The sequence below is a fragment of the Ovis aries genome, chromosome 1, assembly GCF_016772045.2.
Source record: "Ovis aries strain OAR_USU_Benz2616 breed Rambouillet chromosome 1, ARS-UI_Ramb_v3.0, whole genome shotgun sequence".
Taxonomy (NCBI): domain Eukaryota; kingdom Metazoa; phylum Chordata; class Mammalia; order Artiodactyla; family Bovidae; genus Ovis; species Ovis aries.
In genome coordinates, this window is record NC_056054.1 from 264605705 (window position 1) to 264747806 (window position 142102).

Below are 142102 nucleotides of genomic sequence, written 5' to 3' on the forward strand. Positions count from 1 at the left end.
GGAGGTTACCTCAGGGCTTCTGTGGGGCCATGGAATCAGGTTTATTTTTGTTTATTATTATTTTTTAATTTATTTATTTGATTGTGCCAGGTCTTAGTTGTGCCACACGGGATCTTCAGTTTCTGCATGTGGATCTTAGTTCCTGGACCAGGGATGGAACCCATGTCCCCTGCACTGAGAGCATGAAGTCTTAGCCACTGGACCACCAGGGAGGCCCTAGAATCAAGGTTTAATTGCCCTTATACTTTGACCTGAAAATTCTAGAAGCCTTGATGATGTTGGGAGCCACAAAGCGAGTGCTGAGAGACATGGATGGGAGTCTGGCGGTCCCCATCAGAAGGACAGTGGCCCTTCCTCATGTTGTCGCCAACCCTCCACTGGACACGCCCAAGATCCTGGGGCTTCGTCAGCCCAGAGGTCAGTCCTGTCCCCAGCATCGTCGTGACACATGTGGTCAGACAAGATCCCACATGGTCTCTGGGTGTCTGCCCCACAGCTGAGCCCCTCGGCTCTGGTGTCAGCACCGGCCAGTCTTGGGTTAGCCCTCTGCAGACATCCAGACCTCAGTCCAGGTAGCACGTGCCCTGCGTGCTCCCAGCCAGCAGCCTTGCCAGGACCACATAGGCGTCAGGCCAGCTTAGCAGCAGTGACCCCCGAGGGGAACCAAGGGGCACAGGGTCTGGCCCAGACTCTGCCCTGCTGCAGCCTCTCTGACCCAGGAGCGATGAACCTGCCCTGTCCGGCTCAGTCCCTGGACGGGCTCTGCTGCCCCTGGGCCCAGGCTCTCCTGTGTCCTCTTTTTTTTTTTTTCCTGTGTCCTCTTGAAGGTGGGGAAGGCCTTCTCCCCGAGAGGGGGTGCCTGGCTCCACCTTCCAGAGAAAGGCTGATTTTTCTCTGTAAAAGGTTCAGCCACACGGACAGAACCACAGCAAACCAGTGAGTCTCCATTCACAGGATTTGGTCCATATCATGGGATATTCAGACAGGAATATTCTTTGCTGGCCACAGGCATTGCCATGGAAAATCCACAGGGTATTATCAAACCTACACACAAATCCTGGAGGTTCCAGGACATAATAGCACAACCAAAACTTCACTTAAAAGGTCTGAGGGCTCTGTATCAAGATTATATTTTATATTAGTCATATTTAGGGGCTGATTTTGGGATGACTTGTGTTGTTTTACAAAATTCTACCTTCCTAGAGTCGAGAGCGGTAAGAACTCTTGGCAAGAGCCATCCACTCAAACCGGGTGCTAACAGCCCTCGCCCCTGCTTACGGCCGCATCCAGGACTGCCACCCTGCCCCCCCACAACCCTTGGAGCAGCTTGCCTTTCACAAAAGCTCATGGGGTCCCTGCATTTTTTTCTCCCTAAGAAAAAGCCGCCCCAGGGATCTCACCCAGCCTTTGCACCTGAGAGCCTTCCCCATGGGTGTGGACTCGCTCCTGGAGGACTGCCTGCAGCTGCCGCTGGAGTGCAGAAGGTCTTCTTCCTTCACCAGCAGGATGCTGGTCGCTGGTATGGACCGCCCCCCGTGAACTGGCCCTGGTCTAGACACAGCCGTGAAGACCAGCCTTCCTGCATCTCCAGTCTGACGGAGGTGGGGTGGCTATGGGGGGAGGTTGACCCCCAGGGGCTGCGTGTTTACAAGGGCCCCAGGAGCACAGGAGAGAGGCGTGTGGGTGTGTGTACTTGTGGAAAATGTACTCTGGGAAGAGCACAGAGCCCTGGCATGAGAGGCCTGGGCTCAAAGGATCCCCATGTTGGCACTCACTAGCTTCAAGAGGTTAGTCAAGGTATGTCCATGCTTTGGCCTCCGATTCCTCAGCTGCCAGATGGAGATATGAGAGTAATCACTAAGTAATAGCTACTCGCAGAGCTTCTGTGAGAGGCGTGTGCTCACGTCCACCCCGCTTGATGTGTCTGGATCCACGGTCCTGTCCTCACGGGCGGCAGGCCCTGAGCTGTGGGAGGGACCCCAGCACCCCCTCCCCAGCCTCCTGCTGTCACAGGTTAGCGCACGTGGAACCCAGGGAGCAGCTTGTCACAGGCACTGGTGGAGAGGGGGTCCTCGGCCTGTAGTACAGGCGGGACTGAGGTCCCCCGGCGTCATGCCCATCTTTCCTCCAAGGACCCTCAAGATAAATTCCTGCTGATTCAATTCCAGGAGAGAATTTTTTCTCATTAGATGTACCGTTTCCCTTTGTGAAGTTAGGAAGCAGAATCCATGCAGCTGTTGCTGCTTTTCTTTCTGTTTTAGCTGCCAGGAAAGGCCCAGCCAAGGAAAATGCCCAATTACTTCAGCTCAGGTCTCCTAGGCCTTCTTTACCAGAAACACTTCCTTTACGTGCTTTCTCTAGCACTTTTTCTTTTCGTTTTTACAGTTGTTGTAGCATTTTCACTGTTGGAAATGATGTGACTTTTTCAAAAAAAGTAATTTTTTAAATTACCCAAGTGGTACAGAAATTTGTTCTCCTTGTAAAAGTTTATAAGTGAACAATGGCAGACCAGGGAGAGACTAGGTTGTCTCCTTGGGCACAGAGCTCTATGCTCAGGGCACTCAAACCTCGTCCTGTGTGTCTTTTCATTTGGCTACTCCTTTGTGCCCTTTGTAATAAGGTTACAATGAAGGCTGAACACCGGAGAATTGATGGTTTGAATTGCAGTGCTGGATAAGACTCTTGAGAGTCCCTTGGACAGCAAGGAGATCAAACCAGTCAATCCTAAACAAAATCAACCCTGAATATTCATTGGAAGGACTGATGCTGAAGGTGAAGGCTCCGATGTTTTGGCCACCTAATGAGAAGAGCTGACTCACTGGACAAGACTCTGATGCTGGGAAAGATTGAAGGCAGGAGGAGGAGGGGATGACAGAGGATGAGATGATTGGATGGCATCACCGACTCAATGGACATGAGTTTGAGCAAACTCCAGGAGATGGTGAAGCACAGGGGAGCCTGGCATGCTGCAGTCCATGGGCTCACAAAGAGTCAGACACAACTTGGCAACTGAACAGCAACAACAATAAAGTGACAAAAATGAAAAAAACCCCACAGTTACAAAGCAGAGTTCTTCTATCGCCCCCCAGTCCTGGTCTCTCCACTCCGTTATTTGAGAGCTTGGGTGTATGTTTCCAGGTCTTTCTCTCAGAGTTGACGAAAGATGGATACATACAGTACATAGAGTATTCTGCAGGCTGCCTTTTTTCACCCATAAATGGCATTGTATAACACCTATCATCTGGATATTTGTGCTTTTTTTTTTTTTTTCCTGTTTAACTCCATGCTTGGAGATCTCTTAAACTGTCAAATACCAAATGATATCTGAAGTGACACCAACAGATTCAGCCCAGAGTCGAGCTCTCTTCTGACTTTCTGCCGCTCCGTCCCTGCGTACACGCATGGATGCGTCTCTAGGGTGATGTCACCCAGCCAGCACTTCTGTTTTGTCTGTTGCCCTGTGTGCATTCCTGTGGGATCGCACTCGGAGGGCCAGCCCTGTCCCTAAATGCAAGAGCTCTCCTTGAACTTAAACGAGACGTTCGAGGGAAACAAGCATTGGGAGGAGGGTGACGTGCTCCGTGAACTTGAAGCTGAACTTGAGGGCCTCCGTGGTTCCCGAGGAGTGAACATGGGCCCACATTCTGCTGTGGGGGTCCCTCCTGGGACCCCGAGTCAGATGCTGCCGGGCAAGTGCCTGCTGGCCGGCTCTGCGCACCTCACCCCGTCTCAGGGTGACCCGGGAGGCCCAGACTCCGGGGACTGTGAGCAGACAGGCAATGCCCAGGGCTTGACACTCGCCATGGTGGGGACCTGGGGGCTGGAGTCAGAGACCTGTCGGCTGAGGAGGCATCCGAGAGTGCAGGACGCAGGTGAGGGGCTAGACCAGGAGAGAGTGCAGGACGCAGGTGAGGGGCTGGACCAGGAGAGAGTGCAGGACACAGGTGAGGGGCTGGACCAGGAGAGGGCAGGACACAGGTGAGGGGCTGGACCAGGAGAGGGTGCAGGACGCAGGTGAGGGGCTGGACCAGGAGAGGGTGCAGGACGCAGGTGAGGGGCTGGACCAGGAGAGAGTGCAGGACGCAGGTGAGGGGGCTGGACCAGGAGAGGGTGCAGGACACAGGTGAGGGGCTGGACCAGGAGAGGGTGCAGGACACAGGTGAGGGGCTGGACCAGGAGAGGGCAGGGGGAGCCTCTCACCCCAGGGGGGCAGTGCTGGGCAGGGGGTCAGCGAGGATAAGAGGATGAGACTGGGACTGGAACCACTGGAACCACTGGGGGCCAGCGGCCTGTGTGTCTTCACTTGGCATCCCTGTGCTGGGACGCGTGGAGAAGGGTCTGAATCGCAGGGCAGCCAGCCCTGCCCCCGGCCGAGGATTGCCTCAGATGCTTGGCCAGACATCTGGGCCAGAGGGATTGCTGACTAATGACCTCACAGGCTGTCACCCCGGGGCTCTGGGTCCTGTGTGTGCTTGTTGTCACCTATGAGCACAGATGTACCCTGGAGGCCCTGGAAGCCTAGGCCTGGGGTAAGGGTCATGTGGTGAGACATCTGCCACTTGCCAGGTGCTGGAGGTTGGACTGTGTGCCTGAGAAGCTGGGTCCTGACCCCTGTCCCCGTGCCTGTGGCCTTATTTGGAAACTGGGCCATCGCAGGCATGTTAGCTAAGATGAGGAGGGGCAGGGTGGGTCCTGATCCAAGACAGACCTCCTTAAAGGGTCGGGAGAAGATGCGGACCCAGGGGGAGGCCACATGACAACGCAGGTGAGCCTGGGAGCAATGCGGCCATGAGCCATGGGGTGCCCGGAGCCCCGCCCTTGGAGAGCCCAAGGTGGATTTCAGCCCTGTGACACGGTGGCTCCAAACTTTGGTCCCGGAACTGGGCAGAATGACCCTAAGCCCCAGCCACTGGTGTTTGCTGCAGCCGCCCCAGGGGATTCAGACCTCAGGTGATCAGCCTCATGGGAAAGGCTTTTCTGGCATTTCCTCAGCTGTCCCTGGGCCCTGAACATTCCTGGGAATGTTGAAGCACCTGATGGGCTTATCCTGCAAGCCTGTCCTGTTACCTCAAGGACACCAGAGTCGGAAGAGGCTGAACTGGAGACAGCCAAGGAAACAGGCAGCTGGTGGTGCAGACTTGGACTCATGTCCAAAAGAACTCAGCTGCAGAGGCCTCCTTCCTGCCTTGCCAGCTAGGCTCCACTGGGGCCCTGGCTGGCGACCTTCTCCATCGTCAGTGGGCCTGGGCCCTGCAGACTCAGGGCCCCTACTTCTGCTGCCTTGCAGGCTGGTGCTGTATGGCTGAGTCTAGTGGAGGGGACAAGCCCTTTGTCTACACCTTGGAGGGGTGGGTCCTGACCCCCAGCACCAAGCTGGGTCACAGGTGTTTTGTTAGGAAACTCTCCTTGGCCTTGAGCGGAGCGTGCTTTGGGCCCATGTCACCCCAAATTGCCTAGAGACTGCAGAGATGGGGGGTCTGAGGACACAAGTGGACTGCCAGTGGGGGAGGGGAGGCAGTGTCCACTTGGAGCTGAGACAAGCGGGCCCCTGCCAGAAGCCGCATCCTAGTTGAGGGGGCACCCTGGCCCTGGACAGGGGAAGGGGTTTACTTACTGTCTTCCTCGTGAGCCTGGAACCCTGGCCTCTTCCTTCCTGACACAGACCACATGTGCAACACACAACTCAACTCCCCTCGGGGCTTAGGTGGGACCAGAGGACCATGACCCCAACATGGCCCCGGGATATCTGAGCTGCCCTGACCTTGAAGGGGCATTGGGCCGGTCACCCTAGGACATGAGCCCTCACTCCCTCCAAACACTGTCCTTCCAGCAGCTCATGTCCACAGATGCCCTGGTGCACACACATGCATGCAGACACACACATACACACATGCATGCCCCTGCACGCACGCACACACACACACACACACACACACACGGAGGTGAGAGCCTGGCCTCTTCTCTTTGTCCAGCCTGGATGTGGTGCAACTGTAGAGAAAGTTTGCCCCACAGCCTCTCTGTATCAAGTCCTCTGGTTTCACAAGCAGCATTAATTACTTTAAACACAATGATGTTTGTGAGAGCAGGTATCTAGCAGAGATCTGTCATTTTATTTAGTTAAAAGCCATTTGTAAGTCGTTTGTGTTGTAAGTTCTGTAAAACAAACACCATTTCCACATTGGATTTTGTAATAAAATGAGACAAACATCTTCACAGGCGACACCCACATGAAGCTTTGAGGCAAGAAGTCAGGGCAGATCAGCGCTGACTCAGGGAACAGCCCGCAGTGCAAATGGGCGGGCGAGCTGTTCCCTGCTCACAGGAGAACCAGGTGCGCACGGAGCTCAGGTTGTGCTCAGGTGGTGTACCAGCGCAGGGCCGAGGGGGCGTTAAGCCCAGCTTGGGCCCCAGACCCAGGAGTGAAGCCCTTTCTCAACAGGCAGCTCCTCATACTCAGCTCCAGGGGCAGTAAGTCTAAATGAGCAGCCTCTGATCCCTCCTGCAAATCAGAAGCCTGGAAACTTGCTCGCAAAATAATAGATAGCTATGCGAGGTCTCCGTCTCAACACCAGTCTGAAGGGTGGGTTCTACTGGGAGTTATTGGCTGAACTGTGTCCTTCAACAACTCACATGCTAAAGTTCTGACTCCCAGTACCTCACAAGGTGACCTTTGGAAATACGGTCATTGCAGACGTAAGGAGTTAATGTGAGGTCAGGCTGGGGTAGGTGACTCTGATCCAACATAACTGGCGTCTTTATAAAAGAGGGGAATTTGGACAGAGATAGGAGTGCACACACAGACAAACCAAGTAGCCCCAAGAATTGCCAGCAACCTCCAGAAGCTAAGAGAGCTTGGGACAGGTCCTCCCCCAGAAACTTTAGCGGGAGCCAACCCTGCTGACACCTTGACCTGGGACTCCAACACGCAGACTGTGAGAGTAACCTTCCGCTGTTTCTGGGCCCTCGGGAACTCGGACAGGGCCACCGCAGGACATGTACCCTGGGCTGGGGGCTCGGGCTCAGAGTGAGGCTGAGTGTGGGTATCTGTGATAATACAGAAACCATCGTGTTTAGTGTAGGAGGAGAAAGGACAGACATTTCTATTTTCTTGTGTGACCTAGGTTACTGAATTCATCTCTATTTACTTTTTAATATACAGCCGTAAGAGCAGCAACTCTCAGAACTTAGGCTTGCACTGGATTCCCTGGAAGGCTTGTGGGAACACAGATGGCAAGGTCCCACCCCAGAGTCTCTGCTTCAGCGGGGCTGGGACCACGTCAGAGACTTGCTTACTGCCCAGGTCTAGCTGTCAGGGCTGGGGCCCAGGGTCCGCCTTTTCAGAATGATCAATGCACAAATTATTCAAATCATAAAAATAAATCTCTGGAGGCTTTCCTGGTGGCTCAGGGGTTAAGAATCTGTCTGCCAATGCAGGGGACATGGGTTTGATCCCTGATCTGGGACAGTTCCACAAGCTGCAGAGCAACCAAGCCGGTGTACCGCAACTTCTGAACCTGTGCTCTAGAGCCTGAAAGCCTCGACTGCTGAGTCCATGTGCTGAGACCACTGAAGCCCAAGTGCCTAGACTCTTTGCTCCACAACAAGAGAAGCCACTGCAACGAGAGGCCCATGCACCACAACCGAAGAGTTGCCCTTCCCTTGTCACTAGAGAACAGCCACATAGCAACGAAGACCCAGTGCGGCCAAAAATAAACAAATAAATATTTTTAAAGTGACCCATGAACTTTCCATAATGAATGGAGGTAGAAAGGGCAGATACGGCCATCAGCCCCACCCCGAGCCTTCCACAAAGCTAATTTTGTGCGGCTCTTACCCCATGCCAGGCACTGTGCAAGGCCCTATTGCCTGATGTCTTCTAATCTTCACAACGTTCTTACAAGGCTGGTACTTTTATTATCCCCATCTGAAATGAGAACACTAAGGCACAGAGAGTTTAAGAAACCTGCCTAAGGTCACGTAGCTGTAAGTTACCAAGTCAGGATGCAAACCCAAGAAACTGGTCAGAAGCAGGTTGTGGCAAGCTCTTGGGAGCACATTTCAGAGATGGTGCAAGTTAATTCTCCCTGGAGCCAGGAGGGAGGAGAGGACAGAGGGCAGAGGTAGCTGGGAGGGGCGGGAAGAAGCCTGTCTGAGTTTGAGGTTGGCTCACCCCTTGGCCGGGTGGCTGGAGAGTGCCATGTTCTTTTTCCAGATGCCAAGAGAAGCTCAGACCAGTGCAACAGTGTTGATTATCTTAGTTCAGTTCAGTTCAGTCGCTCAGTCGTGTCCGACTCTTTGCAACCCCATGAATCGCAGCACGCCAGGCCTCCCTGTCCATCACCAACTCCCGGAGTTCAGTCAGACTCACGTCCATCGAGTCAATGATGCCATCCAGCCATCTCATCCTCTGTCGTCCCCTTCTCCTCCTGCCCCCAATCCCTCCCAGCGTCAGAGGCTTTTCCAATGAATCAACTCTTCGCATGAGGTGGCCAAAGTACTGGAGTTTCAGCTTTAGTATCATTCCTTCCAAAGAAATCCCAGGGTTGATCTCCTTCAGAATGGACTGGTTGGATCTCCTTGCAGTCCAAGGGACTCTCAAGAGTCTTCTCCAACACCACAGTTCAAAAGCATCAATTCTTCGACTCTCAGCCTTCTTCACAGTCCGACTCTCACATCCATACATGACTACTGGAAAAAATCATAGTTATTTATAATTAACATTCAAATTTATGTGAGAAGATTGCTTCTAAATTGCTTCAAAATAGTCCTCGAATATCTTAAACATTCCCTCAGCAGTTTTATCTACTCTGTTAATCTATTAATTTGCAGTACTCTGCAACAAGTACATAAAAGTGTGTATAAAGTAGAAGGAATCAGCCCTGTACCCCAGTGAATGATAACAGGACCCCCAGCCTTCAGTCTGGACCACTGGCGCTGGGCTGCAACATGGACAGGAAAGGGCTGAGCTCAGCTGCTAGGGGCATTTGGGGTTGACCCATGGGTCCGTGGGTAAACAGTGCACCTGCAATGCAGGACGCTGGTTTGATCCCTGGGTCAGGAAGATCTCCTGGAGAAGGAAATGGCAACCCACTCCAGTATTATTGCCTGGGAAATCCCATGGACAAAGGAGCCTGGTGGGCTACAGTCCAAAGTATCACAAAGTCAGACACAACTGAGTGACTAAGCACATAGAATTTAGGTCACAGAATGAGGATCCAGGAGGCAGGCCTGGCCTGTCCCTCTGCCTACCCTGTACTGGGGTGCTGGCCTTACCTTCTTGGCCCCTGCACAGGGTTCAGTCCACCGTGGGTGCTCAGCAGAGAAGTGAGGGGGCAGGCCGAGGGCATTGCCCACTGACCACAGTGAGGGGCAGCGGGCTGCCTGCCAGGCTGGGGGCAGGGAGGGTGGGGAGGCGGGCTGCCTGGCCAAGGACCACAGGCTGGAGACTAAGACAGTTAGCACTTAGACTCTCTCATAGTCTGGAGGCTGGAAGTGTGAGATCCAGGGGTTGCAGGGTTGTCCCCCTTGAAGCCTCACTCCTGGCTGCGTGAATGGCCATCCTCTCTCCGTGTCCTGGCACGGTCATCCCTCTGTATGCCTGTGTCCCTGTTTCTTCTTGTCCCCAGTCTGGGCCAGGCTGGCCATGCTCACCTCTAATCCCACAGGCCAGGGGCCTGGGCTTTTGTGAGTGGAGGGAACCAGCCTTCACCTTGTAAAGATGAACCCAGCTGCAGCAGACACTATTGTGCTGAAATGGAAGCTACAGGAGGCCCCATGACCATTACAGGACCAGGCAGGAGCGACAGCAGTAAGAGGGGATGGGGGAAAGGGGGACGACACTCTGCAGGGAAGTGTCCTGGGATGGATCTGAAGCAGACCCAAGGGCTGCATTTAACTCAGACGCGCTTCCAGCTGGGCTGCCTGGCCATCCTTGTTGGCTACACCCTATCTGCCCATGTCCTCTGTGGCAGAAAACACATTTGCTCTGTCTTTGGGAGAAGTGATTAGCCCAGTGAGAGCTTATCTGTGGATAAAGTTCAAGCAGATCAAAGTGCTCACGATGCCCCTCCTTGTGAGCAGCAGCTTTACATTTGAATCTGGCTTTGACTGTAGTGCCCACTTGGTGGGAGACGTAAGGTGGCCCTGTGGTCTTTGGGTGGTTCCTGGAGCCACGCTCTGTCATGGGTCCTTCTCAGGGGAGGCGCCTGGCCCCCTCCATCCCAGCCTCCAGGGGTCAAGTTCTGTGTGGTCCAGGCATGGAGCCCTGTCTGCCAGGGGAGGCTGGCTCAGGCCATGATGGCCGTGGGACTCAGGCCGAGCTCCTGAAGCCCGAGAGGCTCACGTGAGCCATGTGGGAAGCAGGTGGCAGCCCTGGCTCTCTTTCATTCCTATGAGGTTGGCCCAGCAGGTGGGGGCAAGTCCCCTCCTGCAGACATGCCCCCTTCCCAGGAATGAAGGGGATGGAAGTGTCCCAGGCTCAGAGCTGAGCCTGAGATTTCAGATGCAAAACGGAGGCTGCGGTTTGTATGAAACGTCCGGAATAGGCAAATCTATGGAGCTGGAAAGTGGGTGAGAGGTTGCCCGGGCAGCAGTGGCTGAGGGGGACCAACATGGTCGATAATCAGTGGGCAAGAAGGACACCCCCGGGGGGAGGGGACAGTGACGCTTGTGAAGGTCGCCTGCCTCAGGAGATTTATTTAAAAAACCACTGAGTCACATGTTTGAAATGGTGAAAACTGTATGATACATAACATATGTTTTAAATTTATAATTTTAATAAAATTATAAATAATAGTTTTAAAATGAGGCTCATTAGTGCCATCTTTGTAGATTCCACATATAAGTTAATATACAATATTGTCTTCCTCTTTCTGACTTACTTCACTCTGTATAATCAGCTCTAGGTTCATTCACTTCACTAGGACTCACTCAAACATGCTCTTTTTTATGGCCGAGTAATATTCCATTGTGTGTATGTACCATGATCTCTGTGTCTATTCATCTGTTGGTGGACGTCCAGGTTGTCTCCATGTCCTAGCTATTGTCAAAAGCGCTCCAATGGGCACTGGGGTAGACGCGACTTTTTAAATTATGGCCCTGTGGCAACCTAGAGGGGTGGGATGCGGGAAGATGGGAGGGGGAGTTCAGGACGTGGGGGACACATGCATCCCTGTGGCTGATTCAGGCTTACCATCACAATATTGTAAAACCATTATCCTCCAGTCTTAAGAAAATCAGAAAACAAGAAATGAGGCTACAGGTTTCAGTTCCAAATTCTCAAAGGGGCTAGACTCAGAGGGACAATGTTTCCTCTACTTCCTTCTTCATCTGAGTGTTGACTCCATGTGAAGCTTCACATCCAGCTCTTTAGCTGCAAGGACAGGAGCCTGCCTGTCAGCCTCTGCTGGTCTTAAACTTTCCTCACCTGGGAAATGGGATTAGTGATACGGTCCTCATAGTCCCGTGAAGGTGGACGTGATGCAGGCAGGGCAGGGCTGGCCTGGCTCCCAAGACCTAACACAGTCTCAGCAGCTCCAGGAACAGCAGCTGTTGCTGGCGATGTGAGCATCAGTGTGGTGGGAGGATCCTAGCTGGACGGGGCCTGGGGCTTTGGTTCCTTGGATGTCCCTGGTCCCCACTGAGAGAGCGGAGTGTGTGTGTGCACGTGGTTGGGGGACGATGTTCATGGGTAAGGGAGGCCAGACAGCTGGGGCCAGGGTGATGGAGAGGCCCTGAGTTGGCCACCCTTTGCTCCTGGCTTATCTCCAGCCATCCTTCGCGGCCCTCTTACAGGCCACCTTCCCAACAAGACAAGACCTTCTCTGCCCTGTGGATGGTGTCCTGCCCTGCTCTGTCTCTCCTCTGTGCCCTCTTCTCCACACTTCCTGTATGGATGGATGGTGCATGTGCCCTGGATGGGATGGCACCCCTCCATGGGGCAGAAAGCAGGCTGAGTTTGCCTCTTACAATTCCTGGCTCAGTGCTGGGTAGCCAGCACACAACCACTGAGGAAGTGCTCCATCCATCTCACCGAGCGAGCGCTGTCTCCCACCGGTGGGGGCGGAGGCAGTGTGGGCTGGCAGGGAGTCTGGGGCCCAGCTACTTTTATAGGAACTAGAAACCCCACTCTGATTCCCCATGTTGTTCTCACTGGTACACTGCTGTAAGGGAGTTATGGTCATTTAGTTCCGTGAGTTCTGAAAATCTAGCCCAGTTGGGGGTTTCTCACATTATCTTCCATAAAATTGCAATCCTCAAAGTGAGGACTCAGGCAGCCTCCCGGTAGAGTTAAGATAAATGAACACCATTGGTTTTCATGTCCTTTTAGATCAACATCATGGGAGCTCAGATGCTTAGAACTCTTTGAAATACATCAGTTCATCACAGCTGTAAAGTCACAAGGAAACATAAGCAGTAGTTATATCTTCTCCATTGATTTTGGAAGGAGAGTGTGTTGAGATCTCTCTGATGTGAGCTAGTAGAAATAGGGTGATAAGCTGGTTATCGACCAGCTACAGCCGTGTAACAAACCACCACAAAATTTCACGGCTTAACCATTTATTTAGCCGATGATTCTGTGGGTTGGCAGTTAGCCTAGGCTCAGCTGGGTGGTTCTCCTGCCGGTTTTGGCTGAGTTTCACCAGCATCTGAAGCCAGCTGACGGTCAGTGGCCTCGTGACTGGTGTTGGCTGGTGGTCGCCTAGGGGGATGGGAGTGACTTGGCTGCTGCGCCTCAGCACCCACAGGTCAGCCGTTGATGTGATGAGACCACAGAGATGCCGAGAGAAGCAAGACAGCCAGCCGCACATGCAGGTCCTCTTAAAGCCACCTTAAAAAACTTTATTCCTTTTCAGTTGTAGTAAAACACACATAACATTAATTTTATTTTAGCCTCTTTAAGTTTTTGTTCAGTGGCATTGTTTAGAGACAGTTACCTTGCATGCCTTTGCTGTAGTCCTGCTGCCAAAACAGATCTCAAGAGCAGCCCAGGTTTAAGGTCGTGAGGTCATGGAGGAGCTGAACCTTACAGGGGCTACAGTGGGGCCACAGCAGTGCTAAGCACGGCAGTGCAGCCAGTTCCCAAGGAGGTGGGTGGGCCAGGGAGCTGAGGGTCACTTCTGAGGAAAGGTGGCTCAGCATGGCTTTTGTGTCTGATAGAGACAGGGCAACAGGGACCCTGGGGAGTGGCAGTGGATGGCAGGCGCTTGGCTCCAGTGGCTGGAGGCATAGACCCTGGTCCAGTGTCCTGGGGAATAGGCTGAGCGAGACAGTGGTCAGGGTGCCACTGGTTGGCCTGACTCGGGCAGGGTACACCAGCCTGGCTGTGAATAGTGGCTTCATAGGCACTTGGTGAACACCAGCCACAGAGCAGGGCAAAGCCATCACGTGCTGGGGTGGATGGAAGGGGAGGGGGCAGAGGCGGCCACTGGGCAGAGACCCACCAGGGCGCTCAGGCAGGGGTCAGAGTGTGGGATGAGGGTACCCGCCCTGGGGGCAGGAGTCCTGCCTCGTGGGCAGGCTCCATGCTCCCTGGTCTGGGGAGCCGGCAGACGCGCAGGCATTTGGTGAGTGCAGGCGGCTGGGCCCCAGGGGGTCTTACACTCCAGACTTAATCTTCCTGAAGGCCACCCCCTCCCCCCCCCCCCCCCCACACACAGGCTGTAGAACAAAGGACCGCAGGGCTTGCTGAGAGATGGCTGGACTCTCAGCTGGTGTCGACGTGGCCCTGGCTGGGTTGGCGGTCCCAGTGGCAGTCATCCATGCCTGGGGACTGCTGGTCTCCCGAGGGTCTGCCTCTGCAGACAGTCTGGGCGGGGTAGGGCTGCTATTTGTTAGGGTTTCTGGGCAGTGACAGCACAGGACACTTCCTGTGGTCTTCACCCTCACGACCACTCCGACCCTGCATCCCCCCAGAAGTCAAACACGCCCAGCTGTGAAGCGGGTGTCCTGGCACAGGGGGAAGGGCAGAGACCTGCGCCTGGGAGAGACAGGGGTGACACTTCCACACCCCATCCCCGCAGGCATCCTGCTTGCCAACCAGGCACCAGCTCCGTCTGGAGCTGTGGGGCTGAGAGGGCCATCGAGACATCCAGGCTGACCCCCTACTCCCCAGCATCTGGGGCTTCTATTCCCGTCCCCTCTGCCTGAAGTCTCTGTGATCAGCAAGTGGTCGGCCAGCTCTAACTGGGGAACGTTTTTCTGTCAAGGGCTGGAAGTTCTGTCCCTTCTCCTTTCATTCAAATTATCCACCAGGGGTTGAGCAAACAAGCTCTCCAGCCAAGGGGACCTGGTTTCGACGCTAGCAGCTGTGTGACCTCAGGCAAGTTACTCAGCCACTCTGTGCCTCACCTTCCTCACATGAAAACAGAGAACAGTAGTCCCTGCCTCGTAGTGATGTTGGGGAGAACACGTAGCACAGGCCTGCCATCAGCATCGTCGTTGCCATCACAACACAGCTCTGATTCCTCTCTGCCCTCCAACTAGCTGGGCCGGGGGAGCTGGGACTCCTCCTGTTGAGGGCGATCCCTGGAGAGTGTCAGAGTGATGCCCTTGGACTCAAACCATCTTTACTCATGTTCCTGCCTTCACTTTCCTTCCAGATTCCGAACTCCCTCCGGATTCTGTTCCCCAGCGGAGTCGGGCTGCAGTGGACCGTGGGGAGGCCACGAGGGAGCGGAGGCCATCTGACCCGGCTGCAAGCAGCTCTGTTTCTTGTGGAGAGCCGCTTCCGCTTTCACAACACCAGCTCCAGGTCCAGCTTATCTCCTCTCAGCATCTCTGATCGGGTAAGACATGGGTTACGTTTAAATGCCTTTCTGCATTATATAAGTGATACATGTTCATCGCAGAAAATAAAAATAAAGCGAGAGAGGACATTTATATTTTGGGCTGAGTGTTTGAGGGGGCTATGTCACCCTCAAATTCATACATTGAAGGCATGTATTCAACACACGCTGAATGTGACAGTCTGGGGTCTCTGAAGGGGTGATTCAGGTACAAAGAGGTCACAAGGGTGGGCCTTATGCAGCATGACAGGGGTCCCATGAGGACAGGAGAGAAGGACGCAGACATGCATGGAGGAGCGATCACATGGGGACATGGGGTGGAAACAGCCATCCCCATGACAAGGACACAGGCTTCGGGAAGAACTGGCCTGCCCATGCCTGACCTCCAGCCTCTCATTTACGGAATCCCGAGAAGACACATTTCTGTCGTTTACGCTGCTGAGGCTGTGGTATCGCTGCAGCGCTAGCAAACCCAGGCGAGATGTGAAGTGAACAGAGCACTTCTCCCCGTGGACCCCCATCCTGAGGTCTCCAGAGAGGGCCTGCTGCGTAGCTGCCCAAGCGTGAAGCAGGTTCGCAGCTGTCCGCTCAGACCAGGCCCAGATGGTGGCTGGAGCTGGGCCCTGTCCCCCAGCTGAGCCGTCCCTGTGACAGCAGACTCAAGGTCCTCCCAGGACCACCATGCCCCTCCCCACCGGTTCTGACAGAGGCCGCTCCGTTTTCCAGGGCAGGGCACCTGAGGACTCATTCCCCCCCAACCCTGCCCCACACCACCCAAAGCCTCCCATCCCTGAAGCCAAAGAACAGAAACTCATGCATTTGGTAATTTCTCGGTTCCCAGGCTACAACCCATTCTGATGCAAAGAGTGGGCTTTTTTTTGTTTTTTTTTCAAGTTTCTTTTTTGGTGGGGCGGATGTGGACCATCTTCAAATTATTTATTGAATTTGTTACAGTATTGCTTTTGTTTCACGTTTTGTGTTTTGGCCTCAAAGTATGTAGATTTTAACTTCCTCCTCAGGGATCTAACCCATACCCCCTGCATTGGAAGGGGAGGTCTTAGCCGCTGGACCCCAGGGAAGTCCCTGCAATTTTTTTTTGCTGAGATGTTGTGACCGATGACGTTAGCAAGTCAGCCAAAGGGCAGGCACTTCCTCCCATGCGTGTCCAGGAAGTGACCCTGAGCTTGTCCTCAATGCGCTGAGTGCTGCAGAGACCAGCTCCTTTCCTGGGGCCCAGGGCACTATCCAGGCCTCTCTTCTTATTTCCAGAAACAACTCTTGTGTTATTCTGAATATCTGGGTTTTTAGACTGTTTTGTTCCTAGTCACATCATGCCATGATCTTACTTGTGTGCCTAAACCTCTGTGCAGAAGGCATTCCACTCCCCCAAACCCACCCAGGTTCCTTTCCCCTTATATTAAGACAGTGGATGGCTTTTTCTGGAAGCATTTCCTTGAACCCACTCAAAACATTACTCAAGTGGCCCATTCCCCTACTTCTCAGGAATCAGGTGGCATACTGGGCCTGTGAGATGAGTTAGTTTTTCTGTGTATGTTAGAAACACCCAATCTGAACAGGTGAATTTTTAGAAACAGCGTGAACTTAAAAAAAAAAAAAAACCTCAGAGAACTAATTGGAAAACAATTTGATGCAAAGAAAAAAAAATGAGAATTTTTGATTGAGCGTGTGTATCTGGGTAAGGGTGGGTGTGAGGGGCAGACTGACCTTTCTTGGAGAGGCCCTGCCTACCCACCATGTGGACAAGCCTGACCAAGGCAGGTGCTCCCACCTTCACAAGGAGCCCCCAGCTCTGTGTGGATCTGGAGGCCCATGGCTGCAGGTCAGGAGGACGTGAGCGTGCATAGGACGTCCCCTTTGTCTTGGTCTCAAAAAAAAAAATCAATAATCTGTGTGGCCAATAGGCACTTCTACATCACTAATTATTAGAGAAATGCAAATCAAAACTGCAGTGAGGTACCACCTCACACAGGTCAGAATGGCCATCATCAAAATGTCTACAAACAACAAATGCTGGAGAGGGTGTGGAGAAAATGCAACCCTCCCGCACCATTGGTGGGAATGTAAATTGGTGCAGCCACTATGGAGATCAGTGCAGAGGTTCCTTAAAAAACTAAAAACAGAGCTACCATTTGATCCTGCAATCCCACTCCTGGGCATATATCCAGAGAAAACAAAAATTTGAAAAGATATACGCAACCTAAACTTCACAGAAGCACTATTTACAATAGCTAAGATGCAGAAGCAACCTAAGTGTCCCTCAACAGATGGATGGATAAAGAAGATGTAGTGTACATACACAATGAAATATTACTCAGCCATAAAAAAGAGTGAAGTAATGTCATTTCCAGCAACGTGGATGGGCCTAGAGATGATCATACTAAGCAAAGTCAGACAGAATAAGGCAAATATATGATATCACTTTCATGTAAAATCTAAAAATAATACAAATGAATCTGTATACAAAACAGAAACAGACTCACAGGCATGGAAAACAAACTTATTACCGAAGGGGAAAAGAGGGGGAGGGATAAATTAGGAGCATGGGATTAACCCAAATACACTAAATATATAAAACGGATAAGCAATCAGGATTTCCTGTATAGCACAGTGAACTCTGCTCAATATCTTGTAAAAAGCTATAATGGAAAAGAATCTTGAAAAGCATATAGATATTCTTATGTGTGTGTGTGTATCTGAATTACTTTGCTGTACACCTGAAACAAACATAATTTTTTAAATAAGCTATAGTTCAACAAAATTAAAACATAATAAAAATAAATGACAGCTACACAAAAATAAGCAGTCTATAGTAAGAATGGAAGAAAGTTTTATTCAAGTCAAGAATTCTAGCCAAGGAGTGTAACCTCCACCGAGGAAGAAAGCATAGCTTTAGGACTCCCTGGTGGTCCAGTGGCTAAGGTTCTGTGCTCCCAGCACAAGGGTTCTGTGTTCAATCTCTGGTCAGGGATCTAGATGCCGTATGCTGCAACTAAGAGATCCTGTCTTATATATATATAAGAAATCCTCTTATATATAAATAAATAAATATATATACTTAAAAAGCATGGTCTTTAGCAGCATTAGACTTTGTAAGAACAGAGAACACACACCAAACATGACAGGAATGGCTTGGTGGTAAAGAATCTGCCTGCCAAAGCAGGAGACACGGGTTAGATCCCTCATCCAGGATATACTCTTTGACATGACAGGAATATACTCCTTTAAGGTTTCAAAGGAGACACAGTAGCATATACAGAGCAAGTCAGCACAGCCTTGACATCTGAACGGGAACCTTATTTTCAAATGAGGATCAGCTTTTATCATCATTTTCAAAGTGGACATTCTTACTTCTAGGTAATGTGTTGTTTTCTTTAATGGTTAAGGCAGGTGTAAGGCAGGTTGGACAGGCCATAAACAGGTGTTCCAGCCCACATAAAGTCCAGGCCAAGTTCTGTATTAGCCAGATGGCTCCCCCATCCCCCAATCAGTCTGCAGAGCTGGAGTGCAGGCCCTGAGGGTGCCCCAGGTAAGAAGCACTTCTAAGCAAAATGTGCAGGCAAGGTCTGCATATCAGGCGGGGCCTCCAAGCAGAACAAAGAGAAGGGTTAGGGTGCGAGGTGCTTGGGGGCCGTTGTAATACCTGTGAAAGGGGATGGAGCCTCAGAACTCAGAGCTGCTGACTGAGGCTTGGATGGCCTGTTTGGGGTGTCTGGCCACCAGCAGACCTGCCCCAGCACCCCGGCTGCTCACACTGACACTCTGGTCCAGTTGCCCTCCGTCTGGTGCCCTGACTCTCCTGTGGGACTTGCTACAAGGATGCCCATGACAATCCATGGCAGGCAGCTCAGCAGGCCCTGTGCTCAAGTCACAGAGCCTCAGTCCCCAGGACAGAATGACCACACACAGAAGCCAGTCAGCCCCACTTGGCTGAGCAGCTAGTACAACGTGGGACCAGGTTCAACCCTGGGGCTTCACCACTGCAGCCAGCTTCCCCGTATGCTGGAGGTTTGCCTGAGGTCTGTCCAGGCTGGGCACTGGCTTCACCACTCTTAAGACCTCGACTTCGACTTGTGGGCTGATGAGGCCAGGTTTCTGCCTGGAGCCCCTCTGCATTGCGTTCCCCACTTGTCAACACTCTCTATATAAAACAATAAATTATTTGCTTATTTTTGACCGTGCTGGGTCTTCGTTGCTTCACAGACGTTTCTCTAGTTGCAGCGAGCAGGGGCTGCTCTTGGTTGCAGTGCTCAGGATACTCACTGTGGTGGTTTCTCATTGCAGGGTATGAACCGCAGGGCGTGCAGGTTTCAGCAGTTACGGCACATGGGCTCAATAGTTGGGGCACATGGCCTCAGAGAACAAGTTCAGTGGCTATGGCACATGGGCTTAGTTGCTCCGTGGCAGATGAGATCTTCGTACACCAGGGACTGAACCTGTGTCTTCTGCACTGGCAGGCAGATTCTTTACCACTGAGCCACAGGGAAGCCCAGACACTCTTTTTTAATATTTATGTTTAATTTTCTTTATTTATTCAGCTGCACTGGATCTGAGTTGCAGCATGTGGGATCTAGTTCCCCGACCAGGAGTTGAACCCAAGCCCGCTGCGTTGAGAGCTCAGTGTCTTAGCCACTGAACCACCAGGGAAGTCCTTTGCCTTACAGACTTTCAAAAGTGCTTGAATTAGCCCCAGGGCTTGTGGCTCTCCTGGCACACTCTTAGGATCATGGAAGTCCTGGTGTGGATCTCCTGGTTTTACAGAGAAAGAATACTAATAGTCCAGACCTCGGCTCTCAATTCCCCAGCAGTTTGTCCAGCTACTTTAGGAGACACCTGTCAGGCAGTATGGCCCATTTCCAGACCCGCCTGGCCCCTCACCTTTGCTCCTGGCTCCTGAGCTGGGCTTGACTGGAAGGGTCCCAGTGAGACTGTCTCAGAGCTGGAAAGATCCCTTCTGGGCCTGGGGTGAGCAGCCGTCTGCCATTTGATTTGGGATCACCTCTCAGGCTCCAGTTTCCTTTTCTGTGACATGGCATGCCAGCAAGTTCATCTAAGAATTAGAGCAGATAATGACCAGGATAGTCCTTCTCCCAGAGCCTGGCTCATACCCATTTTCAGCACTCAGCCCCCACTTTCTTTTAGCTTATTCATGGCAAAAATCCATCCCCCTCTCGCTACATACCTGTGCCAAATAATATTCTAGGTGAGACTTATCCTTTCCCCATTTTAATTCAGTAGGCTGGGGACCTGAGTTTCTTTCCTAGCAAGATAGCATCCTTACTGCTCTCTTGAGAAGCTCCATCCCTGTGGGTGGGTTGGGGCCTGGAGCCAGGCTGCTGGCTCTGCTGCTGGCTGTGCACCTGTGGAAAAGCCATGCAGCTTGGCTGGGCCTCAGTTTTGCAATTGTAAAATGGGATGATAACAGCGGCCTTGTTGTGATAAGGAGGTGAAATAACAGCTCTCAGTAAACCGTAGTGGTGACCACATCTCCTGGTAACACGAGCAGGAGCTCAGGTCTGCTCCGCTCACTTTCAAGTTCCTTTTGTATGTTTACCCTGCTCACGTGTTCAGCCGAGCTTTTTCAGAGGCAAATTTCTGCTCAGCTGGGGCCTCAGTGATCATAGATTCCCATTGAATATAGATTAGATTGTTGACAATTTATGCTGGTGAGACAAATACAGTGTTTTGAGTTGATCTAAAATCTCAGAGTAACTGTTGAGGGGGCATTAAATGTCTAAGGGCTTCCCAGGGGGCCCTAGTGGTAAAGAACCCGCCTGCCAATGCAGGAGAAGTAAGAGATGCCGCTTTGATCCCTGGGTTGGGCAGATCCCCTGGAGGAGGGCATGGCAACCCACTCAAGTATTCTTGCCTGGAGAATCCCATGAACAGCAGAGCCTGGCAGGCTACGGCCCATAGGGTAGCACACGACTGAAGCAACTTAGCACACATACGCACAAATGTCCAAATGATGAGGTACATTTTATTTTTTTTTTCTCTTAAATGATGAGGTACATTTTATTCAGTTTTTAAAAAGTAATTATAAAGTGTGTGGGTATGATACATTTAAAATTCACTACCTAGTTCTCTGCAGCACAGCCAATGACAGTCTGTTTATCCTTCCAGAAGTTTTTAGGATATGTATATTCATCCATTGCTTTTGATACAGAAAAGGGATGGTCAGATACTCAATGCTCTGTATTTTGTCTAAATCTCAGAGATCAGGTACTATCAGCAAGTATAGAACCAGTCACAATTTTAATGTTTTAGAAGAAAAATATTGCTAAATGAACATTTCAGAGTTTTTTTTTTTTTTAATGAGGTGTCTTGTTGGTTGTTTCAGGTTTATTATTTTTTTTGGTAAATATATGCTGTGTCACAACCTCCTGGACACACATCTTCAGGAGCCTGTGGAGCTTCCACTGTAGTGTCCAGGTGGCAGTGCAAGGACCCAGCCTTCACAGGTATTAAATTCGCATGAACATTGCAAACATATCTCCTTTTTCAAGGATAAGGGACTGTGAGTAGAACAGGTGCAGGTCTGTTTATTTTATTATAGTTGGTGTTTTCTGAAATAATTTGAGAAGGCTTAAAATAAGGCACAGCAGACAGCAACAGCACCTGGTATTGTAAGCAGTTTTCAAATGAAGCTCCTCCAAGCTCAGGAGGTCCACCTTGGACGTGGGGACTCAAGCAGAGGGCAGGCCACATGGAGGTATGGAGCCGGGCGGACACAGCGGTAACGACCCTCTACCTCTGTGCAGCCTGGCTGCTCCCTTGGGCCAGGTGCCTGAGGGGACGCAGGCAGCCCTGTCCAACTGCTCAAGAGAGCACAGTGTCAGTGACCACAGGGGAGGGGTTGGGCTAGCAAGGCCGGTCCGAGGCCCCCCTGGCAAACGCCACCCCCACTCAGGGAAGCTTCCTCCATTGTCAAAAGCGGATACAGATATACAACGTTGCCAGCCGGGAGCCAACTGTAAATAAGTCAGAGGGGCTCCACTTGGGTCTGAAACCAGGGGGAACGGGGGCTCCCAGGACGTTTCCCAGTGCCGCCCCCGGGACCCCCCCACGGCGGTAACGGTGGACGGGGGAGCGGGGGCGGGGGGATTCAATTCCGGGTAACACCCCCGCGCCCGGCCGGGCCCCCGGGGGGAGGGGCGTCACGCGGTCAGCACTGTCCGTGGTCCTGTCTCCCCGACCCCGTGTGCCCCGCCCCCACCGTGAGGCCCACCCGCACGCATGCCCCGTGTGCCCCCCGCGGGTCCCCGCCCTCCACCCACCTCGCCGGTTCCGCACCCACGTGCTCCGCCGCCCCAGGACCGCCGGGTCGTCCAGCCGCGTCCGTTGCTGGACCCCGGGCGTCCCTTCACAGCCGGCGCCCGGCCGGGCCGCCAACCCCGTGTGCCCCTGCCTGCCTCTGCGCCCCGCGCTCGCCCGCCGTCCCCCGGGACCTCGCTCACCCTCGGCTCACCCGCCGCCCACCGGGTCCCCCCGCGCGTCCCCGCTCCGCTGCCCCCTCGTACCCCTCCCCGCGCGCCCCTGGCCGGTCTCCGCCCCGTGTCCCCTCCGCGGGTCCCATGTCCCCCCCCTGCGTGTCCCCCCCCGCGTGTCCCCGCCGCCCCGCGCGCCGGCGGAACTGTGGGATCGCCGCGCACAGGAAGTGGCGGGGCGGCGCGGCCGAGGGCGGAGGGCGGCGGGCCGGGCGGGGCGGGATGGGGGCCGGGGGCGGCGGGCGCCGCACTCGCTGAGGCCCGACGCAGGGCCGGGCGCGCCCAGGGCCGGAGCGCAGCGACCGAGCGGCCCGGAGCGGAGGCGACGCCGGGGCCACGCGCGAGGAGCAGGTGGCGGCGGCTGCAGGTGAGCGGCGCGGCCCCCGAGGTCGGCCCCCTCCCCGCCGCCCGAGATCGGCCCCCCTTGCCTCCCCAGGTCGCCCCCACCCGGGCCCCGCGGCGCGGCAGGCCGGCTGCGCTCCGCCGGGAGCGGGGCCTGCGGGAGGACTGGAGGACCGGGACTGGGGACGGCGGGCCGTGGGTTCCCTCCCAGCCTCCGGGGCCTCGGCCGGCCAGGCCCAAGCCTGTCCCCGTCCTCGCCGGCCGGCCTGGGGCACTGCAGCCGGGCGCGCTGGGCCGGGGTGGGCGGCGCGCGGCTGGGGCCGAGGCGTCCTAGGAGGGGCGGGCAGCCGGGCTAGGCGAGGGAACAACACCCCTGCCCCTCGCCCCGCGGACTCCCTTGGGCCCCTCTGCTCCGGGTGGACGCCACGCGCCCCCGCCGGGTTTCGGGGAGCTGGCAACCGGGACCCCGCGCGCGCCCCCGACCCTGCGCGCTGCGGCCACGGGTTAGTTTCACTTTTTGCTCGGCCCCGGAGGGAGGGCTGCAGGTGAGACCGCAGGCTGTAGGGCTGAGCGTTCCGATTTGACTTTGACATTTGGACCAAAGGCCGACTGTGAATTTCCACGGTTCCAGTCAGGTGATGGGGCCGGTCAATGATCCAAGAGCTGTTCGGGAGGAAAACCACCTTCACCCCCAGGGCCGGCCAGAGGGCCCAGGGACGCCTGATGCTGCCCTCCCAGGGTCTCAGGAAGGGACAATGACTAGCAGATGAAGCTGCCTGCAAATAATGTGCAGGTCCTCTCTGTCTCTCCTCCTTCTCTCTTTCTTCCTTTCTTCCAACTTTGAAAGAAGTTGGGTGAAATAGGGAAAATGATTTTATAAATGGCTCCCCAGACTTTTTTTAGGCTCAATATAAAACCTCCTCTTAGAGAATACTGGAGCAGTTAGGTTCCTTTCTGTAGGAAATTCGATCTTATGAGAAGGAAAAATGACCGTGGGCTGTTGGCCTTGTGTCTCACTAGAATGACTGACACCCATATTAAGGGTGGAATCACGGAGACCCCAGATCCTGGGTGGTGTGTGGCGGCTGTGTGCTGTGGGAGAAGCCAGGGGACCCCCTGGGGCTCTAAATGACAGCTCTGCAGGCTGGTTGTGGTCATCCCCAGGCTGGTAATCAACTTCCTCTGCTGTTGAAAAGCTTCCTGGGGGTCTCAGGGAGACTCTGAACTTTTTCTAATTGGATCATTTCCCCTTTTCTAGACCATCCTAACTCGACTCCTCCTCTCCCTCAAAGTTTCAGAGTTGGCCTGTTACAACTCACTTCTGTATCCTTTCTCAGCCCTGAGGGTACCTTCTTGATTACCTTTTATAAAAAAAGAGGACATGTGATTGAGGTTCACACACACCATGTGGCTGACATCCACAATGCACGCAAGTGTGACTGAGATTCAGCACGCACAGGGCCTCGTGGCCCTCGTGGCCTCGGAGGGGGACAGGTGCCTCCATGTTCCATGCGCATGCAGACTGGCTGTGCTGGGCCCTGTCCAGGCATCTCTGTCCGGAGGTTTGAGGTTGAGCAGTGTGGCCTAGAGAAAGTGCAGGAGCAGGGAAAGTGGCAGGAGGTGAAGGAAGAGGCTCAGGGGACACTTGAGTTGCCAGGGTGTGGGTTCTAGGAGCCACCTCCGGCAAGGACTCTGCGCTGCCTGGGAGGGCCAGCTGACTTTCTGTGTGTCTGTCACAAGTCTGGGTGCCAGGGCCAGGGAAGCAAACTGAACGTTGTTCATTTTGGAAGTTAGAAGAAGTGTATCCACCAAAGTGATTCTTTAGAACTATTTGTTCATTTATATAAGATCCGAGTGCTTCAGATCTTAGTTGCGACACGTGGACTACGTTGTTCCATGGCATGTGGGATCTTAGAGCCCTAACCAGCCATCAAAGCAGAGTCCCACCAGACCAGCAGGGAAGGCCCTTGTCTGTCTGTTTTTACTTCTGCTTCCCACATTTGCTAGCATGGTTCCTGACATGCAGGATCAGGCCTTTACATGTGACACCCCTGAATTGCACTTCAGCCTTGGAGAAGAGTGGTCTGGGAAAAGCCAGAGGTTTTGTTACCTCCTGAAGGGTGGGTCACAGATCGGCATGACCAGAATCTGAACTGAGATCCTTGGTCGCCATCTTCTCAGCTCTATCAATCTGCTAAACATCTGTGAACATTTTTCAGTTCAGTTCAGTTTAGTCGCTCAGTCGTGTCCGGCTCTTTGAGTTGGTGAACATTTTTATCTCTAGTCAAATCAGAGATGGGAGGGAAATGTTGAAATCCCTATAAACAGGGGAAATGAAATCCAGAAACTGTGTTTGAGAAGAGTTGAATTTACTGGGTTTTCTGGAGCGGGGAGGGTGTTGTTGACATGTCCAATCACATTTGACTCCAAACCACACACCTTCCAACCGGCCTTCAGCCTGACCCAGTGGAGCAGACTCAGAGATCAGCTTCAGCGAAGGTTAGTACTCCATCCCCTGCTCTCAGCAGTGAGGCCCTGACTCCGTCAGAGTCTACCTGGGGCAAAAGTAGTGGCTTCTGCTTCTGTCTTTCTCTCCTCTCTTGGGCCTCATCAGAAACTCTAATGTCTCACTGTTACAAGTTGTGGCTGATTAATCCTGAGCAAAGCACTGGATGGAATTGGCTGCATTTATCTATTCCTTTCTTAATGATTTGTACTGTATGACATGGGATCTTTACTCAATCTTCTCATCGAGAAATGTATAGTTACAGGAAGGTTGGACTAAATTTCGTAAAACGATTGCTTGGAAGTTTCATAGATTTTACTTTTGGTTAACCAAGGAATGCTTGAGGTTTTAAATAAGTTGCTTCATGTTGTAAAGTGAAGTGACTTGGACTTAGTCTATTGTTTCTGAAACCACTTCCTAATGATTAAAAGTAATCCTAAATTGTTGCCGCTGTTGTTTACTTGCTCAGTCATGCTGACTCTTTGTGACCCCATGGGCTGTATGTAGCCCGCCAGGCTCCTCTATCTATGGGATTTTCCAGGCAGGAATATTGGAGTGGGGTGACAGTTCCTTCTCCAGGGGATCTTTCTGACCCAGCGACTGAACCCGTGTCTCTTGCATTGCCGGTGGATTCTTCACCTCTGAGCCACCTAAGAAGCCTTAAATTGCTCATTTCAAAATGCTGGATTTTAAGCAAAAACAGTACTGGTTCAGCCTCGTACAGGCTCTTATTTAGTTATTTAGAAGAATTCACCATGCCCTGATTATGTGTCGAGTAAAGTGCCAGAAACTGAAACACAGATAATCGGGCGGCAGTGCCTATGTGTCTTTTTGGAGGTGGAGGAGCTGATCCGCGGGGAAAGTTGGCCCAAGTTCCCGCTGCAGGGCTGGGGCCTTTGGCCCTGGACGCCGGGCTTTAATTGGCCACATCTTTTCCCAAGCGCAGCTAGAAGGTCATGGATAGGATACATTGTAGATGCTGGTGTTAGCAAATTGAAAGAAACGTGTCCTTTGATACTGTGACAGGCAGAAGTCTTCTCCCAGGCAGGAGAACTTGGCATCACACAGGACTAAAAACTGAAGCTGGGCGCTCATGGTGGGAGCCGCCCGCCAGCAGCCGAGAGGCCTGTCCCCAGGTGGCCTGGGGAGGCCATGCATCATTGATGTGGCTCCTCGGTTCCTTTCTGAAAGTGGGCGGGGAATGAAACCAGCAGCAAGAAGGTTAGTAGTGAGTTCTGCTGGGAGCAGCAGTAAAAGCTGCAGCAGGAACACCTTTACCGGTTCTGCCCTTCTGAGGCCTGTGAGCCCCAGGGGTGCACCCCCGGGGTAGGGGAGTGGCCTGTGAGCCCATGGGTATCAACCCTCAATGTGGAGAATGTGTTGATGATTGTGTTAATGCTTTTCATACTTTGGTTTCTAATTAGACTGTTATTCCAGGCTAACTGGAATGATTGGTTGAGTGAATGAATGAATGAATGCACCTTTTCTTAGGAAGATACACGTCATCTAATCCTTAGGTTCAGAGAGAAAGTAATCGATGGTATACCTTGCAAAATATGATTCACTAGCAGCGATTTTCGCCAGACTAACACAAATCAGATTGTTGGATGAAGACTTCGCCTGTCCAGGTTCCATGAGAGGAGGAGGCCAAGGTGGGAAGTGCAGGAGGTTTGTGGGGGGCTGCTGTGGAAGCTGTAGGGAGGGGAGGAGGGGTGCACCCCTGGCCTGTGTGGGGTGGGGTGGGAGACAGGGCGGAGGACTGGGAGGATGGGCCTCAGACGCAGCTCTGAGAAGGTCCGCCTGGGGTCCTCAGCCCCACCCTGTGTCTTGCAGCCAGGAATGGCAGGCACCCCTCCCCCGTACCCCGGGAAGCAGGTTCTCTCTTAAGGGCCTTCTGTGTGTCAAAGTGCTGTCACAGCCTCAGAGACAAAGTTTAGTGACTTGGACTCCACAGAAGTAGAAGGATGATCAGTAAAAATGCTCCCTTGGCCCGGGCAAAGTTTTGGTTTAGTTTTAGGAAAAGCCCTACAGTCTGTTGGGTTCCGTGAGCTTTTATTTTGGCTCCTTTACTATAAGTAGTGTTGTTGTTGTTCAGCAGCTAAATTGTGTCCAACTCTTTATGACCCCATGAACTGCAGCACACCAGGCCCCTCGTCCTACACCGTCTCTAGGGGCTTGCCCAAACTTATGTCTATTGAGTCAGTAATGCCGTTCAACCATCTCACCCTCTGTCGTCCCTTTCTCCTCCTGCCTTCGACCTTTCCCAGCATCAGGGTCTTTTCCAGTGATTTGGCTCTTTGAATGAGGTGGCCAAAGTATTGGAGCCTTCAGCTTTAGCATCAGTCCTTCTAATGAATATTCAGGAATGAATTCCTTTGGTTTGATCTGGTTTGATCTCCTTGCAGTCCAAGGGACTCTCAAGAGTCTTCTCCAGCACCACAGTTCAAAAGCATCAGTTCTTCGGTGCTCAGCCTTCTTTATGGTCCAGCTCTCACATCCATACATGACTGCTGTGGTGAACTGATACAAAAAGAGAGTGTCCAGCAATGAGAGGAAGCAGACTCTTGCAGATAAATGACAAAGGGCAGAGCACACATGTGTGAGCATGGGGCAGTGTGTTCAGGTTCCTAAGACGGGCACTTACTACTGTTACTCAAGTTCTAGAACATTTGGTAGAAAGTGCATCGGTGGCCTGTGGTTCAGTTCCAAGCTCCAAGGCAGCAGGGTGTTTCCCTGGAGCCCCAAGTGCTCTGTACCTGGCATTTCTCTTCTTTAAATTTTAATGAGTTATTGGGTATGTGCTGCGCTTAGTCGCTCAGTTGTGTCTGACTCTTTGCAACCCCGTGGACTGTAGCCCTCCAGGCTCCTCTGTCCATGGGGAATCTCCAGGTGAGAATACTGGAGTGGGTTGCCATGCCCTCCTTCAGGGCATCTTCCCAACCCAGGGATCGAACGCAAGTCTCCTGCATTGCAGGCTGATTCTTTACCATCTGAGCCACCAGAGAAGCCTGTTATCAGGTATAAATGTTTCTATTTTGGTAAACAAAGCTATATGTGAAAATTCTAAACACAGATAGGACAAGTGCTAGGCCAGGGTGGCCACGCAAACATGAATGAGGACTGTACACTTCTTCTCTCAGATGTGTCTTGCCTGACCCCCAGCCACTGACCCCATTGACCTACAGCCAGTGACCCCTAGCCTCTGACCCCCAGCCACGGACCCCCAGCAGACATGCCATGCAGCTGTGGTACCCAAGTCACTAGCTCTTTGGCTGCTGAAACCAGCCAGAAACCTAGATCTTCTATATGCAATTATTTATTTTTAACAAGCTGTGCAGGCAAATGGAAGATGTTCCTGCCTGAATTTAGACTGTGGGCCACTATTTTTACAACCTCTTGTCTAAAATATTTGTGTAATTTTCAAAATAAAGTCAGTGAACCAGTTAAATGAGGACAAAATGCATGCAAGAGAGGCAAACAAACAAAAAGATGAAAAACAAGACCCCAGGATTTCATGTCCAGATGAGAACCAAGAGAACTGTCTTTCCTATCTCAAGCATGGCTGCTGGAAACAGGTTTGGGGTCCGTGAGGATGGGTGGAGTGAAGGAGAAGCTGGTACCCAGAGAGGTGTCAGTCAGGGAACAAAGGAGTTCTGTGTGTCTCCGGGTGCCTGTAGGAGGCCCTCCCAAGGTCCATGTAAAGATGAAGTCTGCAAAATGTAATGTTTACTGATACCAAATGCCTTTAGTGGAAGGCGCTCCTCATCTTGCTGTATGAAAGTGTTGCAAGTGAAAGTCGCTCAGTTGTGTCCGACTCTTTGCAACCCCATGGACTTATCCAGTCCATGGAATTCTCCAGGTCAGAATCCTGGAGTGGGTAGCCTTTGCCTTCTCCAGGGGATCTTTCCAACCTAGGAATCAAACCCAGGTCTCCCACGTTGCAGGCGGATTCTTTACCAGCTGAGCCACAAGGGCAGCCCAAGAATATTGGAGTGGATAGCCTATCCCTTCTCCAGCTGATCTTCCCGACCCAGGAAGCGAACTGGGGTCTCCTGCTTTGCAGGCAGATTCTTTACCAACTGAGCTATGATCCCCCAAGTATAATCTTGCTCTATACTTTGATAGAATGTTCTGTGTCCACACGTCTTGGTTACACATGTGGAGCCATGCAGCCCTCTAGTGTTCTCTGAAGGGGACCACTGGGCAGGGAAGTCCAGGCAGTGATGCCTACACTGGGCTGTTTGCAGAGATAGGAGAGACTCCAACTGCACAGCCCCCCGCAGGGTGTTCCGTGGACCCACCTGCTCTTCAGCACCTGGAGTTGTTATTAAGTTTTGCAAGTGGAGGGACTTCCCTGGTGGTCTAGTGGCTAAGACGGCAGGGAACGCGTTTCCATCCCTGGTCAGGGAACTAGATCCTGCATGCCCCGACTAAAGATCCCATGTGCCACATAGGGAAAGTTTTGCCAATAGGTCGGATACAGAGCGTGACTAGTGGTGGCCTGGACCTGTTTCCTGGTAGATGGGGTTGGGCCTCTCCCTGCACTTGCTCCTGGATGCATTTCCTCCTCTGGGAATCCCTTCACCTGTTTTCCTGTTGGGTGATGGGTTTTCCTTATGTAGTCCTTGCATATGGTTCTGTATGAGCTATTTCCTTGTGCATTGAGGATAACAATCTTCTGTCCTAATGTGTGCTTCAGGCGTCTTGCTTAGGTGGGTCTGGTCTTTTTACTTTGTTTTGATGAATAGAAATTCTTAATGTAATATAGAGTTTATCCACCTTTTCAGCTTTTCGAATGCAGTTGAGAAGTCCTGAGGTCACTTGTGTGTTCTCCTGTGTTTTCTTATAGAAGTTGGACTGTTTGCTTTCCACGCTGAAGCCCTCCGTCCCTCGAGAGTGGCTTCTGGGTGGTGACAGGTAGGGCCTCTGTCCCCATGCAGAGTACAATTGTCCTGATACCAGCCTCCGCCAGGTGGCCCTCTTTCCCTGCTGACCCGTGGGGCCACTGCAATCACGTGTCCAGTTCCCTCCACTGGGTTCTCTGCCCCTCTGGTCGATGTGTCTGCATGGGTGGCCCCTCAACCTGACCCTCTTGCTCTCTGGGCATGCACCCCACTCCCCCTGCCACCCGGGGTCTCTAGAGCACCTGGCTGATCTTACTCTTTGTTTTCCTGTGTATATGTTAAAAGCAGTGTGTCAAGTTTCCTGAGAAACTTTGTCAAGGATTTAGATCAAAACTGCACCCATTCTGTAGATCAGCGGGGGGTGGGGGGAGTGGATTTCATGTCTATGGTATGAGGTCTTCCTGCCGTAGAGATGGTGTGTTTCCATTAATGTCAGTCTTCTTACATGGTTTTACTAGGGCTCTCTACATCCTATTCTGCACGCTATCTTATGCTTTGTGGTTAAATTTATTCCCAGGTATCCTTATTTTTGTTAATTTTTATAAATGGTGTTTTCACATTTTATTTATTTTTTTACTTAAAAAAAATTCTAACTCTCGTTGGTGTTGAGCAGAAAGGGAGTTGATTTTGGATACTGACTGCTGTCCAGGCACCTCGCCAATCTCTTTTTCTTATAATTTGCAGAGTTGGGGGATTTCTGCATGGACAGAAAGTGTCTGTTTCCTCCTTACACCTTTGGCATTGTCCCATCTTGTTTTGCTGCCTGGGCCAGGGTTGTCAAGACAGGACTGTACTGCATGCGAGTGTGATGGGGCATTTTGGTCATTATTCTGGGTTTTCAGGGAATCTGCTCAGTTTTCCCGTTTGGTGTTGGTACAAATATGGAGGCTGCTTAGTTCCAAATCTTCCTGTTGCTCCTCCTGGGAACAAAGGAGCTAACAGATGGAAGGAAATAAAGAGATGAAGAGATTCAAGACTCACCTTCACTGGTTATCAGGAAGATGCAAAAACGACAGCTTGGTGAGATGCCGGCCCGCTCCACCGGGGTGGCCAAAATGTAGAGAGCGCCTGGGCCAGGCGTGGGCACAGACGTGAGCCAGGGTGCGCTGGTGTGAATGTGAGCTGGGGGGTGTTAGAGAAGCACGGCCGTGTCTGCAGAGCGGCCTCCACATCTAGGCACACTTGGTGTGTGGTCCCACATGGGCAGGGTGGCCACAGCAGCATGCATGCTGTGTCCCAGGGACACTGCTGGAGAGAGGGCGGGGTTTAGGGCAACTATATGGAATGGGGGGTGTGTGGTAAGAACCCTCCCAGATTTCCTGTCGTGTTGGAATGAGGACATACTGGGAAGAGACTCAAGGGGTAAGTGGTTACTTCTTTCAAGGGGTGGGATAGTGCAGCTGGGAGGAGTTACAATGTATTACTGTATCTCCTCAGATCACCTTAACCCATTTAAAAGAAGTTACAAAAAATAAAAGAGAGAATGCTTATTTTTCTGTAGACTCCCCTTTCCAGTTAAAAGAGTGGTCTTGTTTATACAAGTATTTGACTTCTTTCTGAAAAATAGGAACCATATATACTTTTTTCCCCTTGCTTTCTTCTTAAAATTCCTTTTGGAGTGTAGCTGACTTACAATGTTGTGTTGGTTTCAGGGGTACAGCAAAGTGAGTCAGTTACACATAGTTCCACACTTTAAAAAATTCTTTTCCCATATAGGGCATTACAGAATATTGCGTAGAGTTCCCTGTGCTATATAGTAGGTGTTACTAGTTATTTATTTTATTAATATATATAATAGTTCATATATCGAAATTCCAGTCTTCTAATTTATCCCTTTACCCCCTGGTAACCATCTGTTTTCTACATCTGTAACTCTATTTCTGTTTTGTAAATAAGTCCATTTGTCCCATTTTTTAAGATTCCACATGCAGGCGTTATCATATGGTATTTGTCTCTGACTGACTTCACTAAGTATGACAGTCTCTAGGTCCATCCACGTGGCTGCAAATGGCCTTATTTCATTCTTTTTGTGGCTGAGTACTGTTCCACTGTATATATGTACCTTTATCTGTATCTATTCCTCTGCTGATGAATATTTGGGTTGCTTCCATGTCCTGGCTATTGTGATAGCGCTGCTGTGAACACTGAGGTGCTTGTATCTTTCTGAATTATGGTTTTCTCCAGATAGATGTTGTGAATATTTGACTGAAGATGTTGCTTTATCAAAGACTTTTTCCGTGTGTGTTGACCTGATCATATAAAATTTTCTCCTTTTATCAGTTAATGTGGTAAAAGTACATGAGTAGATTTTCCTGCTTTTCAGGAAATACCCCGTCTCAACCGTGATGTATTTTACTCCATTACCATACTTGGTGTGTTGAGATTTTGTTTAGAATTTGTTGCACCTTTGTTTAGAAGTATGCATGGCTTGTAACTGTCCTCTCTTGCACTGTCCCAATGGGTTTGGGGCTGGGTTACACTCATCTCATCATCCAAGTGGGTGGTGTTACCTTCCATGTGAGATTGAGGTGATGTGTTTCTTGGCCTGGGCCTGGCTTTTGTGTCGACAGATTTTTACATTTTGATTGATTCTTTTACTAGCTTCTGATCTGTCTACCTTTTCTAGTCTTTAAAATAAGATTTGGTGTTATTTTTCTAAGGAGTGACCTGCATTGTTGCTGTGTAACAAGTGACCTCAACACTTCCTGGCTTTCAACAATACTTTCCCTCTCGTCATTTCTGTGGTCCAGGAATCCAGGCTTAGCTTAGCTGGTTCCTCAGGCGCAGATCTCTCATGGGCTGTGACCAGGTGTCACCGAGGCTGCAGTCTTATCTAAAGGCGAGACAGGGCAAGGGTCCTTCTTCAAGTTCATTCACACTGTCAACAGGATTCAGGTCTTTGCCAGTTGTTCTGTCCATCCTGGCAGTTTGTCCATCAGAGCAAGAGGGGGAGAGAGTGTGAGCCAGCTAGTCGAAGACTCAGTGCTGTAAATCCCATCTTGGAGGCCACCTTCCACTACTTTTCTCAAAAGCCAGTCGCTAGGTCCAGCCCACCCTCAAAGGTGTGAACCTTGGAGTCATCTTAGACCTCTCTACCCCAGGGTCCACATTAATAACATTGTCAATTTCTTGGTAAAAAGGTCTTAATATTTTGTTAATTTTTTAATCTCCGTGGTATTTGACATTAAGCTCCACCTTTCATCCCTAGAGTTGTTTTTGTTTTACTTTTCTCTCAGTTTATCTCAGCAGAGGTTCATCTGTCTCTTTGCTGCTCACAAAGAGCCGACTCTCCGCCAGCTCTCACGTCCATCACATTCTTGGTTCTCCTGACATTAATTTATCCTTCCATTGTCATCATTTCTTTCTGCTCTTTCTGGGTTTTTTCCCTGGTGATCTCTTTACAGGTTATTGAGTTGAAAGCTTAACTTCTTTGTTATTTTTGTAAGCACGGTTTCTTAATTTTCAAGCTTTATTTCTATCATAAGAATTAAAGGTAAACGTTTCTTCCTGGTGCTATAGTCCTGTGTCTGGTATATTTTGGAGTATAGCAGTATCACTGTTTGGCTTCCCTGGTGGCTCAGATGGTAAAGCATCTGCCTGCAATGCAGGAGACCTGGGTTCGACCCCTGGGTCTGGAAGATCCCCTGGAGAAGGAAATGGCAACCCACTCCAGTACTCTTGCCTGGAAAATTCCACAGACAGAGGAGCCTAGCTGGCTACAGTCCATGGGGTTGCAAAGAGACGGACACGACTGATCGACTTCACTTTAGAATCATTGTTCAGTTCTTGAGCATTATGGTTGTTCAGTTGCCAGATCATGTCTGACTTTTTGTGACCCCGTGGACTGCGGCATGCAAGCCTCCCTGTTCCTCACTATCTCCTGGAGTCTGCCCAAGTTCATGTCCATTGAATGAGTGATGCTATCAACCATCTCATCCTCTGCCACCCTCTTCTCCTTTTCTGAGGGTTTAAATATCTGTCATTACTCTTCTGTGACCCATGAGTGATATGGAAGGTACTTTTATTTTCTAACTGCGTGGGGATTTTACATTTATTATTGATTTCAGCTCAGAAGGCTTGTGAGCAGAGGGCACAGACGTGGATCATACTGTGTCACCACCTACCGTCTCCAGGGGTCAGCTGGTGGTCCCTCTGGCCTTCCTGGGTGAGCGATGTTCCCTCTCCACTGTGTTTGTGGCCACTTTTACATCCAGTGTTCTCTGTTTTTATGGTGGCATCTCTAGAGTGGGTTTCTTCTTATTTATCCTGCTTTGGAGTCAATGTGCTTCCTGAGGATAAAGTTTTGTGTCTCTAGGGAATTCTGGAAAAATTTCAGCCATTCTTCTGTTGACTTTTGCTTCAACTTACCTTATGCTTGACTTTCTCACACCAGTTTCCAAGTCTCACACTCCTGCCCATGTTTGTCTTTTAGTCTTTTTTTTTTTTTATCACCACATTCTCGTGAATTCCTCCATTTTCCCCTCTCGTTTTCCAGCTGTATCTTCTGTCTAATCTGCTACTTAACCTGCACATTAAGCTCTTCATTTCAGTGATCTAGTTTTCATTCCTTTTTAAAAAAATATTTTATCTTTATTCATTGATTTATTTGGTTGGACCGGGTCTTAGCTGCGGCACGTGAGATCTTTAGTTGCAGCAAGTGGGATCTAGTTCCCCGACCAGGGATCGAATCTGGGCCCCCTGCATCGGGAGTTCAGTTCAGTTCATTTCAGTCTCTCAGTCGTGTCCGACTTTTTGCGACCCCATGAACTGCAGCACTCCAGCCTTCCCTGTCCATCACCAACTCCCAGAGTCCATCACTCAAACTCACGTCCATCGAGTCGGGGATGCCATCCAGCCATCTCATCCTCTGTCGTCCCCTTCTCCTCCTGCCCCCAATCCCTCCCAGCATCAGAGTCTTTTCAGTCTTACCCACTGGACCACCAGGGAAGTCCCTGTTTCTCGTTCTTAAATGTCCTCGGTAGTTCTCTCCAAACCTGGCTCTTCTCTTGCTTGGTGTTTTTTCCTTTGCACTTGTTCCAAGTTCTTCTTTTATCTCTAAGCATACTTATTTCATATGTGTGCTCAGTTTCATCCACCTCTTTGTGGGCCCACCAGGCTTCTCTGTCCATGGGATTTCCCAGGCAAGAATACTAGAGTGGGTTGCCATTTCCTCCTTCAGGGAATCTTCCCAACCCAGGGATCAAACCCAGGTCTCCTGCATTGCAGGCAGATTCTTTTTGACTAGTGCCACCTGGGAAACCCTACTTATTTTATATACTGCAAAGAATAATGCCAACATAATAAAAACACCTAAAATAATACTGAAGTCTAAATTTCTTGAGCATTTGCTATGCTGCCTCTCACTCCCTGACGCTCAGTTCTCATGTGCTTTGTACCCTGGGCTGTGATCTTGTGTTCAGGAGACTTTGTCTCCCTGGAGGGGCTCTGCTTCTCCCAGGAGCCCGGGAGTGGGGCTGATCTAGAAATAAACCATTATAGGTTTATTTCCTGGATTCATAAGAGGGGACTTCTGAAGGTGTCATTGACAAAGAAGGAACTTGATCCCCTAAACAGAACTCAGAGCTTGAAGAGATTGCCAAGGTGAACCTACACAAATCCTGGTGAATAAAGCAATTGTGGGAGTTAAGGAATGCTATGGTGTGAGTAGCCCTGAGGGACTCAGCTAACCTGGGGGGTTTTGTCCTGGCCTAGGACTGCCTCGCCAGGGACAAGAGCAGTGTCCAGGATGCGGAAAGTCGGAGGCCCTCGCTCCCTGCACTCCGTGAAGCGCTTTATTCAGTTTGGGACACAGTTGCAAAACGTGACTCTGATTTTGTCCTCAGTGAACTTAACTTCCCATTGACTTCTCTGTTGTCCATGCGACGGAGGTGGTGTCTGTTGTCTTAGAACAGGCAGACCATCCAGACAATGCTTTTGGTAGCTAAAAACTGCCATACGTCTGCAGTGCATGGTATATACCAGTGAAGGTGAAAGAGCGTGAATTTTTAAAGGGGATTAGTAAATCTAACATGTCAGATTTCAAAGCTATTAATAGAAATTAAACATGAATGGAAAGACCGTCAGGCACTTGGAATGTTGTCTTGGTGGGGCGGGGTCTGCCCGAGTTCATGCCCACTGTGGATCTCCAAGACTCCCTTGTGCTTTAATTACTTGGGAGGCCGTGACCCCAGCTCACTGTCCTGTCAGTTCTGCTTCTTAAACCCTGGGCCTGCAGGGTCCCCTGCAGCCTGAGCCTCCCTGGACCAGGCACCCCAGCCTCGGCAGTCCTCTCCTATCCGTTTCTCCCATACCTGTGAACATGCCTCCTGGGGTGATGTGTCCAGGCCAGGCCCTGCCCCACCCACGACCCCCTCCTCCATGTTTCTCATCGCCCCCTGCCTCACCCAAGACTGCCTCCAGTCCCGCTCCCATCAGATCCCTTCCCTGTGGCCGTTGAGGTTCTGTCTCAGTGAGCCCAGTTCTGCTCCTGCCCTTGCCCGCTCCAGCCCCTGCTGATGGTGGTGATGCTCAGAGGATGCCATCTCCTCTGTTCGGTCCTCACTGTCCCCTCAAAACCCGGTCTCGGCTTCCCGCCTGAGGCTGCACCCTGGACCTTTGCCTGGTGGATTCTTGCTCATCCTCCAGCTGTCAGTTTGCCAGGACACCTTCCCCAGCCCGAGACCCAGCTGGGGTGCACACACATGCACTCAGATGCTCACATGCATGCACACACACGCACACACACATGCACCCGCACACACCTCACATCGTGCAGGCTGTCTATGGGCTGCTTTCCTCACTTCACGTCCCACTGCTGACCTTTACCATCTGCGGGCTCCGCCCCTGGGTAGAGACCACAGGGCTGCACTTGGCCCTGTGGTGTGAACAGTGAGGTCAACAGCCAGCCCTGGAGCTTTTTCTGTTCCCTGTGGTGAGTCCTGCGGGCACCACATTCCCCTGGGTGGCTCGCTGAGCGCATCCTGCCCGTCCCAACACTGCAGACCCACATAGCAGACTTACCGTGAAGAGACCACACCTGTCTCCACACCCACCAGTAATGATGGAGAGAATACCACCATTCTGGGTGCCTGGTAGCCTTTTGTTTCCATTTTATTTCTGGTTTTGAATCCAGCAAACAGAGGCTTTGTCCTTGCTCTACGATGAACGTCGGTACGTCGGTAGCATCGTAACCCACACTGTCCCCTGTTTGTTAACGTCCACAGTGCGAGTCGGGGCTTCCCTGGTGGCTCAGACAGTAAAGAATCTGCCTGCACTGCAGGAGACCCAGGTTCCGTCCCTGGGTCAAGAAGATCTCCTGGAGAAGGGAATAGCAACCTACTCCAGTATTCTTGCCTGGAGAATCCCATGGACAGAGGAGCCTGGAGGGAACAGTTTATGGGGTCGCAAAGAGCTGGACATGACTGAGCAGCTAACACACAAACACGCACACACACAATGCAGGTTGGTGGCAGGTAGACTGATCTTCCCCGTGGAGGTGTGGGATGGGCCACAGGCTTAAGTGGCCTCAGCCAGTGACTTCACACTTCTCAGGAGTGGCCCTCTGCTCCTCATTGCTCACCCGGGGGCTCATGAGGGTTAGAAAACATCACGTGTGAAGACAGTTTATAAGGTGGTGTCACACGTGAGGCACCACACGTGTGTCAGAGCAGCGATGCCTCATGAGGGGGTGATGGTGAGTCCCGGCGGGGCTGCCAGGGATGACAGCACATGGACAAGAGACCCAGGGCTGTGAGCCCTGCAGAGGGTACAGAGACGGACACAGCCGAGCCCCACGCCAGCTCCTCCCCAAACTGGCGCATGCGTCCTTGGGTGGCTGACAAGGGTCCCAGCCATCTCTCACCCAACGCTTCTCCCCTCTGCCCCTCAGATGCCAAGCAAGAGGCTGGTGGGTCTTGTTTCTGCAGAAGCCACTTCCTGCTGTGTTTGGCCCTTTTCTGGAACACGGGAGAGGCCGCTGCCCACTAGCCTGTGGCCAGCCCGGATGCCGGTCTGTCCATCTCAGAAGTGCTGGCTTCCGTGCCAGCTTGACAACCCCCCTCACCCTGGCACTGGACTTTTTCATGGCTCAGCACGTGGCACGGAGCTTTGTTTCCCTCTAAAGTGCCCCTGAGGGCATCAGAGGTGCTGGCGGCCTGCCCCAGGGAGGCACCTGCCGGCTGTGCACCCAGAGCAGGCAGGGCGCCTCGCCCATCCGTCCTTGTGCGGCTCCGAGGCTGCTCCTCAGGGCACGAAGCTGTGTTTCTGTGTCTTGGGGAGAAGACTAAGTGGGGGCTCTGCAGGGGCCCCAATGTTTATGCCACGAGTTCAGTCTCTGAGCCACAAGGGAAGCCTAAGAATACTGGAGTGCGTAGCCTATCCCTTCCCCAGAGGATCTTCCAGACCTGGAATCAAACCGGGGTTTCCTGCATTGCAGACGGATTCTTTACCAATTGAGCTATCTATGCCGTGGGTTCAGTTTCTGGTTTTGGGTGAACTGGGCCTGTCCTGCTTTGTTCTCCCTTCTACTGGGCTCAGAAGGGATCATCTCCCTGTCTCAGCAGTTTCATTTATTGTTCTGTGTGTGTGTGTGTGTATGTGTGTGTGTGTGTGTGCGTGTGTGTGTGAGACACACATACCTGTGCCCGAGCTGAGCTCTGGGGCATCCAGGGCTGACCTTGAGTGCTGGCCTGGCCTGGATCAGCAGCAGCTGCTTGTTGTACATTTTGACTCTTTTGTCCCTCCCCCGACTCCCCTGTGCCCCTTAACAATTGGCTAACAATGATGCTCTGTGTTGCTTTCACAAACATAACCTTCAGCCCCAGAGACCTTGTTGGAATGGGAGCTCTGGTCTTCAGATCAAGGATGTGTCTTGACCCGGTTCTGGGCATGGAAGCGGGACTGGGGTCTGGACAGTGTCCCCCGGCACCTCCACAGAGGGGCCCCATGCAGTGGGGCTCAGACCCAAGCAGGAGCTTCCAGTGTCCGGACAGCACGCTCACGCACAGCCCTCTCGCTCTCGGTCTCCACTGTGCGCAGGTTGCCTCTCTGAGGTCACAGTTGGTTCTCGAGTAAACACTTTCGGTTAAATGTCTTCTCCACTTGTGGAGGCCAGTTTCTCACACAAGCCAATTTAAGAAGGCTCCAACCAGACCAGCCCGGGGGTGCCGGGCATCTGTGAGGGCGGCAGTCCGGGGTGGCTTGTGGCTGACGCTTCAGGGCTTTAAAGATCATGGCGCACTTTTGGTTTTCTGTAGCTCCTTCAGCACGTGGTGGTCAGTTGTTGTTCCTAGGAATCTGTCCCATTAGCTGTGTTTGCACATCAGGAGCTGCTCAGAAGCGGCTCCTGATTCCCTCTGGAAAAATCCCTCAGCATCTGCTTGTGCCTCCCCGACCTCCTGACGCTGTCCACGCAGTCTCTCATTGTGTCCTGATTCTCTTGCCAAAACACAGCCAAGTTTACTCATCCTTTCAAAGACTCACTTTTGTGGGTTTCTGCATGTTTTTCGTTTCATTAATTTCTGCTTTCTAGGTTATTTCCTTCCTTCCTCTTAATCTACTTTGTTTTTCTAACATGTTTTATGTCATTTGTTTTCAGCCTTCTGAAAATTTCTCCCCTAAAGTATAACCTTTGATCCCTTTAAGAACTTTTAGCTGCAGCCTAAAGTTGCGAAATGACATGTTTTTGCTACTATTTCATTCAACAGATTTTTCTAGTATAGTATCTTAATTGATTTTTAAATTGTTAATTACTTTTTTAAAATTAATTTTTGTTGGAGTACAGTTGCTCTACAATGTTGTATTAGTTTCTGCTGTACAGCAGAGTGAACCAGTTATACATATACGTATATCCCCTCTTTTTGTGGTTTGCTTCCCATTTAGGTCACCACAGAGCACGGAGTAGAGTTCCCAGTGCTTAACAGGAGGTTCTCATTAGTTCTCTGTTTTATACATAATATCAATAGTGTATCCCATCAATCCCAGTCTCCCAATTCACCCCACGCCCTCTTTCCTTCCTTGGTATCCGTACATCCATCTGCGACCATTCTCTGCATCTGCATCTCTATTTCTGCTTTGCAAAAAGGTTCATCAGTATCTTTTTTCTAAATTCCAGAAGCGATACGATAGTGTTTTTCTCTTTCTGACTCCCTTCACTCTGACCGTCTCTAGGCCCATCCACGTCTCGGCAGGTTGTACAGTCCTGTTCCTTTGTGCGGCTGAGATCCCATCGTGTGTCGGCACCACATCTTCAGCACCCGTTCTGTTGATGGACCGTCTAAGTGTAGGAGAATTTTTCCCAGTGTCTCTTTTGTTACCTTTTTCTTTTGCATCAGTAAATTTTGGTCAAAGAATATACTCTGATTGATGCCTGTCTTGTGAAATTTGTTGAGACCTGTTTTATGGCTAGCATTATAGTCACATTTTATAAATGCTCTGTGCATCTTTGAAAAGACTGTATTCTGTGATAGGTGAGATTAGTTTTGGTAGGTTCATTAATCGTGTTGTTTAAACCTCCTATATTGGGTCTTGGCAAAAATAGAGCCCATAGGCTTAATCTGGCTTGCCACCTATTTCTAGAAATAAATTCTTTTTTTGTTTTAACTTTTATTTTTTGGTCATGCCACATGGCATGTGGAATCATGGTTCCCTAATTACCAGGAATCAAACCTGTGGCCTCTGCAGTGGAAGCACAGAGTCTCAACTACTGGATTTACAGGGCAGTCCCTAGAGATAAATTCTTATGGGATCACATCCACATCCTTGGTTTATGTATTGCCGTGATCTCTGTTCATTTGCCATGAAAAATCTAAAATATTTACTCTTTGGCCCTTTCCAGAAAAATGTTTGCCAACTCTTGTATCTTCAGTCATTTATTTTATCTATTTTATCAAATACAGAGAGCGGGTCTGTTAGAATCTTCAGTTATCCTTGTGGATTTGCCTACTAATTCTTGCATTCTATCAGTTTTTGTTTTATATGTTTGGGGCTGTGTTATTAGTGACACAGTTTAAAATTGTGGTATCTTCTTCATGCATGACATGTCTGTCGTATGAAGTAATCGTCTGTCTCCGCTAGTGTGTCTTGCCTGTAAGTCGGCTTTGTCTGAGATTCGTATAGCTGAGCCTCTGGGTAGTATTTGCCTTGTATACTCCTTCTGTTCTTTTATTTTTAACTCTTTTTTATTTTTAAGTCTTAGATGTACCTTGTAAACATATACATGTTGGGTCAGCCAGAAAGTTCATTTGGGTTTTTCTGTAACAGAAAAACCCAAACGAACTTTCTGGCCAACTCAATATAATTAAAGTGGTTTTTTTTTTTTAACATGGTATTTTAAATTGAAGTTTGATATTCTTTTTTTAAAATTCTGACAATTAAGAATTTTAGAGCCATTGTAAATGTAATTTCAGATAGATTTGAGTTTAAATCTACCATCTTGTATTTTACTATTTTACCTGTGCTGTGTTTTTTTCTTTCTTTCTTTCTTTTTTGAGTTGGTTATTGATCCGTTCTTTGTTTTTTGTTTTTTTTTACCTCTACCACTAGGAAGTTATAGACTTTTTCTGCACCTTTGATGGTTTTCCAGAAATTACAACATTCTTATTTATCAAATGTCTAAAACGAACTTGTACTTTACTCTTGGGGGAACCCAAGGACCTGAGATCACCCCACTACCCCTTCCAAGTGTTATTGTATATTTAACTTTTTTAACCCACTAGCCTTTGCTGCTTTATCCTCAGTATTAGTCTCGTTTAGATTTGCAGACGTACCTGCCTCTTTCTTTGCTCTTTATTCTTTTTGCATCTCTGGCATTCCATCTGAGCTCACTTCTTCCTGTTCAATTGTACCTGCATCAGAAATTCCTTTCATCAGGTTCTGAGGTGGCAAGCTTTCCCTACTTTTGTTTGGGTTTCCTTGCTGCTCTGGAGATGGGCTTGCCTGTTGTAGAATCCAGGTTGGCTGTTGGGTCCTTTCAGTGCGACATTGTGTGCTGGCCTCTGACATCATTTGTTTGCTAACAAACCATTGTCAGGCTATCCCTTCTTTGCAGGTAACCTGATTTTTTCTCTGGCTTTTAACATCGAAATTAAAAGTCTTTGTGCTTCAAAGGATGCCATCAAGAAAGTGAAAAGACAACCCACAGGATGAGAGAAAATATGTGAATAACTCATTTGCCTAGGGGCTTGTACTAGAAGGTAGAAAGAGCTCTGGCGAGGCTGTACGGCCAGTACCTGAATGCCGGTGATACTCTCGAGCAGGGACAGTGAGTGGGGAGGTCTTGCCACCTGCCGCCGGCTCTGACTGCACCCTCCTGCCTGTGCTGTCGCCCACCTGGACCACCCCTCCATCTGCCTGCATGCAGGAGAATCACCCGTCATCTCTCCAGACGTCATGAGCGTCACCGTTCTATACAGCCGCAGCCTCTGCCTCCGATATGGTCAGCGCCTCTCAGCTAAGTGCAGTGGTGCCCACTTGGATGAGTGAGAAATGGAATGCAAACGCGGGATCCCAACATCCACTTCTAGCCGTGACGGGGTGACCCGGACCAGATCTCACATCCCGCGTTGAGCAGCAGGAAAAACCAAACAGAAGCATATGAGGTTGCAGCGTTAAACACCGCACGGCAGGAGCGCTGGACAGTGACCCCACAGAAGGGGCGCCCCCTTCAGCTCATCCCCTGCACCTGCCAGCTGAGCACAGGGAGGGTGGTGGAGGCGTAGCCCGGTGACCAGGGCTCCAGGGAGGCTGGAATCTGTGGGGGAAATGCTGGAGAGGATAGGAGAGCATGAATCAGGAGGTCTAGGGCGCTGAGCACAGAACCCCCACCCCGTGCTTAGACCCTGTTGACCATCGCAGGTGTGGGGGATGCCCCCAAGGTCAGGGGACCTGGAAGAGCGTGGGTATCATTATTTCCTCAGTTCACATGGGCTGTGAGTGAAGTTGCATACTCAGCAGCCAGGTGAAAAGACCTCACAGTTCAGAGGGCATTGAGCAGGGTCCTCAAAGGCGGTAGTCTCCTCCCCAGATGTGAGCCTGCTCAGGACCCATAGACACAAAGCTTGAAGGAAGCCTGGAGAGAGTTGAACAACTCTTGAGTAAGTTAATGGCATCCACTAAAGAGGCCTGACAATATTTGAGGGATGACAACAAACTCACCCCCCAACACGCCACGTTCACAGTGTCCAGGAACCAGGCAGAAATTATTTGTTGTGCAAACAGATGGGAAAATGTAACCCAGAAGTTGAGAAAAATCAATTAGAAACAGATCCAGGTGGATCCATGCTATCCAGATGGTAGAATCAGGATAGAAGGATGTTAAAAATGTCTGTTATAAATATGGCCCATGTGTTCAGTGACACAGAGAAGCTATGCACAAGGTGAGGAGAAAATGAATGGTGTAAAAAAAAGACCCAAGTCTTCTAGAGAGGAAAGCCCTGCGCTGGATGGGTTCATAGTGGGTCAGATGCTGCAGACACAAGATCAGTATTATTGAAGATATAGCACCAGAAACTTTCTAAAAATGAAACACAGGAAAGAGGCAGGAGAAAAAAAACAACATCATCAGTGTAACCATAAAGAGGGATAATAAATAGGAAATTGAAAAGGATGTGTGATGGAAGATATTTGAAAAAAAAAGGCTAAAATTTTGCAAATTTGATGAAAACTGATTTTCAAGGAGATCCACAAATCCCAAGCAGAAGAAAACTATGCCACTGCAGTATTCTTGCCTGGAGAATCCGATGGACAGAGGAGCCTGTCCTTGGGGTTGCCAAAGAGTCGGACAAATGACTGAAGCAACTCAGCATAAAACAAAATTCTGACACGTGCTATGGCATGAATGAACCTTGAGGACAGGCTGCTCTGTGACATGAGTCAGACACAAAAGGACAAACGCTGGAGTGACCCACTTATGTGAGGCCCCTGGAGGAGTCAAGTCCCAGGGACAGAAGGCAGGATGGCAGGGCCAGAGGCTGGGGAGGGGGAGGGGAGTGAGTGAGTGATGGGGCCGAGGGTCAGCGTGGGAAGATGGACAAGGTCTGTGACTGGACAGTGCTGACAGCAGCTCAGCGGCGTGAATGCTCTTAAGGCCACCGAGCTGGACACAGCACAATGATTTAAATGGTGACTCGTACCTGAGGTTTAAAACAAACACACAAAAACAAGGACTAAACTTAGCCAGTAGGCCTGGTTTTGGCTTCTTGATCACAAGCTAAGCCGTAGTGGAGGAGGGCTGGGCTGACCTGGAGACGAGCCTGTCTGCAGGGTTAGTGGGTCTGGAGGAAGGTGAGAGCTGCTGAGGTCAGCACGGTCATTGTCCTGGGAGCTGGAGCCTCGTCACCCAGAGGCCAGAGACCTGAAGGCTGTTCTGCTCCTCTTCTGAGGCAGGAGGCAGCCCACCTTCAGCTGCTCCTGCCAGCCCCCCACGGAGGTTGAAATTGCTTTGCAGCCCTTCCTGGGGTGTGCCCTCTGCCTCTCTCTGGGTATGTTCATTTATGGGCCATCTGTCAGGCCTCCTTAGAAGGCGGAGGACAGTAGCAGTTCTCGGAAAGGCCCCGCAAGGCTGTGTCCTTGGTGTTTGCCTCAGCTAGTGGACTGTTCAGTTCATCAGGAAATCAGGTTCATTCATAACCGTCCGCCTCCCTGATGTGCAGACTCTTTTGATTTCAGGGTAACAGCATGTAGTTCGTTTGCTGGTATTTTTCTAGTCCTGCCTAACTACACTGTGTTGTGTCTTTCACTTTCAGGCCTTGAAGTTAGAAACCTCCAAGGACGATTCTCCCGCTCCCTGCTGACCCTGGGCCTCGGTGAGTCCAGAGAGGGAGGTGCCTGATGCTTTAGCCGCGTGTGTGTGCGCATGTGCGGTTGTGTGTGTGCGTGTGTTTATTACTGTCCCCTGGAGCAGTCCCAGCCAGACAGGGTCCCACCCCAGTCCTCTGAACCTGGCTCCGTTGGGAGACACGGAAGTTCCTCGCTTGGAGAGCCAGGCTCGCTGGCCCAGCCTCAGTGACACTGAAGGGACGGATGGAGTGGGCGCAGTTGGGCCTTAATGCATTGCTGGTTGATTTTCCTAAAGGAGTCCAGCAGGGCTGTGGGGGGCACCAAGAGCCTTCTGATCAGCGAAGCACATTGCTCTGTGCACGGCAGCCGTGTGTTATCAGCACTGCTTTGTTTTTGGAGGAGAGTGGCCAATGGCACTGGTCATCAGCCAGGCCTTTCCTGGAAGCACAGAACTGGGGAGGTCAGAGATGGAAGTCAGTTTGGTCTCCCTCTTTTGGGGTATGGGGCCTCAAGTTCTGTAGCCCTTGAGGGCTGGGAACAGGAGCGGGAAGAGAGCAGTGAGTCAGAGGCTCTTCAGCTACTGGACAATCCCCAGATCAGACTGATAACCAAGCACCCAACAAGATTAACTCAACGTTTACGAGAAGAAATGACGTTCAGTTACCTGCATACAACTGAACAGTTTTTAGAGACAGGAAAGATAGAGCAACCTCCCCCCACCCTACCACCACCACAATAAGCTAGTAGTCATCAGTATTGAAAGTTAAAGCAAATCGTTTGCTTATGACTTGAACTGGTACCTCTCAAAAGATACCCAAGTGTCTAATAACAATAAACATCTGAAAAGATGTGTGACGTAGCCATCAGAGAAGTGGAAGTTACAGACCACGGTGTGCTGGTGTGATGAGTGGAGATGAGGCAGGTGGACAAGGGTGGCAGCAGGGGGCTCATCAGTCACGCTTACCTCTGTTTTTCTGCAAGTCGGCTCCTAGCTGAGCACTTATAAAACCCCTCATCGTTCAATTCTCTTCCCATCTGTGAACAGTGAGTCTTACCTGTGTTTTTCTGAGGAGGACACAGACTCACGATGCTCCCTTTGTCCTGAGGGCAGGGGTATGTGGTCCTGTCCCTGCCGCTCCGGCTCCCAAGCCCTGGTGGACTCTGGTGCTGGTCATGGCGTCCTGCCCCAGCCCTGCGGGAAGCCGGGAACACGCTCAGACCTTGGCTGCGTGGATTCTCGGGCCCTGGGGCCTGAGTGCTCCTGAGAAGCACCCCACCTGCCGCACGGCCCCAGGCACAATGATGGTCACTGGCTCTGCACCACCCGCCCCCCACCCCCCGCCACTGATGAATGGTAAAACAAACTAAACATATCTCCTACGTAGCTTACTGCAATTTTAGCTCACACGAGTTTTCCATTAGCTTTTCTTATAAGTTTTAAGGTGATTAGAAGGTTTTCCGTAGTCTTTCTTAGGTACTGATGCTGAAACAGTGCTGTTCCCTGCCTGCCCCCATGGCCCACATGGATCTCAGCGCTCAGTCTGAGGTGGGGGTGGGGGGTGGGGGTGCAGAAGGAGAGGCTGTGAGGGCAGATAAGGTGGGAGGCCCCCCCACTTGGCCATGTTTGGGGACAGGTCCTCTTTGTTCTAAACGAGACACGAGGGGACTCACAAAGGGCTCAGACTTTGACCGGCCAAGTTGTGTTTGGAGGAGGCTGGTGTCCTGCAGGGCAAGCTTTTTCCCTTAAACACTATCTTATTCGGGTTCAGCCTAATTGATTAGGCCTTGTAATGGTTGCAAAGACAGAAGATTGGAGCGCTATAAGCCAGCAGGTAACTTTTTGTTAATATTTACATTTTAATTAAGGAAGTGATGTATGCTTGTGAAAATTAAACACAAAACCAAACCTAATAAGTCATCAAAATTTCATTCTTTCCTCCATCCCAAATCCCACCTTTTTTTTTCCTCTGGAGGGAACTGCCGCTGTAAATGGTTTGTGGTTTATCCTTCCAGAACTTGTCAACATGCACATGAGAACATTTATGCAGCTTCTGGAACTGTTTGTGTGTCATGACGTCTGTCTGTGGGACTTGATTTTGACCTGTTTGGGGTCTTTTAACATACACAAACCTACCTTGTTTAAAAAGACGTGGCTTCCTCTTTTATGTATGTTCTAAAGAGCATGATTGGACATACGTATACAAACAGACACGTACACGCATGCACACACGTACACACAAGCTTTGTAAGAAGTCTGGCTGACAATTCCAGAGCATAATACCTGGTTCTGGTTTTCAGTTTCCTAGACCCAGAGTGTGCTTTCATGACTTGAGATATGTGTGTCTTCTCAGAAAGTGTAACTGGCACGCTCATCCTCCTGTTCAGGGGCTGTGTGGAGGGGGTTGGGTGAGCGCAGTGGGGACAATTGGCAGAGAGCAAGGCTCACCCTCTCGGACACTGCGGCAGGGTGAGCGGCCCTGCCCGGCCCCGGGTCGCCCCCTGCTGGAAGGTAGACTTTGCCCCCTGCCGGTGTAGAGCCCCTGGCTGGTGCTATTTGTAGGTTGGGGGTGGGGTGGGGTGGGTTAGGCTCTACAAGAACAGTGGCCTGGGCCGGATTCCCTTGCCACCCCGGAGCGTCTGTTTTCTGGAACATTCGACACTGTGTTCCTCTCGTTGGGACCCATGTAAGGGTATGTGCACACGTGGTTACATTCAGCTGGTCATCAGTTCAGTAACAGAGCCATGTCCCTCAAGCACGTAAAGAGCAAGCACACCAGAAGCACAAGCAGGCGGGGGCCTTGGTCTGACTCTGCTCCACCACGAGGCCCCGTGTCCCCGACACACCATCTGCCTGACGGCCCCTGGTCTCCTGGTGAACAGAGCTGAGGCTAGAGAGTCCTCTGGAGCCCTTGCAGAGCCTGAGCACTGACATGGCTCACTCTGCTCCAAGGGGTCTGCCTGCCCCAGGGATGGGCGTCCGGTCTGGAGCCGCCTTCCCACACTTAGTTCCGGCCTGCCTGCAGTGGTCTCCTGCTGGCTTGCATGTTAATTTACATTCAGAAACATGTCCTTGGAAGCACAGGGACCCCAGGGCTGAGGCGGGTGGGTGCTAGAAAGAGGCCGGCCTGTGAGTGCCCATCCCATCGTCCACGTGTGGCCCCTTCTCAGCTTCAGCGCCGCTTTGCTGTCGTCCTGGCCCCCCAGCAAAGTGAGCTTCTCTCAAGGGAACCACTGGCTGTGAGGGGACCCGGGGGAGGGAGGCCCTGCCCAGCTGCCCACCTATCCCTTGCTATCACCGATAACTTGCCTTAAGAGCTTCTTGGATTTTATAGACAATCATATCACCTACGGGTTCTGATTGTCTAAAAAGAAGGAAAGCTGGTTTCCTTCTTTTTCACCCTGATTTCTGTTACTTTTTTCATTGTCTCATCACAGAGGCTGCAGTGAGCTCTCTGAGGATTAGGGGTCTCAAGGGTGGACGTCCCTAAACAGTCATGGATGGCACTTGTCATCAGCTGCTTTTCCTGAATCTCATGACATAATCATGTTTTTTCTTTTTTAGTCTCTATTGACAATTATTAGATCAATTGAGTTTCTATGGTAGATCGTTCTTGTGTCTTGCCATAAACCAAACTTGGTCATGATGTTTTGTTTTCGTTAACTATGTGATGAAATCAGTTTGCTAAGATATATGTATTGCATATGTCTGTGTTCACACATCTGATTGACCTTTTAAGTAACGGGCCATGGACAGAGGAGCCTGGTAGGCTACAGTCCATGGGGTTGCAAAGAGTCTGACACAGCTTAGCAACAGAATAACAACAGCAAACCATCAAACCATCCTTGCATTCATGGAGCAGACCCCACTTGGTCCTGCCATATTGTCTTTTTAATGTGCTGTTAGATTCTGTTTGTTAATTTTTAAAGGAAGTTTTGTATTTATTTTCATAAGTAAAGAGCAATGGTTCTCAAAGTTTTGGTCTCTTTACACTCTTAAAAAATTATTGGGGACTGTATAAAGCTTTTGCTTTTAGGAGGTATGACTTCCATTGTTCTCAGCTGAGGGTAATCCTTCCTCTACACAGGGGTATGTTTGGTGATGTGAGGAGAGGTTTTTGGTTGACACAGCTGGTGTGTTGGGTGTTACTATGGGTGTCTAGTGGGTAGAAGACAGATGTCCTGTAATGCACAGAACAGCCCCACAGCAGCCCTACGACAGAGGTCCCAAATGTCAGCAGTGCCACAGTAACACAGAACATTAAAAAATTTTATTTAATGATTCACTCAAAAGAGCAGCAATAAACCCATTGCGTGTTAACATAAAGAGTATTTTTTAATAAAAAACTATATTTGAGCAAACTCCAGGAGATCAGTTCAGTTCAGTTGCTCAGTCATGTCCGACTCTTTGCGACCCCATGAATTGTAGCACGCCAGGCCTCCCTGTCCATCACCAACTCCCGGAGTTCACTCAGACTCACGTCCATCAAGTCCATGATGCCATCCAGCCATCTCATCCTCTGTCGTCCCCTTCTCCTCCTGCCCCCAATCCCTCCCAGCATCAGAGTCTTTTCCAATGAGTCAACTCTTCGCATGAGGTGGCCAAAGTACTGGAGTTTCAGCTTTTGCATCATTCCTTCCAAAGAAATCCCAGGGTTGATCTCCTTTAGAATGGACTGGTTGGATCTCCTTGAAGATGAGGGACTCTCAGGAGTCCCCTCCAACACCACAGTTCAAAAGCATCAATCCTTCAGCGCTCAGCTTTCTTCACAGTCCAATTCTCACATCCATACATGACCACTGGAAAAACCATAGCCTTGACTAGACAAACCTTTGTTGGCAATGTAATGTCTCTGCTTTTGAATATGCTGTCTAAGTTGGTCATAACTTTTCTTCCAAGGGGTAAGTGTCTTTTAATTTCATGGCTGCAATCACCATCTGCAGTGATTTTGGAGCCCACCAAAATAAAGTCTGACACTGTTTCCACTGTTTCCCCATCTATTTCCCAGGAAGTGATGGGTCCAGATGCCATGATCTTCGCTTTCTGAATGTTGAGCTTTAAGCCAACTTTTTCACTCTCCACTTTCACTTTCACCAAGAGGCGTTTTAGTTCCTCTTCACTTTCTGCCATAAGGGTGGTGTCATCTGCATATCTGAGGTTATTGATATTTCTCCTGGCAATCTTGATTCCAGCTTGTGTTTCTTCCAGTCCAGCGTTTCTCATGATGTACTCTGCATGTAAGTTAAATAAGCAGGGTGACAATATACAGCCTTGACGTACTCCTTTTCCTATTTGAAACCAGTCTGTTGTTCCATGTCTAGTTCTAACTGTTGCTTCCTGACCTGCATACAGATTTCTCAAGAGGCAGGTCAGGTGGTCTGGTATTCCCATCTCTTGAGGAATTTTCCACAGTTTATTGTGATCCACACAGTCAAAGGTTTTAGCATAGTCAATAAAGCAGAAATAGATGTTTTTCTGGAACTCTCTTGCTTTTTCGATGATCCAGCGGATGTTGGCAATTTGATCTCTGGTTCCTCTGTCTTTTCTAAAACCAGCTTGAACATCAGGAAGTTCACGGTTCACGTATTGCTGAAGCCTGGCTTGGAGACTTTTGAGCATTACTTTACTAGCATGTGAGATGAGTGCAATTGTGCAGTAGTTTGAGCATTCTTTGCATTGCCTTTCTTTGGGATTGGAATGAAAACTTACCTTTTCCAGTCCTGTGGCCACTGCTGAGTTTTCCAAATTTGCTGGCATATTGAGTGCAGCACTTTCACAGCATCATCTTTCAGGATTTGAAATAGCTCAATAGGAATTCCATCACCTCCACTAGCTTTGTTTGTAGTGATGCTTTCTAAGGCCCACTTGACTTCACATTCCAGGATGTCTGGCTGTAGGTGAGTGTTCACACCATCGTGATTATCTGGGTCGTGAAGATCTTTTTTGTACAGTTCTTCTGTGTATTCTTGCCACCTCTTCTTAATATCTTCTGCTTCTGTTAGGTCCATACCATTTCTGTCATTTATCGAGCCCATCTTTGCATGAAATGTTCCCTTGGTATCTCTAGTTTTCTTGAAGAGATCTCTAGTCTTTCCCATTCTGTTGTTTTCCTCTATTTCTTTGCATTGATCGCTGAGGAAGGCTTTCTTATCTCTTCTTGCTATTCTTTGGAACTCTGCATTCAGATGCTTATATCTTTCCTTTTCTCCTTTGCTTTTCACCTCTCTTCTTTTCACGGCTATTTGTAAGGCCTCCCCAGACAGCCATTTTGCTTTTTTGCATTTCTTTTCCATGGGGATGGTCTTGATCCCTATCTCCTGTACAATGTCATGAACCTCATTCCATAGTTCATCAGGCACTCTATCTATCAGATCTAGTCACCTAAATCTATTTCTCACTTCCACTATATAATCATAAGGGATTTGATTTAGATCATACCTGAATGGTGTAGTGGTTTTCCCTACTTTCTTTAATTTGAGTCTGAATTTGGTAATAAGGAGTTCATGATCTGAGCCACAGTCAGCTCCTGGTCTTGTTTTTGTTGACTGTATAGAGCTTCTCCATCTTTGGCTGCAAAGAATATAATCAACCTGATTTCAGTGTTGACCATCCGGTGATGTCCATGTGTAGAGTCTTCTCTTGTGTTTTTGGAAGAGGGTGTTTGCTATGACCAGTGCATTTTCTTGGCAAAAGTCTATTAGTCTTTGCCCTGCTTCATTCCGCATTCCAAGGCCAAATTTGCCTATTACTCCAGGTGTTTCTTGACTTCCCACACCCAGGAGATAGTGAAGGACAAAGAAACCTGGTATGCCACAGTCTATGGGGTCGCAAAGAGCTGGGCACTGAAAAAAAACAACAACATTTTCCAAAGCTGAAAAAAAATATAATGAGGAGAGAGAGAGATCATTTTATATATTCCTTGTTGTTGGTGTTGTTCAGTCACTAAGTTGTGTCTGACTCTTTGTGACCCCGTGGACTGCAGCACCCCAGGCTCCTGTGTCCTCTACTATCTCCTGGAGTTTGCTCAAACCCATGTCCATCGAGTCAGTGATGCAATCCAGCCATTTCATCCTCTGTTGGCCTTTTCTCCTCCTGCCCTCAATCTTTCCCAGCATCAGGGTCTTTTCCAGTGAGTCAACTCTGCATCAGGTGGCCAAAGTATTGGAGCTTCCACATCAATCCTTCTAATGAATATTCAGGGTTGATTTCCTTTAGGATTGACTGGTTTGATTTCCTTGCAGTACAGGGAACTGTCAAGAGTTTTCTCCAGCACCACAATTTGAATGTATCAATTCTTTAGTACTCAGCCTTCCTTATGATCCAACTCTCACATCCATACACGACTACTGGAAAACCATAACTTTGACTATATGGACTTTTGTTGGCAAAGCAATGTCTCTGCTTTCTAATATGCTGTCTAGGTTTGTCATAGCTTTCCTTCCAAGGAGCAAGGGTCTTCTAATTTCATGGCTGCAGTGACTGTTCACAGAGATTTTGGAGCCCAAGAAAATAAAATCTTGTCACTGCTTCCACTTTTTCCCCTTCTCTTTGCCATGAAGTGATGAGACTGGATGCCATGATCTGTTTTTTGAATGTTAGATTTTAAGCCAGTTTTTTTTCACTCTCCTCTTTCACTTTCATTAAAAGGCTCTTTAGTTCCTTTTCACTTTCTGCCATTAGAATGGTATTATCTACACATCTAAAGTTATTGATATTTCCCCCAGCAATCTTGATTCCAGCTTGGGATTCATCCAGCCTAGCATCTCACATGATGTACTCTGCATAGAAGTTAGATAAACAGGGTGACAACATACAGCCTTGACGTACTCCTTTCCCAATTTTGAACCAGTCCGTTGTAACATGTCTGGTTCTCAGTGTTGCTTCTTGGCCTGCATACAGGTTTCTCAGGAGGCAGGCAAAGGGAAGTCGCTCAGTTGCGTATGACTCTTCGTGACCCCATGGACTGTAGCCTGCCAGTCTTCTCCTGTGAAAATTTCCAGGCAAAAGTACTGGAGCAGGTTGCCATTTCCTTCTCCAGGGGCTCTTCCAGACCCAGGGATCGAACCCAAGTCATCCGCATTGCAGGCAGACTCTTTACAGTCTGAGCCACCAGGGAAGCCCCTTTCCTTTAAAATTTTTCTACTGTTTGTTATGATCCACACAGCCAGAGGCTTTAGCACAATCAGTGAAGCAGAAGTAGATGTTTTTCTGGAATTCTCTTGCTTTTTCGATGAACCAGCAGATGTTGGCAATTTGATCTCTCGTTTCTCTGCCTTTTCTAAATCCAGCTTGAACATCTGGAAGTTCTTGTTTCTCATACTGTTGAAGCCTGGCATGGAGAATTTTGAGTATTAGTTTGCTAGCATGTGAAATGAGCACAATTATATGGTAATTTGAGCATTTGGCATTGCCCTTCTTCAAGATTGGAATGAAAACTGACCTTTTCCAGTCCTGTAGCCACTGCTGAGTTTTCCAAATTTGCTGGCATATTGAGTGCAACACTTTTACAGCATCATCTTTTAGGATTTGAAATAGCTCAGCCGGAATTCCATCACCTCCACTAGCTTTGTTCGTAGTGTTGCTCCCTAAGGCCCACTTAACTTCGCACTTCGGGATGTCTGGCTCTAGGTGAATGATCACACCATCGTGGTTATTTGAGTCATTAAGACCTTTTTGTATAGTTCCTCTGTGTATTTTTTGCCACCTCTCTTAACCTCTTCTGCTCCTATTAGGTCCTTACTGTTCCCGTCCTTTATCAGGCCCATCCTTGCATGAAATGTTCCCTTGTTGCCTCCAGTATTCTTGAAGAGATCTCTAGTCTTTCCCATTCTATTGTTTTCTTCTTTAAGGCATTGTTCATTGAAGAAGGCCTTTTTATCTCTCCTTGCTGTTCTCTGTAACTCTGCGTTCAGTTGGGTATACCTTTTTCTTTCTCCTTTGCCTTTTGCGTCTCTTCTCTCCTCAGCTATTTGTAAATTTATATTACTACAATGTAGTAAATCTCTCAAGCATATGATGCAATAGGAGACCCCTGAAGTATCTGCAGATGGTGAAGGACAGGGAGGCCTGGTGTGCGGCTCTCCATGGAGTCGCAAAGAGCCAGACAGGACTGAGCAACTGGACCGAACTATCTGCCTCTGCATTCAGTTGGCTTTACTGCGCAGTGGGGTGGAGCTAGTGATGAAAACTCCACTTTGCCAAGAATGTGCTTGGAAAACAGATGAGTCTGATCCCACGACAGGGTCTTAGGGTCCCCTGGGCTTCCCAGATCACTCCTGAGAACCGTTGGTTTAGACAAATTCTCTTCTTTCTATGTTCATTCTCACATGGTAAATTCAGGGTCACACTTCCTTCATAAAAAGGCACTTGGAAATTTCCTTCCTTTCTTATGTTTGGAGAAGGTTAAATTATGTTAAGACAATCTGATCTTACAGGGTTGATAGAATTCTCTTGTGAGTCATCTGGGTTTGGTATCATTCATTAATTTTTAATTCTATAAAATTAGGTCTGCTCAGACTTTCTATCTTTCCTGTGGTCACTGTTTTTATTAAAAAATTTTTTTTCCTCTTAGAAAATTCTCTATTTCACCCAAGTTTTCAAGTTTATTTGCATAGAGATGTACAATTATTTCCATGATTTTTAAAACAACTTTATTTTCTTTTGACGGTTATTCTCTCATACTTTGTGTATTCTGCCTTTCCTTAGTTTATTTTTCTTGCTATAGGGAACTTACCTGTTTTATTGATTTTTTTTTCCAAAACCAGCTTTTAAGCTTTAGTCGTTAATTAGAATACTTTCTTCCTAACTCATTTTTGCTTTTACTTTTATTAATTCCTTCAGTTACTTTTAAATTTTCTTCCAACTTTCTGAATTGGAGGCTTAACTCTCTTATTTTCCTGTTCTCATTTCTAAAGAATTAAAGTATTTAGTGTGATAAATTTTCCTGTAAGCACTGGTTTCATTTTCATTGTGTTTTCTAGGAATTTTGCAGTTTGGGTCTCTACTTTTTTTTTTCCCTGGAGAGTAACTTGTCAGGGGAGAACACTGACATTTTGCGGCAAGGAAGCAGGCCTTTTCTGATTCCTGATTTTGTTACTCATTTCTAGGCAATATTGTTTGCATCTTACTTCCTGTTTTGGATTTGTTGAAAATTTCTTCATTGCTTAATTCATGGGCACTGTTTGTGAACACTTCCGTGAGCAGCTGAGAGAAAGTGCGTCCTGTCTCATCAAGCACAGGTCTGGCTGCTTGTCCTCCAGCTGCACTTCAACAGGCGGCATCATCTGAGGTCTCTCTTAGTGCTGGACCACTGTTCTTTCCTGGATTCAGAGCAAAGTACTGACATCTCCTATTACTAGGAGATGCCTTGATTTGTTTCTGTGGTATCCCCGTGATTTCTGCTTCCTGAAACGTGAAGCTGCATTGCTTGGTGTGTGGCTCTAAACTTACATCTTCCTTGAGAATTTTAGTTTCTAGCATTATAAATAGTCCTGCTTTGTGTCATTTAACTTCACTTGCCTGACATTTTCTTCTCCAATATCAAAATTTTGGACCCTATTTTTTGAGCATTCCTCGTGTATATTTGTTCATTGTTTTCAGTCTTGCTGAACTGTTTTGGTTGAGCTATTCTCTTATACCTAGCAGAGCTGAATGTTTGAAAAATTTTATTTTATTTTTAATTGGAGAATAATTTCAATATTGTGTTAGTTTCTGCCATACATCAACATGAGTCAGCCATAGGTATATGTATGTCTCCTCCCTCTTGAGCCCCCCTCCCCATCCCACTCCTCTAAATTGTCCCAGAGCACCCCAGATTTGGGTTCCCTGCTTCATACAGCAGGTTCCCACTGGCCACCTGCTTTACAAATGGTAATATGTAAGATTCAGTGCTTCTCACAAGCCCGTATGAAAGGGCTTCCCTTGTGTATGTTCTTCATCCGTTTGTACTGACCTGATCCGTGTCTTTGGATTAATGCTGTCAGTATTCTGTGTATTTGGGGGGGTGAGTACGGATAGAATGGTACCCATACGCAGGCACACTCCGCTGTTCTCTTTTGTGGGGTCTGCTCTTGGCCTTTCTGGTGTCTTGTTCTGTGTTTGGTGGTGCTGACCCGACAGTCAACAGTCAGGAAAGTGTGCTTGGCCTTAGTGGTTCCCTGGTACGAGCAGATTTACGTCAGATCCTGAGTCCCCCCCCTTTCAGATAATGTCTGTTGTTTTTCTCCTAAGAGCAACAGTAAGAGGCCCTGTGGCCTCCCTCCCCGCGCCATTCCCTTCCCTGGCACCTGCTCCGGACGGCCCTGCACAGCCAGGCCCCCTCGGTGTACCTGCTGCTGCTCGTGGAGTGGGGTGATGGGGTCACCTGCTGCCACCACGCCTCCTCCACACCCTCCCCTGCCCTGCCAGCTTGCTGAGCGCACAGCGTGTCTTGTCGGGTCAGCCTCCTGTGCTTGGACCCCTCTGTCCCCTGCAGCACATCAGAGCTCCTCGCTGGGCCTTCTGGTGGCCCGGGCGTGTCCTGCAGTCCTGTCACAGGCACAGGTATGGGCACAGAGCCACTTGTCCCCACGTGCCAACCCTCTTCAGGGCTCCAGGACCTCTCGGCTCCAAGTCTGTGTCTCGATCTTAGTCTCTCAGGCCAGCGTTCTTCCCGTGGGTGTTTGTGTGTCTTTCCTTTGCCTGTAGTTTCTGTCTTTCTGTGGTACTGTGTCTTAGCTTTGCTTGTCTCCTGTGGTCTAGCATGCGACTGGACCTGTAGAGTGCTGTGTATGCTTGTCGCGATCACTGACGAGCTTGGACCTCCTGCTCGTAATCATCCCGTTACCATCCTTCTCCTTTGCTTTCCCTCCTGCTCTTGAACTTAGCGTGTTGAATGTGTTCACTCACTCCTCCCTGTGGTGCCCACCCTTCTGACCCTGGGATGCCTCAGATGGAGGCAGAGTGTATTCACATCTCAAATAATGTGAAAACCTGAGGATCAGGGTTTGGGCACACGGTGTTTTCACGCCCTGCTCTCTGGGCACGTGCAGTACCGTGCCAGGTGTTTGCCCTTGTGCTCTCTCAGAGTCCCTGCTGTGACCAGACAGGCTCTGGGCACCATCTGCAAATGAGGGACAGGGAGCCCCGAGGGTGACACTGGAGTGGGCAGCAGGGCTCATAGGCCCCACCTGTGGCGCTCCCCACCTGCTCCTCACTCCCCGCCTCTGGCCTCCCAGGACCGTCAGCTGGCCTTTTTATCTCCTTCCTTCTCTGCCATAGATGCTGACAGTTCTTATCGCAGTAGTTCTTAGCCCAGCGGGTGCTTAAGTCCATGCTGGTCACCAACCACAGCCACCACACTCCTGCCTCCCACACCCCCGAGCAAAGGGCCCTTCCTGGGACAGCTCCTGCACTGGCTTATGTGTGTGTGTCTTCCTCTGTGAGGGAGGGGCTCAGGGATGCTGGGGACACCAGGAACTTGGCTTTATCGGGGCAGTGAAGGACCTTGCAGGAGCTCCATTATTTGGCACCTTGACAGCTTGTTTTCAGTGGTTGGTTGTGCTTCTGTTTATCGGTAACCGGCCCCAGGTGCTTGGTTCTCTGAGTGAGTCTCCAGGGATCATTTTCCGACCTCTGGAGTCTCAGGATGGGCCAGTGGGTGTCGGGGGAGGTGGACACGTCCCACAGCCACAGTGCTGGGTGGATGTGGTGGGGAACATCCCAGGAGCACGGGGCGGGGTGGGGGGGACATCTTGGGAGGTCAGCAGGAGGTGCAGGTGTGAGGATACCTCTGTGTCCTGATGCCACTGTCGTGAAGGTTTAACGAACACTTGGTGGGTCATTGTGAGAAAGTAGGCTTCTTTGTTTGGGGTGAAACCAGAATCCTCCCGCCAGGACCTGGGTGTGAGGAGCTGAAGCCTGCGGAAGGAGGGAGCATTGGGGGCTGGGGCCGGTGGGCTGGGGGCCAGGGAGGACCGTCTGCATGTTTTCTCTCTGCTGCAGGTACTTTGTGTCATTTGCTCTGGAAAAATGCTGTAGCCAGAGACACGTGTTGTCTGTCTTAGAAGTCAGGTTGCTCATACAGAACCTCCCCCTCAGTGGTTGCGGAACAGGCCCTGGTCCGGGCTCCCGTGGCTGCTGGGAGGGTCTGCTGCTCTGTGGCTATGGGACCTCGGTGTCCACTGGGGCTTGTTGGCTTGGAGAGGACCTGGCCACCATGACCGTGGACCTGCCCAGGTCCCCTCGGACGGGCCGTCCCAGCCAGAGGTCAGGCGCCCAGTGGGGAGGGTGAAGCACTGAGCCTGGAAACAGGTTCAGCTGAGATCTTATTCAACACTCACTAACTGCAGGGAAGGGCCAGCCACGTCCCATGTGCTGCTTGGGTCAGGGGTGGGCGAGGTGCCTGCAGACCTCTGTTTGGTGAGGGCAGAGGCTCCTGGGGGCTCAGGGGCTCCTGGGCAGTCAGAGGCTCCTGGGGGAGGTGACACAGAACCATGAAACGTGCTAAAGACCCACATTGGGACCCTCTGTCCTTTGTCAGTTCCTAGGGGCCCTTCCTGGCTTCCGGGCTGCATTCCAGTGGGCAGTGGTGGGATGGAGGCTGAGGCGACAGTAATAAACAGATGAACACCAAAATGCCAGGTGACAGTTGCTGACAGGAGCCTGACTGGGGGTGTGGCAGGGTGGCAGGTGGGGTGGATGATGCGGGAGAACAGACAGCCCCTCCCAGGGGGGCAGCAGGAGTGGGCTGAAGGAGGGTCAGACAGATGGAGGGACAGCTGGGTGGACGCAGTGCAGCCAGTGGGGAGCAGGGGTGTGTGTGGACGGCAGGCCCAGCAGCCAGGGGGTGGGGGATTTGTTCTTGGTTCAGTGGGGCCCACAGCAGATGCCCAGCATGGTCATGGCCTTTGCTGGACAGGGAGGCCCCAGCTGACTCAGGCTGGCGGGGGACTCGAGTGAAGGTCGGGAGAGGGTGGGCTGGGTGGCAGCACTGGGCGGAGAGCAGCTTGGCTTGCAGGGGGGTGAGTGCATGTGTGGCACACACGTGTGTGTGGGGCACGTGTGGGTGGGTGTGGTTCACCCATGTGCATGTGCACGTGTGTGGTACACACACATGTGTGGGGTGTGTCGGGTGCACATGTGTGTGTGGGTGTGGGATGCACATGGTACAGACGTGTGGGATGTATCTGTGGGCGTGTGTGTGGTGCACATGTGTGTGTGGGGGAGGAGGGAGGGCGGGAGGCAGGCGTGCAGTGCGCCAGCCCCCACCCCCAGGTGCGAGCTGCGGGAGATGTGGGGAGGGCACAGGGCTGATCCTGCCTTGTGCTCCGATCTGGAATGTGTGGGAACATGTCCGGTGCCGGGAGGGTGGCCCAGGGCGGTTGTGTTTCACCAGGATTGGGTTTGGCCTGGCAGGAGCCTCTTCTCTCAACCCTGTCTTCAGACACCATCTGTGACCCTGGTGGGGGGGGTCACAGGCTCTGGGGTCGGGGCCTCGGGGGCGCCCGCGCCAGCCATCCTCCTGCAGATGAGGAGCCGGAGGCTGAGTGTGCGTGTCTGCATGTGCACGCGTGTCTGCGTGTGCACGTGTCTGTGTATGCGGTAGCCTGTCCGAGGCTGACAGTTTGTCTCCCTGGAGCTGCCCTTTTGGATTTGGGGTCTGTCTCAGACCCCACACTGCTACCTGGCAATGTGGGTTCAAGGGTGTCTGAGACATTGTTTTCTTGCATTTGACTTTTTAGAATCAAAAATCTATGCAACTGGTAGAACCTGTAAAGTGTCGCCCAGAGACTAGCTGGGGGCTCCTGTCCTTGGGAGTGGGGTTGCAGGGTGAAGGGTGGCCCTGGGGCTCCAGTGAGGGGATGCGGAGGCAGTTTCTTGGGTGACCAGCCTCCAGCTGTGGATGGATCCCAGGCCTGGTTGGCATGATTGGGACCAGGGTGCTGTGCACCCAGCTGGGCCCTGGTGGGTGAGCTCGTCTGTTCCAACCACAAGCCTCTGCTCTCCTCCCTACACTGTGGGGACATCAGGACCCATGATGCAACTGTCCCCAAGAGGACTGGCTGTCATTGGGCATTTATGCTGCGAAAGGACAAGTGAGGCCAAGAGAACATGGGTGTGTGTGCTCGGAAGGGTAGGGTTGAGAACCCGGTGCATGCTGGGCACGGCCTCCACAGCTCCCTGTTCCAGTGTAGACAGGATTGCAATGGGAGTGCAGAGCCGGAGCCACATTTATGAACCACTGGCGAGTCCTAAACCACTCAGGTTAATTTGTAACAGTTTCAAGATCTGCCTTTTAATCACCTTTGCCCCAGACTTCCACATCTGCTGAGAGTAGGTTCAGCCTCTGCATAGGTGCTCTAAGAAATCGGCACAGGTCAGTGTTTCTCCTGTTAACAGTAAGACAGTCCACGGCAGGGGTGGTAGCTCCATGGAGCCACAGGGACTCAGGACTCTGACTCCTCAGTCCACAGCTTCTGTCTTTCCAGTGGTCTCAAGGAGGCTGCTCCCCCCTTGCCATTTCATCTTCATTCCAGGTAGGAAGGAAGAGTGCATACCTGGGCCGTTTCCTTTTAAAGGGCTCTCCCCAAGTTCCCCTCAGTGGCCTCCACCTCCCTCTTCCTGGCCAGACACGGGGTTCCCACTGGTCCCCTCTCCTTCCTGTCTGGGCCTGTGCCCGTGGACAGGATGTCTGTCCAGTTGGTACAGAAGCAGCTCCTTCTGCCACTTGGCAGAGTAGTCATTTTCCAGGAACTGTGTGTGTCCTTGACCCTTGGCCTGAATTTGGACTCTGTCCTCCCTCCTCACTGCTCTCCACGTGGGTGGCTTTTCACTGTGGACTTGCACTTCTCCTTTCAGTGTGGGGGCTGGTCAAGTCCCAGCTTCCAGTCTCTGAAAATAAGAAAAAGAAGGAGGCAGCCACAGTCTTTGGCTCCTCTCTGCACTTGGGGCCAGGCCAGCAGCCGTGGGCAGCAGCGCACTCTCCCCTGGGCCCCGTGGCAGCTGCCCCAGGCCGCTGTCCTGGCTGCTTCTGCCTTCCTGGCTTGCACAGAGTCTGAGTCATGGGTGAAAAGCCCCCATCTCTGGCCACAGGCAGGAGGCAGGATCTTTTTTCCCATCTTCCTAGGAGCTCCTTCCTCGCCAACGGGGCGGGGCTGAGGGCAGGATAAAAGCCACCTCGTGGGACTTCAGGGCCTTTGGGACTTGTCTTGCAGGCTGGTGCCCAGAGCCTAGGTAAGGGTGGCTGGGAGCTGCTCCCCACAGGGCCTCCCTCCTTCCCTCTGGAAGAGGCCCCAAGACCTCCTGGGGAGAGGGGACAGGAGGTCAGGGCCATGCTCCTCAGGACTGCGAGTCTGCACCCTCTGTGGGCTCGCCTCTCCCTGAGCTCCAGCTGCAGGAGAGGGGGCTGGGTCAGTGGTCTGTCCAGGGACCCTTCCCTGCCTCTGCTGGCCTCCACTTTTGAGAACTTGCTCCTCTTTAACGTGCCAAAGTTTTCTGTGGTTTGTCTGTCCTCACCCTGAGCTTCAAAAGACAGGCAAGGACCAGGGACCCAGAGGTCTTGTGTTCACCCATCCTGTGCCCGCCTCCAGCGCACCACACTTGACCCTGCTTCCATCAGGCTGTCACGGCTGAGTGGTTCCTGGGTCTGTAGCGTCTGCCAGTCAGAGTGATCAGAAGCTTTCATCTGCCGCAAACATTACACACGTAACTGAACAGCAGAGCTGATGGTCCAACGTGCGATGCCTCAGACCTTGAAAACTAAGTATCCCTGGGAGGTAAAAGCACACAGACTTTGCAGACTTGGATGAGGGCACAGATGTCTCATTGCTGCCTTCTTAATATGATTGCCTGCTCAAATGCTGACATTCTGACTGCCCTGGGTTAAATAGAATACATCGCTAAAGTGAATTTTACCTTTCCCTTTTTAAAAGCAATTTAAGATCCCCCCAGGCTCATGGTATCACCCTGTGCCAGCCTGCTGGGGTGCCACCTCCCCGATTTGCCTGGGATGGACTCTGAGTCTGCAGGGGAGGGCGGGGTTGGAGTTGGGGGGGCAGTGATTGGCTGTCACTTTTGCCTTTTGCTTTCTCTACAGCCATATCTTGGGGATTATGTCAGGTTAATATGCAGGGGCTGGAGGAAGGGTTCTGAAGGGTGAGGGTGTGTTCATGGCAGAATCAGAGGTGTGAAGCAGGCAGATGCCAGAGTGTGGGTCCCTGCCCAGGGGCTATGGTGTGGAGAGGATAAACCTGGACCAGTAAGTACTTAGGTGTGGTGGGTTTTGTGCTATAAAAGAAGAGAAAGTTGAGACAAGCTTTCTGGGTGGTCTTGCTGGTGGCTGAGTTTCCCTGGAGCTGAAATTGGTGGGATGGACCAGGCAGAGGTGAGTGTTGGCTGGGGCATCTTGTCCACCCCTGTGAACTCCCCCTGGTCTCAGTGCCCATGACTTCCTGATCTGATTGTTTCAAGGAGTGGTGAGCTCTTCCAGGTACCCAGCCTCTCTAGGTGCCAGCCGTGGGGAGGGCCAAGGCTTGGGCTGTGGAGGTGCCCCTGGAGGCCAATACTCCCAGACGCACAAACAGCATGAGTCCGCGTCAAGGTCAGGGTCACTTGAGAAATCCAACACTGAGCACATGAAGTGTGCTTTTGGAGTCAGAGCTTTCTCCTGATGGAGCTGGTTCTGTGAGCCAGCTTGCAAAGTCTAGAAAACATGCACTGTGTCTGGGTGCCCAGGGCAGGACGAGACTGTAGCTCCCATCACGACGAGACAAGGCACTGTGAAGCGAGAAGTGGTGTTCATTAGTGGCTTACGAGTGGCAGTCCGTTTCCCCGCCTGGTGTGGAACCAGGGGAGGTCAAAGTGACAGCCGTGTCACTGATCTGTTGAACGTGACTTAGGTGTCCTACAAAGCTGGACTTCCTGATTCTAAGCCCCAGGCTTGCCCACCAGCAATGGGCGACTGCAGCCCCCCACTGTAGGGCAGGGCCACCCCAGGACACTCGGGCGGGCAGTCTGCAGGTCAGGGCGGGAAGGAGAGGCTGACACCAGACCACTTGTGCTCAGAGGACAAGGGGATGGGAGCGGCCGGAGGGCCTGGCATGTTCTCCCAGTGGTCAAAAAATGCAAGTTCAGCTCTTCCGCCGCCATTTTAAATCCAGCTCCATACAACGCTCCGCTGCCGCCGCTGCTGCCGCAACTCGGTCTGTGCGGCAGCACCTTCCGACGACCACTCAGCCGACCACTCCGCCGCTATGGAAGACATGAAGGAGTGCAGCAACATACAGGAATTCGCAGAGGAATCCAGGATCAACGCGAGCAAGAACCAGCAGGATGACGGTAAAATGTTTATTGGAGGCTTGAGCTGGGATACAAGCAAGAAAGATCTAACTGAATATTTGTCTCGATTTGGGGAAGTTGTGGACTGCACGGTTAAAACAGATCCTGTTACTGGACGATCACAAGAAGTTGGATTTGTGCTTTTCAAGGACGCTGCTAGTGTTGATAAGGTTTTGGAACTGAAAGAACACAAACTGGGTGGCAAATTGATAGACCCTAAAAGGGCCAAAGCTTTAAACGGGAAGGAACCTCCCAAAAAGGTATTCGTGGGTGGGTTGAGCCCAGATACTTCGGAGGAACAAATTAAAGAAAATTTTGGAGCCTTTGGAGAGATTGAAAATACTGAACTTCCTATGGATACAAAAACAAATGAAAGAAGAGGATTTTGCTTTATTACACATACAGACGAGGAGCCAGTAAAGACATTGTTAGAAAGCAGATATCATCAGATTGGTTCTGGGAAGTGTGAAATCAAAGTTGCACAACCCAAAGAGGTATATAGACAGCAACAGCAACAACAAAAGGGAGGAAGAGGTGCTGCAGCTGGTGGGCGAGGTGGTACTAGGGGGCGAGGCCGAGGTCAGGGCCAGAACTGGAACTAAGGATTTAATAACTATTATGATCAAGGATATGGAAATTACAATAGTGCCTATGGTGGTGATCAAAACTATAGTGGCTATGGCGGCTATGGTTATACTGGGTATAACTATGGGAACTATGGACATGGACAGGGATACGCAGACTACTTATGGCAAGGCATCCCGAGGGGGTGGCAATCACCAAAACAATTACCAGCCGTATTAAAGGGGACACTGCGGGAAACAGGAAGAGATTGTTCAAGTAGCCATCTTGCGGGAGGACATTGGAGATTGGTCTTCTGCTGATCTAAGATGATTATTTTGTAACAGACTTTCTAGTGTGCAAGACACAATTTGTGTCCAACTGTATATAGCCGCCAGTTAGTTTTCTTTGTTTTTACTTTGTCTTTTGCTATCTGTGTTATGACTGTGTGGCTCTGTGTTTATACAGACTTTATTTGTATGATTACATGTTAAACCTCAAATAAATGCTTCCTTATGTGACTTTTTCTGCATCAGGTACTAAATAGCTCTGTAAAAGTGTGATTTTAAATCAGCAATAATTAACGCACAGTTTATTTTGTAGGGAGTCTTGCTCCATAGGAAGAGAGAGCTGGTCCTTTGTGAATAGCCAGCTACAGTGTCTGCTCTGTCCCCTTTGCTTGTTAGATGGATTCTGTGCTCTTAAGCCTTCGTTTTCCTCTAACCGAGGCTTCCATCATAACCTTTAATGTTTCCTCTCTGCCTATCTGGAGACATTGTCATGAAAGTTTCTGTGGCATAGTTATACTGTTGTGATGAGTGGGAGCTTTCTAGTAGATCATGAGTCTTTGGTTATATTTTGAAAAGTAAATTTTTAATGGGACAAAGCATGCTGGTAGCTCCTTTTATGAAGAAAATATTTTGCTGTATTCTTGTCTCCAGAAAGGCATTTTTTAATGGTTTGTTTTATTCAGTGATCTGCTAGAAAGAGCTTTGACTGATCATAATATCATAACTTTGTTTTCTTGATTAAAATGTCCAGATATACCCATTACAGGGTGGGGGGGGGGGGCTAAAACTGTGTTATAGGAGCTACAGGTTAAGAATATCAGATATAGTTAGATTTTACACAACAATTTGGGCAAATAGGTATGAAGTTATTAAAAGTTTGAACAAAAGTTAGATTAAAAGATTTGAAGTACTAGCTGAGTAAATTAATTGTATTCTCTTCCGTTGGTTTTATGTCACAGCAAGCACCAAACTGAACAAAATGTTTTCTCTTGGGGCATTGTTAGGAAGCTGTACTGGGTGTTAACTGTTAGATGGTGTGAGTTCTTAGAAGGCATGGTTAGTAGGTTTCAGTCATTTTTTTCATGCGGTTAGTGCATGAGCTGAGTAGTTGAGCATATTCACATTCAGACATGAAGGAATAATGGAGAAGGATAGCCCTTGATTCTTATGTAAACGCAAGTCCTAAGTGTGACCAAGTCATGTCATTACAACAGATCTTCCTGGTGCATTAAAAACCTTTTCTCTGTAGATTTGGGCAGATATCCTAGATAAGTTCAGGTTTTGAATTTTATATTCAGTGTAGTTAACTGAGTTTAATGTTTTCGGTCTTGTTGCTTTGGTTTCATGTTCGCCATTAGGATTGGCATGCATGTTTACTTGTGAAATAGTTCGCCTCACCTTCAACCAAGTGTAAATTTTTTTATGCTAATGAACCTGCCTCTTGTTTTCTTTGGTGCCTGCAACTTTCTTTATTCCAGTGATGTTTGTACTTGATGGGCTATCAAGTTATAATGCTTTTGGCCTTGTTTTGCTCCTGTTTTGCTATTTGATCTTAAACCTAAGCCAAGTGCCAGTGTTGGCTATTGCAAGGGATTGTTTATTCTTTCAACATGCAACCTTAGGGGACAGAAAGGAGATTTTCATTTTAAGTTATGTTGTCAAGTCAGTAGGTGCAGTGTCTTTAGGCAGTGAATCTTATAAGTTCAAGTATATGATTAGGTGACAAGTTGACATTGAGATTGTTGTCCTTTCCCTGATCAAAAATGAATAAAAGCTTTTTTTAAAACAAACAAACAAAAAATGCAGGTTCAACTGCACAGGGCCCCAGAGCCTGACCATTAATCAGCAGACACCAGGGTGGCCCCACAGTTAGGGGCGTCTAGGTGGGAACCAGAGGGCTCCTATATGAGCCCCAGAAACTGGGGAGGGGGTAGTTAGCTTTATGTGTGTGCCCATTGGTGAAGACGTCTTTTGATCACAGATGGGCAGGAAGGTCCCTAAGAGAAGGCCCCTAGTAGCCTGGCATCCCAGGAAGCAGGCAGGGACGAGCCTGCTCATCAGTGTCCCTCTACCTGCTATGCCCCTAGGTGGTGGCGGGGACGGTTCATCCACAGCCTGGAGGCTAACACATGGTGTGGTGCAGGAGGTGGGGTCACGCCCTCGGAACTGTGGAAGCCTGTCCTTTCCCAGGAGGAGCCAGGCAGGTCTGGCTGTGTTCACACGCCCCCAGTGAAGGATGAGGCTCCACTGTTGCCACACTTGGTTGGCTGGTGAGAGTCAGGCCGGCAGGGGGGTATGCAGGCCAGCTTGCCATCACACCGTCAACTGCAGGGCTCTGGGACAAGGGCAGTAAACTGAGCCTGGGACAGCCTGCAGGACTTAAACAGGAGCGGATTTGGGCCAGAGACAGGCAGGTGCCCCAGCAGCGGGGTGCCTCAGGCTCTCCATCCGCCAGGGCTGGGGAGAGAGCTGAGAGTCACAGGAGTGCACGGACGTCCTGGGCACACTGGCAACTGAGCGAGTGCGGGCCAGGCTCTGTGGCCAGTGGGACCGCAGCCCACGGGGACACCCAGTCTCACCGAGGGCCCACATCTCACAGAGACCAGGTTGTGAGTGCACAGAAGTGTGTTCGAAGGCAATTTCTCTTGTCCCATTAAACACCCCCTTGGAAGGCACGTGTCAAGTGATTAAAGCACTGTTCGCAACTGGGCTGAGGAGGAACTGCTGCAGCTTTTTTGAGGACTAAGATGGCAGTACCTTTCAAAATATAAACTCTGTTTACGCTTTGACCAGCCTTTTTTCTGGGGACTCTATCTAACCAAAATATTCAGCAAGGGCTCCAGGATCCACATAAGGAGGCTCAATGTAGCATCGCTGGTAAAGGAGAGACGTCAGAGGTGACCCAAGTGTCCTCAGGAGGAGAAGGGTGACGTGGTTACCGCATCTGTACAATGAAATACCCTGCAGCTGACTTTACCAGACTGAACGCAGTGATGCTGACGCCAGCAGTACTGGGCCCGGGGCTCCCCACCCCCACCCCACCCCCGCCACCTCCCCAGTAGAAGTGCTTTGCACTTTTCACCCTCGAAACCTGGTGACTTAGGAACTGCCATCCCCACTGTATAGATGAAGACACGGAGGCCCAGGGAGGCACGTGCACTTCTCAGGGGCACACAGTGCAGGGGTGACAAGACTAGGCTTGAACCCAGATGGTGCTGTCTGCAGCCTCCGCTGCTTTTGAAGAAGAGGAGAGGTTGTACTGACCCGAGAGTCTCCTGCTACCATGCTCAGGCCACCCAGGCTGCTGCCACAGACTCCCCGAGCCTGGGGGTGGACACAAGCAGGCCTTCATATCTCACAGTTCTAGAGGCTGGAAGTTCAAGATCACAGTGCCGGCAGTTTCTGTGTCTGGTGAGAACCCACTTCCTGGTTCCCTCCCCACTGGGTTTCCAGCCCCTGGTGCTGCCTGGGGAGGTGGGAGGTCCAGGTCCAGCCTGGCACCCTCCTCCTCTTCCTATGGGACCCTGCCCTGCCCCGGGGCGGATATCCTGCCTCGAGGAGCAGTGCATCTGTGCGGTGCTATCGCGTGCTTGCTCTGCTCTCGCTCAGGACACCCAGGGGTGAGCAAGCCCTGCTCAGCTGCTGCCCTGAATGGATGCAAACTATTCGGTCACCTGGGCAGGTCCTTGGTGTAGACACCTGGCTTCTTCCTGTGCTCCGACATCCGTAAGTATCACAGGAAGAGCCTTGATGCTCATGGCCTTGTGGCTTTCACAGCCTCCCATGTCTGTTTTCTTGCATCAGGAAATCACGAAGACCAAAGTGAGGGGCGTGTACATGCCCGCCTGGGAATGGCTGCGGTGTACATGTGGCAGTCACTTAGCTGAAGGTTAGAAATGTTAACAGCGGGTTTTAGTTGAAATGGTTAGGAACAAAGCAAGCTGATTCATATGAGTTTTTAAAAATCATGATAATTGTTCAAACAGATTTCATGATTGAAACTATATTTTGTTTAAAAATTGCCTTCATCCTAGGAGCTCTCTTTCTGGGTGAGTGTCCAGTGGGTGGTACTAGTTCCTGGAAACCAAGAGATTCACTAAGAGGGGTGTGCACGTGTGTTTCAACTCCATGCAGAATACTGGGCTGCTTAAAGTTCTCCTAATGAACTGAAGTTGTCCACATGCCAGTTTCCTTTTATCCTGTGCTGTCATCTTGCTTCAAGGACCAGCAGGTAGTTTTACAGGTGCTTCCAAGCACTGGACTCTTAAGTGCTTCTTGAAGGCCTGACCAATAGTCCCCCCCAAAAATAAGTGTGTTCTCATTGTCTGAATGCCCGAGGTGGCCAGGGGCTGCCAGAGAGCCTGGTCCCAAGTCTTTGGAAGGCTTTGCAGGTGGATCCCATGTTATCCCGGGCTACCTACTGTGCTTGCCCCTCTGCCCGTGTTCACCCGATCAGCCTGTACAGACACCGCTGGGTCACCGCCACTGTGCGGACGGCGCTGGTGGAGGTCCCGGGAGGCAGGCGGTAGGCGTCCCAGGCTCCTCCGAGGCCCTGGAGACTTGGCCATGGGTTTTCCTGGGCTTGTGCCTCAGGCTGTTTGCTCATGTTTGGTTTACATAGTAACTTGTGTTCTCCAAGGTCCCTGTGTGGTTTGGAAGGACGTTGTGTCAGCTGGTCCCCGAGAGCGCTGGCCTCCTTCCTGGGGCCTCCGCCACCGCCGGCTTGTTTACCTGGGAGCTTTTCATCTGTGGGGGTTATTTTTGTTATTTACGTATTTATTCGCGTATTTAAAGCTGCGGGAGGGCGGATCAGGTTGAAGAGTGAAACACAAAATCTCCGGGTGTGCGGGTGGGAGGTGGCCTGCCACTGGTGCCGCCCTGTGTGTCTGAGGCTGGTTCCCAGCAGAACGTGGCCCTGGGCCCTCCGGGCACACAGACCGGAGCTGATGAGAGCATCCTCTCTGGGGATGCTGGGGCTGCAGACGCCACCCCTCCCTGCTTCCTCCAGGACCCGTGGAGAAGGCCCCAGAAACTCACGCCCTTTCCAGTTTCGTGCTGCAGGAAAGCACCAGGAGCTCCGTGTCTAAGCGGTCAGCGGGGAGGTCGCCCTGGGTGGGGAATGAGGTGCAGGTTAGGGCACCCTGTGAGGAGGGGAGCCCAGAGAGGCCTTCGGGGCCGGGGAGTCGTGGGTGAGCACTTCTGGCAACGCGTCCCTTGTTGAGGGTGCTCCCCTAGCTCTGGTGCTGAGCTCACTGGATAAACAGGCTGCTGTTTATAAACAGCCAGGCCTCCCCAGCGGGCGGGCAGCCTCTCCTCAACCCGTTAACCCAATAATGCAGCCACTCGGTGAGCAAGAGGACCTCCTGGGGCAGAGGTGTCTGGATAGCTGAGAACTGGAGGCGGGGCAGAGAACCCCGGAGCGCCACTCCTCCGAGACCAACGCCTGTTGTCGCCCACTGCCCTGAGTGCAGGGCACCAGGGTTGACAGTGTCTTTGGGGAACCAGGGTAGAGGGTGGTGGGCTGAGATTTCATAAGTGTCTGAGGCGCAGAGCTGTGTGGACCAGCTCCAGGACATCCGGCCCCTGGGGACTGCTGGACAGGACAAGCTCAACTCCTCTCTGGGCATCTGGAGTACAGCCAGCAGCTGGGGACAGCGACTGGCTCAGAGGCTGTGTTAGCCAAACTGATTTCCAGTCCTGGCTCTGCCAGTAACATGGAGCCCTGGGACAGTGTTCTGTGGAGTCGGCAGCAGCATGCTGGTCCTTTAGTAAGTAATACCTGTATAGGGCCCAGCACTTAGCATGACTCCCCGCCACCACGTGTCTCTTGGCTCCTGGTTTCCAGGGTGGAAGCCCATGGGCTTGTGGATGCCGGGGAAGGGGCCCAACTCTCGCGAGGGCTCTGTTTCACCTCCTGCCTCGTGGGCCCTGCGGCCATCTTTGTGGGCCCTGCAGCCATCCTCGGGGGATGCTGCCAGACCCCGGGTGTTCAGGGACACCACCCCCCGCCTCAGCTGCCCACCCACCCTCCGAGCTTGGCTCCAGCCCTGTGACTGCGGCAGGAGGCTGGGGACAGCACAGGACTTGGGAGTATCTCCAAGGCCTGGAGTCGAAGGTGACCCTTGGGATGCTGGCAGTGGTGATTTGGGGGCCACGGCCTGATTTGTGCTTCAGACGCATGGTTAGTTCTGGCTGCACGTGGAGAGGCCTGGGGAGCCTTTCTGGAGCAGGGCAGAACCAATTGAGGCTCAGAAGGTCCTGACAAATAGCTTTTTAAATGAGAACAGGCTTTAGAGCAAAGGTCAAATCCAGGTGCTGCTGGTCAAGGGTCAAGGCAGGGCTGTCTGCGCCCTTCCTGGAGGTCTGAGGGAGACCTCAGCTCAGTGATGGGTCACAATCACACAAGCAGATGCACGGAGGGCCCTGCCAGATGCTGGGGGCTTGCTCTGTGGCCATAGGTCAGTGCACAGCTCTGGGGGCGGGGCTGGGTCATTCCTCATCAGGTGGGCAGAGGCTGTGTCCTCTCCTGAGGCTCCAGGTGTCTCCCGAGGAGCCAGCCTCCCAGGTCAGCAGTTCCTCTGCCTTGGTGGGGATTAAGGGCTGGAAAGCCTTAGCCAGTGGGGATGGTGCTAAGCAAAGCTTGCAGCCCCGCCCATGTGCTCAGTGGACGAGTGATGACCGCTTTCTCCCCTGAAGCTCCTTGGGCCAGGAGCCCAGGGCTGGTCTGGCAGAACCATGCAGCTAGAAGGAGCCGTACAGTAGCCCGTCCAGAGGCCTAGGACAGCCACCTTGGTTCACCATGGGGCCGTCCACACCCCGAAGCCTCACGGTGGCGCTCGGACCGATCAGGCTTCTCCAGCTGTGTATTTACTAAGCAGGACACAGGGCTGCGAAGGGGCCAGACAGGCAGCCAGAGCGGCTGGGACAACGGCTGGTTCAGAAGATGGTCTTTTATGCCGAGTGCCGCAAAGATGTGGAAAGCGATGACTGTCCTTCCATCCCGACACAGCGTGAAGAGCCCTCTGGAAACCTCTCTTCCGTGTCTCGTGCGCCTCTGTCTATGCAGGCCCTGTGTCGCAGGGCCACCTCTGTCCTTGGGTCACCCCATCTCACCTTGGCCGCTTGTAGCAGGTTCAGACGTCTCAGGCTGGGGAGGTGTCAGCATCAGAAGACAGGCCCCCGCATTTGCTTGTTCATGGGTCAGGTTCATTCTGCACCCCTCCCAAGGATAAGAGGGGCATCTTCCCTCATGGTTCTTTACAGGGACCTGTGCCCACAGCGGCTCTGGAGCAGCCATGCCTGGTAAAAAGAGGAATCAAACCTCTGTTCTTAGATTTACAGTCTATTGCTTTACTCAGCCACTTTACCCAGCACCTGGGCTTGACACTGGGCAGTGTGTGTGGTCTCTGGGCCCTGCCTGGAGTTCAGGACTCGGCCCCACACAGAGGACATCAGCCCGAGGGCCAAGCCTGACCAGCTAGCTCACCGCACTACCTGCCCCAGGCTGAGTAGGGTTGGGGCTGTTGTGCCATTGGGGTTCCTGCACGTGCCCTCCATCCACAGTCCAGGTGGGGGGCTAGATGGGGACCGCTGACCTGTCTCCTGGCCGAGCCCCGTGACACCACCTGCTTACCGTGGCTCCAGGTTGCAAGCGGCTTACTGGATTAGTGGGCGCCCACAAACCCCTGCGGTGGCCAAGGAGAGGCCCGAGTTTTCCATGCAGCTCCAGTTTGTCTCTGAGTTGGCCGCTGAGACCTGCAGGCTGTTGTGGACGGCGGGACCCAGAGGCTGGGTCTTTGCTGGGCAAATGGTCCCGGTGGCCACAGCCCGACAGAGCCCAGCAGAGCGGTCCTGGCCGTGATCCCTCCAGTTAACCTCGGGTCGGAGGCTGACCCACTCCGGCTGCCAGGCTTCTCTCACCAACTCTCAAGAAGGATCCGAAGATGCTGGCCAGCTACTCGGCCTGCCTGTTCTGGGGCGTCTGCACCGCCCTGCTGGCCGTGGCTCTGGCCTACTACTTCTACTGGTGAGCGTGGCTGATGCCCGGGCTGGGCTGTCAGGGCGGGGGACGGGGGGCCACACTTACTTCTGCTTTTGTTGTGGCTCTGCACGCTCTGTTCTCCAGGCTGACAAGTGGTCCCTCGCGGCAAACAAAGGGAAGCAAGTCGGCAGGGTGTCTCCCTGAGGTGGGAGCTATGCACACGTGGTCTGTAAATTCAGTGGGAAAACCATGGTTTCCATCAAAGGGATGCCACTTGTTGCAGGCATAAATGTTGAGCTGATTTATGGTGGATCACCTACACCCTGGGCACAGCTGCAACGGGCGTGCCCACCAGTTCTTGTGGTGAACACAGGGAGGTTCTGGGTGCCCCCTTCCAGTCTGGCCCCTCACAAGGCTGGGGGCCTGGGAGCTGCAAGCCCCGTTTCCTTCTGTAGAGACAGGACGCACTGATGTCCCGTCCCTCCAGGCGACAACCTCATAGTGCACAGGGCTGATGGTAATGGCACCTCTGTTGGGGAGCGACCCACGCAGGACAGCACTCGCCTGATGGTGGGAGCTGTCAGGGCGGCTATGCGGAAGGCCAGACCCTAGATCCGGAGCTAACTTTACGTGCTAGGTCTGAGAATGGGGTAACACCCCATGAAGAGATGTTGCCCCTCTGAAGGTTCCATCCCGGGTTGGTTTCCTCAGGACACCCTTAGTCTGGTTTGAAATTGAGTTTCCTGGTCTGGACGGTCTCTTTCCTGTAGATCCGATTAGTGCTGCTTCTGTTTCTGAGGAGGAGAAGGGGCCTGGCCTGTGGCCAAGTAGGTGTGACCCCAGCCCTCCCCTCCCAAACTTAAGGTGAATTCATGCTTGGAAGTGTTTGCACTCAGAGCCTCTACAGACAGGGCTGGTGCTGTTTACAGGTGAGGATTACAGGGAACCAAAAGATAAACACATTAGTGTGGGGAGGAATTAACCCTAATTCCTCATTAGACTTGTGTCCCTTATTAAATGGGTTTCTGGCCTCTTTGAGGGTGAGTGGCAGCAGTCGCTGGTCTGGAGTGGCCCCCGTAGGAGCAGCGGCCACCTACTTTATCACAGACTCCGGGACACTTGAGGGTGAAGAACCACAGCATAGGCGTGCAGTACCGCTGCCCAGGGAGCCTGTGCGTGGGCCGTCCTCGTGCCCCAGGGGTGGCGGTGGGGGTGTCTGCCACCCCGTGGTGGTCAATGGTGAGTCCAGGTAGGGCCAGGGCAGCCAGTGCGGGCTCCGAGGCTGCAGGCCTGCTGGGCATGGGACTGGGCTGGGGGTGGGGGTTGGTGGCCGCCCTGGTCAGGGGCTGCACGGGCAGGGGAGGAGCAGGCTGCCTTCTAGTCTGGTTTGTCCTCCGACCTTCCCTCCTCTGACGCTTCTCCTGGCCACCAAAACGTCGCTTGATCCATAAACAGGCAGAGACACTGTTCCAGGAACATTCCTGAAGCAGCAGTGATCTGACCAGAGAGTCTGACAGCCCCCAGTGAGTCCCTGAGGCTCAGAACTGGGAACGATGTCAAGGTTTTCCTTCTCAGGGTCTGCGGAACTGCCCTCCCTGGTCAGTACTGGGCGGGAGCGCGCCTTTTCTTTGGCTGTTCTCCCCAGTGACCCTGCGTCCTGCTCCAGGCGGGCACTGGCTCAGGCCCCCTGCAGAAGGGCGACTGGGGCCCACAGCTCACTGTTCAGACAGACACAGCTCAGCTCTGTGTCAGAGGGTGTTGGGGAGGGGGTCCCGCTCGGCGAGAGGGCGCTGCATCTTTGTGGGTGGGTGTGATCTCCAAGGACAGGGTGGTGGCCTCCGTGCTCATCTCGGGCCTCTCCTGGGAACAGCACAAGGAGTCCAGAGGGAGGCCCTGCCCCTGGCCGGACCCAGGTGGTGCAGTCACAGCGGCCCTGCTGCATTCCAGCGCCCAGGACGGAGGCCTCGCCTCGTCTCATCCTCTCCATGGGCTGGGACTCTGGTCGTAGCAGGCTCTGACTCGAGCTGGGTGTGAGCCTATCACTGACAAGGGCGCTGGATGGGGCCAGCAGGGTCTTGGGCAGAAGGGGCCCCCACCCCGCGAGGGGGCCCCTTTATGAGGGGAGTATGGTCTGGCAGCACAGCGCTGTCATGGGAAGCCCTACATGGGACCTCTGACAGGGGAGTGAGGTGGGGGACAGTCACCACGTCTGGGCTCTGTGGCCAGGATGGAGCCTGCTTTTCTCAGGAAGCCTTGCTTCAGACCCAGGGGGAAGATCCCAGGACCCCACTACAGTGTATAAGAAAATGCTGGGTCAGCCAGGTGAACCCATTTAGACTGTGTCCCACTGCCCAGGAGTGGGTCACGCAGGGGACACCGCGGGAACAGGGAGGTTCTGGTAGAGGCAGAGGTGGGGGCAACCTTGTCTTCAGAGGAAAATAGGAAGACTGTGTTGCCCTTCTCTCATATTGAAAATATTTCGTGAGTTCCTTGACCTTACTGCGAAAACTGTTTGATCCATCAGCTCAGGAATTTTCCTCATTGTTAAAGAAAAAATTCCTGCCACTGCAAAACACCCTAAGAGGAGAAAGACATTTTAGCATCTCGTGTATAGCATATTCAGACTCACAGTGGTTGCCCTGGCGGAAATCTCACTTTCTGTGCTCAGTCCCACAATCCCACTGGTCCTGTCTGGACAAGTGTAGTTGGAAGCCTCCTAAACCTGGCTTGGTGGTAAGTTTCCCTCCTTGCCATCTTAGTTGAAGTGTGGTTATCGCTCTGGGGTTTTGGGGTGTTTCAGAGAGGAAAAACGCTAGCACCAAAAACCTTGTTTGAGCTTATAACAGAAGTTGTTTTTCATGTTGGTGATTTATAACCAAGTCAAATAATCAGATTCCAACCATACTCTTTGAAATGAAATGTGTAAATAATAATTAAAACCCCACTAATGTAGAGTGTAAAGACCCTGATGCAGAGAAAGATTGAAGGCACAAGAAGTAACTGGCCAGACCATTTCTTCCCTGCCCAGCTCCTCAGAGTGCATATCAGTTACCTTCCAGAAGGAGTGGGGCACACAGACTTTCCCAAAGTAATGTGACAGTGAGACCCTGTTGTACAAGCCATTTCTTCGGATTAGCAGTTGAAGTATGCGGTTTTACAAATACTCAAAATGATTCAAATACCTGCCGTTTGTAGGGAAAATAGCACCTTTGTTTGCTCACCTGGGAACCTGAATACCCTTTAAAACTTGGCTTACAGAGGATCTTTCGGATCTCAGCTATTTGTAAGCATGAGAGGGACCCTTCTCAACCCTTAGAGACACCATATGCTACTGGGCTAAAGGTTGCCTTATTCTCATCTTCAGACCAGAAACTGACATTCAGAATGACCACGTCATGTGCCAAGGCCACAGACGGGAGAAAGGGGGCAAGAGTCCAGTGTCAGGAGCCCCTGGCCCAGAACACTGGCCACCAGCACAGGCTCCTCCGTTTTGGTGGAGAAACCTCAGCAGGTGTGTGGGGTCCTGGGTGCTGAGGGTGGACACTGAGACACTGATGGGATTGAAACTTTCTTCAGGTCCTTTTTGCCTGACAAAGTGCCAAGAGGATCTGTTTTTCATCTTTAAAGATGTTATCATTTCATTATTGTTCAGTCATTCAGTCGTATCCAACTCTTTTCAACCCCAATAGTCAGTGTTAATTTAGGCACTGAGATTTCTTTACTTTTTTATGATGATAAGAATAGCAATGTACACTGGTTTAAAAGAAATCAAGCAGCAGAAATGACTGAAAGGATGGGTGGTTCTCCAGCTGCCTCCCGGCAGCTCTGCTGCTCAGAAGAGGAGCCCCGAGACTGAGTCCTGGGGCTTACTCCACAGTCTGCGTGTGCCTGTTTCTTCACTTAAATGTCATTCAGCGCTCTGGCAGATTTCCACTGAGTACCCACTGTGTCCCAGGTGCTGTTCGAGACTTCTGCTTCTCAGTATGTAAGACAGATCACGCCCCACTCTCAACAGCGGGACCTGTCCAGTCCTCGCTACGAGTGATGAGGGATTTAGTCAGCTTACACGCCTCCTGTCTTCCGTCCATTGCTGTCACTGAGTTTTGTTAGCTATACTGTTATTTTTTAGTTATTTTACTGTTCCCTTAAAACTTTAATATACTCAACTTACCACTTTGTACTCAACTTACCACTTTTTGTTGGATCAACTTAGAAATCTCTTGACCTCCATTATGTACAAAATTTGGGTTTAGGATGTTCATATTCTATTGAATAATTGCAATTAAATTCTCCATGTTTCTTTTATGGGTTGATTATAAATATTAAAGTTCCAGAAATAGAATTCACAGTAAAATTTTAAAAAGTTTTTTGTTCCTGCAAGTGCCACAAAGGAGAAACTAGAAATCTAAGCCATTAAGTCTTTGCTGCTTGGAGGAGGAAGTTTTAGGTACCTCATGAAGTGATTGTGGGAAATCGTGCCCCCTGTTAATTTGATTTACATTTGGATAACAGTTGCCTTGCACAGCATTTTTTATTACTTAAAAATCTTAATTGCTGGTTTTTTTTTTGAGAAAAGAAACATTCCTTCTTCAATACCCAAAACTTCCAGCTCCTTAATTATATTCTTTGTTGAATAAATTCTATTTTCTTCTTGAAAGATTTCCTATGTTAATTTTGACCAATTTCTTTCCAGGCCATCTATAAAGGTGTTATCCTGGCATTTCTTTTCATTGCATAACTGGTCTATTTTTTCTTTTTCTTAAAAAAAGGAATCTTCATTAGATTCCTTCTTGTTTTGCCGGACTACATCTTCAAGTAGTCTTTTCACAAAGGATGAGTAGAAGTTAAGTTTTCTGAAATCTTGCCTATCATGAGGTTACCATAATCTTTGTCTTCATTCTTTGTATGAGTCAGCATCCCACTAGAAAACAAATGTGTGAAGCCAGGATTAGTAAAGGGGGTGTTTACAAAAGTGTAGACAGAGATTAAGGAAAGCAATAAGGAGGTTAAAAATAGCTTGAGTTAACAAGTTCCTGCAAATAGTAGGACTTTTTTCTGCCTTTTCTGTGTGTGTGCAGGGGTTGGGGGTAGTAAATGGTCCAGGGGACAGTAGAAGGAGAATAATGGAATTAAATTTTGCTGTTCTTGGTCCCAGGGTTCAAATTCTGTGAAATTTGTAAAGTGACCACATTTTGGATTGTGCTTAAGCTTCAAATCCTGGAGGAAACACCTGCTGTGTTCCACGGCTATTGGCCTAAATAAAGGTTTCAGCCTGAAAGCACTCAGGAAGAGAATGCTACTGGCAGTGAGGTGACCTTTTCAGCACATTTAATATGAAAATAAAGCATCTGTAGTACGAATGCATTATTATTTCTTGGTTTAGTCAATAGACCCATCCTTGGTCTATATGTTACAATTTAGAAAAATCCATAGACTAGGAGTGAGAGAGTCATGCAGGGAAGAAGAAAGAGCAACTCAGAGAGGATAATCATTCCTGGTCCTTTCCCCAAAGGGAACAGGACAGAGTGTGGGGCCATTCATGAGAGGTGGGGAGCGTTCCAACCCCATCAGGACTTTCCATCGGCAGTGCTACATGTAGAGGACTTGGAATTTCTATGCGGACCAGAAGAGGCTAAAAATTCGTAAGCAATTTGACATTTTAAATGTTGTGAAATCATTGCCACTGTAATAGAGATCACTTAATAGATTAAATTAATCCTTAGTGAATCTTTGCCATTTCATGAGTTTAATTTTCTTTTCTTCCACTCAGTTCATCTTTCTATTCGGCTACTTGGTCTTTTTGTCAAGTAGAGCATAGTGTCCTGAACATCGGTGGTCTGTGACACCGTCTCTTAGGATACCGAAACAGTGACTGTCCACAGCAGGTGCTTCATAAGCATCTATTGAAAAAGGAGAAAAGTCCAGCGCTAGAAAGAGCTAGAGAGGTCATCACGTGCCCTCTTGTTCAGGCGTCATTGTTAACTCTGTCACTGCTGGACAGATCTGTACTGCCCACCAGACTCCCTGGGCACTCTTTCCACGGCTGTATTAACAGTCAACCCAGGAAATGCTTGTCTAGCATGCCTTTTAAATATAAGCAGGTGTTGTTACATCATGCGTCTTTGGAAGCAGATGTTGCTCACATAATGGGGCTGTCAGTAGGAGATGTGGCTGGTGCCTTCACCTGCTGGATTGGTTGTCAGTTCCTGTGCCATTTCCACTGAGTTCTGGGTGCACAATGGGGACGGGGCAGTCAGGCTGCTGCCTCTGGTTTGCCCCGATGTTCAGGGAAGGACGTTGTGGAACAAGGTCTGCCCTGGAGGCAGTGCCTCCCTCAGCCCCTGACCTGCCCTCCCTAAGCAGGATGATCTTAAAGGGATCCCAGAAAGAGCTTGGTTCCCCCAAAAGAACGGAAAGCAAGGCCTGTTCCTCAGACACAGCCCTGCCCTTTCTGGAGCGCCCAGCAAGGCTCTAGTGGCATCTCATCCAAGGTCTTGGAGTCTCCTTCCCACCAAGCATGCGCCTGTCGTGGGCACCAGTGTCGTGAACCCATCCTTGGACACTGCTGTCAATCTTGCAGGCTACAGAGAGGCATCCTTAGGGGTAAACTGGAGACCAAAGGGGTGTGGTGTAAACCTAGGTGGATTTGAGGAAAACAAGGAAGACAAAGCCAGCAGAGGTGGGACCCCCCCCCCATAAAATCTCATCAGACTCCACAAGCATTTCACATCTTACTGGAAAAGCGACTTTAGGGTGAGAAGGTCGTTGTAAGGATACAGCAAGGAGGGGACGGGCATTGGTTCTCAGTACCTGCCCCCCCCCAACATGCACACACAGGAGAGGTCTCCCCAGCATCCAGTGCCCTCAGCCCTCCCCTTGACAGCCACTCGTCACCGGATCATCCCAGTGAGGCTGCTGTCCTTGAAACCCCAACCCCAGCGATGCAGTGGGATGGAGCCGCCTTGGGGGTGGGGAACGTGCTATGGCCTTGAAGGTAGCGTGTTCACCCCCACCCACACCTCTCTTAACCATTTTCCAGTCAGGCTACTGGTAGGAAAGAGAGGAGCAGCGTACGGCTTGCCCTCCGGGGTCCTAACATCCCAGGGTGGCACCTTGGCTCTGTACCAGCCCAGGAGGCACCTCAGGGCACCAACCCCCCACGGGAAGTAGGTGGGCAGTGCTCATGGCAGTCTCTGTTTCACTTTCTACCTAACGCTTCACGGGTGTGGTTATGTCCTTTGAAGCATGTGTGTATCTGAGATGCTCTGAGTTGGTGTTCAGGCAGGAAACTCAAGTAAGAGGCAGCTTCTGAGTGACAGGTGGCCCTCCTCCTCTGACTTGGGGTGAGTCTGGCCTTTTCCAAACCATCCTGGATCTGGGCTGCCCTTTCCACTGCCTTGGACAGAGGCCCAGATGGACATTTGAAACCCATTGCGTTTACCCCTTGTTGGAGTCACGATGTGTCTTTAATGGGAAATGTGACAGGATTTTTTATCTTTGTAAATGACCTTGTTCATCCTTTGACGTTTGTGTTCTGCTTACTAAAAATCTCTTGTTAATGACCTGCAGACTCTAGAGTGTGTAGGAGAAGCTTTCGCAGGCTTGCTGACTGGGGTTCACTGGGGGTCATGGAGGAAAAGTCTGCAGGAGGGGAGACCTTCCCACACTCCCCAGCTGAGCTGCCTTTGCTGACAACTCCTCCCATGTCTGCCCTGGGGGCTGGGTCTCAGTCCTGCCCCTGGCAGGCACCCACCTCGCTCCCCATTTTTTGTTAATTGGTTGTCCTATAGCCTCACATCTCTGATGGGGTCAAGAAAAGTCATGAATTTGCCGTTTTTCTGGCATTATCTAGTGGCAGGGTGGGAGTGACGAGCTCTCTGCATTCCTAATGGGACACCAAGACTCCATATAACTTTTAAAATTATGAAATATATTGTCCATGTAGAAAAGTGAATAACAACCAACTCATTGTATGAAGGGCTTCCTTTGTGGCTCAGCTGGTAAAGAATCGCCTGCAGTACGGGAGACCTGGGTTCGATCCCTGGGTTGGGAAGATCCCCTGGAGAAGGGAAAGGCTATCCACTCCAGTGTTCTGGCCTGGAGAACTCCATGGACTGTATAGTACATGGGGTCACAATAATTATAAAGCAAACACCTGTTTCTCTAAGAGCAAAATGTCATTACTATAAGGGGCAGATCATTGTCACAAAGTGATATCCAAGGTGGCTTCGCCTGTTTTGTGTGTGTGCGTGTGTGTGCGTGTGCATGCAGGTGGACAGCTGCCTTGGAGTGCGGGGTGCCTGCAGTGTCCTTAGGCCCAAAGGTTTGTCACAGGCCTATTGTGCAGTCATCAAGCTGGGAGCTCTTCACCTCCCTCCCACCTCCTGCCCCAAAAGTCACCACTGCCCAGACCAATAAGTCCATCAGGACACCCTAGGAAAGACGATCGATTCTGGAGGTCAAAGAGTAGGGTAGGTGGGGTGTAGGGCAGCCCGGAGGTCCCTCTCAGGCCTCTGTCCCTGGGCATCTGTCCCAGCCCCTCTCCTCAGCTAGCCACCATGCTTCCTGCCTGGGGGCACTGTTTCCACAGTGGAAGCCCCCCGGGGACATGACAGCACTCTCCCCCCAACCCGCACCTGGTCCTTGGAGTGTGGTTTACAGGCCCTTCTTCTAGGGCCTGGCGGGAGCTTCTGGCCTCTGTCAGCGGTGGCCCAGGGGCACAGGGGCCCTTTAGTCCATGTGGCTCCTCCGGCCTGTGGTCAGGAGGGATGCTGGCTGTTCAGGGTGCCTGCCTCCGTCCTGGGCAGCCAGAGTTGTCTGTCCAGCCTTCACCAGCTGCAGTGATGTCCCACACATCTCCCACAGGGCTGCAGACATGGCAGTTCCCCTGTCCTGCATCCCAAGCCCTCGCCCTCCAGCCTGCACAGCTCCTCCCCAGCCAGCAGCACCCACCCATCCAGAGTGTGGCAGGGTGTTGAGGGTCTCCGATGAGACTGTCAGGAGCAGGGCTTCATCGGCTCTCCCATAACGTTGTTCTTTCAGGAAGCTTTTCCTGAGGCGGCTTGTAATGACATGTGAGTGGTGCGAGCTTCAGGAGTCATGCTGCCGCACGTCACACATGTACGTAATAAACACGGGCGTCCCTTAGCCAGCCTTGCTGGAGCACTGCGTGTTGTATGCCAGACCTGCGTGCACAGCAGGAATGGACGTGGTGAGGGTGCGCCCACAGGGGTTTGGGTCACAGGAATGCTGACTGAAATGCTTGTGACTCGTGTCCCCTCTGCCTCTTGGAATGGCAGCTGCTGGCAGAGTCTCAGCTGCTCACCAGTGCCACTGCCCACAGCATGGGTCCTTCCTCCTCACGTGGATCCCTTCATGCTCCTGAGATGGCCTCATGCCCATCCCTGGAGCAGTCGCTTGAACTGGGGATGAGGTTACCTTTACGGCTTAGATCTTGGGCTGGGGGTCCCCTCCTGGGCCCAAGGATTGGTGCTGCTGCCATGGCAGAGCTCTCTCGGGTTGGGGAGGATTGTTATGGAAGCCTGAATGAGCCATTCAGTATATCCTTTCGTGATACTTTTCTTACCCCTTTGGTTGAGAGATACAGAATACCAAGAGTGTCATGAGCCCAGTGATGGTTTTAAGTTAACTTTGTATCCTCTTTCTTGTACACGCAGCAGAAGTGCCAGTTTGCCTAAAGGCAAATGCAAAGGAAGTCTGCCATGTGAGATGTCACGTGAGACATGTCCTGTGTCATCTGCTTAGTTGGTAGCAATACTCAGGACCCTCGACTGTCTGGTCTTCCCCTGGCAACTGCAGGGTCACCTGGTCCAGCTGCCTAGAGACTCCAGGAGGCCCCCTCCTTGTTAGCCCACTGTCCACCGCAGACTGTTGGTCTGTGTCATTGCCTGCATATCTGGTCACAGGCCAGGAACACACCCTTAAGAGCAGAGGCATCGTCATATGTGATGGTATCTCGCGGCTGTTTCGGGTTCTGTTTCATGGTGATTTGGTTTTCTTTCCTGTTTGTTTTCCCATGTGGACCGTAGAGTCAGCATTTCCAGTTCCAGGGCTGAGGGAGAGAGGACCTCTTGGTATTTTATTTAGGGTTTGATTACATCTATAAATTAACTTAGAAAGCATGGCTTGTGTATTATTTATGTGTTAACATCTAACAAACCACCTCAAAAAGTCGTGATTGGAAACAACCACCATTTTCTTATCTCACAATTCTGTGGGCCAGCACTTTGGGCTGTGCCCAGCAGGGTGGTTTTCTGCTGGTCTCACCTGGGGTCTCATTTGTGGCTGCAGTCAGCTGGCAGCCTGCCTGGGGTCGTGGGTCCATCTTTGCTCCCTGTGGGCCCACCTTCCAGCTGGCTAGATGAAGTCTCTTCCCCCAGTGCCTGGAGGGTGCAGGGGAAGCTGCAAGGCCTCTGAAGGGATGTCACCCCATTCTACTTAGGGGTGAGCCTTGCAGCCAGCCCAGGCTCCAGGGGCCAGGGAGCAGACCCCTACATCTTGATGGGGGAGCAGTGCTGGTTTACTGGGCTTTGAGCACAGGGGCACCGTTGCCCCTACTGCATGGCGTCTTCCCATTTGCTTAGTTTTGCTTTCGTCTCCTTTCTGGTCCTAAGGTTTATACGTATGAGCTCTGTTTATTTCTTCTGAAGTTTGTGAGTAGGTATTTTCATCTTTTTTTTTTTTTTTTCATCTTTTTTTATCACAAAGGTCCAGGGCCTTCTCCACTGTGTCTTCTGTTTTTGTGTGTTCACCTGGAGGTGTGCCCACTGAGCCATGCTCTCCGGTAGCCTGGACGTACAGCAGGGCTCTGTGTCTTTCTGGTCACTGAGCACTTGTTGCTACCCCGTCTTGCTTTAGACGGAATCCCTGGTACTGGAATTCCAATTTTATTCCTTTCTGCTAGAGAGGAACCACAGAGCAGCCCAGACAGGCATGCATTGAAGATGGCAGAGCTCCCAACAGCCTGGGCCCCAGATGACGACAGTGGGCGGAGCTGCCAGGCTACCTAGGCCCTGGATGACCACAGTGGGTGGAGCTGCCAGGCTCCCTGAGCCCTAGATGACCACTGGGGTGGAGCTGCCATGCTACCTAGGCCCTGGATGATCACAGGGGGTGGAGCTGCCAGGCTCCCTGGACCCCAGATGACCCCAGGGGGTAGAGCTGCCAGGCTGCCTGGGACCCAGATGACCTTGAGGGGTGGAGCTGCCAGGGTGCCTGGGCCCCAGATGACCTTGTGGGGAGGAGCTGCCAGGCTCCCTGGGCCTGGATGACCACAGGGTTGGAGCTGCCAGGCTGCATCTTCAGTGCATGGCTTCCTAGGTTGCTCCATTGTCCCAAATGACCATCTGGGACCAGTGGCCTGAAATCTGTTAAGTCAGAAATAAACAAACTTCTGTACTAGGCCTCTTAATTACTTCAGTTACAGCAGGTTATTGAACACTATTATCAGTAGAACATTGATTTCTGGCATTGTATTGGTTTTATTCCTTTCAGCGTGACCGTAACCACTTATTGGTTCCAGCAACACTTTGGTTACAGTGGGTTCTCTCGAGTCTACACAGCATACCCCTTCCACCTTCAGACACTGCTGGTCTCACTCCTCCTTTTCAGTTCTTAGGTGTCGATGATTTCATATCCTGATGAGGGTTGGACCAGCAGCAGATGATTATTAGCAACGAAATACGTCGACTTTCTCAGCGTTACTGAAACATAAGGTGGTCCCTGTAAGTGAATTTACCCAAGAACTGAAACCAGCCCCCTTAAATCTCAAAACTAGGACTAATCTAAAATTTTTGCTGGGCTTGTGGAAGTGCCCCCTCTGATCCCCAGCTGCCTTCAGTGCCCTGGTGACTGCAACTCGGCCCCCGGCGCCAGGGCCAGGTCACCATGGACAACCGTTGCTGCACTGTGTTCTCATCTGTGATGTCACCATGAGTCCGCTGGGTCTGCGAGCTGGCCCAGCACCGGACGCCCTCCGAGGTGTGCCGTCTCAGGTCGCGGGCTTGCCTTTGCCCTTGTGCTGCCGCCAGCAGGATGCCTGCCCCCAGTGCCCCCTGCCCCTCCTTTTCTCATCTGGCACTTCGGTTTGGCTGTGGGCCAGGAGACCACCCAGTCCTGTGTGTCCGAGCTGTGTTAAAAGCGAGAGTGAGGAGGAGCCCATCCAGGAGCTAAGGCGTCTGTTGTGAGTGAGGGTTCTGCCTCCCTGGTACCCTGGCCAGCTGCAAAGAAAGCAATGGGGTTTATTCTTGGTTTTGGTTGTGTTCAGAACAGTAAATCACTGAGGTTATTTGCCAAATTAAGATAAAATTAGTTGGCAAATTTGCCACCTAAATTATCTTAAGATAACTTAAAAATATCTGAGATGGTATCTCTCTACTGTCCTCTGTTTCAAATAGTCAGTGCAGTTCATAGACTTTTCCTTCCAGTATTTCCTGACTGGAAACAACAGAACTATCAACATGCTAAAGAAAAATGTAAGACTTGCCCCAGCATAACCCACCCCCCATGCAGTCAGCCAGCGTGGCCTTTCTGCCCTGCAGCCTCATAGCAGACCAGGTCTGCTCTGCTTGCTGTGCATATAGGCACTCAAATGTAGGACCAATGGACAGGTGAATGGATGGATGGCTTGGTAGATGGATGGATGGGTGGATGATGGGTGGATGAGTGGGTAGGCTGATGGCTGGGTAGGTGGATGGATTGATGGATGGATGGATGGATGGATGGATGGATGGGTGGGTGGGTGGATGGATGGATGGGTGGGTGGATGGATGGGTGGATGATGGGTGGATGAGTGGGTAGGCTGATGGCTGGGTAGGTGGATGGATTGATGGATGGATGGATGGATGGATGGGTGGGTGGGTGGATGGATGGATGGGTGGGTGGATGGTAGGGTGGATGAATGGATGGATAGGTGGGTGGGTGGATGGATGATGGATGGCTGGGTAGGTGGATGGCCGGGTAGATGGACGGGTGGATGACAGAGTGGGTAGGTGGATGGATGGGTGGATGGGTGGATGGCTAGATGGGTGGATGGGTGGATGGATGATGGATGGATGAGTGTGTAGGTGGATTGCAAGGTAGGGGATGGGTTGGTGGATGGATGGATGGATGGCAGGGTGGGTGGATGGGTGGGTGGATGGGTGGGTGGGTGGATGGATTGGTAGATGGGTGGGTGGATGGGTGGGTGGGTGGATGGATTGGTAGATGGGTGGGTGGATGGATGAGTGGGTGGATGGATGGATGAATGAGTGGATGGGTGGATGGATGATGGATGGATGAGTGGTTGGTGGATGGATTGGTAGATGGATAAGTAGGTGGATGAATGGGTGAATGGGTGGGTGGATGGCTGGATGGGTAGATGGATGTTGGATGGATGGATGGATGGTGGATAGATGGATAGGTGGATGGGTGGATGACTGGGTGGGTGGATGGATGGGTGGATGGATGGGTGAAGGGATGAGTGAATGGATGGATAATGGATAGATGGGTGAGGGAGTGGGTAGATGGTAAGTGAGTGGATGGGACAGAGGAAGAGAAAGAAGGGAGAACGGAAGGTAACAGCCTTGGTTCCCTTTCATCATGGGCTTTGAATTTGGATTGCATACAACTAAACAGCTCTTTTTAATCCTGTAATCCAGACTTCCTATCTAGAACCACAAAAATAAGGCACTTTTGGAGTGTTTACTGTCTTTTCCCTTTACTAACCACTGTGCTTAGGGTCAGCCCTGCTCAGGACAGACTGCCCCAGCAGGGCAGGATGAGGCTGCCAGCCTTTGACCGCAGCTCCGAGGGGTAGTTGGTCCAGGGTGGCTTTCAGGAATGGGGCAGCAGGGCAGCTGAAGTGGTGCCCCCAGCACTGGCCAGTTCTTGCCCCCACACAGAGCCAGATGCCTGCCCGTGGGGCAGCACTGGATGTTTGAAGCTGGGGGTGCAGTTTCCTATTGGGCACTGCTCTTCAAACTGTCTGAGTAGATTGCATTGGCAGAGGCTGGAGGGCTGACGTGGGCCCTGTGTGTGAGTAGAAAAGTGGTCATCCACATGCAGAGAGGCATTTACCTCCCTGCACAGAGCAGAGCAGCTGTCTGGGTGGTGTGGGAGAGAGCAGGCCCTGGACTTCAACTTCAGTTTCTGTGGGAAGGGTTTGTTGTAAAGATGGGAGGGGGACTGGGGGATGTGCCTGGGAGGAAAATCTGAAGGCTAGTTCATGAGGAAGAGAGACAAAGGGACCAATACCAGCCTGACGAGCATCTGGTGGTACCTGAGGCTGGTGCAGGGGGTGTGAGCAGGGTGAGGCTGGGCCTCCTGGGCAGCAGGGCATGGGCATTGCAGGATCTGAGAATGAGGCCTGAATGTTTGTCATGGGTGTGTTCCTCCGCTGGGGGGACCATGACACACACCACAGGCCAGGGGCTTAAACAGCAGTCATCAACTCTCCCATCCTGGAGGCTGGAAGGCCAAGGCCCAGGTGTTGGAGACTATGAAGGGAGAAGCTGTGTGTGGAGGCTGCCTCCCCCATGTCCTCTTGTGGTCCTCCTTCTTATAAGGATGCCGGTCAGATTGGATTAGGACCCACCCTAGTGACCTCACTTAACTTGACTGCCTTTGTTGAGACCATATTTCCAAACACAGCCACTCGCTGGGGTGCTTGGGGGCAGTTAGGCCCCCAGCACAGCCTTGTGAGGGGATGCAGTTCACTCGTAAGAGAGTGCCGAGGTCAGGGCTGGCCAGTGGTCAGCAGGCTGGGCCCTTCTGGGCATGGTGGTGAGCCGGTCCCAGTGCTCCTGGCTCTGGCTCTCACCCTCACCACCCTGAGCCCCGAGCAACGTGGCCACAGGAACCCCAGGCTCAGAAATAGTGGGACAACCCTGGAGGGGTGGTGTCAGAACCACAAGGTGCCTGCTTGTAAGCCAGGGGCCTGGGGCGGGGCAGGGGCTAGGAGGAGAGACTGGTTTGGCTCCCAGCCCTCCCTGCTGTATCAGAGCTCCGGCGGCTGCTGGGCGGCCAGGGTCAGCGTCCGTCTGGGATTCACCTGCCCTGGAACCACATGAGCGCAGCCCCGCTGAGCCCCTGGCCCCGCCCCCTCCCCACCTGGCCACCTCTGCTCTGCGCCTCTTCTCCCAAGTGAGGGGCAATACTACCCTGTGTCTCCCCGTTGGGAAGCATGAATGCAGCCCCTCCCCTGCCCTGAGAAAGTGGGGTCCCAGCAGCTTGTACGGGACCACAAACCCTTCAGGACTGGGCTGTGCAGGTGCCAGGTTTCTGGAGCAATCTAAACTCTTATCCAGTGAAGGACTTAGGCTCAGGTTTCTTCTCCAGCTCAGCAACAGCATCTGAGAATTAATGAAAAGGTACCAATATATTTTATTTTTAACTGGAGGATAATTGCTTTACAGTGTTGTGTTGGTCTCTGCCATACATCAGTGTGACTTGGCCAGAGGTATACATATGTCCCCTCTCTCTTGAACCTCCCTCCCACCTCCCACTATTGTTTATCTTAAAATGTTATGAAATAACAGTGGTTACCTTGGTCGGGAAGATCTGCTGCAGAAGGAAATGGCACCCCACTCCAATACTCTTGCCTGGAAAATCCTGTGGATGGAGGAGCCTGGTAGGCTACAGTCTATGGGGTCAAAAAGAGTCAGACACAACTGAGCGACTTGACTTTCTTTCTTTCTGGGGCCATTAGGGGATGAGTGGATACCTATTATGCCTCATGAGCTCTGCCTTACATGCATTCTTTTATTCCAGGACATACTGTGTGTTTTCTAAAAGCACGTACCAGCCTCAGTGAAAGAGCTGTGCATTGCTGTGGTTTTGAAGCATCTCGTTTGTGTCATTAGGCTAAGTACATCACATAGGCAGGCGTGGTCCCTACAGCATCCATTACAGGGGGGCGGTTCTGGATCAGAACAAGCTGGGCCCATGACATGAGAGCTAGGCAGGAGGAGGTGTTGACTGAAACTGTGGAGTCAGAGGCGGTTGGAGATGGATATTAACTCAGCATCTGCCCTCAGATGGTGGGCTCAGCCCAGCAAGCTGAACTTCTACCTGCAGACTCCTAGTGGCCCCAGCTTTACCACGTGGTGGCAGGGACGGGACAAGGTGCAGTGTGCCAGCAGGTGCAGCCAGAAGCCCGCAACGACACTCTGGACCTGAATCAGTCACGAGAGAAGAGCCAGACATCCGGTAGCGGGATGTCCTGTAGACATCAGGACCGCTGGCCTGGGCTCTCAAGCGGGTGGGCGAAGGTGTTAGGTCAGAGAACAGGGGGAGTGTGTGGTTGAACGCCACGCCGCCCCTCAACCAGGGCCTGGATGGAAAGAAGCGGCACAGGTTGTTTGGGGACAGTGGGTGAAACTGGACTACAGATGGGATATTCGACAATATGCTTACGTTGGGGTTAAATTTCTCAGATACGATCATGGTATTTTACAGTCAGTCAAATGCCCAGATTCTGAGGAGACATAGGCTTAACTGTTTCAGAGTGTATTTTCATCAAATATTCCAGAAGAAAATTTTAAATTTAGCCCATAAACATGAAATGTAAAAATTAAGTTTAAATATTCATATGTATTTTTGTTATACAATGTTAGGTTAATGATTGGTAGAAGACTTTCAATCATAATAAATTATGTTCTAATAAGCTTCTGTAGAGGAGGTACAGTGGAAATACAAAATCAAGGAGAAAATGGAATGCATTTCTTGACTTTTAAAGAAAAGCTTGCTGTTTTTGTATTTTGAAAATGGATGGTGGTGGTGGCTATCAAGTCACGGCGGCATTTAGATCCCACCGTCTACACTTAAGAGAAAAACGTCCCTGACTTATGGTGATTCAGATCATGATTTTTGGACTTTCCAATACACATTCGGTGAAAACCATACTTCAGATTGTGAATTTTAACCTTCTCCCAGGCTGGTGGTGTGCAGTCAAGTCCTCTCTCTGATGCTGGACAGTGGTGGCCACAGCCCCATCAGCCCCACCATCACGAGGGTGAACAACCCGTGCTGGACCCAGATGCCGTCCTGTTTTTTTACTTTTAGTACAGTGTTCAGTACATTAAAAGGAATATTCAGCACTTTGCTATAAAATAGGCTTTGTGTCAGGTGATTTGGCCCACTGTAGGCGAATGTTGAGGTGGGTGGGGCTCAGCTGTGATGTTTGGGAAGTTAGGTGTGTTAAACATATTTCAACTTAGTGATGGAGAAGGCAATGGCAACCCACTCCAGTACTCTTGCCTGGAAAATCCATGGACGGGGGAGCCTGGTAGGCTGCAGTCCACAGGATTGCTAAGAGTCGGACATGACTAAGTGACTTCACTTTCCCTTTTCACTTTCATGCATTGGAGAAGGAAATGGCAGCCCACTCCAGTGTTCTTGCCTGGAGAATCCCAGGGACGGGGGAGCCTGGTGGGCTGCCATCTGTGGGGTTGCACAGAGTCGGACACAACTGAAGTGACTTAGCAGCAGCAGCAGCAGCAACTTAATGATATTTTCAACTTATGGTGGGTTTATTGAAATGTAATCCTGTTGTAAGTTAAGGAAGTTCTATATATTTAGGCTTTCCTTTAAGTGTATTTGTTTATTTATTCATCTAGCTGAGCTGGGTCTTTGTTGCTGCGTGTGGGCTTGCGGCGAGCAGGGCCTCCGCGCTAGTTGCGGTATGCAGGCTTCCCTTCGTGCAGGCTTCTCTTGTTGTGGAGCACAGTATTTGTGGCCTGTGGGCTTAGTTGCCCCACGCCGTGCAGGATCTTCCCGGACCAGGGATCGATCCTGAGTCCCCTGCATTGGCAGGAGGATTCTTAACCACTGGACCACCAGGGAAGTCCAGATCTGTATATTTAAAAAGTGAAACTTCACAATATACCAGAATTTATACCCCTTGCATGTTTAAACTTGGGTTTAAAAATGTAGAAATTGACTTCTAATTTGTCTGGTGATATATTTTTTTTTCTTAATATTTTTGCTGTGGAGCATTTTTAAAGTCTTTATTGAATTTGTTTCAACATTGTTTCTGGCTTATGTTTTGGTTTTTCGACCGTGAGTCATGTGGGGTCTTAACTCCTTGATCAGGGATCGAACCTGCACCCCCTTCATTGGAAGGAAGTCTTAACCACCGGATCACCAGGGAAGTGTTGTGATATTATATAGTTTTGAAAATATTTTCAAGGGGTAGGCACAAGCCAGTGCCCTTGGGGGCTGCTGAGTTGATGCTTTCCCCCTTGCTGGTCTGTAGGCCTTGGGGGGAGCTGGGGAGGATGTGAGCTGAATGGGCAGCAGGGTTTCTTCTGCAGGGGGCAGGGCTGGTAAGCCCACTGTCATTGAAGGGCCCCCAAGTTAGATCTGTGACTGATGTGTTATTAAAGCATTCAGGCCCGGGTGGCCCAGAGGTGGTGGGCTAGAGGCAGGGATGCCTAAACAGATGGTGGCCACTGTATGCTCTCATGGGGGGTGGGTAGGTAGGGGGCCTGAACTGCAACTGCTAATGCTCCTTAGAACAGGTCTGGCCCACATCCGGGCACTGGGGACAGACTGACAATCTAGGCCAGTGGCCAGCAGCAGGGGGCACAGTCAACGGCAACCAGGAATCCTGGGCAGGGGTGGGCAGCCATTCCAGACGGGGGTGCGCACTTGCAGCAGCCGGTCCAAGAAAAAGGTGTGGCTCATAGGGCCTCTGTGGATGGCCGTCCTTGACCAGAGATTCAGGGGCTGGACTGGGACTGGCAGGTGTTAAATGGATTCCTGAGCAGAGGGCTGTGTCCACGCAGAGGCTTGTAGGGAAAGTGTGGGGCCAGAGACTGCACACCTGCTGCCGTGAGCAGGTGCACAGGTGAGCGGAGAAACTGGAGATGGTGCTCCCACCAGAGGCTGGACGACAGCCGGGCTGGGCCCACAGATGGATACCGTGTGAGCCTCTCTCTGTGAACCTTTAGAAAAGGAAGGTTGATCCAGTGCCTGAATGCCAAGAGGTCCTCGCAGGAGTGGGAGAGCTTTGACGGGGAAGGGGGCATTGATGGAGAAGGCAGTGTCCGGCCTCAGCTCCTTCCTTGTCCTCCTAGCGTCCCGCACATGGCCGCAGACTTCACCCCCCCATACCCCCATGCAGCCACTTGGCACCCAAGGGCAGACGGAGGGCACCTACTAGAGTCATGTGGCCTGGTCTCCCATTCAGCACTGGGGCCGCTTGTGCCCTGGAGAGCCTGGCATGGCCCACCCTGGAGGCTTCCCGAGCCTGCTCCACCCTCACCCCAGAGTGTGGGCACCTCTCTGGAGGACTGGAGCGGCGGCCAGCGGCTGCCAGGCTGTCCTGTGCCCAGCTCTGTTGTTTCTGTCCACAGCAGGATTTCATGGCCACTCACAGAACAAGTACAGCCATAAAATGTGAGCTTCTGGCTTCACGTTTGAAACCAAGAAACCAAACTGGTGTTGAAGGGAAGGGAGGGAGAAGCTAACTGGGTCCCTGGGGGTCACCCTGTCTGCCTTAGACCAAAACAAAGGCTTTTCAGCTAAAAAAGTCCACAGCAGCTTGTGAGTTAAAAGGCATTAGTTCAATGTTTTATAGTGATTTCATGTGTAGTTTTTATTTTTTAAATAAGATGCTAAAACAAGAAAAGAAAAATTACCCGTCATGCCTTTAGCTAGAGATAGCATGCTGCGCTGCGCTGCACTCAGCCGTCTCAGCTGCGTCCAGCTCTTTGTGGCCTCATGGACGGTAGCCCGCCAGGCTTCTCTGTCCGTGACGTTCTCCAGACAAGAGTGACTGGAGCGGGTTCCCGACCCAGGGATTGAACCTGTGTCTCTTACATCTCCTGTGTTGGCAGGTGGGTTCTTTCCCACTAGTGCCACCTGGGAAGCCAATCGCTATTGATGTTTGTATGCATTTTTCTAGTCTTTTCTTTCTTGTATATATGAGTGTGTGTGCATGGTGTGTGTGTATGTGGTATGTGTATATGGTGTGTGCATGTCATGTGTATGAGGTGTGTGTATGTGATGTGTGTATTTGGTGTGTGTGTGGTGTGTATATGTGGTGTATACATGGTATTTGTGTGCATGGTGTTTGTGTATGTGGTGTGTGTATATACATGGTGTGTATGTGGTGTGTGTGTGTACATGGTGTGTGTATATGTGGTGTTTGTGTGTGTACATATGTGTATATGTACATGGTAGGTGTGTGTACATGTGGTGTGTGTATATGTGCTGTGTGCATGGTATGTGTGTGAGGTGTGTGTGTGTGTGATGTATGTGACATGGTGTGTGTGTATTTGGTATGTGTGGTGTGTGTATGTGGTGTGTGTGTACATGGTGTGTGTATATGTGGTGTTTGTGTGTGTACATATGTGTATATGTACATGTGGTGTGTGTATATGTGCTGTGTGCATGGTATGTGTGTGAGGTGTGTGTGTGTGTGTGATGTATGTGACATGGTGTGTGTGTATTTGGTATGTGTGTGTGTACATGTGTGTGTGTGTGCATGGTATGTATGTACATGGTGTGTGGTATGTGTGTGTGCTGTGTGGGTGTATACATGTGTGTGTGCATTGTGTGTGTATACGTGGTGTGTGTATGTGGTATGTGCCTGGTGTGTGTATACATGTGTGTATGGTGTGTATGTGATGTGTGTGTACATGGTGTGTATGTGGTGTGTGTGCATGTGGTATGTGCATGGTATGTACGTCGTGTATGCACGTGGTGTGTGTACGTGGTGTGTGTGTGTGTATGTGGAATGTGTACCTGGTGTTGGTGCGTGTATACATGGGGTGTGTGCACTTGGGGTGTGTGTGTATGTGGTGTGTGCACTTGGGGGGTGTGTGTATGTGGTGTGTGTGGTGCCTGTGTGCACCATGTATCAGCTCCCCCTCTGCCCCACACGTCCATCCGTCACTCTCAGGAGGGAAGGGCCTGAGGGTGCTGTGGGAGCCACGAATCTGGGCTCTGGCAGGACCACTGTGGACCCCTTCTCCACTCGCTGCCCCTCACCCTGGGGTTCCTGCGCCCTCCTGACCGCTGCCCTCTCTTTGCAGGACGGCGATTCTCAGTGAAGGACCCTGCACTCGCTACTGAGCTGTGGCCATGGGCCTGCTCGCCTTCCTGAAGACCCAGTTCGTCGTGCACCTCCTCATCGGCTTTGTCTTCGTGGTGAGCGGGCTGGTCATCAACTCCATCCAGCTCTGCACGCTGGTCCTCTGGCCCGTCAACAAGCAGCTGTACCGCCGGCTGAACTGCCGCCTCGCCTACTCGCTCTGGAGCCGTGAGTACTGCCTGCGCTGGGCATGGCACGGCGCGGGGGTGGGTCTGGGACAAGGACAGCCACAAACAAGCCGGCGCAGGGGCCCGTGGGGGTTAGTGCTTGTGACGATGAGACAAGATGGCCGTGGGCTCCGCAGTGGGGAACTAGGGGGCCTCTCCTGGCCGTGAGGAATGTAGGGGGTGCTCAGCCTGAGCCCTTCACTGGGCTGAACCATGCGATGTCCCAGTACCCGAGCCTCTGGACCCACAGAGACGGTGGCTCCATGTGGTCTCACACAGTACCCTGGACACCTGAAAATAAGCACCGTGTAAGCGCACCGCTACTATGCCCGACGCCTGCCAGCACGCGGCCAGTCACAGGCCTCCAAACCCCAGCCCTAGAGCACTCCCCTCGAGTGGCCTGTTATCACGTGCAAATAATACTTCAGCATCTCTCTCTGGACCTGCCTGTCTCTTAACTAAATGTTCAGGCATGCGCAGGTGTTACCTGTGTGCACTGGTGATGTGCGTGCATTTGTGTGTGGAGTCACCCTCAGCTGTCAGAGACTAGGAAGCTCGGTGATGACCCGCCGCTGGCGAGGGAACGCACTGCGGGTTGGGGTTCCCAGGCACTTCTTTGGACCCGTAACAATCAGCAACTTAAACAGCTCTATTTTTTGACCCAATTATTCCACCAAATAAGAATGTAACCTAGAAAGATATCTATAAAAGTATGTATATGCACAGATATATTCATTTTGCCAGTTTTATATTAACTAATATAAAAATGAGCAGCCAAAATGCCCAGTAACTGTGGTGTATCCACCGGATGGAGGCCCACACGGCCTCTAAGACCAGCAGGGGATCTCTCTTTCTTGGTATAGAGAACCAAGTTCAAGATACATTTTTAGGTGAAAACAGAAGCTAAAAAAACAAAGTATAGAGGTGCTACCATGATTTACTGTGATATGTGATATGTGATATGTCTGCACTGGCGTGTAGCTGTCCCTCCTTAGAAAGTGTGGAAGTCAGAACAGAAAATGTGGCTGTCCCGGGAGTGGGGGTGGGAGGGACTCGCTGCTTTTTCCATACTGTGTGCAATTTACTTAGCATAAGAACACCTTTCTTTTACAATGAAGAGCAGGTAGTACCCATTTTATGCCCTATGGGAAGTGGTGAGTCTGTGCACTTGCCCCAAGACCTCCCCCTCCCTAGTGTAGGAGGGCAGCTGAGCAGGCAGTGAGGTGTCCAAGTCCAGGTGTGCATGCCCCAACCAGGGCACAGCAGCCCCACCCATGCTTCCAGCCACAAACAGGCGAAGGTTTCAGTTCCCAGCTGCTTTTTTCCAAAATAAAAGGCCGCCTTCCTGTGTGTGAGAAGGAGAATTAGAAATACTACCACGCAGAGCACATACCAGCGTCGCCAGGGCAGATGGGTACACGCCTGCAGGGCAAATGCTGACTTGTGAAAGTCACAGCCTCCACTGACAATAGCATTCTGAAGTCAAAGCACTTCTGCACAGCCAGACTCTGAGTAAAGCTGGCTTTTTTAAGGCTGTAAATAAAGGAAATCCCTCAGCCACACCCCCGCCTCTCCGCAGAAGAGGATACTAAGATGGAGTATCAGCACTGCTTCCCAGGGCCCCACCTTGGCAGCTCCAAGAGACGGGCTGGGTCTCAGCCAGGACCTTAAAATTTGCTGAAATGAGCAGACTGGCAGTGCCCATGGGGTCAACAGAGGCAAACAGAAATGTGCTTTTGGCCTGAATTAGTCTCTAATTCAGTAGAATCACATAGATTGAAACAAGTCATATATGAACTCAAGACAATAAATATACAACGGAAGATTTAGACAAAAGACTACCCAAAGACCCCAGATTTGAAGAAGAACCAAGGAGCACTTCTAGCATGAAAATTGTAATTATAATAATTTTTTTAAGAAAAAAACTTAGTGAATCTTACATCAGATTAGACACAGCTAGTGAGCAAGTGGGTGAACTGGACAATAATATGAAGAGCTCACAGCCTGCAGTAGAATGACAAGGTGAAGAATATGAAACAGGAGCTAAAGGAGGTAAGGAGAGCATGCAGGTTTATGAAACAGGTGTTGGACTCCTGTCCCTGAGGAGTGAATAAGGAGAAGCACTGTTGGAGAAGATGGTGGCTGAGAATTTTCCTGAAGGGAAAATTCAGTGGTAAGGACTCAGCGCTTTAACTACTATGCCCCAGGTTCAATCCTTGGTCAAGGAAATAGATTTTTTAAGCCCCATGGCACAGCTGAAAATAAAAAATTGTCCAACTTGACCATGAGCAGAAGAATCATGCCGTCAGTCCTGTCTGCACATGTAGTCACCTGCCATCCACGGGGAGATGATATATCTCGAAACAGGCCAAGCCACCCTCAGGCCATGCTGGCCATTGGTGGGACAGAGCCTCCTCAACACACCGCCTTCCCACAGGTGGCTCTGCTAGACCCACTCTCCAGGGGGCTTGGAGCATCTGCAGAGGGCTGCTTGTGTCTGTCTGTCTAAAAGCTGGTTCCTCCTCGCGGCCCCTGAGTGGGCCAGACCTCTTGTTCTGGCCAGAAAGGCCCGGGTCCTGAGCGCCGCCAGGTGAGAGTGTGCACTCACCGTGGCTTGTTCACAATAGCCAGGATGTAGAGATGGCATCCATGTCCATCAACAGACCAACGGACAAGCAAAATGCCGTCCATATGGACAATGGAGTACTACTCAAGAGGAAGGAAATCCTGCTGTTTGTGACAATATGGATGAACCTGGAGGGGATGACACGGAGGGAAACCAGGCAGTCTCAGAAGGGCCAACACTGCCTGATCCTCCTTTGAGGGATCCACATGGCCAGGCTCAGGGAAGTGGAGCAGAGAACGGTGGTGGCCGGGGCTGGGGGAGGAGCAGTGGTGAGCTGCGGTCAGATGGGTGGGAAGTGTCTGTTACCCAAGAGGAGTGAGTTCTAGAGCCCGCTTAGGGCCTGGAGCCCACAGTTAACAGGACCGCACTGTGCACTTGGGTATCTGCGCAGAGGGAGGCCTCAGGTTGAATGTCCTTACTGTGATAAGGAAGGACGTCTCCTCATTCCCAAGCAAACTGCTCTAGAGGCAGCAGCCTCAGCCACCGGCTCTTCCTTGACCAGCTGACACATGGAGGCTTCCCAGAAGGAAGCCGAGGAGGCGCAGGAGCAGGCCATCACCAGGCTGCTCGTGGGTCTGTCCCAGCCCTGGGGCCCCGCCACTTGGGGAGGGGGTGTGAGTGGGGGGCGTTGGCAAGTCCCCGGCAGCCACCCGTGCTTTCAGAGGGACAGGTCAGCCTAGCCTTGGGCCTCTTTTTTCTTAAATAGCAATAAGGAAGTGAAATTCACCCACTTAGAGTGTGGAGAAGCTTTCCGCATGTTCCCCCCACCCCCTGCCATCTCTCCCCTACCAAGCCCCACAGTCACTGATCTACTTCCTGTCCGCATGGCTTTGCCTGTTTTGTGTGGTTCACGTGATGGAATCATGCACTGCATGGGCGTTGTCTGACTCCCCACACTCAGGGCTCCATGTTTCCTGGGTTCATCTGTGTCCTGCTGTGTGTCAGGCCCATGTTCCCACTTCGGCTGAACGATGCTGCCCTGTATGGACGTGCACTGCCCGTTTCTTCATCAGTTGTCGCCCTTCTGGGCTGTTTCCACCCTCTGGCTTTGTGAATAACACTGCCACGAACATCCATGTTCAAGTTTCTACACCAACATCTGTTCTCATTTCTACTGGGCATCTCCCTGGTGGTGGAATTGCTGAGTCATCTGGTTACTCTGTTTGGAGCATAGATGCAGCTGCCCTGTTTAGTTTACATCCCCACCTGCAGCATTGGGCGTCCCAGGGCCTCTGATCCTCGCTGGCACATGCTATGTGTTGTCCATCTATTGGATGACAGCCATCCTATGAGTGTGACGCAGTGCCTGCCTGTGGCTTTGGCCTGCACTTTCCTGGTGACCAGAGATCCCAAGCACCTTCTCATGTTGGCCATCTATAAATCACCCTTGAACAATGTCTGTTGAGGACCTCTTGTCTTTCTATTCCTTTATTCACAACTTGAATGTTGGATGGAAGTGGCCAGGCTATCCCAGGGGCATAGTTTGCCCCTGTTGGTGGGCCTCCATCTCCTCAGGGCCCTGGTCCCTTGATGGAGCTTATGGCGAGTGTGTCCTGAAGCTGACCCCTTCATGGCCCTTCCTCTCCATGGTTTGAGAGTGTGCAGGTGTCGTCTCAGAACTGGCCTTCCATCCAGTCCCACCTCATGTAAAAGAGGAATTTGAGACCCCAGTACATGGGGGGAGCTGTGTGTCTCCCCACTTCTGCCTGGGCTGGTGGGGACCTTCATTGGGAAGGAGAAGCCACCCCCCCGTGCCAAGTCCCATCCTGCCCCCTGGCAGCCTCTGAGGAAGCCACAGTTGTCTCCTGCCAACAGGGGAAGCAGGCTGGGAGCCCACTGTCGCAGTGCTGGGCAGTCCTGCCTCTTCAGCCTTCCCAGGGCTGGTCCTCTCTGAAAACCGATGGGTTGGTGTCCAGCATGGAAAGGACAGGCCCTCTGAAATCCATCCTGAGCCTGGGAGCTACACTTCATGGTCTGAGGCCACCCTTCTTAGGATGCCTGGCCTTGGTGGGTGTGACACTGCCTGGCTGGGTGCCCACTGCCTCCCCAGCCGCCTCATCTGGGGACAGAATGTGTGCTGCCCCATGGGTCCAGAGCACATGTGAAGACCATAGTTGTACATGATGATACAGGTGTCCACCTCAACCCTTTGTAAAGAGTAGCGTGGATAAGAGTAATAGTGCTTAATACATCTCAACCAAAGACCCCCCAGAGGGGGACTCTGGTGTTATTCACTTACTTCTATATTTTGGAGCTTCCTCTGAAACTTTCCACAAAGCCCCGGACTTAGTTTTGGGGGGCTGAGATTGGAACTCCACCACTTTTTCTCTGAGCTTTGGGAATAATAATAACAATAACTCAAGTTGTCTGCTAGAATCTGATGTCATTTATAGGCAGAGTGCCTGGTATACAGTTGGTATTCAATACCTTGTAATGAAATAATAATAATATAATTATGGTGCTGTATTCTCTTAATAAGTGAATGTCTTGTTCACCATCTCATCCAATGGGTTATTTGATTTTTAAGAAAAGTGAAGATCTGATTTTTTAAAATATATATTTCAAATTAAGTCCTTTAGATATGTTGACTACAAAAAAAAAAAATCCACCTAAAATGGGTTTCCTCTTCCATTTCTTCTGTGGTGTTTTTTTTTTTTTTTTTTTTTTTTGGCTGCTCTGGGTCCTCGCTGTGGCACACGGGCGTCCTCTAGTTGCTGTGTGCCAGGAGCATGTCCTCTGCATTGCAAGGTGGATTTCTAACCACTAGACCGCCAGGGAAATCCCCCATTTTTTCTGCTTCCATTTGACTTCTCCCCTGACTTTTGCTTAGAGAGATAATTATAGGTTTAGAAAACTTAACTTATTACACACAAACCATCAAAACTCATTTCCAGCAGAAAATCCCAATCTGGGTGATACTGTGCAAGCCCCGCCCACGTCGGGGAGCAGGGAGGGAGGGCTGGCCGGAGCGTGGCAGTCTGCACCTGGCCAACGTCCAGCGTTGTGTCCACAGAGCTGGTCATGCTCCTGGAGTGGTGGTCGTGCACGGAGTGCACCCTGTTCACCGACCAGGCCACGGTGGACAGCTTTGGAAAGGAGCACGCAGTCATCATCCTCAACCACAACTTTGAAATCGACTTCCTCTGTGGGTGGACCATGTGCGAGCGCTTCGGTGTGCTGGGGGTGAGCAACGTAGGGGTCCCAGGAGGGTGTGGGGTGAGCGACATGGGGTCCCAAGGAGGGGCTGGCATGGCTCCCTGGGGGGTCTGAAGTCTCGAGGGCTCTGAGTTTTCATTTGCTCTGTGTTTAGCCCCTGGTCCCTCTGAGTTAGGCGTGTGAGCATGGCTGACCACATGGGTTCTGGGACTGCAGGCTGCCCCAGGGCTCCCTCCTGAGATTTCCTTTGCAATCCTTCCTCGTTGGCTCAGCTGCCTCAAATGAGAAAGGCTGAGGGGTCCCCTGCAGGGAAGCCCAGTGGGTGGTGGCCCTGGCATCATCCTCAGCAAGCCCCCAGCCTGGCAGCCAGAGCAGCCCTGAAGACCCAGTATACCCTCTAGGCTCCCCTCCTGCCCATGCACCCGCCTGCCAGCATCGGGCACCCTCTAGGCTCCCCTCCTGCCCACGCACCCGCTTGCCAGCATTGGGCAGCCTCTAGGCCCCCCTCCTGCCCACGCACCCGCCTGCCAGCATCAGGCAGATCTGCCCATGGATTCTCATCCAGCGGCACCTGCACTCTGGGGCCCTGCCCATCCCAGTGGCATCATGCTTAGTGTCAGTGTCTCCCGATGACAGCCAGTGCTGAGGGCTGCCTGCAGGGTGCTGCCCGTGGGGACTTCGTGGCCATGATGCACCAGCTGCTCCCCCTCCCTCCAGAGTTCCAAAGTCCTGGCGAAAAGGGAACTGCTCTATGTGCCCCTCATTGGCTGGACGTGGTACTTTCTGGAGATTGTGTTCTGCAAACGGAAGTGGGAGGAAGACCGGGACACCGTCATCAAAGGCCTGAAGTCCTTGGCCAACTACCCCGAATACATGTGGGTGAGTGAGACAGCGGGGCAAGGCCACACAAGCTGTGTTACCTTGGGCATCAGGAATGCAGCCCAGGTTATTAGTTGTAAAGCCAACAAGAGCCTCTGAGCCCCAGGGCCACGGCCCCGCCCCATGCACCTGCGGGCTTGGGAGCCCCTCTAAGCCACCTGCTTCCATCTGGGCCCACACAGAGGAGATCCTGCTGGGCTGAGTTGGGAGCACCCCTGGAGTGTTAGCGGAGAGTCTGCCCAGGCACCCAGGCTGTTCTGTGGCGCCAGCTGTCAGGACAAGCCCTGTGACCCACAGTCCTGTGGGTCAACGTGGACTTCAATTCCTAGAAGGTTTGCACTGCACTTAAAGCAGCCACCCTTCAAGGGCAGAGCAGGGCCTGGTGGGTCCTTTCTGACCCCTTGGTTGGAGTTTGACGAACAGCCATCTGAAATGATCGGTATCAATCAGTTTGAAATCAGTTCTTTCTGATTCTTCTTTCTGGTCTCTGACGGCAATTATTTATGAACCGGCTGTTTATGTATTTGGTGTCTGTAACTCACATTGAGGCAGAGGGATGGAAGATTTTGTTTTCCACAAGCCACCCGGAGGCTGGCGCCCAGGGACAGCGAGTCTCACTTCTCCAGGAAGTGTCTTTTCACTCCCTGGGAGTAGGCGCAGTGCTGCCACCATCTGTGTACAGATGTGACCGCAGCATCTCTAACTGGCCTCTGTCCCCCACCACGACCTAGTTCCTCCTGTACTGTGAGGGCACACGCTTCACGGAGAAGAAGCACCGCGTCAGCATGGAGGTGGCCGCTTCCAAGGGGCTGCCCGTCCTCAAGTACCACCTGCTGCCTCGGACCAAAGGCTTCACCACCGCGGTCCAGTGCCTCCGCGGGACAGGTAAGAGCTGCCTGCCCTGACCACCACCAGCCCAGACTCCCAGCCAAGTGAGAAATGAAATCAGTGATTTGCCAGAAACCAAATCAGTGAGTTCTGTGTAAAATACAGAATGCCAGTGGCATGAAAAGGAGATCTGAGTTTGTGGATTTACATGTTGTAAGATTCTCGTGGGTTTTTTTTTGAGGTGATAAAATACTAGTTAATGGAAAACAACTAAAGTGATAATTTTAAAAAAGTATATACCTGAAAACCTTATAAAGGAAAAAATATATATCCAATTAATCCAAAAGGATGGCAAAATCAAAGAAAGGGACAAAGCACAGGATGGATAGGAAACAGCCAGACAGTAGCTTTAAACACAAGTGACTCAACTAAACGCCCCAGTGAGAGATGGGAACCCTCACAACGGGCATCCAGGTGGAGAGCCACGGTGGGCCAAGCTGCCGGATGTCACCTGTCACCCTCTGCGCCCTCCCTGCAGTCACAGCTGTGTACGACGTCACGCTGAATTTCCGAGGAAACAAGAACCCGTCTCTGCTGGGGATCCTGTATGGGAAGAAGTACGAGGCGGACATGTGTGTCAGGTCAGCTACTGCCGGCGCTGGCGGGGGCGGGGCCGGGGCTGGCGGGGGCGGGGCCGATGGGGCGGGGCCGGGACCAAGCCAGCGTGCACCTTCTGCGCGGCTCCTCCCCTCTCCCGGATGCCCCCACGTGGAGGTGCTGGGGCATTCCACCCTCTAGGACCCGCGCATGGTGGGGCCCGTACAGAGCAAAGGAGGCTGCGTGAGGTACAGGCAGAAGGTTCCAGAAGCTCCAAGGGAGGCGTGATCCCTCCCCTTGGAGGGAGCAGAGGCTTTTGGGAAGAGGCTTTAGAGAGCTAAACCTTGGGCAGTGAGTAGACTTTTCATAGGCAGGAGAAGGACGAGCTGTCCCATCCTCAGCGGCATGCGCATGTGGTCCCCTTTTCATGGTGTACGGCCATCTAGACCACCTGGGAGTGATGGTGGGGTCAAGGCCGTGTCCTCGCTGAGTTGGCAGGCTCTATCCTAGCCAGCCTGAACCCCCTTGGGTTAGAGGCAGTCAATACGGGGGCACATCAAGCTGGGTAACACAGGGCTGCTTGGGATGGTGGGATCCATGTCTGTAACAAAAGACCAAGGCCGGGGACTAGAGTTGTATGCAAGGTCTTCCTGTCTCACAGCCACACTCTGACCTCCACATTTCTCTGCCTCAGGAAGAAAAGACAAACACCCACAAAGTCTGGCGGGGGGTGGTGGTGGAGACACAGTAGTAGCCGCCAGGGGTTGGTGATTTTTCCGGGGCCCTGCAGGTCCCCGTCCTCCTCAGGGAGCCCTTGAGGCAGATCTTGGTCTAGCCCCTGGGTAGTAAGGGGCTCTGGGCATCCCAGATGCCCATGGTCAGAGCCGGCAGGTGGAAAAGCAGCTGGTGGAGGGGGGACCTACCTGGTCCAGCTCCAGGCTGGTGCTCTCGCCTGCCCCCAAGCTGCACTGCCCTCTGCGTGGACATTCAGCTCCAGTGGGAGAGGACTGGTGCTGTAATCTGCTCTTTTTCTCCTTTGTTGCAGAAAACGAGGGGCTGTATTCAGTATCTTAATAGATATATTCTTAGAATTTTGGAAAGTTTCAACTTACTGCTTTGTATTGTGTACCATTTGGGTGTTTTGGGCAAAAGCAATATTCCAGTGAGTCCAGAACATATCTGTAATCAAATAAGTCAAGGTTCACATGACCCAGTGGAGTTTTGCTTCATTTTCCCATCCCCTACTGAAGAAGATGCCCCAGGGACTTGTGATTAGGCAGGGCCAGGGCCATGGGGATGGTGCCTTGAGGCTCTCCTGTGTCCATGCTGGCTGTTGGGGCCACCATCCTCAAAGTGGCTTGAGTCGACTCGAGGAGATAGCATTCATATTTGTCTCATCATTTAAAATTCTTACATATTTCATGCTTCATACAGCAGACACACAACAGAATCCGTATGTGGTATCTGTGCAATTAGGGGAGAACAGTCAGTTGAGTTTGACGCTGTGGGCAGTCACCTCTCTGCAGACAAACCTCTCCTGACTTCCTTTCCGTCCCGAGGTGGTGCCTGTGATGAGTCCTTCAAGTGGTACCTCTCTCGGTGTGGTCTGGGGACTCCTGCAGTGCCCCACACCTTCCGGGTCCACAGAGCTAAACCGTTTTGTTTACTAGGGGGCTAGCAGTCTTCTTCTGTCCTCTTGAGTGCACAGCGGAGTCTCCTGGAGGCTGTGTGATGTGTGCTCAGACGTCTGATTGCGTGTGCTTGTAAAAATCCTGTTTTCATTTTGAATATGGTAAAATGGATAAGTACAACCCACCAGAAACAAAGTTCTCAACTTTTAGAGAAAAAAAAAAAAAAGGTTGATATTCCTTCAACATAGGAGATTTGCCTCTGGCTGTGGAAATTTCTCCTGTCTCTTCTCTCACCCTGGGCCCTCCGACATAGGGAGTCAGGCCCAGCAGCGGTCCGCTGGTTAAGTGCGCTCGGCGGCCCCTGCTGGCGATCCTGAGGTATTGCAGTGCCCTGTAAAGAGATCCTGGTCTTAACAGGTAGACATCTCCCATCCTGGGGCTGGTAATTCAGCTGGTGATACGGTTTACACATAAGCCACTGTCCCAGTTGAAGTCAGCAGTTTGTTAGGTGAGATTAAATTTTCAAACTCTCTTTAGCTTTTCAGGCAAGTAGATTTCATTTGTGAAAGATGAAGTTTTCTTTGCCTCATGAAAGACACTCTCAGCGATGATCACATCCAAAGATGAACTGCAAGACCAAACCTCCTGCTGAGGCTAATGAACAGTCAGCCTGCCCAGTGGAGCTAACTGCTCCTGTCCATGGGGACACTCCTGAAGTGTCCCCGTGCAATGCTTCAGCACTCCTGGACATTTGAGGCGCCTGCCGGGGCCCTTCATGATCCCCCACAGTCCTCCGAGGCACGGGACACTGCTCGAGGGAAAGCTACTTTGATGTTTGTGTGTTCTTAGAAATTGAGAGTCAGATTTGAATAGAAAAGGCAGGACTTTGAATAGAAAAGGCAGGACTTCATAAACTGTACCAGGAGAAGGTAAAGGGGTCTCACAGAAGTTCCTGATGCACAAGAAGTTACTTTTCCCTGTTTCAGTTTGATATCATCTGGTAATTCACTTTGCTTTCAATCTTCTTAATGAAACAGGAGATTTCCTCTGGAAGAGATTCCACTGGATGAGAAGGAAGCAGCTCAGTGGCTTCATAAACTGTACCAGGAGAAGGTAAAGGCGCCCAGCTCCCCCCACCTCCACCCCTACCCCTGGGGTCTCACAGGGGTTCCCAAGGGGCAGCTAACAGGGCAGGCAGGTAGCACGCCGACTGCCTCTAGAGACAGGCATGCTGTGCCACTCTCAAATTCTTCTTTCCAATCCTTTTCTGCGCCTTTCATTTTTCCTAACTTTCAAGAAATTAACAAACTAGAGAAAAGTATACTAGATATCACAGTGCTTGTATAACCATTGCCAATAATACCACATTTGTTTCATTTTGTGTGTGTAACAGAAATTATAGGTGTGCAACACGCATTATATGTGTGTCTACATATGATTTAATATGTAAAAGACACACTATAGATGATAGGACAGCCTTCTTGGTGACCCCACGCAGCCCCTCCTCCATTCCCCTGACATGTCTCACCCCTGACTCTTCGGTTTGTTTTATACACACAAACATACAGGGCACTAGGTTCTCATCTTCAGCAACAGAGAGGCTCAGATAATCAGAAAGCCCTTCTAGTATAAAACACATACCCTTTTATAAGGGTTTTAACCAAGTAGCAGGAGCTTCCCAGGTGGTGCAAGGGCCGAGAGTCCACCTGCCAATGCGAGAGACGCAGGTTCCACCCCTGGGTCGGGAAGATCCCCCGGAGTAGGAAATGCAGCCCACTCCTGTCTTCTTGCCTGGAGAAGCCCATGGACAGAGGAGCCTGGTGGGTTCCTGGTGTCGCAGAGAGGCAGACATGACTGAGCCCACGTGCAGCGGCAACCAAGTAATGTATGAAACATAAACCTTCAGAGGAATTTAAGCAAACTTTTAAAACTAAAAAATAAAATGCACAACCTTTTAAATGCACTGACAAGTGCTAAAAAAGAGTAAGGGACCTCTCTCAGGAGCGAAAGAGGACATGGGACTGGGAGTCAGCTGGGAAGGCTGTGAGTGGAAGCTTGCGGAGTCTGTTGGTCTGCCCACCCTGTGGTCTTATGGAAACAAAAGACATGGATTTGACCTCACTCGGGGCTGGAAGTTAGAACTGAAGACCCTAATGAAGCTGGGACCCTGTTGGACTTTCATCCTCATGGAGGCTAACCTGGAAAATGAACCTGCCAGCACAGGGAGTGACTCTGAAGCTTACCTTTCCCCTCTGAGTCTTGAAACATCTCCCTGGTGATTCATAATCACAGCACTGTCCTTAAACAGGCGGGGGATTGACGTCATACTAACAACATAGTTCAAGAACAAAATCAAAATATCAGCATAAAAAAGTGGCTCCAGGTGAATCTCTCCAGAGTTCCTGAGAGAAGCACACATAAAGCTAGACGAGCACGACTCCAGGCTCAGCTGCTGAGACTTCTGCTGGAGACGCGCTCGTAACCGGGACCCGCCACGCGCGAGCACGACAAGCAGACAGAAAATTAAACCCTCCCGAAACTTCAGCTATGGAACTACCACCAGGCAGAGACTCAGGTCAGCTTGCTTGAAATGACTAAGCAAAAAGGAAGGGATTGAGGACTTCCCTGGCGGTCCAGTGGGGAAGAATCCACCTGCCAATGCAGGGGTCATGAGTTCAATCCGTGGTCCAAGAAGATTCCATGTGCTGCTACTGAGCTCATGTGCCACAACGACTGAAGCCTGTGCACCCTAGAGCCCACGCTCTGCAACAAGAGGAGCCACTGCAATGAGAAGCCCGCACACCACAACCAGAGTCGCCCCCACTCACCCCAACCAGCGAAAGGCCGCGTGCAACAACAAAGGCCCAGCACAGCCAAAAATAAAAATTAACAAATATTTTTTTAAAAGAAGAAGGGATTGAAAACAAAAGAATAAGACCGATCAAAAATGGAACAGATTTGAGGAAAAACCAAGTAAGATATACAGGCATGAGAAATCTAGTAATTGACAGTAAAATCTTAGTTAACAGATTAGATAGAAGATTTGATACAGCTGAAGAGAGAATTAGAAGCTGGAATCAAGACTGCTGGGAGAAATATCAACAACCCAGATATGCAGATACCACCACCCTCATGGCAGAAAGTGAAAAGGGACTAAAGAACCTCTTGAAGAAAGTGAAAGAGGAGAGTGAAAAAGCTGGCTTGAAATTCAACATTTAAAAAATTAACATCATGGCATTTAGTCTCATCAGTTCATAGCATATAGAAGGCGGGAAAGTGGAAGCAGTGACAGACTTTATTTTCTTGGGCTCCCAAATCACTGCAGATGGTGACTGCAGCCATGAAATTAAAAGACGCTTGCTCCTTGAAAAGAAGGCAATGAAAAACCTAGACAATGCAGAGACGTCACTTGGCCGACAAAGGTCCATATAGTCAAAGCTACAGTTTTTCCAGTAGTCATGTAAGGATGTGAAAGTTGGACCATAAAGAAGGCCGGGCACTGAAGAACTGATACTTTCGAGTTGAGGTGCTGCAGAAGACCCCTTGAAGAGTGCCTTGGACTGAAAGGAGATCAAACTAGTCAATCCTAAAGGAAATCAGTCCTGACTATTCATTGGAAGGACTGGTGCTGAAGCTGAAACTCCAATACTTTGGCCACCTGATGCGAAGAGCCAACTCATTGGAAAAGACCCTGATGCTGGGAAAGACTGAAGACAAAAGGAGAAGAGGGTGGCAGAGGATGAGATGGTTAGATAGTACTACCGACTCAATGGACATGAGAGGAAACTCCAGGAGATAGTGAAGGACAGAGAAACCTGGTATGCTGCAGTCCGTGAGGTCCCAAACAGGTGAATACAACTTAGCAAATAACAACAACAAAGGTTTTGAGGAAATTACTCAGCACATATCACAGGGGAAGTGAACACATAAAAGGAAAGTTAAAAGATCCAGAGGCTAACAAGATGTCCAGAATGTAACAATTAGAGCATCCAGAGGATAAGGTGGGAACAGTGATGAAGAGCAGTTGTCAGGGATAACCATAAAACCTCCAGAGTTGAAGAACATGGGTTTTGTCAGGTTCAAGAAACACAAGTCAGGGATGGGATAGATTAAAATAATGTATGTACATACATATGTGTACACATGCACACAAATATACATGAAATAGAATAAACAGAGAACAAAGAAAATAATAACAGCATAAACTATTTAAGCAGAAAACAAAGCTACAAAAGAGGAATCCAGTGCACCGAAAGATTTTCTTTAAACCTATTAATAAAATGGAAAACCTTGGGCAAGGCTGACCAATTAAAAGAGAGAAGGAATACGGTGTGTGCCTGTCCCGTGGTGGATGGGCAGAAAGACGTGTGCATGAGGGTGCAAAGGAGAGTGTGTCTCTGGATCAGGGTTAGTTTTTAAAAGTTGGAACCTCTTACAAAGAGTGATATCTCCCAGCAACAGTATTTGCTTATTTAGCAGGAAGTGAGAAATAATCTAAAAGTGCATTATTAGAAAATAGATACATTATGTTTATTCATTTGCTGGGATACAGTTAAAATGAATGAACTGCATGCATATTCTTAGTCTAACTGAATCTTGAGAAAGCAGGTGTATGAAAAGCAGACTGCGGTAGGCGTGTGGTGTGATGCTACTCACAGAAAAGCACACGGCACAGGAGCGGTCCCAGACACTGTCATAGAGGTGCCCGTGCATGGGGTGCAGGCGTAAACCCTCCTGGGGAAGGAGCGCACGCTGGCCTTTGGGTGTGTGAGGAATGGCTGACAGGTCGGGACGGGAGAGACTTCCACCATCTGCATCGTCTGCTTAGGGGCAGGCAGGCAGAGTGGAGCGGGCTGAATGAACGGGCTTGAAAATGTTCTGGAACCCCACGGGAAGGGCCCTTGGGGTGGGGGGGGCACGTGTGGGCACCCTGAGGTATCCTCATAGATGTAAGGGTCGCAGCTGCTCCTGAGCTCTCAGGCCTATGGCGCCCGCCCCATGCCCCCTGGGTTGGCAGGGGCAGCTGGTGTCTGACCACACATTGGAAGAGGCTGTGACACTGGGTATTTGTCAAGACCCCTGCCCTGTTTTTAATGAAATGCCAAACACAGCTGAAGAAGCTAAATGCAGAAAATAAAAAAGAAAAAGGTGAGAGGTGAGACCCAAGCCCCTGAGGTGATTAAGATCACGTGGGTGCTCTTTCCAGACTTGGTCCCAGACACATGCCTCGTCATACATGTTTTTATTTATATGGAATTGTATGGCACTTAGGTTCTTCAGAAAACCCAGACTATCGTGAGTGTATGTGCTTGCTGGCACGTGACGTGTCACAGCCGCGGAGAAGTCTATCTCGGCATCTCGGCTGCTCAATCAGGCAGCTGCCGCTCGATGTTTAGCGTGGCCCCATCTCCCTGTCGAGGACGCTTTCACGTCCTCACCTGCTCCCTGTCCTGCCATCATTAGCCGCCAGGACACGAAGGAAGGAGAGGTTAGGCAGCTTTCTGTGCATGACACAGCTGGCGGGCCACGGACTCCCTGCACCGGTGGCTGCCGCCCTCGCTCTGGAGGTGTCGCCAGAGATGGTGCAGGGCCTGGCAGACGCTGCAGTCCTGGGGCTTGGAGGTGCCTACTGTGTGCCAGGCATGGGCTGATCATTTTCCTAGGAAACTTGCCTGATCGGAGGGTTTATGTTTCTCAAGCTTTCGATATAAGCCAACCACAGATGAAGGTCATGTCAGCTTCATCCCGTGGCCCGTGTCATGTGGCCCGTCCACTTCAGGTAGAGTCATTTCTCACTTTTGGGTTATGACAGCAGCACATGAAGGCCACTGTTCGGTTGACTCTTCCAGGATGCACTGCAGGAGATATATAACCAGAAGGGTGTGTTTCCGGGGCAGCAGTTCAAGCCCGCCCGCCGGCCGTGGACGCTCCTCAACTTCCTCTCCTGGGCCACGCTCCTCCTGTCTCCTCTCTTCAGTTTCGTCTTGGGCGTCTTTGCCAGTGGATCCCCCCTCCTGATCCTGACGTTCCTGGGGTTTGTCGGGGCAGGTAATGAAGGGGAATGATGGCGCGGCTCAAGGGTGGGAGCCTTCTGTGTGCTGGTGGCCATGCCCAGGCCTGGAGACGGTCACCCAGCAGCTGGGGTCCAGCCCGAGCCTTGCCAGCCTCAGGGAGCAGCTCTGACCAGTGTGCAGGGCCATCTCTCCAGAAAGCTGGCCGGCCGGCCTGCCACCTGCCTGGCATCTTGGGCCAAGAGCTGCGTGGGGAGGGTCCTGGCCACTGGGTTTGCACTTGGGCAGTTGGGGGCGTGGGCTGGCATGCTGGGCCGAGGTTCCCCAGGACACTGCCATCGCTCGCGCTGTAGCAGACTCAGGGGCACTAAGTGTAGAGCACTGCAGGCCTCAATGGGCCCACACCTACCGCTGCTCCCCGCTACCCAACCCCACGGTCTGACTGGGTGGGAGAAGGGCAGAGGACCCGCCCCTCGCCCCCAGGAAATTCTGAGGTCAAAGGCAGCCCCCCACCCACCCACCCAAAATGACTTTTCCAGCTTGATGGCAAGGCGATCAGCTAACCTAGCCTTTTTCCTGTTTTAAAGCTTCCTTTGGAGTCCGCCGACTAATAGGAGTGACTGAAATAGAAAAAGGCTCCAGCTATGGAAACCAAGAATTTAAGAAAAAGGAATAATTAATGGCTGTGATTGAACACACATAACCTGACGGTGGTATCCAATTAACTCAATTAAAAACAACAACACATCTAGAGCGGGAAAAAAAGACACTTAGAAACTATTTTTCTTATTAACTGGTGACTAATATTGACCAATAAAACTTGAGCCAAGAGTAAAGCGGTCGGCAGACCTGCAGATGGAGACGCCAGCCTCGCCCCTGCGCAGGAGAGCCGGGCTGGGCGCCTGCTCTGGGGGGCGGCCGCTCCCGCCCCCAGGGATACGGGGGCTCTACCTGGCCCGAGGGAGGCTTTGGAAACGTTCTCTTCTCGCGCTTAGATCCCGTTTTCGGTTTTTATCAATTTTCTTGGGAATTTCCCCCGGCCCTCGCCTCTTCCCCTGCACCCCCTGCGGACTCTCCACCCTGCTCCCGCTGAGAACTGTGTGCCTGGGTCCCCAGGCCCCCAGAGCACCTACCGGCCGCTACCAGCCCGCACCCGGCCTCCGGGCGGTGGGGACGTGGCCTGGCGAAAAGCACACTGGGCGGGGCTGCGACGGGACACGCCCCCTCCCCCGGAGCGCCTACCTAAACCTGCCTGCTGACACCTTGAATCCGTTTTAAAGCGAGTGGAGCCAGCGAAAACGTGGTGAGATGTCGAATTCGGCCCATGCCCGGAGCTTAGCTCCGGTCCCCCTTGCTCCCAGCGGACAGCGGCCTTTCATCCCACCGGGGGCGGGGCCGCAGGGGGCCGGCCCCCCACCCCCGGCAGGGCCGGTGCGCCAGGGGCGCTATGCAGGGCTGGCAGGTACTTTGAAAAGGCGGTGCAACATCACCCTGTCTTCTAAAGGTGATTGGAGACTGTTCACTCGGAGCTTTTTAGAGGTTTTGTTTTCACAGTTGACCTGGTGGAAACCAGAGGTGGGGAGCCTTCCCCACTCCGTCACCTCCCTTCCAAGCAGGTGCGTGTGTCCTGGAGAATGGTGGCCTTTTGGGGGAGGCAGGGGAGTCCCTAGTGTCCGGGCAGCATCCTCTCCAGCCTGCAGCCGAAGGGAGGTGTTTCGTGCACTCTCGGGCCTCTTGGCCTGGCGGGGCTGGAAGCCTTGGGGTTGCCCAGCAGAGTGGGCGTGGGCCGCCCCTTCAGCTCCGCCACCCGCCTGCATCCGACTTTCTTCTTAAACTTTCAACTTGCTTTTTTAAAGTCACACTCCCCTCATCTTTTTTAGCAAGGGAAAGAAAAAAATGGGTGTTATCTCTGCTGTCCTGTAACCAGCATTCAGAATAGAGGCAGGTTGAATTTTCTAGGGGGGAAAGAAACAAAAGAAGAATGGGCGAAATTATAAACCAAACTGGAAAAAATAATTATGCATTGGCCCTAAGTCTGAATTCTGGGGAGACCTGTGGAAACAGCAGATTGCCTTTACAGTGATACTATTGAATTCTGGGTCGGTGACCTTGGTGATGGCACCAAGGCCGCAGGGATGTGACCCGCAGTTCTGTGCTCGCTCACAGTGACTGTGAAGGCACACACGTCCTCTCAAGGCTGGGCACTGAGACAGTGTGGAAGGCAGCTACCCTCTGCCACAAAGCTTGCCTCCCGCTTCCCTTCGGGCGTGGAGCCTGACACGCAGTAAGGCCACTTCCACTTGGGTGAGCGGCTCCCTTAGATCTTGTTTTTCTTCACACAACATGCTGCTCACCTGTGTGTGTGTGTGTGTGTGTGTGATTTGCTAATCCACTCATCCCTGAAGAGCTTAAAGAAAGAAGTTGAAGGGCACTACTGTGAAGCTACATTACCTGGAAAGTGCAAATTTAGATCTTTTACCATTTAATTAATAGTTCTTGCTTCCCAGCTAAGTTCCCTCCCCTTGAAATTGATACACAATATGTCAATTCTATACTGAGTCAGTAACCAGCTGTGAAGACTCCTGGGTGAATGGAGATTGAGACCATGTGTAGGTTTTAAATCTCAGTGACTTCCTTCTGATTTAACGAAGATTAGCTTGTGCATTTGAATACCAAGCCCTTTGAGAGCAATAAAAATTACACCATGAATGTTTGCTTTTTTTTTTTTTGGAGGGGTAGATCTTGCTTTTCATCCACTTCAGAGGGAAGAGGGGGAGGCTCCTTTAGTTTTTCTAAATTAATAAATCTCACAACAGTGCTTTTCTTATTTCTTTTCCTTTAACTCCTTTGTTACTGATGTTCTCATTGTCCCAAATCAGGCTGAGTGTTGGGACAGTCCTCCTGGTCACAACCAGGGAGGGTGTACTCCAGATTCAACACACGTGGCCCCAGGTTGGGTCGGGTGGGACCAGGAATCCATGGCGTTGGCTGACTGCTCTGCCAGGGGAGGGGTTTGCTGAGCCTCTGGGGGTGTAGCTCTGTTGCTGCAGCAGCTTCCAGAGCCAGCCCCACTCCCGCTGGAGAGACGAAAGGCAGCAGCTCCAGGCCTTGGGTCCCTCCCACGGGTGCCCGATGAAGGCCAAGTTCTGAGTCCAGGCCGCTGGATGGTGTATTTCTTAGCTCAGGCCCCGGCGGCCTGGACTCAGAACTCGGCACACGTGTCCTGGTGCCGCCTGGCAAGTAGAGTCTGGGTCCTGGGCCCTCCTTGTGTGTCCAGCCTTCCCTCTGGGGGGCTCCAGAGGCTTCTAGGGTGCCTGCAGCACTGTGACCTTGTGACAGGTGCCCCTCAAGGTCCTGTGACAGCCCTGGAGCAGGTGAGCAGATGCTGGGGAAAGGCTTACCTGCTCAGGGACTTTTAACCCCAAAGAAGTGACCCTGGTCATCAGCTCCTTGGTGACAGTGTGCTGGATGCACAGCCCTGTCTGAGCCACAGCCCCCCGCTGAGCAGCAGAGTCAGATTGAAGAGATGGTCTCTGTATGAACTGCTCAGTCATGACTTGAATCAGCGACATGAGTAGTACTTGCTTGTGAAGGTGACGCAGGCATGACCGCCTGCCAGGGCAGCTTGGAGTCTCCGCCTTGTTTGCCCGGTCACCCCCGACCCCTGTGTGCGCCATGGCCTGAGCTCTTTCTCACTCTAACTCAGTTGCTGAGCACCGCCGTCCCCCTGCAGAAGAGTGGTACACGCAGTTGCGTACAGGTCAGGTGCTGTCTCCAAGCTGTCCACACCTGTGTGACCCCCGTTCGTGTCAGGTTTGAAGAACAGGTCCCCCTGCACGTTGCTTTGTCTCTGCCTGAGACGCCTAGAGACAAGCCACATAGAGTCTTCGGAGCCCGGCTGATCTTCAGCTGAGCTGACCGACCCTTGTGTACCGTGCGCTGTGAGTTTCTCACCACAGCTGCACGCAGCCCTGGCATGCACCGTGGCATGCAGCCCTGGCATGCATGGCAGGTAGTGGTGCCTTGTGGTTTCCCCTGGCAGTGTAACCAGGCTTAGGGGTTAAAACCATCAGCCCGATGTGCCCACCTGCTTCCCTCTCAAGACAGCATGTCCCCCCTCCACGTGCCTGCCCCTTTCTAACAAGCTATCCCCCAAGCAAAGGCAAGCCTCTCCCCAGTGCCCTGGGGCCAGCCACACCCCTGACACCCCCGGACTTGTCCTGGGCCGTGAGTGGTGCTGCAGGCAGGCAGACTTTCCTGTGGGTTCCACATCCTTGCATGTCAGGGCCAGGACACAAATACGCTGGGACCTTTTTTGGGTAGGTGATGTCACACTGCATTCTGCTTGATGCAGGGGTGGACATGCATGAGTTGAGTTCACCCCCAGCACTGGCTACTAGCTAATTCAGTGCAATAGAGGCATTCCCACAAACGTACGGGAAGGAAATACGAGCCCTCGGGGGAACCCAGGAACTCAGGGCAGTTGACTCCAGTCAGGCTGGCGGCAGCCGCACCCTCCTTTCAAAGACAATTGAATTGCTTTAAAATTTGAAGCTCTGTGATGACAAGTTTACTTGGAGTTTTCTTTTCCTATAAACTTTTCAGTTTCTTTTTGTTTGCAAAATTATTTAGGACAGAAGTTGAACTGTGAATGAGATACTGAAATGCACTAAATTGTGTTAAACTGGAGTTACTTGATGCCATGAAGAAATGCATCTGATCTGCTTGTATTTATTGTCTCAGAATTGTACGTGGTGACAATCAAATGTTACTTGCCTACATACCAGGAAATTCAACTGGCTTCTGAATCATAACGATCGTCAGCAAGTACTGTAACTGTAAATGAAAATCTCTCTCTTTGGAAAACAACACAAACCATCGACCGAAACGTGTGGGACAGATGTCAGCGTTCTTTTTCCATTATTGATCCTCTGCCGTACCTGACCGTTGGCCAGCTTCAAAGGGTGATAAATTGTATACAGGGTGCAAATGTATTATATGAATGCTTCCTTTTGTACACTTCGTTTTTACAATTTTGCTACAGCTTTGTGTAGTGGAGGAGAGTGGGTATTTTTGGTCTATGGGAGCCTGTCGGGGGTGGGGGGTGGGGGTGGGAGCTAACTTCGACTCTAAACGCCTGTATCCCGCGAGAACTGGCTGCACTTGCCGTGTGCTGCAAAGATCGCTTTGTACTTGGGTGTGCTCCAGCCTGCCTGAATGGCAGTATTTTCTAGGTAGAATGCTGTGGGTGTCATGCTTGTTTATTAAAATTGCTGCTGTGAAAGAGAGGGATAAAATATCCACACTATGAGACAGTGACTGCCTGCCTCCTCCTGTTTCTGTGCTGCTGGCCCGCGGAGGGTTTTCCCTGGGCACTTCCTGGCCCTTGGGTTCCCTGCCTGCAGGCACCCTGAGGCTTGGACTGTTTCTCGAGACCATCCTGTGATGACACTCTCTGAGCCTCCCCATCTTGTGAAAGTTGCTTTTGGAAGGGAACTCAGGCAGAGCGATGGTCAGGCGAAAGCAAGGCAGAAAGATCAGCTGGTGCCTAAAGCATGCTCACTGACCCCTCTGCCTAAAAACCAGTCTGAAAAGCCATCTAGGACAAAAGGGTTTCCAAAGTAGGCATGTATATATCAAAAACTATTTTTTTGTAAAAGCAAATTCACTCTGTGGAGAAAACCCAGGAACCCTTCTTTATAAAGAAAAAAACTCTTGTCAGAACCAAGAGCTATTCCAGGGTCTGATTTGTCTGTCTTGTGAAAATAAATTGAGCTAAAGACTCATGGTGTCACTTATGCTCTGGGCAAGGCCCCTGAAGACATGCCTCTCTGCTCTGGGGCCGATGCCAGCAGTGGGCATCCACCCTGAGACCTGGGAAAGCCGGGCTCCACTAGGTTCTCCTGACCCACACGTGTCTACCCATGACTTGGCTTTGCAAGTATATCCTAAACTCAGAGCATGTGTGGACCAGCACATGCCTACAGGCCCCCCAAACACATGTGTACTGGTGCACGTGCACACACACACACATACACACACACACACAGGTACACACATATCCCAGATAGCAAGGGGAGAGCTTGAGGTGGTCATGTAGGAACAGCCCCATTAGGAAATGGGATGAAACTCTAAGCCTGCCCTGGGGGATCCCCTGCCCTGTGTCTCCTCCCTGCATGGAGCCTGAGCACAGCCTGGGCCAGGCAGTTGCACAGGTGAGGGTTTGAAAGTGCTCCCTAGAGGCTGAAACCTCAGTGGGGAGTTGGAAGTGTCCTGTGGTAGCTTGGAGGAAGGGGGCGAAGATGGGCTGTCTCTGGGCTCCAGTTCCACCGACTGGCAGGGTGTTCCACTTATAGGAGCCAGACCTCCTGCCAAGGCTTGGAGACTTAGAGGGACTCTGGATGCTGTGGGTCTGAGAACCCCAGGGAGGGGAACGCTGTCTGGGAAGGCACAGCACACCTGCCCTGAGGGCTCTCCACCTCCCCTCGGGTCTGGGTCACCACTCAGGACTAGGAAGCTCTGGATCATAGTCCCCACAGACTGTGCTAAAATGTTACCACTTATTGGTAAAGGACTTTCCTGACATCTCTGATTAAACGATCGGTCCCTCCTGCCCAGGACTATGTAAGAAAACCTGACCCACTGGGCCAACCCACGGCCATGGATGTGCCGTCAACCCTATGAATGGCAGGGCGGGAGCTGCCGCCTCAGGCCCCTGCCTTCTGGATGCCGCACGGAGCTGTGCAACTGTCTCAGGATGGCCCTTCAGTGCCTAAAGCCAGCCGGGCAGGTGGGAATTGTTGGCCCCTCCTCCTGCTCAACCCCTTTTCTGTGGCTTCCAACCAGAACAGAGGCTGAGACCAACCTGCCTTTTGCCTCTCTTCAGTGAGAGACTTGGTGCAGAGGGAGGTGGGTGCTGTGCGTCCTGGTAAAGCTCAAGGTCTGGGGGAGTGTGCCCTGCACGGAGCTGCTCCCGGGCTCAGGGGGTTGGAGAGACGCCCACCTTCCAGTGTGGGAGGTACGTAGTCCAGACACCCCTCCTTGGCCTCGCTGGCCTGTCTCCTGGGGACAGCCCAGCACATCTGTGGTGTCCTCGGCACGAGGGTGAGTGCTCACTGTGCTGAGTCGGGACAGCTGCGAGCAATGTGCTGGCGAGAACTATTTCTTCACAACGGCTCAGTTTGCTGTACACCCCGGGATCTGATGAGCGCAGGGTTGCTGTGGGTGGGAGGCGAAGGCACATATATGCACATTCCTGCCAGGCCACGCAGACGGGCTGCAAAGCCCAGCGTGGCCACTGAAGCTGAGCTGCCCCTTGCGGTATTCCCATGTCCTGTCCCCAGTGAGGGGAAACTCATTTTACTATTGTGAACGCTGCTCCCACTTTGACTTTTTTTTTTTCCTGCACTGGCTGGTGGGATCTTAGTTCCCCAAGCTTGGATTGAACCCGGGCCCTCGGCTGTGAGAGCTCAGAGTCCTGACGGCTGGGTCTGTTGTCACAACCATGTCAGCTTGTGGAATCTCCTCAGGAGACTCCCAGAAGACTCCTCCCACTGGTAGATGCAAGTGACCCACGAGGCATCGCTGCTTGTGCTTCATCCCAGAATGAGCACCAAGAATACCCAGGCGGCAAAAACAAAAAAACAAAAAAACAAAAAAACAAACAAAAAAAAATACCCAGGCGGGCACTGGAGAGCAGGCTGAAGATCGAAGGACTCCATCCCTCTGGACAGCAGCCAGCAGAGTGGATGCCTCTCGGCCGGACAGCCAGGTCTCCAGAGACAGGGGAGGTGAGGAACTGGGAGGTGGACCTGGGGTCTCAGCCAGGTCCTCCAGGCCTGCTGAGCTCAGCTGGCCACCCCTCCCCATGCCCACCAGTGCCCCAAGAAGCAAGAGAGCTGACCTTGCACTGGGCACACCTGCCGAGTCCCGTGCTGTCAGATCCCTCCCAGAGGGAGAGACAGAGGCTGGCTCACCCAGTTAGGATGGGTAAAAAAAGGCTGGTCACCTGTCAAAGGCAGGTTTTCCTGCTGTAGGAGGGAGGAGAGCCAGGGAGGCTTGAGCCCTAATCCCCATGCCAAGGCAGGGGCTCTGGAAGGCTGGGTGCCCTGAAGGAAGGGCACAGGGCAGGGGTGCCTGCTGTGGCCAGGCTACCAGGGTGAGCTAACTGGACATGCCAAGGCCCCCCGAGGACAGGAGGTGGTGTGTACATTGGAGCAAGGGGCCCAGAGGTATCTACTAAAAAAGTCACAGCTTAAAAACTTAAGAGTTACATTTTATTTATGGGAATGTTTAGGGCTTCAAGCCTGGGAGACAGGTCTAAAGTAGTCCCAAGAAACTGCTCCAAGGAGGTGGAGGAAAGAGTCAGATTATACAGAAGCTTGCAACAAAGTGGGGCAGGCAATCTGAATATAAGAGGCTATTTTAATTAAGGAAAACCAGATACATCAAGTTAAGGAATTTAGTAGTGCTTTTCTATGTATTGGAAGATGCAAGCATCTCAGCTCAGTTTGGTTCAGTAGCTCAGTTGTGCCCGACTCTTTGAGACCGCATGGACTGCAGCACGCCAGGCCTCCCTGTCCATCACCAACTCCCGGAGTTTGCTCAAACTCGTGCATTGAACTGGTGATGCCATCCAACCATCTCATCCTCTGTCGTCCCCTTCTCCTCCTGCCTTCAATCATTCCCAGCATCAGGGGCTTTTCTAATGAGTCAGTTCTTCACATCAGGTTGCCAAAGTATTGGAGTTTCAGCTTCAACATCAGTCTTTCCAAGGAATATCCACAACTGATTTCCTTGGATCTTCTTGCAGTCCAAGGCACTCTCAGGAGTCTTCTCCAACACTGCAGTTCAAAAGCATCTGTTCTTTGGCACTCAGCTTTCTTTATAGTCCAACTCTCACATCCTTACATGACCACAGGAAAAACCATAGCTTTGACTAGACGGACCTTTGTTGGCAAAGTAATGTCTCTGCTTTTGAATATGCTGTCTAGGTTGGTCATAACTTTTCTTCCAAGGAGCAAGTGTCTTTTAATTTCATGGCTGCAGTCACCATCTGCAGTGATTTTAGAGCCCCCCAAAATAAAGTCTGTCACTGTTTCCACTGTTTCCCCATCTATTTGCCATGAAGTGATGGAACCGGATGCCATGATCTTGGTTTTCTGAATGTTGAGCTTTAAGGTAACTTTTTCACTGTCCTCTTTTACGTTCATCAAGAGGCTTTTTAGTTCTTCACTTTCTGCCATAAGGGTGGTGTCATCTGAATATCTGAGGTTATTGATATTTTCCCCTGCTGTCTTAATTCCAGCTTGTATTTCATCCAGCCTGGCATTTCTCGTGATGTACTCTGTATATAAGTTAAATAAACAAGTGACAATATACAGCCTTGACGTACTCCTTTCCCAATTGGGAACCAGTCTGTTGTTCCATGTCCAGTTCAAACTGTTGCTTCCTGACCTGTGTACAGATTTCTCAAGAGGCAGATCAGATGGTCTGGTATTTCCATGTCTGGAAGAATTTTCCAGTTTGTGGTGATCCACACAGGCAAAGGCTTTAGTGTAGTCAATGAAACAGAAGTAGATGTTTTTCTGGAACTCTCTTACTTTTTTGATGATCCAGTGGATGTTGGCAATTTGATCTCTGGTTCTTCTGCCTTTTCTCAATCCAGCTTGAACATCTGGAAGTTCACAGTTCACGTACTGTTGAAGCCTGGCTTGGAGAATTTTCAGCATTACTTTGCTAGCGTGTGAGATGAGTGCAACTGCAGTAGTTTGAGCATTCTTCGGCATTGCTTTTCTTTGTGATTGAAATGAAAACTGACCTTTTCCAGTCCTATGGCCTCTGCTGAGTTTTCCAAATTTGCTGCCATATTGAGTACAGCACTCTCACAGCATCATCTTTTAGGATTTGAAATAGCTCAGCTGGAATTCCATCACCTCCACTAGCTTTGTTCATAGTGATGCTTCCTAAGGCCCACCTGACTTTGCATTTCAGGACGTCTGGCTCTAGGTGAGTGATCATACCATCATGATTATCTGGGTTGTGAAGATCTTTTTGTATAGTTCTTCTGTGTATTCTTGCCACCTCTTCTTAATATCTTCTGCTTCTGTTAGGTCCATACCATTTCTGTCCTTTATCGAGCCCATCTTTGCAAGCATAAGGCAATGGCACCCTACTCCAGTACTCTTGCCTGGAAAATCCCATGGATGGAGGAGCCTGGCAGCGACTTAGCAGCAGCAGCAGCAGGCTTACTGAAATCATGTGTTTCTTATGTATTTCATCTATCTGGGACCAGCATTCTGTTTCTTGATTTTATTACTTCCTTAGCTCCTTGTTCATGCTTCCCTGATGGCTCAGACATAAGAGTTTGCCTGTGATGCAGGAGATCCAGCTTCCACCCTTGGTCCAGGAAGATCCCCTGGAGGAGGAAATGGCAACCCACTCCAGTATTCTTGGCTGAAGAATCCCATGGACAGAGAAGCCTGGCGGGATACAGTCCATGGGATCGCAAAGAATCAGACGCAACTTAATGGAACAGCAACTTAGTTTCTGGTTCACCAGTCGGTTCACTGAAGGGAGGGGGCGGCAGCTGACAGCTGCTGGATCGCAGGCATTGTCCTCTCATTTGGGCATCCTCTGGGCTCAGTAATTCACATTTGGAGGCCTGAAGTCACTGATGGCTGTGACATCCTCGTTTACTGATATGGCAGGAAAATACTTCATTTCACAGTGGTAGGCCCTAACCTCCCTGGGTACAGGGCAGGGAGAATGGAGAGGCTCACTGAACATTTGCTCCCTGGTCCTTTGGGCAGGGGAGGTTTACATTTAAGGGTGGAGGAGGATTTGCCTAAGCAAACTGCTCTGAGGGGGCTCTAGGATTCACCTGTCTAGCACCAGGTGGAGCTGGAACTGGCAGGACATTCTCCTGGCGGAGCTGAGCATTTTAAGGTGGGGTTGTTGCCCTTCATTGGTAGTACAGATGACAAAGCATCTGCCTACAATGTGGGAGACACAGGTTCTATCCCTGGGTCAGGAAGATCCCTGAGTCGGGAAGAGCCTCTGGAGAAGGAATTGGCAACCCACTCTAGTATTCTTGCCTGGAAAATCCCATAGACGGTGGAGCCTGGCAGGCTACAGTTAATCGGGTCGCAGAGAATCAGACATGACTGAACAACTAACACTTTCAACTTTGTCCCAGGGCAGGGCCCCGAGCTGTCAGCAGCTGCCAGAATCAGATCAGTCTCAGTGAAAGGTCTGGATGGTTCTCAGCACCCTGCAGAAAGGGGACAAGGGCCAACCTCCCTGCCCTCATCCCCTGGCCATTATGCTGGCTCTCCCCTGGTGTGGCCTGGAGGAGCCTGGAGTTTCTGTAGCAAGGGTCAGGAGAACTGGAGAGCAAAGGAAAGCCAACCTGCACAGAAGCTGCTGGAAGGAACTTGGGAAGGTCAAGGCCGAATGGGAGGCGGCAGGGAATTTCCAAGGGGAGTCCTGTGGTGACACTGGAAGTCTCCAGGCAGCACTTGATCAGAACTGTCACCCGCCCCGGGGTTCTTCTCTCTGAGGCCTGAAGGCAATGGGAGTGGGTGGTAAGGGAGCGATGGAGTTATTTGGAAAGGAAGTCCCAAGATGAACTCTTCAAAGGAAAAAGAGCTAAAGTGAAAGCATAGCACCACCAACAAAGCAACTGTCAACCAGAAAATGTACAACATGAGAGCTGAGAGTGGAGTTTCACTTGGGGCCAAATGAGGACTGTAGCCCGGGAGACAGCACCTCAGAGAGCCCTGAGACACTGCTCCCAAGAGGTAGTGGCAAAGGTCAATAGAAGGAGGGAGAGGGGAAGGTCAGTATATAAGACTGTGCTGAAGGGAGAGTTCAGTGCAATCAAGCACTGACTTTACAAAAGGTTCTCTGCTAGTCACCAGGAGCCGATGTCACCAAGAAGGGATTTAGTGCTTTTCTAGATATGAAGAGATGGAAGCACACTGGCTGAAGCCGCCCACCCTGGCCAGACACCATAGTAACCATTTGTATGAGTTATTTTATGACTGGAAGTGCTAGTAAGGATCACAGAACTAACAAGCTACCACTAACCAGAAGAGTCATATCTTTTTGCCTTTTCATTCTGTTTATGGGGTTCTCAAGGCAAGAATAGGAGAAGGCAGTGGCACCCCACTCCAGTACTCTTGCCTGGAAAATCCCATGGATGGAGGAGCCTGGTAGGCTACAGTCCATGGGGTTATGAAGAGTCGGACATGACTAAGCGACTTCACTTTCACTTTTCACTTTCATGCATTGGAGAAGGAAATGGCAACCCACTCCAGTGTTCTTGCCTGGAGAATCCCAAGGGCGGGGGAGCCTGGTGAGCTGCCATCTATGGGGTCGCACAGAGTTGGACACAACTGAAGCGGCTTAGCAGCAGCAGCAGCAAGGCAAGAATACTGAAGTGATTTGCCATTCCCTTCTCCATTAGATGGAAGTTCATAACATTGTATACAAGGTGGTGATCAAAACCATCCCCAAGAAAAAGAAATGCAAAAAGGCAAAATGGTTGTCCAAGAAGGCCTTACAAATAGCTGAGAAAAGAAAAGAAGCTAAAGGCAAAGCAGAAAAGGAAAGATATACCCATCTGAATGCAGAGTTCCAGAGAATAGCAGGGAGAGATAAGAAAGCCTTCCTAAATAAGTGATGAATGTGAAGAAATAGAGAGGGAAAAAAAAAAACAGAATGGGAAAGACTAGAGATCTCTCCAATAAAATTAGAGGTACCAAGGGAAAATTTCATGCAAAGATGGGCACAATAAACGACAGAATGGAATGGACCTAACAGAAGCAGAAGATATTAAGAAGAGGTGGCAAGAATACACAGAAGAACTGTACAAAAAAGATCTTCACGACCCAAATAACCATTATGGTGTGATCACTCACCTAGAGTCAGACATCCTGGAATGCGAAGTTAAGTGGCCCTTAGGAAGCATCACTATGAACAAAGCTAGTGGAGGTGATGGAATTCCAGCTGAGCTATTTCAAACCCTAAAAGATGATGCTGTGAAAGTGCTGCAGCAAATCAATATGCCAGCAAATTTGGAAAACTCAGCAGTGTCCACAGGACTGGAAAAGGTCAGTTTTCATTCCAATCCCAAAGAAAGGCAATGCCAAAGAATGTTCAAACTACTGCAGTTGCACTCATCTCACACGCTAGCAAAGTAATGCTGAAAATTCTCCAAGCCAGGCTTCAACAGTACGTGAACTGTGAACTTCCAGATGTTCAAGCTGGATTGAGAAAAGGCAAAGAAACCAGAGATCAAATTGCCAACATCCACTGGATCATCAAAAAAGTAAGAGAGTTCCAGAAAAACATCTGTTTCATTGACTACACTAAAGCCTTTGCCTGTGTGGATCACCACAAACTGGAAAATTCTTCCAGACATGGGAATACCAGACCACCTTACTTGCCTCCTGAGAAACCTGCACTCAGGTCAAGAAGCAATAGTTAGTACCAGACATGGAACAACGGACTGGTTCCCAACTGGGAAAGGAGTACATCAAGGCTGTATATTGTCACCCTGCTTATTTAACTTATATGCAGAGTACATCATGCAAAATGCCAGGCTGGATGAAGCACAAGCTGGAATCAAGATTGCAGGGAGAAATATCCATAACCTAACCAGATAAGGATTGATGCTGAAGCTCCAATACTTTGGCCACCTGATGTGAAGAGTCGACTCATCAGAAAAGACCCTGAAGCTGGGAAAGATTGAAGGCAGGAGGAGAAGGGGACGACAGAGGGTGAGGCGGTTGGATGGCATCACCAACTCGATGGACATGAGTTTGAGCAAGCTCCGGGAGTTGGTGAGGGACAGGAAGCCTGGTGTTGCAGTTCTTGGAGTTGCAGAGTCAGACACGACTGAGTGACTGAGCTAAACTGGCCATTTCTAATATTGATTCTTCCTGTGTGGAACATCCCATTCCTCCTCTCATATAATCCTTTTTCCTGTCTTGCAATAAAGTTTTATGATTTTTTTCCTTAGAGATTATACATATCTGCTCAGAAGTACCAGCCACCCATTCTGGGCTTAGATCCTTCTGTGTGTGCATTAAATCAAGCTAATCCTAACACTAATCCTACTTCGATTTTTCCAAACCTCTATCAGTTCAGTTCAGTCACTCAGTCATGTCCGACTCTTTGCGACCCCATGAAATGCAGCATGCCAGACCTCCCTGTCCATCACCAAGTGCCGGAGTCCACCCAAACCCACGTCCATTGTGTCAGTGATACCATCCAACCATCTCATTCTCTGTCATCCCCTTCTCCTCCCGCCCTCAATCTTTCCCAGCATCAGGGTCTTTTCAAATGAGTCAGCTCTCCTCATCAGGTGGCCAAAGTATTGGCGTTTCAGCTTCAACATCAGTCCTTCCAATGAACACCCAGGACTGATCTCCTTTAGGATGGACTGGTTGGATCTCCTTGCAGTCCAAGGGACTCTCAAGAGTCTTCTCCAACACCACAGTTCAAAAGCATCAATTCTTTGGTGCTCAGCTTTCTTTATAGTCCAACTCTCACATCCATACATGACTACTGAAAAAACCATAGCCTTGACTAGACGGACCAAACCTCTATATCCTTAGTTATTTCTATCTGCTCAAACTACCATAGAATTGTGCTTATTTCATGTGCTAACAAGGTAATGCTCAAAATCCTTCAATCTAGGCTTCAGCCATACACAAACTGAGAATGGTTCCTATTTTTATTAGTAAAGATGTGTTTGAGCTGAGTTATAATGATTTAAAATTCTGGGTCTGAAACTGCAGCTACTTTGTACCAACCTAATAGTTCCCTGTGCTATACTGTAGGACCTTGTTAATCTGTTCTCTGTATAATAGTGTCATCTACTAACTTCAAACTCCAGTCCATCTCTCCCCTACTCTCCAACCCTTGGCCACCACAGGTCTGTTCTCTGTATTTGTGAGTCTGTTTCTGTTTCAAAGATAAGTCCATTAGTGCTGTGTTTTATTTTATTTTAAATATTTATTGACTGCATTGATTTGGCTGCTTCAGTGGGTTGCTTCATGCCGGACCTTTTGTTGGGGGCTCCTTGATTCTGTCACACAGATTTAGCTGCTCTTCAACATGTGGGATCTTGGTTCCCCAACCAGGGGTCAAATCCCTATCCCCTGCATTGCAAGGCAGATTCTTAACCACTGGACCACAAGGAGAGTCCCCTACTTGTGTCATATTTTAGATTTCACCTATATTCCCAGGTCATAGCACTGGTCATAGCAAACACCCTCTTCCAACAACACAAGAGAAGACTCTACACATGGACATCATCAGATGGTCAACACTGAAATCAGACTGATTATATTCTTTGCAGCCAAAGATGGATATACAGTAAGCAAAAACAAGACTGGGAGCTGAGTGTAGCTCAGATCATGAACTTCTTATTGCCAAATTCAGACTTAAATTGAAGAAAGTGGGGAAAACCACTAGACCATACAGGTATGACCTAAATCAAGTCCCTTATGATCATACAGTGGAAGTGAGAAATAGATTTAAGCGACTAGATCTGATAGATAAAGTGCCTGATGAACTATGGGATGAGGTTCATGACATTGTACAGGAGAGACAGGGATCAAGACCATCCCCATGGAAAAGAAAGGCAAAAAAGCAAAATGGCTGTCTGGGGAGGCCTTACAAATAGCTGTGAAAAGAAGAGAAGCGAAAAGCAAAGGAGAAAAGGAAAGATATAAGCATCTGAATGCAGAGTTCTAAAGAATAGCAAGAAGTGATAAGAAAGCCTTCCTCAGCGATCAATGCAAAGAAATAGAGGAAAAGAACAGAATGGGAAAGACCAGAGATCTGTTCAAGAAAATGAAAGATACCAAGGGAACATTTCATGCAAATATGGGCTCGATAAAGGCCAGAAATGATATGGACATAACAGAAGCAGAAGATATTAAGAAGAGGTGGCAAGAATACACAGATAAACTGTATAAAAAAGATCTTCACGACCAAGATAATCACGATGGTGTGAACACTCACCTACAGCCAGACATCCTGGAATGTGAAGTCAAGTGGGCCTTAGAAAGGATCACTATGAACAAAGCTAGTGGAGGTGATGGAATTCCAGAGGAGCTATTTCAAATCCTGAAAGATGATGCTGTGAGAGTGCTGCACTCAATATGCCAGCAAATTTGGAAAAGTCAGCAGTGGCCACAGGACTGGAAAAGGTCAGTTTTCATTCCAATCCCAAAGAAAGGCAATGCCAAAGAATGCTCAAACTACCGCACAATTGCACTCTTCTCACACGCTAATAAAGTAATGCTCAAAATTCTCCAAGCCAAGCTTCAGCAATACATGAACCATGAACTTCCAGATGTTCAAGCTGGTTTTAGAAAAGGCAGAGGAACCAGAAAGCAAATTTCCAACATCTGTTGGATCATGGAAAAAGCAAGAGAGTTCCAGAAAACATCTATTTCTGCTTTATTGACTATGCCAAAGCCTTTGACTGTGTGGATCACAATAAACTGTGGAAAATTCCTCAAGAGATGGGAATACCAGACTACCTAACCTGCCTCTTGAGAAATCTGTATGCAGGTCAGGAAGCAACAGTTAGAACTGGACATGGAACAACAGACTGGTTCCAAATAGGAAAAGGAGTATGTCAAGGCTGTATATTGTCACCCTGCTTATTTAACTTCTATGCAGAGTACATCATGAGAAACACTGGGCTGGAAGAAGCACAAGCTGGAATCAGGATTGCCAGGAGAATTATCAATAACCTCAGATATGCAGATGACACCACCCTTATGGTAGAAAGTGAAGAGGAACTAAAAAGCCTCTTGATGAAAGTGAAGGAGGAGAGTGAAAAAGTTGGCTTAAAGCTCAACATTCAGAAAACGAAGATCATGGCATCTGGTCCCATCACTTCATGGGAAATAGATGGGAAACAGTGGAAACAGTGTCACACTTTATTTTTTGGGCTCCAAAATCACTGGAGATGGTGATTGCAGCCATGAAATTAAAAGACGCTTACTCCTTGAAAGGAAAGTTATGAGCAACCTAGACCTCATATTCAAAAGCAGAGACATTACATTGCCAACAAAGGTCTGTCTAGTCAAGGCTATGGTTTTTCCAGTGGTCATGTATGGATGTGAGAGTTGAACTGTGAAGAAAGCTGAGCGCTGAAGGATTGATGCTTTTGAACTGTGCTGTTGGAGGAGACTCCTGAGAGTCCCTCATCTGCAAGGAGATCCAACCAGTCCATTCTAAAGGAGATCAACCCTGGGATCTCTTTGGAAGGAATGATGCTAAAGCTGAAACTCCAGTACTTTGGCCACCTCATGCGAAGAGTTGACTCATTGGAAAAGACTCTGATGCTGGGAGGGATTGGGGGCAGGAGGAGAAGGGGACGACAGAGGATGAGATGGCTGGACGGCATCACTGACTCAATGGACGTGAGTCTTAGTGAACTCCGGGAGTTGGAACGGACAGGGAGGCCTGGTGTGCTGCAATTCATGGGGTCGCAAAGAGTCGGACACGACTGAGCAACTGAACTGAGCTAATATTCCCAGGTGGCACTAGTGGTAAAGAATCCACCTGCCAGTAGAGAAGACATAGGAGACATAGGTTTGCTCCTTGGATCAGGAAGATACCCCTGAAGGAGGAAGTGGCAACCTGCTCCAGTATTCTTGCCTGGAGAATCACATGGACAGAGCAGTCTATGGTCTACACTCCATGAGATCACAAAGAGCTGGACGTGACTGAAGCGACTCAGCATGCACGTTAGTGGTATCAGATGATATTCGTCCTTCTCCTTCAGACTTACTTGGTAAGATAATCTCTAGGTTCAGCCATATTGCTGCAAATGGCACTCTTTCATCCTTTTGGATGGCTGAGTAATATTCCATTGTTTATATGCACCACATCTTAATCCATTCATCTGTTGGTGGACATTTAAGTTGCTTCCATCAACATCCTTTCTTATAGTAACAACCCCTGAGATCACGGACATTTTTCACTTTCCTTCCTACAGTGCGTGTGCCTAGGGCAGTGTTCACATCTGTGTCCCCCACTCCCGACCACCCCCAAATATTTCCCAGCACCTGCAATTCTTTCTCATTTTTACCCCCAATGTCACTATTGCTATTTTCACAGAGAGTTCCTGTTTGCCTGGATTCCCCATGTCTGAACTTCTGGGTTGATAGCAGTCTTCCGTCTTAGAACCGCCCCCTGCTAGGCTCATTGTTCTCAGAGCAAACCTTTGGGAACTTCCTCGAGTGGGTCTGTTGGTGGTAAACAACTTTAGCTTTTCTGCAAATATCTTTGTCTTGTCCTGGTTTTGAAATGAAGTTTGGCTGTGTGACTAGTCACAAGCCATCATTGCTTTCTCTCAGCATTTTCAGACAATTTCCACTCCTCTTGCTCGGAGGTCTATGGACAGGATCTCATGCCTGGTTGCGAACTCGTCCTTTCTCTCTGCCTGTTCAGAAATCCTTCCTCCTGTTTGTCTTCGCTGTCCGCAGCCACACTAGAATGTCTGAGCATGAATTTATTTTTATCTGGCTTGAGGTCTGATTTCCCCCTGCCTCTGAGAATACAGTCTTTCATCAGTTCTAGCAATTGCTCAGCCATCATTGTGCCTCACGTTTTGTCTTTGCCCTGTTCCTTCCTGTGTTCCCTCTATAACCCCAGCCAGGTGTGTGCTGTGCCTGCCTTTCCATCCCCAGGCCTCACACCCTCTTTCCTGTGCCCCACCTCTGTGTCTCTCTGCACGGCATTATGGCCAATTCTGTCCATCTGCCAGCTGACACATTCTGTCAGCAGCCACGTCTAATCTGCCCTCTGAACTGTCCATTAAGTCTTTTTCTTAAATTGTTTATTTATTCATTTTTGGTTGCACTGGGTCTTCGATGCTGCATGCAGGTTTTCTCTGGTTGCGGTGAGCAAGGGCTTCTCATTGCAGTGGCTTCTCTTGTTGCTGAGCACAGGCTCTAGAGTGGGCTTCAGTAGCTATGGCACATGAGCTTTTTGCTCCATGGCATGGGGGATCTTCCTGGACCAGGGGTTGAACTGGTGCTCCCTGCATTGGCAGACCAATTCTTAACCACTGGACCACCAGGGAAGTGTGCCCATCCACTGAGTCTTAATCTTAAATTTTACATTTTTATCACTATGCTTTTAAAAAAGCACATCCCTCCTCTTTTCCACATAGTATCACGTTCCTGCCCCATGCTTTTGATTCCCTTTCAGCACTTGAAATATTCTGGATGCACAAAACCATGAATGGCTAAGCCCCAAAGAGTCTTCAGTCCTGGAAATACTCCTCCTCACCCAGCACAGTCAGGGCCAAGTAGCTCTCCAGGGAGGTATCTCCTTTCTTGGATTATGAGGCCATTGGCATAAGGGGTGCGAAGTGGCTGGAGGTGTCCATAGCTTTATTTCTGTGCAGAACTTAGTGTATCCCCCATGGAGCATCCCCTACATTTCCCCCAAACCAGAGCCGCCAGTCCAACAGGATCTAAGTTTGCAGGCATGAGAAGCACACATTTTGCAGGTGGATCCTGGAGTTAATGGGGAGAGGAGCCAACTCCACCCTTCTCCGTGGGGAGTCTGATTATGAGGGGATATTACTGTACATTCGCTGTTGGCTAAATCCATAGCCAGTGTCCTGGAGCTAACACCCCACCCCCGAGGACACTGAGCCTTGGCCCCAGTCGGTTTGTGAGGCTGGGCTCCCAGCAGCGTGGGGAACCAGTGACAGAGCGGTGGTCTCTGTGGCCACAGCTCTTCTGCTATGATGTGAGTCCCTGATCTGAGGCTGTGATGTGTGAGGTCTCCTGAGCATGGACTGGGGGCTGCAAGGACCCTTGGAGACCAGCGTGGGCTCAGGTCCTGGGGTCCAGGGAGCAAGCCCCAGGCTGGAGCTGACATCACCTCTGGTGGTGATGACTCGCTTCCCACTCCAGTGAGGATGGGGGTCTCCTCTCACCAGTCTGCCCCCAGCTGGCTGGTTGAGCTCCTTGAGAAAGGAACTCTTGTTGCGGACTCAGCAGCACAGCCTTCTGCGGGCATCTTGGACATTCGGCCACATCACCCTTGGAGAGCTGGAGTGGGAGTCGCCTTGCAGTGGCCGGGGAGTGAGGTGCTGACACCTGCCCCTGGGCCATCTGGCCCCCTGTTGTCCTCTGTGCAGATGCTCTCTGTGGACGAAGGCGGGACACAAAGAGGCACACACTTTGGGCTACCCTCTTAGACCCATCCATGTTCCCTAAGGCAGCCTACCAAGGCCTTCCCCCCAGACCTTCCGGTTCTGGTTCCAATCTGGTGCTCCGAGGCTATTCGCTGCTGCCCAGAAGTCCTCTCGTGGCATGCCCTCAAGCCACCTCTCCCTCCATCCAAAGGCAGGGCACCATGACCTCCGTAATCTCTGCTCACTGGCCCTCAGGGCCGCCTGTGTGGCTGGGGTGCAGCCATATGTATGTTCCTTTGCACTATCATGTCAGGCTGAGCCACTCACGAATCGGATCTAGGCTGCCCACCTGGTAACGTCTTAGGACTTAGGGGACACCCCCAAGTGGCCAAGGTGAGACTGAGGGGGAGGTGTCAGGGCAACAGAGGTGACAAGAAGGTCTGGACCACAGTCTGGGTAACTTCCTTGTCCCTGGGCTTGAACCCAAACGTACCATTTCCATCTCAGGACAGCGGCTGTTGCACCCGCCCAATCTTATGACAGTGGTTTGAGAGCCCCTAGCTCGGGAGGGGCAGTTCCAATCACACCCGACGTCAGTGCTGAGTCCTCAGGACCTGCCAGGGCCCAGAAACTGGAACAGTGTCTAGTTCCCTGAGCCAGAAGGACTGGCATCACACTACAACCCAGGGGGGCCCTTCCCGCTACCCCCGGGGAGCCCAGCTTGGCGTCCACATCCTGGACCACGGCCTGGCCGTGGAGAGTGGCCGCTGGAGTGCCTGTGCAGTGGCGGTGCCCCGCTGGTGCCCGCCCTCCGCTTAGTGGAGAGCGGGGGATTTCTGGCTTTCCTAGGACACTGGTCATACGGAGGACTCTCCGACCACACAGGTGCATCTGCTGCAAGTCTCTGCCCCCTGAGCCTCTCACCCCTCCTCCACACCCTGGCCAGGCAGTGCCGGCATCTCCATGGGCTACAGGGAGTCACCGTGGCCACGCTCCCTGGCTGGCCCCTTCACAGCTCATCAGGGTCACCCAGACACCCGCCCAGCGTATTAGGGATCCCGAGTCTGGGGCACAGAGCCCAGGCTCACACCCTCTTCCTTGCCCGGCCTTACACTCTGTACCACCATCTGCCCCCTACTATCCAGCCCCCCAAAGACCGTGCCTTCCTAGGAGCCAGTCATGCTAAGTCGCTTCAGTCATATCTGATTCTACGCAACCCTACCCCAGGGTCTTAGTCCCCAGGCTCCTCTGTCCATGGGATTCTCCAGGCAAGAATACTGGAGTGGGTTATGCCCTCCTCCAGGGGATCTTCCCCACCCAGGGATCTGACTTGCATCTCTTACATTTCCTGCATTGGCAGCCGGGCTCTTTACCACTAGGAAGCCCTCTTAGGAGCCAGACCCTGCACTAAAGTGAACAGAGCCCACGTTCCTTTGCTCGGGCTATGCTCAGGCCTGGCTCTCTCCTGACTGTTCTGGAATGAGGGGCTGGTGTCACCTGTGACACTTGACCCATGTGGGGGGCCCCTGTAGGTCTCCAGGGAAAAGGGGATGCTCCCCTTGTACGCACGAGGGAGGCTGCTCTGCTGGCCCAGAGCTGAGGGGGCATTAGCTCAAGGTTTGCGGGCTGGTCTAGTTAGATTTTCCCTCCCGGGTCTCAGGGTCCATCCCCACCCCGTGCCTAGTCTTCAGCACAGCAAACTTGTCACGTGGCCCGGTCCATGGCCAGAATGCCTATGGCTCTGCCTCCTCTGTGTGACTGGCCATCCCAGTGAGCCTGAGACTGTCCTGAAAGTCCCATGGCCTCGGACCCAAGCTCTTTTGTCTCCCAGAGAGTCACCTGCTTACAGTCAGATCCTGGATCCAATTCAGGACAGGCCGATTACCGGTGACTGAGACCCTTGCTGAGGGCACAGGTCGGGGCACTGGAACTGTGGTCATTTGAATCAGGAAACTATCTCATAACTAATACTAGGTTCAGTCAAGGGGAATTGAGGGCCCCAAGGGTAAGCAATAGGTGGTTTCATTTACTTCAAAAATGCAGAATTAAGAATGAACAAATGTAGTAATGTATAGTGGAGCCATATGTAACTTTGTCCTGTATTTTTCAAGTCTCCTGTAAGTGTGTTATCATACTTTCATAATTTAAAACATAAAAAAGAAAAAGGAAAAAAAAGAATTAACAAATGTACAGGAAGCGAGACTAGTTAGTTCAGGGACTGAGGCTGAATTCGTCTGGGGGATTCAACCTGCCCAGCGCTCCTCTCAGACTTTCCAGCGAAGACTGAGGGGTTGTCTGGGAACATAGCCAGAGCAAGGATGAGCACAGTGGCCAGCTCTTGGTGGGCACACCCGGACCCTGCCTGCAGGCTTTCGTGGGTGGAGGGGTCACCACCTCCTGCAGCCACCCCAGGGCCTTTCTGCCGCCCGGCTGGAGCCTCTGTGGCCACACAACTCACTTAGAGAGTGGCCTAGACTAATGGCCACTTAAAAATGTATGACCTCGGCTCCGGCCAGGTCCTGGGTAGCACTGGGAAGATTTATCCTGAGTCTTTCCCGCAGGGTCCCGGGGCCCTGGAACCAGCATCAGCTTCACCTCCCGCCCACGTTCCCTTTGCCGCCCGCTCACCCCTCCTGGGGCAAAAACTGATGCCCTGAGCTTTGTCACCAGCTTCTCTTGTCTCATGGTTCTCTGCCCAGGCAGTTCAGAGACTGCGCGTGTTCACCGCATCAGGACGGGCTGTGATGGCCAAGGCTGCTGAGTGGCCCATTTCCCACGCAAAGGCATCAGAGGATCAATAACCCCCATGGGTGGGTTTCCCGTCCCCTGACCCCATGGCTCCCAGCATCTCCCAGCCTTGCTCAGGCTGCAGTATCTGGTTCTGGCAACCCAGCAAGGCACTAGATTACGGATTTGGGCTGCAGCTCCCCGGCCAGGAGGGAGGCTCCTCCCAGGAAGTGCTGTCTCTGCCTTCAGATCTGAAGGCCCCTCTGATCTGAGTCCAGCCTCTCTTGCAGGGCTTTGCAGTGACCAGCATGGCCCGGAGTGCCCTTATGTCACCTCGGGGCACCAGTGAGCCAGGCTCTGCACTCAAGCCCAGTGGGTGGCACTTTGTCTGAGTACTTAGTCATCCCACTCCAGGGTCTGTGACTCATGGCATTAGCTGCAAGTGATCAGGACCCTGCTAACAGTGCCCTAAACCAGAGTCAGTTGTTTACCCACGCCAAAATAGAGCCAGGTCCGTGCTGACCTGCTCTGCAGCTTGACGAGGTCAGCGCCACTATGTTGTCTGTGCAGCCAGCCCAGGCTGGAGGGTGGCTGGGTCTGAGCACGTCTGGCCTGGCAGCATCCACGGCAGAGGCCGTGACAGGCCCTGGGGTGTCAGCTGGCTGTCTTCACAATGTGCATGGCCTCCCAGCACCTGTGTTCTCAGGACAGCTGTCCCGAGGGAGCTTTAAGAGCCCAGCGGCCCAGAGCTGAACCTCCACCTATGGAAGTGCTGCTGCTGCTGCTGCTGCTAAGTCGCTTTAGTCATGTCCGACTCTGTGCGACTCCATAGACGGCAGCCCACCAGGCTCCTCTGTCCCTTGGATTCTCCAGGCAAGAATACTGGAGTGGGTTGCCATTTTCTTCCCCAGTGCATGCATGCATGCTAAGTCGCTTCAGTCGTGTCCAACTCCATGTGACTCTATGGACAGCAGCCCTCCAGGCTCCTCTGTCCACAGGAAGTGAGCCCTGAGCAAACTGGCTGACGAGGAATTTGGAGACAGAGGGGCCCGTTGGCCCAGGACCCTCCAGGAAGTTACAGCAGTTAGTGACAGCTGCTGGAGAAAGGCTGGTGTGCAGCAATTGCTGTGGTTTCTGTTTCCTTATTTTGTCATCAATTTCTGGTGCGTGTGTGCTTAAGTTGCTTCGGTTGTTTCTGACTCTTTGTGACCCCATGGACCGTAGCCTGCCAGGCTCCTCTGTCCATGGGATTTCCCAGGCAAGAGTACTGGAGTGGGTAGCCATTTTCTCCTCCAGGGGATCTTCCCAACCCAGGGATCAGACTCACGTCTCCTAACGTCTCCTGCGTTGGCAGACAGGTTCTTTACCACCAGTGCCACTTGGGAAGCCAATCAATTTCTGGTATTATTGCATTATGATCAGAAAATCTCGTGTTTTCCTATAGTTTGGAAATTATTGAAACTCTCTGTGGCTCAACGTGTTGTCAACGTCCAAGAATGTTCCAGGGTCACGTGGAGAGGCAGTGCCATCCCTGAGATGGCACCGGCAACGTCTCCCTCATTTCCACCTTCTCGTCATCTTGCTGGGCTGTGCGTACAGTTTCCTTAGTGCCGGTTCTGCTGTGGACACGGAGGAGAGTAAAGGCCCCTCTTACCAAAGGGCCAGCTTTCTCTCTGTGTCTCCTGGCGCGAGGATGTGTCTCAAACAATGTCCATTCCTTTCCTCCACTGCCGGAGTCCAGCTCCAGCAGCCAGGGATTCAACCTGAAGGGGCGGGCGGTGTCGGTGAGAGAAACTGAGGCAGCCTCTCAGTTTTCTTGGACTGCCTGTTTATTTCAAGCTTATGATTCTCTTTTATACTTTTACAAAAGCATTAGGTCAGAGGTTTGATATTTTTAGTTCCCATTGATCCAGGTTTATTTTTCTCCAAAAATCATTGTTGCCCCTCAAAAGAAGTTCCTTCCTCAGCGATTCTCTTATCTACTTCTTCTCATGTGTCCTTGTGAATACACTGTAACTCATGCTAATGTCTGGGCTGCATACCGCATTCCTCAGTTTATTTCTTATCTTTCTAAGTCCTGTTTGCCCCTAGTATCCTAAGCTTACTATTTCTTAGAAAGGGCTTCTAGCTAATAATATCTCTAAAGTCCCTAATGTTTATAAGCTATAGTAGAATATTGTAACATTAAGCAATCCTTAAATCTTTAGCTTCTAACTATTTTAATAATTCCTAACCCCTAAATTCAGCAAACTCCTTTGCCATAAACACTTTTCTCACAAATAGGCTTCAGATAGGAATTCCCGCCATGGTCTCAAGCTGCGGCCTCTGTGCTCACCCTGAAACACTTTTTTGTAAAAGTCCTTGAACAAATGTCAGTGATTAACTTTATGAATTATTCTTCGAGCACAGCTGCAGAAGGCTTTCTGCCTTCTCCTGCTCCTCTCAAAAACAATAAGCACCTTAATAGTCTCTTCAGTCAACCCAGCCAAGGAAAGGAAAAAACAAGTCAGAATCACAAAACATTACTCCTTCATCCCGGGTCCATGCCTATGGAACAAAGGGAGGGGGTTTAGAGCCGTGCCTCTATTTTGTCAGTAATGCCTAACACGGCTCCCGACACTCCACACAGTGGCCTCGAAGAAAACATGCTCTGTCTGAGCTTTCTGGGAGGATGGCATATCTTCCCTGAACCCTTGCCATCTTGTCAGGCTGCCCGAGTCTGTAGAACTCTCTGCAAAGGGAGGGTAGGGGCGAGGAGGAGCCTGGGGCCAGAAGGGGCCACTGGGCCTGGAGAAGCAGCCCCAGGGGCCAGACCAGAGATAGTGGTGAGCCCCTCGCTCACCCGGGGCCTCTGTGTCAGCTGCGGCCAGAGCAGGGAAGAGCGACACTGGCAAGCTCGCCCCCTGCCCCAGGTGGGCCCAGCTCTGTTGCCTTCTGTCAGTGTCGGTCTGGGGCTCCTGGCCTGGCCAGTCAGTGACAGCTGGCCAAGGCCTCTGGGCAGCCAGGCCTCCTTCAGGGTCATGGTCCTCAAACATTCGTTAAAAGATTCAGGGAGAAAATGAGTTTCCTATTTAGTAAGTAGAAAGTAAAAGAGGAGAGTGAAAAAGTTGGCTTAAGGTTCAACATTCAGAAAACTAAGATCATGTCATCCGGTCCCATCACTTCATGGCAAATAGACGGGAAACAGTGGAAACAGTGGCTGGCTTTATTTTTTTGGGGCTCTGCGGATGGTGACTGCAGCCATGAGATTAAAAGACACTTGCTCCTTGGAAGGAAAGTTATGACCAACCTAGATAGCATATTCAAAAGCAGAGACATTACTTTGCCAACAAAGGTCCATCTAGTCAAGGATATGGTTTTTCCAATGGTCATGTATGGATATGAGAGTTGGACTGTGAAGAAAGCTGAGCGCCGAAGAATTGATGCTTTTGAACTGTGGTGTTGGAGAAGACTCTTGAGAATCCCTTGGACTGCAAGGAGATCCAACCAGTCCATTCTGAAGGAGGTCAGTCCTGGGTGTTCACTGGAGGGACTGATGTTGAAGCTGAACCTCCAATACTTTGGCCACCTGAATCGAAGAGCTGTCTCATTTGAAAAGACCCTGATGCTGGGAAAGACTGAGGGCAGAAGGAGAAGGGGACAACAGAGGATGAGATGGTTGGATGGCTTCACTGACACAATGGAGGTGGGTTTGAGTGAACTCCGGTAGTTGGTGATGGACAGGGAGGCCTGGCGTGCTGCGGTTCATGGGGTCGCAAAGAGTTGGACATGACTGAGTGACTGAACTGAACTGACAGACTGAAATACTCTTGGTGTTCAAAACAAAGCATTCGGGGACTTCCCTGGCTGTCCAGTGGCTAGGAATCATCGCTTCCACTGCAGGGGGCCTCGTAGGGGAGCTAAGATCCGACTTGCCGCTTGGTGTGACCTTCCCCCTCCCCCCAGAAAGTAAAGTTCAAAAAGAAAGCATTTATTCCGTGTGCTGGCCAAGTTCCTGGTCAGCATACTGAACATATAGCATTTATGTAATCATCGAGTCACTGACTTTCAGAGGCCAGGCCGTGGGTGTGTCTATTTTAGACTTGAGGGCAGCATACCTCCTTTGTGATACTGATCAGGCTGCTTCTTAGGACAGGCGTGTGCAAGACTAGGGTGCAGATGGGATTTTTTGTCGGTCCCCAAAACAGCAGGAAGGACGTGAGGGAGGGTGAGGTGGGTGAGGACGACGAGTGCGACCATGACTGTCACTGAACTGGTTGTCTCCGCAGGCCTTCTGTGTATCCCACACTCTGGGGTGTGATCCCACCACTCATTGAGGGGGGGGCAGTGGTGTCCATGCCCCACCACATCTTACTTGCCTGCTCCGGAGCCCCCAGCGGGTCCTGGAGGTGGGACCCTGCCAGTGCCCAGCCGCCCAGCAGCAGCTGATCAGAGTGAGCTGCTGGCACAGGATCTGGGGTACCCTGTGTGTCTGCTGGAGTCTGGGTCACCAAGCAGGCCACTGTGACCAGGCAGCTGGGGGAAGAGACACACAAGATCGGGGTTAGCTGACCACCTCGCCTTCCGTTTGTGCCCACGGCACTCTGGGACCTTTGGAGGTCGGCATTCTGGGCAGCTCAGCCCAGAACACGCCCTTCCCTCCCATCTCTCTCTTCTGCCCCTGAACCGGATATTAGATGTGCTGGGTGCTGACCCAGAGGCACTAGGCCTGAGCTAGCTTCTGCCCCCAGGGAAGGCGGTCTCCTGGGCTAGAAAAACAGCCCAAGCAGGTGGATGGAGGGCTTAGGAGGGCCACCTGCAGTGCAGGGTGGTCGCTTCTGCCCCTGCCCCACACCCAACACATCCGGCAGGACCCCAGGTGAGGGACAGGTGATTTGGGCATGGAAAGGACTCTTGGTGGACAACTTCAGCTTGAAAGGGGAGAGCAAGAATCCAGGCTGTCAGAAAGCCAAGGAAAAAGGCAGCAGAGCTGAAAATAGGAGCGCTGAACAGAATGTCCAGAAATGCCAACCACAGCACCAGGTTTGATTCATTATTGCTAATTATTTAAGTCACAGTATGCAGAATAAAGCCCGGGGAGGGGATACTGTTTCTGTACAAACGAATGCAGAAAGTACTGCACTGAGACAGTAACAGTGAACGTTACTGAGACCCAGGGGGAGCAGTCACCGCTCGTCCAAGACAGTCACCCTTGGCATTCTGATGCATTTCCTTCCAATCTCTGTTTTTTTTCCTTCCAATAGTTTATTATCTCATAAAAGCCAAATAACATATGATAAATATTGGTTCAAACAGGTTATTCCTCCATTGTATTATATTACCAATTATTATTATTATTGATGAATGGTTGTTTGGGAGTGAAGTGTTTTCATTGCCATAACTGACAATTTTTAAAATACTTCTTTGCCGGGAGCCAGCGTGAGGAACTCTGCCCATGGCAAAGGTCATGAGGAAGGAGGCTTCGGCATACGCAAAGGCAGGATTGAGCCTCAGGAAACCCCCTGTTCCCGAGCATCTACCCCCAAAACCAGAGTGCCTACTTTACTGTTTTATACTCTCACCTATACCGCTGACTTCACGGGGGGCTGACCCCCCCACCACCTCTCTCGGAGAAGGAGTTAACTTGCAGCTCCAGTTAATAAAAATTCCTGGGTGTGACAAGAGTGTTTCAATTTACAAACTCCTCTGAAGGTTCTCTAGCCTGCCTGAGCAGGTTCGTCCGGCCACATGTGCTTGTTTACAGCCTTCCAACCGTGAGAGGCATGAGATGCTTTAAACTTTCTAAATACAGACTCTTTTGAGAAGTTAGAAAATTATTAGTATAGTATAGAGGGTTGATTAGAAATTATATTGGTGAAGGGTTTTTCATTTGTTGAGCCAATATTTGCTGCTACATCTCCATATTCCCTGCCCTTATAATGAATATAACTAGCATATAGGAGAAATAAGTATTAACCTTTAAGATTAATCATGTTAAACTTTAGGCTAAGTAAATTCCTTTCTTGATTGTAACCCGCTACACCCTCACCCTATAGGAATGCAACTTTATTTGGAGGGTGGTGCCTAGTTTAATAAAAAATCACCCCCGGAAAAAATTAGTTTTCTGGTTGACTGACTGGTATCAGAAAGGGCCATAAAATGTCAGCAGGCCTCATGGCCAGAAGATGATGTAAAACCCCTAAGACCTTTGTATAATTTTATATGAAGCACCTGATTTTGGCAAGGGTCAGGTCTGCTGACCCTGCATGACTCTGTATTCATCCCTATGTATAACAAAAAGTATATAAGCAAACCTGAAAGTAAAGAAATCGGATCAGTTTCTGGAAAGACTGATTCCCCCGTGTTGTTTCTTTCCCCTTCTGGCTGAATTCCCATCTGGAGCATGGGTACTCACCAAGCCTGCTAATTTTGCCTGGGCTTCTAAGATCGGACTGGGGAGGCCTCAGTGCCTCCTCTCCTTCGGGAGAACGGAAAGATACCTGTGGCCTACGTAGGTGGTGCAAGGTTCTTGTCTCGAAGTTTTATTGGTATTCCATGTAAACCAAGTTATTCAGCCTCTTTTTCTCCACTAATTTTCCTACTACACTATCCTTTTCTAATCTCTCTTTATATCTGTAATTAAATAAGTTCTTTCCTAGGACGCCTACTGCATCTCCCCTTTGAGTTACCCTGGATCCACCGGGGCTGGACCCCGGCACTTCTTTATTTCTTTTACTTGGCTGCACCTGGTCTAGTTGTGGCATGCAGGATAGTGGATCTTTTAGGTGTGGTACTGACAGTTACAGAGTGCAGTATTGGGGGGGGTCCCTTACATCAGTGGTGGTGCCGGGGAGGCTGTGAGTGTGGAGATGGCCCAGGCCCAGCACGAAGACTCACCTCAAGAGAAATGAGAGGCCAAAAAAAAAAGAGAAATGAGAGGCCCCATCACCTTCTCTTCCACACTCTCCAACCCAAGCAGTGGGTACCTTCCTTATACATTTATCACAAAAAATGGTCTCTATATCCTGTGATGAAGATTCCTTCATGCTTTGAAGGCCCTGTTGTTTAGTCACTAAGTCATGTCTACTCTTTGTGATCCCCTAGACTGTAGCCCGCCAGGCTCCTCTGTCCATGGGCAAGAATACTGGAGTAGGTTGCCATTTCCTTCTCCAGAGTCACTCTCTTTAAAAAAATTTTTTTTAAACTTTTATGTAGTTGTGATCATATCACTCCACGTTGACTCATTTTTTAAATGCTCAGGGGAGACTTCCCTGGTGGTCCAGTGGTTATGACTCTGTGCTTCCACTTCATGGGGCCTGGATTCAACCCCTGGCCAGGGAAGTAATATCCTGCATACCATGTGGTGTGACAAAAAATAATAAGAATAAATAAAATGCTCAAGAGACTTTGAAAAGATTCAAAGGCCTAAAGATAGCCAGGTTTCAGATTAGATGACAGGCAGGTCTGACTGTTGGTTTTCCTGTTGCTTAAGCCTCATCTCAACTAGCTCAGTTCTGTACCTTCACGATTCTCCTAGTTAGGGGGTGATGAATTCCTCTGACTTTAGCATACTTCATCAAAGGCACCACTCCAAAAAGGAGGAGAAAGACAGTACAAGTAGCAATCACCGTCATGGCAAGGGGGAAAGTTTCATGACCTGGGAATTCACTTTAACAATGAACATTTTAAGACTTTCCAGACTATCACAAACCCTTTCTAAACACTATTTTGATGGTGACATTATAGTTCATCAATAAACATAGCATAATTGTTACATAAGTTACATGACAGCCATTGATGTTTTTTGTCCTTCCAATGAATATTCAGAGTTGATTTCCTTTAAGATTGACTGGTTTGATCTCCTTGCAGTCCAAGCGACTCTCAAGAGTCTTCCCCAGCTACTGCTGCTGCTAAGTCGCTTCAGTCATGTCCGACTCTGTGCGACCCCATAGATAGCAGCCCACCAGGCTCCCCCGTCCCTGGGATTCTCCAGGCAAGAACACTGGAGTGGGTTGCCATTTCCTTCTCCAATGCATTAAAGTGAAAAGTGAAAGTGAAGTTGCTCAGTTGTACCGGACTCAGCGACCCCATGGACTGCAGCCTACCAGGCTTCTCCGTCCATGGGATTTTCCAGGCAAGAGGACACTGATGTTTCTTGTCCCGCCAATGAATATCCAGAGTTGATTTCCTTTAGCATTGATTGGTTTGATATCCTTGCAGTCCAAGCAACTCTCAAGAGTCTACTCCAGCACCATAATTCAAAAGCATCAGTTCTTTGACACTCGGCCTTCTTTATGATCCAACACTCGCATCTGTACATGACTACTGGGAAAACCATAGCTTTGACTCTATGGACCTTTGTTGACAGTGACGTTCCTGCATTATGCTGTCTAGGTTTGTCATAGCTTTTCTACGTCTATTTCCCTCTGTGGACCATGTGCTCCCCTGAGGCTACCTTTCACGGAAGTCTGGATTAAGTATAAGGAAACACTTGTCCTGAGGTCAGGACCACCCTGCCTCACTCCTCAGAGCACTACAGGCGACAGTGTTCCTGCACTTCAGGTGAGGGAAGGAAGCGCAGTGAGAAGCGCCGGAGTGCCACGAAATGGCAGTGTTCATTGGCTGGGTTCTCTGTATGTTACAGCTTCAGAGTCAGGTGAGTTTACTAAAATTCCACTTTGAGATCCTGTAGATTCATATGCTGTTGTAGAGAGGTCCCACACACCCTTTACATAATAGGGAAGCCCAATCTGACTCTGTGCTGATCTTTTACTTTAACCTGTGTTAGTCACTAAAGGGATGCTGCCTATTGCTTGAAGTACACATAGTCGCCCAACTCCCGGAGACCTGCCTCCCATGCCTGAGGTTAAACTGAAATACCTTTTTTTTTCAGCTCACAGGAAACACCCTGACCAGGACCACCTGTAAAAGGCTGCAGGAAAGAAGAAATGGGAGTCTGGCTGAAAGGCAGAAGTAGTTGCAACAACTTAGGGCCTTTTTTCCTTTTTTTAATCTTTTCTTCCCTGCCTCCCCATTTTGCTCTGTGAAAGAAACTAGCATCTAAACCTGGGCAATGGGACTTCCCTGGTGGTCCAGTGGCTAGGACTCCATGCTCCAAATGCCACAGGGGCGGGGGGTGGGGGGGTGCCGGGTTCAATCCCTGGTCAGGAAACTAGATCCTACACGCTGAAACTACAATCAAAGATCCCGAGTGCCCCAACTAAGACCTGGCACAGTCAAATAAATAAGTAAATATTAAAAAAAAAAAAAAAAAAGATGAAGCTGGGCAAGATGGCTCTCTGGGACACTAGTCCACCCTGTCCTCAGTCTGCTGGCTTTCTGCTGGTCTCTTGATTTATTGGCTTGTTGAGCGGTATGTAGTGCAAGCCTGGACTGGGTAAACTTTCCCAAGTTTCCGCCAATGGTGGTGTCTTATAAAACTCTAGCACAGCATCACAGCAGGGAGCTGACACCAATGCTGTCCAGACCCAGGACATTGGTGCCCACAGGGCCCCTCCCGCCCTTCTGTAGGCACATCCACTCCCCCCCTACCCCACCCCTCCTTAACCCTCAGCAGCCACTAAACTCTTCTCCATGTCTATAATTTTGTCATTTTCAAGTGTTCCAGAAGTGGAATTCTATGATGTATAGCCTTTGGGGACTGGAGTTCTTTCATTCAGCAAAGTTCTGTCAAGATCCAGCCAGGTGGTTGTGTATATCAACATTTTACGTCTTTTTGCTGCATAGTCTTCTGCGGTGCCAATGGACCACACATTGTCAGACTAGTCACCCATCAAAGGACACCTGGGTGGTTTCCAGTTTTCAGCTACTAGGAATAAACCTGCTGTGAGCAGCTGCTGCCTGGCCTTCGGTTGTGGTGCAGTCCTCTGTGGTGAGGGCCTGCGTGGTGGGGCAGAGCAAACTCTGTGAGGCCTCCCTTTAGAGGAAGCATCTGCAATATCCCAATACATAATTGATCAGGCTCTCTGCAGCCTGGAGACGGCGTAATGGGCTACCAGGAAAGACTGTTTGGGCTCCAGTTCCAGCAACCTTTGAAAAAGCAAATGCTATCTCAGGAGAAAAGGATCCAGGGAAAAAACAAAAACATTCAGCGGACATCAATTAATAGGAATAGCATCATTTTCACCAGTATTAAAAGGGATCACTAAACCAGAATGTGTACTAAATTCAAGCGTTTTCTAAATTCCCACGTGAAAAATAAAACCTCTGATAGGTCTGCTTAGGGGAAAAAC

At 50.8% G+C, this 142102-nt stretch overlaps 1 protein-coding gene and 1 pseudogene across 9 annotated transcripts; both read left to right on the forward strand.

The window, feature by feature from the left end:
- The first annotated feature begins 22538 nt into the window (after nucleotides 1-22538).
- Nucleotides 22539-111664, forward strand: AGPAT3 (1-acylglycerol-3-phosphate O-acyltransferase 3). 9 transcript variants are annotated; one of them, XM_015092679.4, is made up of 11 exons: nucleotides 22539-22658; nucleotides 44785-44844; nucleotides 81006-81083; nucleotides 93002-93228; nucleotides 98867-99036; nucleotides 99727-99888; nucleotides 100620-100773; nucleotides 101255-101357; nucleotides 103982-104057; nucleotides 108794-108992; nucleotides 109543-111664. In XM_015092679.4, exons 4-11 carry the CDS (start codon nucleotides 93051-93053, stop codon nucleotides 109629-109631), a joined length of 1131 nt encoding a protein of 376 aa, XP_014948165.1. In that variant the 5' UTR covers nucleotides 22539-22658; nucleotides 44785-44844; nucleotides 81006-81083; nucleotides 93002-93050; the 3' UTR covers nucleotides 109632-111664. The 9 variants fall into 9 exon arrangements, with proteins under 9 accessions (XP_014948165.1, XP_014948164.1, XP_060262058.1 ...); XM_060406075.1 differs by lacking the exon at nucleotides 22539-22658 and adding an exon at nucleotides 25102-26791; XM_060406070.1 differs by lacking the exon at nucleotides 22539-22658 and adding an exon at nucleotides 25102-25132.
- Nucleotides 44907-64213, forward strand: LOC101101951 (heterogeneous nuclear ribonucleoprotein D-like; annotated as a pseudogene).
- Nucleotides 111665-142102: the final 30438 nt, after the last annotated feature.

Excerpts from the sequence above, each read along its gene's own strand:
- AGPAT3 (XM_015092679.4), top strand. The coding sequence starts at position 93,051 with ATGGGCCTGCTCGCCTTCCTGAAGACCCAGTTCGTCGTGCACCTCCTC. Across the intron at positions 99,037-99,726 it reads AGCGCTTCGGTGTGCTGGGG|AGTTCCAAAGTCCTGGCGAA; the intron begins GTGAGCAACGTA and ends CCCTCCCTCCAG. Across the intron at positions 104,058-108,793 it reads ATAAACTGTACCAGGAGAAG|GATGCACTGCAGGAGATATA; the intron begins GTAAAGGCGCCC and ends TGACTCTTCCAG.